The sequence below is a fragment of the Symphodus melops genome, assembly GCF_947650265.1.
Source record: "Symphodus melops genome assembly, chromosome: 7".
Taxonomy (NCBI): Eukaryota; Metazoa; Chordata; class Actinopteri; order Labriformes; family Labridae; genus Symphodus; species Symphodus melops.
Window position 1 is genome coordinate 14,730,460 of NC_136697.1, and position 106,985 is coordinate 14,837,444.

Below are 106,985 nucleotides of genomic sequence, written 5' to 3' on the forward strand. Positions count from 1 at the left end.
TTATCGGTTCTACAAACAATACAAACTATCTGCAATAAAGCTAAAGCATGTCAAAATACATTTCAGTTAAGTAAATACTGAAACTAAAATACTAAAACTGCCTTTTAAATAACACTTTTAATCTCAACAATCTAAACATCCCTCCACTTCTACCAAACATGGCACCTTCCACTTGTATAACTACTCATACATTTCCTAGAACTGTTTGCCATTGCTGCACACTCGCCCTGCGCTAGCTCCGCCACAAGTACAAACAAGAAGCATTTGCAGCCTAAAGTCGACCAAATGACTGGCTTCAGGACCAAAATTTGTATTTCAACGTCTGATAAACTTAGAAATTCACTCGCTAAATTGGTTGCCTGGAATGTAGACCACTATTAGTGGTAGAAGATAAGAGGTTAGAAAAGGTGCTAAAGGTAGCAACATGTGATCCAACTTTCCAACTGCTGTGCAGAAAAACTAATTTCAAACAAGATCCAACAGCTTTATGAAACTGAAGAGTAAAATTGCATGCATTGTATTCATTCATCCACTAAAATCCATTTAGTTTGAAAAGTGATGCTTTTCAGGGCAAATATTGTGATGCACTTAAAATGTGATTCATTTTGATTAATTAATTAGAAAGCCATGAGTTAATTAGTTAAATTTTTTCAATCAAGTCCCACCGCTAATAATTTTTTTTATCATTTATTAGTGTACCGGGTCATATTGCTGTTGGTTATGTTTAACGTGATGTTTAAGTGCTGCACGAATAAAGTATAGGATTATTAAAATATGCATACTGGACCCGAAGACTAAGGTCTGCCGACGGGTCTGGGTAAGATATACAAGTTCTACATGTGAAGAAGGCTAACATTGAGGTGGGTGACTCTGAGACACTGGAGCTCACTGTCTGGCTTGTCTTGTGTATATCTACAATTCAGATAGCCCCAATTCAGATAGCAAGGACTCTTTGCCGAGGAGTGATTTAGGAACATTCTCAGAGCAAGGAATAGACAAACTTTTATCTTAATCAGGAGGCGTGGTTGACCGCATTGCTAGGTATGACACAGGATATATGTACATAGCCTACAATATGTTTGAAATAACATGCCCACATGTGCAGCAGCTTCTTCACCTGCTGATCATTACATCAGCAGGTAAAAGGCCTTAATTAGTGATTGGATGCACCTGTGGAGCTGACCACATGTAGAGAAACAGACATCCATGTCTCACTGTGAACTGAAAACGTCATAGATGGACTTAAATGTCTGCACAAATCATTTGTGTCTGTTGTGCCCATCTACGAGTCTGCAATATTCTCCATAGAGTTTTTTTCATGGAGCACATTGCTCAATTTTCTTCTCAGCTTGAGAAACTTTTAAGCTTGTTCGAAGTCCTCCTTACTACTCCTAATGATTTTATACCTTAGTAGCTCTTTCAAGGGATAAGACACTTTGTGAATAACTTATCTGGGGCCGTATTTACAAAGCCGTGTAAGTACTAAGATGCTAAGTTGTTCCTAGTCACACAATTATACAAAAAGTCTCACAATCAGGACATTTTCTAAGAATTTAGCCTCTAAGTTCAGACTAGATCCTTTTAAAGAAAGTTAATCACAAAGTGTCTTATCCCCTAAAAGAGCTTCTAAGGTGTAAAACCGTTAGAAGTAGTGAGGAGAACTTCTAACAGGCTTAAAAGTTTCTTGAGCCGAGGAGAAAATAGAGACGCATTCTTCAAACATTACTATAGTATTTTTGACTCATAGTTGGGCAGAACAGACACAAATGATTTGTGCAGATGTTACAATCCATCACTGACTTTTTTTCAGTGTTAAGTGATAAATGCATGTTGTGTTTCTCTACATGCGATCAGCTCCACAGGAGCATTCAATCACTAATTAAGGCCTTTCGCCTGCTGATGTAACAGCAACTAACAAGGTCAACAACGCCTCCTCACAAAGATAAAAGTTTCTCTCTTCCTTCCTTGAAATGTTCCTAAGTCACTCTTAAGCTAAGACTACTTGCTAGGACTTTTTAAGCTAAGTTAGCTCTCTGAGAGGATTCTCAGTGTTTGTGAATATGGCCCAGTATACTAGACACTGTTCAAGAAATTTGGAAGCAGCATCAAATTTAATTTCATAAGTGTTCCTTATTTCACTCAAAACATAAAGTCAAGTTCGGTGGAAAACAAACCCCTTTGAATTCATGCATGTTTTTTAAAGCACATAGTATCTGAGCCTTCAATGTTATAAAGTATTCACTTTGATCAGAGAAGTCAAGGAGAGATGGACTACCAATGCAATGATTATATAAAGAGTAGGACTTCAAATTGAGATGCACGCGCATCATTTAAAATACTCACATTCTGAATAGTCCATTTGTGTCTCTACATCAGCTTTATAAAAAGACCATTCCACAACATTCAGAGGGGTAGATGACCACATACAGCCCAATCATAGTGACAGAAAAGCAGATATCAGAATAGATCCAAAACCCTTTTAGTCAAGGAAAGAACTTTTTTTTTTGGCTATAGCAGAACAATAGGTCTTGATGTTTTCAACATGTAGTGCCTCACCTGCTGAAATGTGTTCAATACGTTGTCGTTTGCCCCAAAACGATGGATTTATTCACACAAATTATCAAAACATCCCTTCAACATTTCACAAATACAGGACAACAGAATTATTTTCAAGCAGCTTTGTTGAACATTCATAAAAATGTCTCAGATTATATTTACAGAAAATAAAACATATTTAGGGTCACAAATAACAGGCCTGTATATATCTTATCACATTACTTATTTTTGGCAAATAAAGACTTTTGTCCAAAATACTAAACAATGTTGGAGGCCAATCTGAACTACATAAATAGTGTGTATTACAAACACGTTGAAACATCTTGACAACATCAGAATATTTTTTATATATAATCATGTAGAAAACTTGCATTTGCATGTTGAAACATAACAGATACATGAGACACTTTTTTATAAGAATGACGTTTTAAATGCCAGAAGTGAAACAGTCACTTCTGATTGATGCCTATACAATTGAAATCAGACTTCACTGTGATGGTAAAATCAGCACACTGATAAGATGAAGATTACTGCTATAATGAACAAACTGAAAGGCCTACCCAGTGACACATATGAAGCACTGCAGACCAAAATGTTTAGCATTAAAAAAAAGAAAAGAGCCGGATATTCCAGATGAAATAAATGGCACAGGCATATCAAAAGAAAAGAGATGTGTGTTAAACACAGAGTTGTGGGTAAGAAATGTGTTTTCATTCAAAAAGTATGAATTTGGAGTCTGAAAGTTGCACTATACAAGTTTCACCACCCTTCTCCATTTCATCTGCTGGGCTTTACACAAGCTCTCAGACCTGCTTTATTTACATTGGAGGAACTCATAGTCAAACATTTAGATCAACTTAAAACTGAGAAACAACCAAACCAACATGTCTTTATGTCAATGTGTAATTCAAAAGGAAACCAAAGAAACGGCGGTTTTAAACTTCGGCACGTCGCCTCCCACTGGAGCAGAACTGAAATCAGTAACACTTTAACAGGTAACGACTGGTGGGTCAAAAATGAGCCATTGGCTGAGGATGAAAGCAGACAGTTAGTGCTAGGTGGTCTTCACCAGATCGTAGACATGGATGTGGACGTCGTCATCATATTTTATGTAGTATACGGTGGGCTTTGCAGGGACTTGATAGATGACCAAGCCCGTCCTCTTAATACCGTTATCTGTGACGTACTCCACCTGTTTACCCACAAGGCTCTCTGGCTCCTCACCTGGTTTCCTGTCTGCTGGAAGTAGGTGTTTGTTTTCTAAGAAAGGGAAACAGAAACAATAACAGGATAAGAAGGAAAATGACAAAATACACAACACACTTTTCTATTGTTGTTTTGAAGAAGCTAAAACTTCAGACAGTAAAGGATTTTTTGAAACATTGATTATTAGCCCAAACTTAGTTTTTAAAAATCAGATGTTCTTCATGTTTACTTGTGTTTATGCTTGTGTTTGCATTATGTTTCTCCTAAATCCAAAAAGGTTTTTTCCACTACTAATTTTACGCCAATCAACCTGAGGGTAGTACATAGCTAGCTTGAGCTTCACATGACTGCATCAAAACTACAAGAAAGCACTACTTGATTACCATATATAAAGAAATCTTATTTGAGGTTTCAAATGTGTAAATTTTGCAGTCGGCAAATGTTCATATCCAGTAACAACGAACAATGAAGTGCGAATAATTGTGCAACCCTATCCCTAACCTTCATTACCTTTTCAATAGTATGAATATTGACTCCTCATGAGACAAAAAGAGGGTCCCTAAAAATGTGTTGTCTTCAAATCCATCTGAGACTCTGTACTGAATGGTCAGGGAAAAAGACAACAAAGAAATTAAGTGTTTCGTAATGCTGACTATGTAAATGTCTCCCGTTCTCTTCCTCCCACCTTCCAGCAGTTACTGAAATATGAAACAAACAGTTTTAAGCAAAAACAACAAAGCCCTCGATACTGTACCTGATTCAGGCAGGACACGTAGATCTCCGTCCTTATAGTCGTCCCACAGCTGGTACATGTACAGCACAGGATCTTTCTCGTAGGTGATGTAATACCAGTGGGTCATGATGGGGGCTCGGGATAGCACCATGCCCCGCCACTCGTTTTTCTCCCCGTCCTCCTTTTCAAACAGATGCTCCACAGCTCGGCCCACCAGCTCCTCGGCCCCTGGAGGTACCTTGATCTTATTGTTTACTATGCAGAAGAAGAAGCATTGTTAAGTATTTAACTGGAAAACTTTAGAGATCCAATGCGACACAGCATAGAGAAAAAGCATTGGCGTAACTCTTCGGCCGGACCACCCCTCGTCAGTTGGACAAAATGTCAAAAACATGAAATACAGTTGTTTTCAGTAAATGGCAAGAACAAAAATGGGAGTAAAACAAATAATTAAATGTTAAAATCAAGGATATTTGGACTCGACAGAGATCTCTAAATTTTACTGGAGACACAGTGGACATTGATATATGGTCAGAAATCTGTTTTCCTGATATGTATATGTACTGGATTTCAAAGACAGGGAAGTTCACAAAGCAAAGCATGAAGGCACACAGCTCGATCAGCATCAGATGTGAAACTGAATTAACTTCATAGTCAGGGTGTGGAGTACTACCATATAGAACTTGTTTCTCTTTACTTTAGCCTTCACTAATCTGTTTGCACATTTCATCTCACAACAGCAGTGCTTATTAACGGTGAGTGCAATATACCTATGCTTTCTTGGAGTATAAGCTAGCTTAATTAAAACAGCCAATAAACAGTTGGCATCTCCCTTTTATTCCTAATGTGACAATTTCACAAAAGCTATAAGCATAAATGTTATTTCAGTAGCATAGACAGGAACTCTTAGGTAGGGTATTTATACTTTAAGAAAAATATGTAAAAAGCCCAACAGCATTTGGCCAAATGTAAGTCAAGTTAGTGTACTCTTCATTTAATCCTAATAAATATCTACCTTCTCAGGTCAAACCAAATACAGATCATTCTGGACCAGAATCTAAAATTAAAAGAAGGAGGACATACTGGGGAATATGAATATATGAATATATTCATCACTAACTGAATGCATGTAGTGATGTGATCCATACAGTACATGCTTCTATAATTTCATGGCTTTATCCTGTGGCTTTATTAACGTAACGTGACAAATCCAAACGTTCCAGGACATATTACAGCTAAGCATATAAACTACCTGCAGAGAAGATCATCAAGAAATAATTCCTGAACAGTCTGCACTTTTCAGCTGAGTTAAAGCCATTTACTGCTTGCTCCCTCCTGATTCCAGCTACCAGTACGAGGTCTCTGTCAATCACTGGTTATTATTGCAGTGACTCCCTCTAACCTTGTCAATCTGCATACCCTCTATAGTCTCACATTATTTAATATTGTATCACCACATCTTGCTGTAATAGCAGCAATTAAATCTGCAAAAGAAAAAAAAAACCCTTAGCAGACTTATAGTTTTACTTTATCACAGGCCTTACATAAGTATCACCATGCAGGAACTTGATGTCTAACATTTGATAAGAAGGCTAAAAGGGGTAGCTTGGGTAATAAGCCAATAACAGTCCATTTCAATTCAAGAGGATAATACTGTTAAATATAGAAAAAGTCCCAGGGGACGTAACTTAGGAAAGGAAATGTTTAACATGACCTGAAATTATTGACTGATGTATCAGATAAAGTTGATTCCTCTTACCCAATAAAGTCAAGATTTGATTAGTCTAAAGGGATCACATTATAAGTTGTATCAATTATATTGATAAACAATCACAGCCTTATTTATCTATAATTTCAGTCGTACTGTTTCACACTCACCAACTTTCTCTGACAACACCTGGAGGTTGGACACACGGTTGTCTTTAAACAGCTCGATGCCATACACACAATCAAAGCCGTCATATTTGACCATGTAGAGGGAGCTGTTCACTGTGAGCCTTTCCAGCACGGTGCCTTTCCACTTGGTCATGTTACCCTTCTCCCTCCATGTGTGCTGAATCCTGCGGCTCAAGAGGTTGTCAGGGTCTGGGCTAAGGGTTGGCGCTGAGCTCTCGCTCAGCTCTCCACTGCTTCGCTTCCTAGGAAAATTGTGAAGAGAGTGTTATTTACTCATTCTTTGTAGATCTAAAGTAGGATGACCTTTTTGGGTTAGTTTATGAGCTTTGTAGTCAATACTGTATTTGTTTTGTCTGCTCAGGCCTTAAAGATATGAAATAAAGTGATATATTTTGGTGCTGCTGTCTTAATGAACAATGACTCTATTACACAGAAAAGCTACACGTGTGCCTGTCTAAGACTGTATAATATTAACGGGCCTTCAAAGGGCGGTAGTGACCAAGTGGTTAGTTTGCGCTCCCCATGTACATACAGAGCATTCAGTCCTCTCAGTGGGCCGTCTGAGTTTGAATCTGACCTGTGGCTCCTTTGCTGCATGTCATTCGCCACTCTCTCTCTCTTCTGACTTTATTAACTTTAACTTTTATTTGTAAAAGGACCATACAATATTAAATGTTGCCATTGGATGTATTGCACCAGAGTTAGATGCATCTGCAGTCCCTCAGCGGGTCACAATTAAAACATCACATAATAATACAAAATACAAATATGTCTGTAACAAACATAGCAGATTATCTACACGCACACACACTGAGCGCACACACACAGACACACACTTAAATGTATGAATCAAGATCAGTGGTTACAGAATTGAGCATCTTTCAGCAGATTTTTCAGTTTGTTTTCTAAAGCTGCTGATTGACAGTATTCACTGTCCTCTCTTAATAAAGACAATTAAGCCCCAAACTTTTGTTTGTTTAGATTTAGCAGATCCTTAGCAAATAATAATTCCATTTAACATTAATACAACAATTAATACGTAGTTCTCTAAAATCAACATCTGTAGAAGTACAGGGACATTTTTTCAGCGGTGCTTATTCTTTTCATACTTTTTGTAGACTGATTTTAATGACAGCTGATTTTTAAAAGATATACATCAATATGCTCAGAATAATGTTGCTTACAGTAAGTACATAAGAACATGTGGTGCTTATGCTGTGACTTTCAAAGGTCAAAGGTTGTGCTGACAAACCCAGCCAAAATACATGTCTTATCTTTATTATTATCCTAACATAAAGGCCAAATATGACTGAATCATTTAAAGAACCACATTATAGTTTAAAAGAAACAGTCAATGTACTCTGCTTTTGTATATTGAATTCAACCTGAGGGATTTGATGAAACAAACATTTATTTAGCATCTCAAAGTGCACAAGGATAATGTGTCATCCAAGTTAAATGTCAAATGGCTCTGAGGGAAATAACGGAAAACATGTTGCTATTGTAAGTCATAATGTTTTAAGGACATTAGTTAACAGAGCACATTACAGTGTTTGCTGTATTTCATGTTTAAAATGCTGTTAACTGTTAGAAACTTTCATAGTTAAATAGTTAAAGCCAGACTTGTTCCTTACCTGCCCCGTTTCTTTGACATGTTTCCATAAATTCACAAAACCCTGAGAGAGACACAATACAGGTGAGTTAGTGAACACGACAGGGTCAGGGCACACTTTTTTTATGAAATAAAAAAATAAAAAAATAATATTGCTAAAGGCAGATTGACTCAGGATATTCCTCAAGTCTGCTTCCCAAAACTTACTCAACTGCAGTGATGCAAATTAGCTAGCAGGCTCGCATTACCGGATGTAAACAACATAGGTGAGACGAGCTAAATGCTAATGCTAACTAACCAACGCAGCTAAATGCTAATACAGGTAAAAACATTTATACAGTCTTGAGTGTGGTACATTTATCTGTAACTCCAGCAAGTGTAACCGAATAAATGTCGACGTGTCGAGTTTTGTCATTAATGTCCAGCTACAGTGGGTCTGAAGCTGGGAACAGCTCTGTAACAAACCTCAATGACCCCTTTTCAGTGTCTCTGTTTATGTGATATGAGTAATAGTTATCAGCATTGGGCTTCTGTATTTCTTTACATAAGCTAGCTGAACAAAAGGAGATGCATCGCCAAGTAAGCGCTGATTTTGCACACTGGTTTTAACGTTAGCTTCTAAAACTGACATTAAAAAACAGAGACTGACCGAAAGACATTAGGTGACATGTTTTATGTAGCCGTTTAATTCAATAGGGCCAGGAGAATAATCTGTGTGCCTTACCTGATCAATAATTTCACATTTGTTAGTCTTTGAAGAGCAGATTCCGACACCTAACGTAAGATAGACACACGGAAACAGTCACCCCTGTATGGACTACAAGTACCAAAAACCTACCACAGCACTCAAAGCATTCTGGGACTTAGAGTCGCTCTAATGTTCTTCTACGTGAATGCTTGAAATAGTCGAAAACTCTTTAAAAAAATGTATACACCTTATATTGACCGTTGTGTTATGCATACTTTCTTTCTTACTCAGAAGGTGATAATATTTGTGCTTTTTTTTTTCAATTTCAGACAGACATATAGTCCAATAAAGGAAGTCCCAAAACTACATTACCCACCATTCATCATCGCTTAAGTCCACAGTTTTCAGGAATTTCAACACCTTCCTTACGTCATGTAAGTAATGTCAAACCCGCAGACAAAGCTAGGTATTTGAGTTTACATTTATTCTACGCAGATAATTACCCCTTTTTTTTATTACAAATGAATGTAGAAAAATATGACGTCTAATTGTTTGACTCTCATTAGGCCTAGTTCAATAACAGTCTGTCCAAATATCATGAACAAAGTAATTAAACAGAACCTATCTTGTAAGTTAGATGTCTTACTGATACTGTTTTTAACTGAATGTTTAAAAAGTTTTAACAATCAACTGCTCAAGTAACTTCTGTAATTCAAGAGCGGTATGAGATACTGAATACTTGTGTTACATCATTTGGAAACAACAACACCTTTATTATCTCTTTAAAAGTCAATTTCCAGTGCATTTTTTTTAAAACCACACCATGGTATGACACAAAAAGGCGAGGAGACTTCCTTGTGTAGCTGAAATGCTTATTATCACCACAAGATGTCAGACTTAACATAATATCTCTGCCTCTGGCCTCTCCTGGAGACTGATGGACTGAACGGTGTGCAGAGTGAATGATGCAGTACCCTTGGGTGCACGTCTGACTGCATTTTCAGGGTGAAAGCTTTGGTTTTATCTTGTGCCAAACCACCTGTATGTGTATGACTCACCTGAAATGTGGTTGTGAATAAAAAACGGCTTGTTAATGGTATCACATAGCAATCAGAAGTTACCAACCTAATCATGAGTACATAATTGTGGCTCAATTGCTTATAAAGATGACTAACTTTATTTTAATCACATCATATTATTCGTTCATACATTGTATTAAACTGACTCATATCGAAATGTGAAATGCCAGGTTTTTTTTGTTTTTACAAGATAATGCCCAGACCACACATAATACACATATTATAACCAAATAAAGGGTGATGTGTGAGTCGCTTTACACCCTAATTGGAATGTAAATTACAGACTTTACATTTTATAGTTCAAATCTTGAACATAGGTGGTGTTTTAAATGCTCATTCTAATAAAATAGGCTCAATAAATATACAATATTTGAACATGTAAAATGAATGATTCAACATCACAAATCTTAGTCTTGTTAGAGTTTTTCTGCAGCAGTCAGCAGGAATTCATTTTATTAAAAGAATGGATACCTCATAATTGCCAAATTCATCTGCTGGACGGTAAAATCGTGACCAAGGCTGAAATTGTGACGCACATGTCTGGCTTAAAAACTGGATAATTTTCTGTGAGAAACACATACTTTTTTTTAAATCTCACCGACAGTTCTTAAACTTCTTTTCACCAGCCACTCAGGGTCTAAACTTAAATGATGATTTTCAGACGCAAAATTATCTTATTACCACATCTTAATAAGAGCATTTTACCAGAGAGAAACTTTTTGTCCACCATTAGCAGCTTTGGTGGTCTGAGTGACTTCAGCAATTCATGATTCTTGGTGAAAACAGTTTGAAAACAAAATAATTCAGTTTAGTTCATTACAGACGGTATTGTTTGTGAGGTGTGAGTCAGTGCTGTAAAGCTGAAAGCCTTCACGAGGAAGCCAGTGTTGTATCGACACAAAGCTGTCCGCCGTCCAAGGTTGTATCCTCATGTCCTTGTTGTTGTCACAGCAACAGAAAAGGCCTGGATGTTGGAGAAATGGGCTGGCAGGCCTTTTTTTGTTGCTATTGTTTTATTTGGTACATTTAGTCCCATATTGTTCTGGAGTGGAGGTCACTGGAGATTTGAGGAAGTTGAATGAGACTCTGCACGGGTATCTCCGACTTGAAGTTTTGGGGTTAAACTGAATGTTTTACAACTGTTTTTTCTTGAAATCTGAACTTTTATGGTTCCTTATAGATATTTTCTTTTTCTACACAACTTGCGAGTTGTCAAGACGGCCAAGAGAATTGTCGGCTCTCGTGTCTCTAACCTAAACGACATCCACTCAAGCTGTCTCCTCACATGGACCACAAACATCCTACAGGAACCCTCATACCCCGGTAAGACCCTCTTCACCACCACTGAGAACCTCAAACACTTGCACAAATAGGCTTCTTCCCCAGAGCAGTGGACATCCCACAAACACGGCTAAAACTCACCCCCAGACTCATTGCAATAATGGACTCTGTTGTGTTTAAACTCCCTATCTTTTAATTTTTTTTAAATTTATTTTATTTATTTATTTGAGTATTTATTACATTCTTTTGACAAATGTTTATGGGTATGAATGTAGGTATGAAGGACAAAAGTCCAGATACACACTCCTGCTCAGTGGGATTACATCGATAAGTCAAGCCAAGGTTAGCTCATGTGGGAGTTAATGTGTGTGTTAATTGATCAGATAACTATTATTACCAACATCCCTATGCAACCTTATTTTTAAAGCGATGGCATATGAAATTGCATCAAGCATGTTTTGAGCTGACCCAAACTTGGCTCTCTCTGTGTGCGTGCGTGTGTGTGTGTGTGCGTGCGTGCATGTGTGTGTGTGCGTGCATGTGTGTGCGTGTGTGTGTGTGCGTGCGTGCGTGCGTGCGTGTGTGTGTGTGCGTGCGTGCGTGCGTGTGTGTGTGTGTGTGTGTGTGTGTGCGTGCGTGCATGTGTGTGTGAAGTAGGGTGTTGGATCTAAAAGAGAGGTGTGCTGCAGATGAATGTTTTCAGCTTTAATTAGCATGGCTCTTTTTCTTTCTGGTTCACAGCTCACCTCTCAGCTGAATCAAAGCAAAATCAAACCAAAGATGGAGAATTACAATCTAGAGTTTTATGATTTCTATCGTATATGTTTCATGTTATGAGTAAAGATGATCCTCCCTCCTACTAACAGTGTTTTACATGTTGGATTTTTGTGATTAGCTTTCAAACAGGATGTAGCCAAAGATGTTTTCTTTAATACTTAAAATGTGGAAATGCTGACATGAACCTGGAAGCTTAAATGACGTATTTCAAAATCAGAATCAGCTTTATTGGCCAGGTATGTTTAACACACGTGGAATTTAACTTTGGTGGACTGTACTCTCTCTGTACAATGTAAACATTAAATAACAATTAACTCAAAATATTAACAGGTAATTGAAGATTAATATGTTCAAGACTATATAAGATAATGTTATCTAAATATGTATATAGAAATATAATATTTGGCTTTGTACCTGATAGATGGTTTGGTGGTTGGTGTTGCAATCATAGTTCTTCTAGGTTGGTTTATTGTTAAAAACTTCTCTGGTCTGACATTCAGCTTGGCGTACAATTGCGTGTCAGAAGAGTCCGGGGTCTGAGGCCCAATTTAGAGGGGCAGGCAATGACAGCGCACTGTCTGGTAAGTGTGGAGAATGACACGTGAAGTGTGAAATCAGTGCAGCTGGAGTTGCCTGCCTAGACTTGCTGGTGGGTGTCTCTCCCTTTGTTAAGTAAATATGGTTATCAGAGACTGAAAATATTCAGACCACTATACATTTTTCACTCTTTGTTTCATCACAGCCATTTCCTAAAATCAAAAAGGTTCATTTTATTTCTCATTAATGTACACTCGGCACTCCATCTTGACAGAAAAAAACAGAAATGTAGACATTTTTGCAAATGTATTAAAAAAGAAAATTGAAATATCACATGGTCATAAGTATTCAGACCGTTTGCTCAGTATTGAGTCTTCTTGGGAATGATGCAACACATTTTTCTCACCTGGATTTGGGGATCCTCTGCCATACTTCCTTACAGATCTTCTGTCAGGTTAGATGGTGAATGTTGGTGGACAGTCCTTTTCAGGTCTCTCCAGAGATGCTCAGTTGGGTTTAGGTCAGGACTCTGGCTGGGCCAGTCAAGAATGGTCACAGAGTTGTTCCCAAGCCACTCCTTTCTTATTTTAGCTGTGTGCTCAGGGTCATTGTCTTGTTGGAAGGTGAACCTTCGGCCCAGTCTGACGTCCTGAGCACTCTGGAAGAGGTTTTCTTCCAGGATATCTCTGTACTTGGCTGCATTCATCTTTCCTTCCATTGCAAGCACTCATCCTGTCCCTGCAGCTGAAAAACACCTCCATCGCATGATGCTGCCACCACCATGTTTTACTGTGAGGATTGTATTGGGCAGGTGATGAGCAGTGCCTGGTTTTCCCCACACATACCGCTTAGAATTAACACCGAAAAGTTCAATCTTGGTCTCATCAGACAAGAGAATCTTGTTTGTCATAATCTGGGAGTCCTTCATGTGTTTTTTTGACAAACTCTATGCAGGCTTGGATGTCTTGCACTGAGGAGAGGCTTCCGTCGGATCACTCTGCCACCCCGACTGGTGGAGGGCTGCAGTGATAGTTGACTTCGTGGAACTTTCTCCCATCTACCTACTCCATCTCTGGAGCTCAGCCACAGTGGTCTTTGGGTTCTTCTTTATCTCACCAAGGCTCATCTACCATGATCACTCAGTTTGGCTGGACGGCCAGGTCTAGGAAGAGTTCTGGTCGTCCCAAACGTCTTCCATTTAAGGATTATGGAGGCCACTGTGCTCTGAGGAACAATGAGTGCTGCAGAAATTCTTTTGTAACCTTGGCTAGATCTGTGCCTTTCCACAATTCTGTCTCTGAGCTCCTTGGGCAGTTCCTTCGACCTCATGATTCTCATTTGCTCTGACATGCACTGTGAGCTGTAAGGTCTTATGTAGACAGGTGTGTGCCTTTCCTAATCGAGTCCAATCAGTTTAATTAAACAGCTGGACTCCAATGAAGGAGCATAACCATCTCAAGGAGGATCAGAAGAAATGGACAGCATGTGAGTTAGATATGAGGGTCACAGCAAAGGGTCTGAATACTTATGACTATGTGATATTTGCAAAACATTTAGCACATGGCCTCAATGAAACAGAGAGTGAAAGTTTTAAAGGGGTCCAAATACTTTCCGTACCCACTGTACTTAATGCCAATCATACATAATTCAGTGCTTCCAGTCAAAAAAGTCTGGACATACCCCTGCTGTAAGAGGTTCATAAAGTCTATCTATTATAACTTATATTTAAAAGGCACATAAATCAGAAAATCAGAAGAAGGAATGCCATAGAGTGTGAGTATAATATAATTATGTACCACAGAAAAAATGACATGATGGACAACTGTCCTTTCTTAGAGCTGATGTAGCATCTGCCAACCAGCACTTAGCCATACCGCTAAATGTTTCAATGTAATTATATCCAGTGGGTGTGATAATAAGTAAATCTTCTCATTAACTGGGTCTTAGGATTGTGTTGCTCTTACTGTCACAGCTAATTGACCCCAAGAATAAGGTGGAGTACATCTGCCTTCATTTATGCACAGCTCTAATTAACACCACCACCACAACCAGGAGGGGATGCAAATGTGTGCGTGCGTGTGTGTGTGTGTGTTTGTTTGTGTATGTGTGTGACATGGGATCTCCTGACCCTAATCACCAAGCTTCACTATAGAGACAGAGGTTTTAATGAAGTGCAGTTTAAAACAGTGTATGTAAATAAATGTCTCGTAAGCTTCCTGCAATTATTGTGTGTACCCACACTTCAAAGGAACGTGTGCCAAAATAAGACAAAGAAAATAAAGTGTTGACAGAAAGCAAAGTGTCAAAATTGAAATACAAAATGTAAAATACAAAATTCCAAAATGTTCCAAAAAAAAAAAAGAAAATCAATAAGCAGCGTAGAGGAGCAACATCAAGAGGAAGCATAACAAATATAAACACAAGATTCATTCAACTTTATATAAACTGATGTGTCTGCTTTTGGTCAACACAAAAACTGTTCTGCAAGGTTTAATGTAATTTGTATTTAGGTATGGAAATGGGTAGAACTTCAGCTCTGAAGCTCTTAAATACTTTGGCTTAACTTTTCTGCAACAGAAAAGGCAGGAGACACATTTATTGTTTAATACAATAACTGGTTAAGACAAATAAATAAAATGACACTGCTGTATATATCTGAGTGGCACTGAATGCAAGCGCAGAATCATGTGAAATTGCTCTCTCTCATTGAGCATTTATTCTTTCCCTCAGAAGTAGTCGCATGATCCCCTTTGTAAATACAAATAAACTATTACAGTTTGCTACTCTCAAAGAACACATAAATATGTCTATCTTTGATATTAAAATATACCTCCCCCCTTGGCTGAGGCCCCTCTGCGGGTGCCACTTGGTTTTTACTGAAGTGCTGAGTGGGATATGAGTATAAAGATGACCCGAACGTCATATTGCTTTTTTGTGCAATTGATATGAAGATCAATTTATGTGTCACCCAGAGGACACACGTATGCAGAAGTGATTTGAGCTTTGTATTATTTTCCTTCTGAGATAATAAATTGTGCTGCTGTATCGATTATTCCCCTCCAGAGGTGATATGGATCTAAAGTTGATCACAGTTTATTTTCATGAGTAACAGCGTTGTGATTATTCGCTGTTGTCTCTCTGCAGGACTTACTGGACTTTTTCTGCCCACGCCTTCACTCCCTTGTTCTTCAATCCTTTAATCTCTGCATAAACCTACTCTGACTTCATAGTCCTGAGTCATACTGTGTCTCCTCTCCTCTCCTCTCCTCTCCTCTCCTCTCCTCTCCTCTCCTGTGATCTACTGTCAATCTTACCCCAACAGCAGGGTGCACTGTTCTTTCAATCAATAGCTAATGCTACCTGAGTCCAAAACATTGCTCCATGTGTTTATGTCTGTTTACACAAATGTATTTTTGAAACTATTTCTGTCATCACATGAGTTTGTAATGCAGACAAAGGCCTGTGGCTGAAACGTTTTCTTTTCCCTCAACTGTTTGTTTATTTTTATCTTTTTCATTAAAAGTCTTATACTTAAATGTAAGAGCTGATGTTCTTTTGCCTTACAGTTTTTTTAACTCGTAATGGAACAGACTGAAACAGTATTTGTACCTGACCCCAAACATAAAGATCAATTATTTCCATAACTTTAAATGCCTTTAACCGCTGCAATCAAGATGTTGTTGGACACAGCATGCAGATGTCATGTGTTTCCTGTTTCTAAAAACATTTCCACGGTGAACAATATGTTTTGCAGTTTGAAGACAGTAGTAGCATTTTCTTTTTTAAAACACTCCTACATCAGGCAAACAACGTTGTGACAACGTATTGACGTCTGTTTGACATATTGCTTTGAACAGGGTTCGCTTTTCTTTAATTAAAAGTATTAACAAGTAAAGTAAAGCAACAAAATGTAAACATTTTCCATGTTCATTAATGTTAAGTTAACTTAATGTTACGCTATTATTAGGGCTGTCAGCATTATCTAATTGATTTCAATTAAATTAGGTCTTAAATTAATGCAATCATATTTTTATGGTAATGAATCACACACAGTTGATAAGACTCTGGAGCGTCTCTCTGTAGTCAGTGATGTAGAAGAAGGACTCTGCTGCATCTTTGAATCCCTCGTTTCACTTCAGTAAGTTTCAGTTAATGTTGTAACCTTGGAGCTACCAGAAAGATTATAAGATACAAATGAAAAGCTGATTTATAAATGTGAAATAATGGAATTTCAAATAAACATGCAATTAACAATGTGATCAATTGCAATGAACTATTGAAATGTAGAAATTAATCGTGATTTTTTTTTTTTTTTATTGTTTGACAGCCCTAATTATTACACATCAGATCATTTGTTTTGCAGTAAATGAAGGTTAGGCTACTAGGCTACTGTTAACTGTTTCATCTACTCCTTAGAGGTTGAACCTCTCAAATACTTTAATAATGTATGATCATTTGCATTTAAACCTAAACTACAGTTGTCAATAAATGGAGTTAAGAGTAGGGAAACATTTCCCTCTGAACTGAAGCAAAAATAGCCCCTGAAATGTATTACAATAGAAATAGTAATATAATAAACTTAAGCACTTAACTAAATTAACATACAGTTACATTTCTCCCTTAAGGAGCTTTTATGATCCAATTGAAATTCAGGAGTTGCTATGGTCACTCGTGTTTCCATGAGAATATAAGTAATTTCTACTGCTGTCATTATATACTTGCTGTTGGCTGTACCACTATAAATAAAAACCCTCCTGACCCATCAAATAAAAGCTTTCTGCCCACTGAGCAGTGTAATAGATGGGATTATCAAGCTTTGCCAATCACTGATTTGCACACACTAATTTCTGCTCCGGAGGGCTGTGAATCTGCAGTAAGTGGAGCATGTGACTACATATGGAAAAGTCAATCAAGTTTGGACATTATGCAACCCCCCCCCCCCCAAAAAAAAAAAAAAACAATCTTGAACTTGCTTTTGTAATACACACATGAGATCCGATGTTGTACAAACGTCATCTGACTGTCATCTGCTACTCTGGTGGAAAATAATTGGGTTGGGGGTTTTTTTAACTTTTTGGTGTAAGGCTGTTTGTGGTTGTGAGTCTTTATGACGAATGCAAAGCTGAAGTTGCTGTCACAGGATTGCTTTGGAGTAGCAATATGCCTCATCCTTCTCCCTCCTGCACCCTTTGTGTGTTTATGTGTGTAAGTGTCTTTCTTGATGGTGACGATGTTGGTGGGGTGGGGACAAGCTGTGTGTCTTGGTGTGTGTAGGGCTTCTGGGTGAGGAGGAGACAGAAGGAGAAAGAGGGAGCTGTTCTGCAGCTTTACCCTTCCAGTGACTCAGCAATTTCACAGATGATTTTTTTTTGTAAATAATCCCCTCTTCCCATTTCTGCTCCCTTCATTCGTTATCCCCTTTGCCCTTTTCACACTCCACCCCCATCCTCTTTCTTTCCCTCCCTCTGTCCCTGCCAATAATCATTTATGTCTCATTACTTAATTGCTTTTGTTGTATAAAAATAACATCTCATCACTGTAATTACTCTCAATTAGACAAAAGGGGGACAGCAAATTTGAAAAGTCAAACATCTGTTGTCTTATTTTTTCTCTATTTCTAAGAACATGATTGTGTTGGGAAACATAATCTGTTAGTATTTTAAAAAGGTAACAGGCATTATTTAAATTCAGATCTTCAGTTGAAACCCCATCACTGACGTAACTCATCTGTTTAGTGCAGAGAAAGCGAGAGAGACGTCAGTTTTGCTTTGCTGAAAGCAGAGAGAGAGAGAGAGAGCAGGGACAGAAATAGAGCATGCTGGGATATGTGAGGAGAGGGAAGAAGCCTTGGTTATTCTGCCATCCTAAGACCAACTCTGCAGCATAGTGGGGCAGAGGACTAAATAGAGACGGTACTGAGCAGGAGCGTGCACTGGGTCATCGAGGGTATTCGTGTGTGTGTGTGTGTGGGTGTGTGTGTGTGTGTGTGTGTGTGTGTGTGTGTGTGTGTGTGTGTGTGTGTGTGTGTATATGCGTGCGTGTGTGTGCATGTGTTAGATGGTCTGATAAAAGAGAGACAGGAAGTGGAGAGGAAATGAGCTTCTATGTCATAACTATTACATTATGATGAGTCTGTAAGAATAATGGAAACACTGGAAGTATTGATCATTTTCCCAGCTTGCCTAATATAAGTTCATTATCAGCACAGTGTCTATCTGGATGTATACTAGCCTGATCAGATTACTTATAACTGTTTATTTTGTCATCATGATGAAGTCAAACATGGATGGTTCATTTTAACCATGATATATCTTTTTATAAATTCAGTTTTCACCTATGCAGAGTCACTTTTTGAGGGCATAAAAGTAACATATTTCAAACCCGTTGACAAAATCATCAACAAAGACAAGAAGAAAATTTCAGCCATAGCTGTTTTAAATTGTGCCTAAAATGCTGATCTAAACATGCTAACATAGAAAAAAGACACCTTATTGTTAATGTTGTCTGTATCAGAGAGTCTGTACGATGTTCACGAACATGGGAAGTGAGAATGTCTTTAAAAACACTGAGGGAAAAATATCCAGCATTTTGGATTAATACATGAAATTACTACTCATTTATGTGTTAATTCCAGAAGGGAAATTCAGTTTCACAGCCCAGCCATCGAAAGAAGCAAAGACAACGGAAAGGAACAACAATTCAAATGACGAACAAGTCACCAAATGAGAAGCCAGTGCTAGCAACCTAGAATGATGTCTCGTAAAATTTGGATTGAATGTTAATATGTGGCATGTATCATCATGACTTGTTTGACTTTTCCCAAATCTTAGACCTCAATCTCATCACTCACGGCTTATTTATATGTATTTAGGACTCGTGTAGCTTTTTTTTCTTCGAATAAAGTCAAATAACAAATACTAGAGAAAATAGCCTAGATAAAAATGGATACAATTATTTTTCCTAAAAAACAGACAGTTAATGCAATTCAAAATTCATAGACTATAAAAAGGCTTTACAAAGGCTGTAATGGAAGCAACAATATAAGTAATTTATAAAAAGTTCAAAGTATGTAATTCTTACTTGTCCTTTTGAATCTTCTTGGTAAGGTATCATTTAAATTACAAAGAAGCAATTTTGTACATTTTGTGTTTTTTATTATTCTTTATATGACAATTGCTTCTCATATTTTATTTTATTTAAGTAATTTAATAGTTTCATTTAGCCTTATTTTGCATGTTAGCTGTTTTTAGCACCAGTACACCAAGACAATTTCCCTTTATGTAAATGTACTTGGCAATTTTAAAAAAAACAATTCTGAAACCATTTTGAGTCCGTCTTTATTAACCATAAAATGTTAGTTTGCACATCGGGCCCACCCACGTTCCTTTAGCCAAACACTGTGATGGACTGTCGAAGCTCCCACATCCAAACCAGTGTGACACACTCTTGAAACAGACTCAGTGAGGTTCCATAAAGTAAATAGAGATAAATATGTCGCATCACCGTGAGAAACAAACAGATACAGATACAGAGTCGGCTCTTTAGACACTCAGCTGAGCACAGAGGATTTGGTAAATTTTTGCAGCATCAGTTTGTCTGTGCAGGATTCACTGAGGGCTGTTTGTTCCCAGCTAAAAGAGAGAGAGAGAGAGCTCAGGGTGTTGTAAGGACTCAGGGGTGCTCTGTGTGGAGGTGATGGATGCTGTGGGGTTTCTCTATTCTCCTGATAATAACATCATCACTGTTGTTCACAAACAACCGTCTGTTTCAGATGTCCTCGTGTTCAATTGTCCATCTCTTCTAAGGCCACTTAAAAGGACTTCCACAGATTATGTTTTTGCACAGACAGCTGAAAGTGACTTGTAAAATTTAAGGCCCCACAGCAGTGTGTTTGCGATTAGGCTCCCATCGCCAACACGGAGCAGAACAGACCAGCCCATGGGTTAATGCTCGACAACAACTACAGACCCAGACAGCAGCCTGAATTTAAGAGCTTGGTTAAAAAATAACAGCAGCAGACAATTCTTTTTTGTAGTGTTTCTGTGTTCTTTTGTTCTTCTCTCTGACTTCATCTGAACTATTCAATAATAGTTTACACACAAAAAATACATTTCAACAGCTAAGAAACAGAAAAAAAAATGACCCTTGTAAAAAAACTATTTTGTGTTGCAGTTTCTACTCTTTTGCAGTAGGTGTCAAAATAAGGGTTGCTCCTTTCAGTTTGAAAGTCTTTGACTGTACATTAAGCACATGTGCCGTGGTGGGCCTTCAAACGCCTCAGGTTACTGGTTAAACAAAGTTTCCCGATGAGTAAATCAATACGCAGTTAGTTACAATTGAATTAGGGGGCTTAGTTCTGTCTTTGTAAACCCACACCCAGAATGGACCAGTACAATAACTAATATTCCATTTATATCTTTTTTAAGTTAAAGTAATAATGCATTAGAGTTTGAATCACCAACCTGAGAGCTCGGGTGGGAGTGTGTTGGTGGAGGAGCTCAGACAGGTAGGGGGGAGTCAGATTATTGAGGGCTTTATACTGTAGGTGATGAGGAGTTTGAAGTGGACGGCACTGGAAGATGGGAGCTAGTGGAGGTTATGAAGGACAAGGGTGATGTGGTCACAGGTGTGGAAATATGTGAGAAGACGAGCAGCAGAGTTCTGGTTATATTCTAGTTGTCCTGAGCAGTTTGGATGATGAAACATATATGAGACTGTTGCTGTCTGGAAGTGATGAATGTGTGGGTGAGGGTCTCAGCCGCTAAAAAAGAGAGGGGTGGGCAGAGGCGGGCAATGTTTCTCAGATGAAAAAAGGCTTTTTTGGTTATGTGTTGGTCGAAATAGAGGGTTTGACTGAAGTTTGCAATTCTCTTCTATTAAACAGTTTTTGTTTACTTTTAGTTATTCTCAGAAAAATACATTGTGTATACCTTTTTGCCTATGAAAATTACATGACTGATTTAAATCACAACTCATAACACATCGCCAAAGCTGGATTTTGCTTCATTCATTGCTGAAATCCTGCATCAAGTGGAGAGAAAATGCAAAAAAGAAGAAGTGGCAACTATTATTGGCTTTTAATCTTCCTTTCCACCATTTCTGCTGGCAGGTTGCTGCATTTCTTGGCACTTCACTGCCACCTGTAGATCAGAGGAATAGCGTGACATATTTGGCAGGAATGTGTGTCACCAGCATCCTCCTAAAAGAGCAGAAGACAATCAGACCCAATCATAAAAACATGGCTCTATAGTGGTCAGTGAAAGTGGTCAAAACATCTTATTAGTGTGTGTTTCAGGTGAAACCTAAATGATGAGGGCTGAAGCTCATTGACATTCACAGTTGCGATGAGGCATGGGAATAAAGTCAGTGAGACAACGATTCCACTTCAAGGTTGTTGTTTTTTTATTGTCAAAGGTTTCACCTTAATTTGTTCAGGAGAAATATAGTAAGACAATTAGTCATTTGTCTTGTTAATAAAATCAATCTAAATGTTCAATAATTCTAAACAGGCACACATGTATCCCTGAACACAGGATGATGAATTAATTAAACAACAGATCAAGTCTGCCAAAGCATCACAAACAAACTGAATCACTAAACTCATCATCTAAAACAACAACTCACTTGTGGACACACTCGGCAAAGAAAGATGGAAACTTGTCATTTGGAGAGCAAACTTAACAATGAGCTCTCATCCTCTTTAAGAGAGACTTGATTTGGGTAAGTGGATTCTCCTTTGGCTGTTTGCAGGTGTTTATGTTACTGCTTGAGCTCAGGGATTGAAGGCAGTGCACCTATAAATTGTGTTAAATGTTTATAATATGAATACACACATTTATGCACTGTGATGACTTTCATGTGTTCTGCTTTCTCTGATAAGTTCAACAGCTTTGCAAAGAAAGGAACATTGGGCTGGGGAACACTTTTGTCTTTCTCAGTGTGTGTGTGTGTGTGTGTGTGTGTGTGTGTGTGTGCGTGTGCGTGTGTGCGTGCGCGCCTGATGAATAGCGGCAGTGTCACTGGGAGCACAGTCCTTGACAGAGCAGAGCAGATGAGATCGTTCAGAAACCAAAACATTGTCTTGTCTCTCATCACTTTAGTTGGCAGCCCAGAGCAAATATTATAGCAGGAAGTGGATGTTGGAGGAAAATCATTGAACAGGCGCCTTCGTTTCCTGTCGCAAAATAATCACGGCTGAAAGAGCCTAAAGAGCCGGGGAGATTAGATGCTTTACTAACAAAATAAAGCCCTCTGAAGGTAATGTCTGCTCAGAATGTTATTTCTCCTTTACCTCATTAATCAGTTCTTCTCTTACCCACATTGCAAGAATATATCACTGCTTTGCATTATCCCTTCATTCACCTTACCCTCTATGTGTCACTGCTTTTCTTTTGACCAGGGGCTGCTTGACGTTTCTGGGGTGACTGTAATAGAATGTGTTTAGCAGAGTACATATATGGAGTGCTGCTCAGGCCAGATGCTCTCGACCACTCTGGCCTCTCCCTGTAGGGAAGAAAAATGTAACACTTTAAAAAGTTAAACTCAGAGAGAAATTGATGCGACATTTTCATTTTACACTGGATAAGTATTCAGGGACTTTCTCAGGGAGCTAACATGTAAAAGGTTCATTATTTATACATAGCATTGCATGGAAAAAGTGCATACTGCATACAGGCTATGCCCTTGTTTCTGCTGTTGCCCTCCTCATCCTCCTCTTCCTCCTGTCCTCCAAGAGACACTGTAGTAATTATATCATTTGATGCTGAAAGCAGAACTCAGATACACAGTATTTTACAGAACAGTATTTATTGTTACCGTTTCAATTCACTTTTCGTTACCTAAGGGGACTAAAATAAATGTAATAAATGATAGATAGATAGATAGATAGATAGATAGATAGATAGATAGATAGATAGATAGATAGATAGATAGATAGATAGATAGATAGATAGATAGATAGATAGATAGATAGATAGATAGATAGATAGATAGATAGATAGATAGATAGATAGATAGATAGATAGATAGATAGATAGATAGATAGATAGATAGATACTTTATTGATCCCGAGGGAAATTCAAGTGTAAGGGGCATAAACTTTAAAAGGTTTAAAATATCATTTTTAGATAGAAGCTGCCCTTTTCCAAGAGGCAGATCATTCAGATATTTGTACCGTTTGTCTCGTTTTGGGTGGTGCCGGGCTGGAGCTGATCTCAGCTGTCATTGGTCGAAAGACAAGGTGCACTAGGGACTGGTCACCTGCTATTCACAGGACTGATGTACAGAGACAAACAAACAACCTCAAGCACACCTACTGGCAATGTTGAGTCACCAATTAACCTTAAAGACAAAGAAAAGAGAACAGACAAGACTCTACACACTCTATACTTTGTGAATAAGATGGCAGAGATTGCATTAGAGCATATGAACTGCCCCCCTGTCACTAACTGTGTATTTTTCTCTTGATCATTTCAGCTTGACGCACTTCTCACTTCCTCCTCTGCCAACTGACTGTCCAGCAACCGACTGAGATGTGACTGAAGCTCCCTGCAGCTGTAAAAATGATTTACTGTAACCCCCCCCCCCCCCCCCCCCCCCCCCCCCCCCACTGAGTCATTCATGGAGCTCGGACCAAATGCTAATCCTGGCATTCATATGTGAGCTGTGTTCTCTAGATGCTCCCCAGTGCAAAGAGACATGGTTGAAGCAGCTTGAGCAGAGGGCAGGAAGGTGAATGTTTGTGCCTGTGTGTCCTCTTCCGAAATACAAAGTAACAAAAATGATTTTGCGTCGACTCCAACAAGAACATATGCAAATGTTACACCAATATCAAACTGCACCGATTATAGTTAAAAATGCATGTCTTTACTGGAATGACCCCTCGGGAACACCACCATTTTAGCTTTAAAAAACGACAAAAAGGGAAATTTGCAGTCTAGGATCTATGCGAGGAAAAGCTGGAAAGAGATGGATGGGTCAGGTGGAGGATACCAGAGAGAAGCTAAATAAGCAAATTGCCCTCTGGAGGTAAACAGCTAGGGGGGTAGTGCAGGAGATGCTGATATGATTAATTGAAGTAGGACAGCCAGGGACACAGCAGAGGACTGGCACTGCAGAGGAAAGGAGGTAGAGGACAATGAAACTATACACTCACAGTACATATAGCTTCACAACCTGCTGTAGTATCTGCCTGCAGCCACTATCAGTGCATTGCTTCCTCATTGAATTACAATGAAATGGTTAGTGTGTGTGTATGTGTCAGTAAAGGTAAAGAGAGAGAGGACATTATGTCACGTCAAGGTAAAACCCTGAACGCGCACTGCGGATGGCCTCACCCACATTTGTACCAGCCGCATGGAGGCAACATGAACAATGTGTGTAAACCTCACCTTGCATGTAATTTAAATCTTTCCATCTCAGTGTGCCATGGATAATCACTGAGGATCCAGACAGCAGTGTGTGAGTGCGCGTTTGTGTGTGTGTGCGCGCGTGCGTGTGTGTACAGAGGAAAGAAAATAGAGAGAATGGGTGGATGCTGCTCCCAGGCTGCCAGAGGAGTGTGTCCTTGGACTGCCCTCATCTCTGACGTACACACCCACCCACCCTTTCACACACACATACACATGCATGCACATCGCTGCCACTGGTTCATTTACTCTCTCTCTCTCTCTCTGAATCAGAACAACACAAAGTTGGGCTTTCATTTGCACACATGCTCTTTGGTACAGGAATAAATACACTTGCTGCTGTTCTTTGCTGTCTGTATGCAACACACACACAATTTACACACGGGCAAAGCTCTTAGACTGGGCTCAGACATCTCATCAGGGATGCAGCAGAGCTCCTGTCTGCAGAGAGGGAGAGAGCGATCTCATCTATTGTGGGGTAGAACAAGGGTGGAGGGGTTGTTGACTGATTTACAAGGTTAACATGGGTGTTTGTGTTTTGTTTGCAGTGACCATTGTAACCCCAGGAGCTACAGTAAATGTTCACAGACACACACTGCAATTAATAAAAAGTCCACACGCAGAATTAAGTATGCCAATGCGCTCATCTTTTTATTGCACAACAATGTATCGTCTTTTTACGAACGCTTAAACGACATTGCCACTGACTGACAGACCAGCTTATTGAGAGACCAGGGTGTGGGTCTGTGTACTTGGCCAGCAGAGGTGGTGGACAAGACAGCCTTTTAGACGCAGGATCAAATCAGAACCCCCTGCTGCCCTTGCTGCCAGCTGTGCAACTCAGTCCGAAAGGACTGGATGTAAATATTACCAGAATCCAAAGTATCCCCCAACCCCTCCCTTCTTGTGATCCTTTGAGATCGATTTGGAAATGCTGTGGCTTGGGCTTGGAGCTGATTTGTTCCTGGACTGTAGACATCAACTTAGACAGCACTGGAGTTCTGAAATACTTTTAGTTAAGAGCAGAAGCGGAGCACAGCCTGAGATGGTTGCAGATTGGCCTCCAGAGAGAAAGAGAGAGGACACGCGCTTTGTCAGATATATCTGTGCTGTTGACTACATGGTGCTGGTAAAGTGTGTCTGGATGTCCACACTGAGCTGCTCGTGCATGCTGTGGAATGCTACTTAAGTCGAGAGTCATTTCTAGGAGCATTACAGTGTTGGGTTTCTTTTTCGAACAAGTGGATTTGTGACTGTGTAACACTTTCCAGCTTGTGCCAGTGTCTCTCTCAGCTGCATGTGGGTCTAAACCCCCTAAATGGCGTCGTATTCTCAAGTGGGACCAACATTATAGAAGGAAAGGCACAGGAACACACGTACACACACACTAACAAACTCAAGCACACAATACACAGAGTCCTGAAGCAGAGAAAAGGCTTAGGTAAGCTAAGCAGGCTACAGTAGCTACGACACAAAGGTTAAACTGTAAGACTAAATAAAATCATTGTACAGTAGTTGGTTCTTGACAGTGTCTAGATCTGAAGGTCCCACTAAGAATCGTATACAGAACTTTGCTTAGAGACGAAAAATACAAGCATGCACTCTGCTTGGAGCTGTCAAGGTAACTCAACTCTGGGTCGAGCCTGTGACTGCTGAGGCTTGTTCAGCCTTGGAGAGTTTTTTTTTTTTTTTTTTTTTTTTTTTAATGGCAAACACCCAGATTAGTGTGCAAACAGCGTCAGTGTTTAAAGACCTGTGCATCAATACTATTTTAGAAAGATTTTCCAGCATGTATATGTTGTGTGTTTTATTGTTTTTATATTGTGCAGGCGTCTCCACCGTTTTGTTTGTCACTTTTGTTTCTGTGTAGCAAGCAGGTCATCTAAGCTAACGTCTAGACTGCCGATATCCACCAGAAGCCTGTCAGAGCTCACCCTCCAACTGTAGAAAATGTTTTTAATACAGCAGGTTGTGGACAAACACGACAATGTGCCCCACATCTCTGTGTATACCATATGTACAGAACATGAAAGTACAGAGTACAGCGCGCATGGTGTTGGAAGGCTCAAACTAACAAAAATGTGCAATTCTGTGTTTCCCAAATCAGGGAAAATTATATATACTGACATTGTCATTTTAATTCAGAAATACTAGTCTTCATCATTTTTTTTTTTTTACATATATTGCAAGTTTAAAATAAAAAAACACATTTGCATTTTTACAGGCACATACATACCACAAAAATAGACTATGTGGAAACTAGATATACTAGGCACAAGGTATATACAGTCCATGTGCATGGGGCACATTGCAAAAACAAGAACCAAACAAAATATACTGATAAATCAAAGACACTTTTACAAACAAAAATAATACCCTGATTTGCTAACATATCAACACCAAGGCATCCAGTACCCTTTAATATCTGGTACAGCAAAAATGAGAGGTTTGAAACAAGAAACTCTCAATAATTGTCAGTCAGTGTCAAACAAGTATGAGGGATTTCAATCCCACTTCACAGCAAGGTCCAGAAGAAGAACCATTAAACAATCGCACTTTGAACCCCCTGTCATTGGGCGAACATAGCGCTGTGTCACACACACGTCAACACCGGCTGGAAGCCAGAACACGTGATACGGACATAAAATGGATATCTTATAGAAGTGTGTGTGATGTTAGCGCTGTATCAGACCCATGGCGGAGGGTTTGAGCAGAGTGGTACTGATCAAAGTCTGGGATACAAATCCTTTGAGTTGGAGTGAGTTACACTTTATCTTACTGGATGGATGCAATGAAATAGAGACAGTGCCTGATATTGCCTGAAACGTTCCTGTAGCTCTTTAACTCTCTGTCCATCTCGCTCTCACTGACTGTGGACTCATTCAAATAATATCAGCACAGTCCTGATAGCAGCTTAATAGGGCAAACTCTGGTATTAGCACAAAGGAACAGGGAAGAGGACCAATTGATTGCACTGAAACATCATTGAAGCACACAACAGCTATTGACTCGAATGGACTCGGTTCATTCACAATCGCATTGGCATTTTGGCATGTACCTTTCCCATAGGAAATAAAAAACAATACAAAGTGATACTTATGAAGCAGGTTGTATCATTGTGACAAACAAAGAACACGGTTTAGTGCATATGACTGATCAGGAAAAAATGTAAGTACAAATTTGGCAGCTCTACAGAAACAACGAACCAGGGTTTACAAGCCATATAATGAAGCCCTTGGATAAAGACAATCACCTATACCTTATTTCGAAAAGATCTCTTTGATCAAAGCAAGTGTGGGCCAGTTTTGCTCAAACAATCTAGGATGCTCTTTTTTTATAGCCAATCAAAATGCAAGGGGAGTCTTTCAGTATGGTTAAATCAACAGGTTGATTATGGGAGGATGGACAAGTGTACATAAATCAATGGCAAGCCACGCTGCAGCACTCAATACATCTCTCACGAAAGGTAGCAAACCTGAGTGAAATGTCCATCGCATCGATTTAACAGTTTGGCTCCGAATTGATTTCTCAGAGCCAACAAAGTTGGACGCGGTGTTTATTTAACACATTGAATCAGCTGCCTATTTTCTACAACCAATTGGAATCACTTTTTGTCCTTACTTTTTAACTAGATAACAGCTCCAGGAGAAGTACTACAACTGTATGAGCAGAATAGAGCATCAATTTTCATTTTGATTATGAGGTCGAAGTGCAACAGAAGGTGCTTAACTGAATGTCCTCAGTGCTTGCTTTAAAGTTCAAAGCGGTTACGACTTGCTCTCCTTCTCATTTAATTAAAAAAAAAAGTATCCTCTCGTGTAGGGGGTGGTTTAAGGAAAGGAGGGGGGTAGCATACAAGTTAAATACAGCAACTTTTAACCCAGAGAAGCATCATAGAACTTAAAAAGATTGCAGACACTCAGCAAGACATACAACAACGCCCACAACCCCCTTGCATCATAAAAGCCTCTTTAAACCTCCATCCCTTTATTTACATGGCAGTTTAAACTGATTAGCTGTCTTCCTTCTCGTATGGCATACATTCAGCAAGAGAAGGCTTTTGGGTTCAACAGGATCAGAAGATTTTGAACAATTAGAACCAAAGCCTCAACCATATCTAAAAATTTGAACCAGGATCGAAATGTTGAGACATTCATGGGGAGAGGGGGGGGTTCAGGTGATCTGAGCACACATAACCCTTCCCCAAACCTCCATTTAGCTTACAATTTAAATGGGCTTTAAAGTGACATTTTTGAGGATCTGACTTGCTGAATTCAAAGTGTTGGTTCCTTCTGTGACTTTGAACCTGTTTGCTTCTGTTTTCTACAAAAATGATACGGTCTCTCATTCCCTCCAACATTTTTGGTTAAGGTAACAACATGGTCACTGGATTACAATACCTCAAGTGAAGCCACAATAGCTGCTGGATTCTTTAAGGTTTCACATTGAGAAGAAAACAAAAGGAGAAAAAAAACAAGTTCACTTTCCTGTACAGCATATGTATAGATATTTATATTCATATATTTATATATAGGCGGGGTAGAGTATTGCAGAATCATATTGCGTGTGTTAATCAATAAACCTAGACAAAAAAACAAGCAAGTATACAGTATGGGTTGTTCACAAATGTTTCCTTTCGATAAAGCTCAGATTATTTAACCACCTTTGCCTTCAGAGTTACAATCAGTACGCCGACTGAACATCTGACCTCCTCCGAGGTGTTTCATGAAAAACAGGTCAGAGCAGACGTCAGCATGTCAAACCGATTACGCTTGACAAAGCAGTGCAGAGAGTGTGTGAGTCCATTCTCTGAAAATAGAACCAAAAGGTAACCAACAAACTCACGCACACAAACTTACGCCCACGTATACACAAACACAAACCAAATATATGGCTTCTAACGTTGAATCAAGGCAGTTAAATAAATGGCATTTTCTTCTATGTTTCTTTTTTAGTTGATACAGACACAACCAGACTTTGTGTTCAAGCTCAACTTTGGTTTGGGTAGATACAATGAATATAATATCCCTCTGACTTTTCATCAGCTATTTACACATCGATGTAAGATCGACCAGCGGTCTAAAACACTATTTCACTACTATTTGAAACAATATGAAGAGCAATGTGTTCTTTTGCTACGACAGCTTATACGGAAAGGAAATGACACTCAAAAACACTTTGAACGCTTAAAATGTCATTGTCATTTGACCTCAAGTCCCTGATTTTCATTTTTTAAGTCCAGCTCCAGCTAGATTGCATTGTATGGATTCTACACAGTATGCAATAGTTACATTAATCGTACTCTTCTTCATATCTTTACAGTAAAGACAGCGATATACAGTAGGTGTTTGGAAGCAGAGTGTAAGGGGTGATACTAAGACTAAAGGTGCTGGCACAGTAGACGAGACCAGTTCCACCTTAAGTAATACTAGTTTAATTGTATAGACTCCTCCTAGCCAAAGTGTCTCAAGATTTGAGTTGCTCTTTTTCTTCTGCCGACTCAGCACACAGTGCATCCAGGTCCAAAGATGTGTGGCGCTGGCGGTAGCTGATTGGTCATTCAGCAGGCTGACAGATCAGCTGGACTGACCTAAAACAAACAGATTCTCCTACAAAAAAGGCCTCTTTCCTGAACTCTACCAGGGTCACAAGTTGGAAGACAGCCGGGATCTGGCAGAGTCTAGCTCTGGAAGGCTGACAATTGAATCTTTCTTGGGAACTCCAGAGTCTGGAGGTCCTGATCCAGCAGCTGCTGCTACTGCCCCCGCCCTAGAGGGTTCACCAGGAGGGGGCGTGGAGGCAAAGGCAACTCTCTGCGGAGCTCCTGCCGATCTCCCAACCCCGGACGGCCCCGGCAGGCTGGCATGAGACGGCTGTGGGGGGCCAATGGAGTTGTTAGAGGTGCGGGTGGATGGTGGAGGGCTGGGGGCTGCAGGGGCAGCTTGTGGTGTTCCCTCCTGGGGGAGTGAAGGCTGGGAGGCAGACAGCGCCCGGGTATCCTGGCTCAGGCTGCCTGTATGAAGGGAGTGGGTGCTCTTGTGTGAGGCCGGCCTCTGCTGGGTCTGTGTGGGGCTGGGTGCATGGTGCTGTACAAGGGACAACTGGGAACCAGAGGGTCCTGCACTCGCCATGTACTGGAAAGTCCGTCCAGAAGCAGCGAGTGGGCTTTGGACAGGTGGGCTGGAGATCGCAGATCCAAATGCCCCCCCAAATGCCTGAGGGGGGTGAGACTGAAGAGGAGACATGGAGACAGGACTGGACATGTTCTGCATCACCTGGAACCTTCGAACCATTCGAGGAGACTGCAGGGTCCCTGGACCCACAAGAGGACTCGCCATCTGAGGACAGAAGCTCATCGCCACTGCCTGCTGAAGTGTAGCGATAGCAGAGCCTGTCTGCGGCTGGCCGGGAGGAGCAAAGATACCACCGATGGAGGGGGTCATAGACATGGCTCGCGGCCGCTGGAGGTCCACCAGCTTCACCATCTCACGGTCATACTTGACGATCTCCTGGATCATCTCGTTTTCCTGGTTGTTAAACACCCCAGAGTTAAGATCATGCTGAACCTTGTGCATCAGGATGGAGTTCTTTTTACCTGTAGACAGAAAGAAATGGAGCAATTATCAGAGAGGTAAATGTAAAAGGACATGGCAGAGAGGACAAAAAGTAGAATTCATGAATGGAAACAAGTTAATTTGAAAAAAAAGGACAAAATGAGGTAAATAAAGCATGTGATGTCCTTCACACCAGGTAAATCCTCCTGCAGGACTTGTACTCTCAATCCACTGTTTCATAGTCCTGTGTCATTTTGAGGAAACAGTTTAGCTTATTTTACTGCAGATTTCAACATTTGTGTTTTAGAAACATTCATAAAGAGGAGAATTAGTTCTATTTCTGTACACAAACTTAATTTCAAACTCCATTTAAACCTAAACATTTTTACATATTTCTGTCTTGTTAGAGGTTTGTTAGACCTCATACATGCACTAATATCATCACATGATGTCATGCTTACTCCATCTAAACGATGATGTAGTTCTGCCATGAACATATAGTTTGTTTTGATAAGTTCGATGAGATAAGGGATTATTACCTATGCGGTCCAGACGGTCAATAGCAACAGTCTCAAAGGCTCGTCTCATCATGGGATACTCTTCCAGCACCTCATTGAAGTTGTCAACAGACAGTGAGTAGAGTCTACAGTAAGTCTCTGCTCGTACGCTGGCTGTTCGCCGACCTCTCGTCAATAAACAGATCTCTGAATGAAGGAGGGAAGAGTGTCACAGCTTAAAATGAAGTTAAAAATAGCATAAGCAGAAAGCAACAAATGTAAGCTGCCAAAGGTATCCCACCTCCAAAATAAGAGCCATCAGAAAGTTTCATTGCAAGAGTTCCCTTAGTGATGACACTGCAGACCCCATGCTGAATGAAGTACATTTTCTTCCCGATGGTTCCCTCTCTTATGATGTAATCATGCGGCTGGAAAACCTCAAAACGTAGCTTAGTCAACATGGCGGTGACAAAGTTGGGCTCTGCGTTGGCGAACAGAGGCATGGAGGCCACAAGCTTACGACAGTTGAAGTTTACAATTTCCTAAGAAAAGACAGTGTTAGTGTGGGACAAAAGATCAATCTTTAAAATGTGCATATGAGGTAGGACACAACAAGAAAGTGTCTACTTTACGCATGTATGAGGAACAAACAACAAAATAGAAGCTCAAATGAACAACTTTTTCATTATTTTAATAATAGAGCACAACAATAAAAATCATAAAAGTTGACACATGGCATTGTGTGTTATTTGTACATCTTACCTCTCTGAGAGGCTCGCTGAGTTCTCCTAGAATGCTCTCCTCATCAAACATCTTGCCCTGGTATCTGTGCTCATAATAGTCATGGATTTTCTGTCGGAAGTCAGCAGGTAGCTTGTGGAAGGACATATACTGCTCCACTTGTTTGTACTAAGAAAGAATAGGACAGGCAGAGATAATGTTAATGCAGAGCACATAATAATAAAGGATCCTCATTCCCAACTAAATTGCTGTTTCATTGTGCTGTCCTGCTTAAAGGTTGAGTCTTGTGACTGTTTCATATTGTCTGAAAATTAAAAAGAAAAGGCCTGATGTAGAAAAGCCTGATGTCGCTTATTCATCTGGAACACTGAGCTCAATTGTTGTAATACTTTCAAAAGCACAATAAGTGAGACCAACTGTTGTAACATAACTCATAACATGCTCCTTCATTACAACAGATATTACTTTTTCAAAATTAATTCAATGTAAAAGGTCCTGCATCTCTGACACAACCAAATGTGTATGTGTAAGTACGTATTGTAGAACAGACAAACCTATTCTGTGTTTTTTGACTTTCATTGACAATTTTGGACAAAGACAAATAGTGCAAGCTGTATCCACGAAATACACAAACCACAAACTTTGAACAAAACAGCTTTGAAAACAAGACCCTGAAAACAACCTGATGATGCCTAAGCAAACGTTTAAGGGATGCAGGATCAGACCATATGTGTTCATGCATATCTTTACACACCTTTGTCAAAACAACCAGCAAGAATCACCAACATAGCCTTTTACCTGTACACACCTTTTATTTGTATATATATTCAGCCAGTTGTCATAGAGTTAACGTTTTATTCTTATTCAGCCCTGCAGCAAATCCCAACTTTATGAAGGTTATAATACTCAGTTAATAGCAAAACTGTTTACAGGATTCTGATGCAAAGTTATAGTTGATGGTATTGTTGAACGGTGTAGCATCCAATGACATTTATGAAACATGTAAACTCCAGTAGTAAAATACAATAAAAACTTCTCGTGAAACATATGATTCATTTGCACCACAAACTGAAAGCTCAAAAAAGGTCAACAATCAATAAAATAGGTAGTGTCCATTTGATGATGAATCAACAGTGATACACCCCCGATTTCCTTCCAGTGGGTCAACAAACACAGCACACGTCCTTCAGCTGTCAACTGCAATGATCACACTCTCCCCCTGATCAATGCCGCCAAGAAGTTAATCAATACCTGATCAATGGAACATAAAAGTTCAACACAACAACAACACAAACAATAAACTTTTATTGTTGAGATATGATCATCACAATTCATGCAGAATAAGCACTGAGGAACAGACATAGCCTGGCTGCAGAATAGAGAGCAGGGATAGATAGGTAGGCTAACAGAACGGACAGGAAAACGTCAAGGAAAGATTTCTGTTTGTACTTTCCTGTCCGACTGTGTGTACTTTGACCTACCTTAAATAAAAAGCTATACAAAATGCACCGCTCAACCCTGAAACAGGTTTGAGAGGCAGGGTGACAGCTCAGCAGGCCGACATACTATGGACTCTCTTCACAGAGCAACAGAGTCATTGTCCATACCATCTGTATCCCAAAACAATCTACTGAATGTCGCACAAACTGTCAGCTGTTATTATGTGACACCCTCTGACTCTGTGTACAGCAGGTATGCTTTGAAGTAGCGAGACCAGCCCACAGCTGGGGCATCCCAGGTCACTTGTGTTTCAGACAATATTGTGCATAGGGTCCTGTCAGGGGCCCGGAGCACAACAATGAGGCACACCTGCTCGAGTGGTGTTACAAGCTCTGGGTACACAAAAGCATCCAGATAATATGTCTAGATTGGAAATTGTTTTCTGAAACAGACAGAATGGCTCTCTGTTTGCTAAAGAGCGATACATTTGACAAACAAAGAAACTACTGCATACTATAAACATTTGTTGAAGGGAGAGTCCTGTAGTACAGGGTAATGAAATCCAGTGGTATGATTCACATTTCAAGCTGTAAAGCATCTTCCAAACTTATTCAACCCTTCAGCATCTGCAAGGCTTTTAAATAAGTCTAATCAAAACCTCTCTGCAGCAATAGTAGCTGCTCAGGAAAAAAGGCTGTAAGGGTCATGGAAGAAAGACAAAGTCTGTCTGCGGTTGGTAGTAAGGGGAAATGGGTGAGCTAAATAACACCCCTATCTTCCTGGAGAGCTTCTTTCAGGGATCTGTAATTTGGTCATGATTTAAACCACCATGATACTTACACTATAGCTATGTATCTGTAGTTCTGTACATGAACCTACGCTGAAAACACTGACAGATAATCAGGTTAAAAAAAAATCAGGTTGGAGGAGAACAAGCATCACCATGTGCGTTCGTATCCCAGAGTAAACTTGTGGGACAATGCAATGTGAATTACAACATGAGATAAGAACATGTTGAAGAATCCTATAAAGTCACCCCCGTTGATGTGATTGTCTGAAATGTGTTTTGCAAAGTAACAAGTCAATATAAACGTCACAAATCTTCATAATTCTTAGTTGGGTGGATTTCTTTTACTATCCATTCATGACTGGACTCTGTGACCTGCAGACATCTGCAGACAGTTGGCACCTTCCCCTGTGTTTCTCTGCCAGGTTTGCACTTTAGCTATTTACAGTTAATGTTTATTTTAGGCCAAGCAATGCCTTGTCTTCAGCACATTCTCAGCTAGATAGGCTTTAAATCTAGTATTATCACCAATAATGGATCTAAGACCCTTCCCCAATAACCAAATTAACACTGGTCTTGTCCAAATCAAATTCACAATGGGAAAAAAAAAACCTAAAGTTTCTGCGGCCAACTCTTGTTGGGGATTATGCGAATGAGTTAGCATGATTTGAATTTAAAAATCATAAAAACAACAAAACTCTCCAACAGTCCGAAATATTTAGCATAAAAAGGCCAACCACAAAGTCCATGTACTATGAAAAAATTCTGTTCCCAGAGCAGGGACCATTAAAAAAAAAAAAAAAAAAAGTTCAGACCCTGGTCTCTGCAGTAGAAACCTCCAAAAGTCCCGAGCCACTGGGGTGTAAATGCTGCTAAAGGTCACCTTGAAAAAAAAACACTATTAAACATCTCCACACATGTTTTGATGTTGTTCGCACTTTTTGTATACTGACGACAATGTCGAGCTCACAGTAGCCCAAAACCCTGTAACAATGCAAACCCTGTATGCATTGATCTCACTTAACATAAACATAAATACACCAAGCATGTCAACATTTGAATTATTTAGAAATCCATATAAGTCTCTCTCTCGGGGGCAGCTATATGGCTCCTCTGATGGAATTACACAACACCACAGTCTCACCTGCATGAGTGACTCTGCTTCCTGACATCTCCAGATGGAGAGTGGCCTGCAGAAATGACCCTGTGTCACAGTGCTTTACCCAACGTGTCAGAGCTAACACTGCAGCTGGCTCGCAGCCCATACAATAAAATTGCTGATTGTGGACAAAGCGGAGGTGTGAGGTTATAGTCTGGCAGCAGGGGAAAACCTCACACTCGCTGTAGAGAGGCAGCGACAAAGAACATGACGTGAAACTCATGCCGTGCTGAGAATTGTGACTCAGCTGAGTGTGAATGAATGAGGCAGCAAAAGCCTATCTGATTGGACTTAGATGGTGGCATTTAATGACTTGACTTTGAGAGTCATGTCACAGTGTGCTTTATCGATCATCAACAGGCGGACCTGAAATCTCTCCGGTGTCCCAGAGGAGAGGACAGAAATGAAGTGTCAGAGCATCCAGAGGGGAATGACAAACACTTAAATGAGAGTGAAAATTACGTTATAATTCATATTCTGTATCAGTGTTGTGATTCTATGTGGAAATGCTCCACTGGTTACAGTTTGGACTCTTTTGTCCAAATGCACAAAGCAGAAACTTCTGATGTTAGGGTAAGGATTTTAAGGACGTGTGCTTTTACTGTTGTCCTGCAGTGTTTAAGGTTGTTAGTTGTAATACGCTGTAATTATCTGTCATAAGATGTATCTGACTGAACATTATCATGTTACCTGTTCTGAATAGGTCATCACTTGAAGACTATGAACAGTATCAGTTGGTAAATCGACCCCTATGGTCTATCATGTTTTCAAAAACATACTCTTGCAGCTATGAACAAAAAAAGTAAACATCACTGACCTTAGCCAAAAAGATATTGTTATATTATTTGTTGTTGAAATAAGACAGTGAAATCCTTAGAATTTTTATTTATTCACAGCACAACCACCCTGGGTGTGACAAAGGCAGCTGTGTGAAAAAAGTGCATGAGCTTTGTCTTGATCATTAATTTGCATTTAGGAAAGCCCATCAATTTCTCACCCAAAATATGAATAATCTGTTATCTGCCAATCAATCAATAAAATAGGTAGTGCAAATGTCCCTTCTTGTCTCCTCTCCTGTCCTCTCCACATTTTAAATACTAATTCAGGGTCATCCCAAATGTCCATGTGAATGTATGATTTATTCACTCCATTTGCTGCAAAGCAGCCTCTTTATATTATGAAGCACAGTCACCAAAGAGAGAAAAAATCTGACAGTGGTCAGTCTGAGCTTGTCTGTCTTGTCTGAACAACACATTGCAGGGTCTCACATAGTACAAAGTCTCATTAAATGAAACAAGGCTTCTGAAGCAACACAGACAATCTCTCACTTCAGTCAAAAGAAGCGACGACCAAAGAGGACCAGCTGATAAGAGCATCGTTCTCTACAATAGTAGTGGATATCATTTTGCTCGACGTCAGACAGGTTGTTTTTGTTGTAGCTGTTGGTGCAGGAATCTCTTTGGCCACAATCTCTACAAAGTCAGCCTGGTAGTGGATAATTGGAGCGATCAGTGACAGCAGACAGACTACTGTTGCTGATGGTGGCGTAAAGATGAAGAGGGTGGAGGGGGTGAGGCAGAAAACAATACTATTTCCTGTCCTGTATAATGTCTCGTCAGAGAGCTCAGACTGCTGTCTGCTCTCCATCTCAGTCTTGCTGACTGAGATATTTCTCGACGACTACAAGGGAGAAGAGCTGATTCGATGTTAAACCTCCTGTGAGGCCCCTGAGAGCTGATTATTTATTCAAAACGTGTTTCTGTGTAGACTTACAGTATATGATCCATTTACTGTCTGTCTCATGTCTGAAAGGCACAGTCTGTGATCAAAGGAAAGCACGAGATTAAAACCCAAACATTAATTTGTAAATTGCTATTATAATACTCAGGTCTCAAGGACCAACATCAGAAGATCGGAAAGAGATTCCGATTCTTCAAAAAAAAAAAAAAATCTTAATTGTATTTTGTTTTTTGTTTTTCTGAAACGCTTGTTGACATGACACAGGTAGAACATTAAATCAAACATTAAATTAATGATGGCTCACATCTGTTAAGCTGCTCCAATTTCACTTCCCTGGTGCTGGGCATTCTGGCTAATTAATATTATTATTAACAACTGTGCCTGGACTGCAATGATAAGTCAAAGTGTCAGGAAGTGATGTCACATGTTTATTAACAGCTGATGAATGCTGAGTTTGAGAAAGGCAAACTCTGATCTAAACATAGTCATCGTGTTAATAAAATAAGACAAGTCATCTATTTACTGATGTGATAATACACTGAACAGCTGCAGTCACACTGACAATGTTTTTGAAACATAACAGCAGTTAGGATAGGAAATAATAGTCTGGTCCAGAAAATGTTTTTCTGTCAATTAATGCTTAAACTGTTCTTGAACTAACTGCATCCAGGCAATATAACGTCTCCTCTGCTGCTTGCAACATTTTACTATGCATATTTCAAACAACAATATAGACAAACAATATTTCTTCTCTGTTCTTTCATCACAGCTTGACATTTGAGTGTCCTAAATCTTTGATGTCAAATATCTTTCAGATTCAACATTACCAGAAGGAAGTAATTAGAAGAAGGAAGAAATAAAGTAATTTGGCTTTGAACGCATTGTCGAGGGACGATGCCAGAATATTCCCTTGTTCTCTCTTATTATACCAAAACACAAGGTATTGTGAGCTTATTTTGTGTTACGTCAAGGCGGTGATAGATAGTAAATCAAGTCAACACAGTTCATATGGCCATTCAAAAAGTAAATCTAATTACACCATAAAACAGTCTCATCAGACTCTGCATTGTAGATATACAGAAGGACAGTAACAATGCCTTTAACTTGCTGCAAAAACACCAATCCTTGCTGTTGTATGACAATAAAACACAGAGGAACTTGTTCAAAAAGGATCCAATAAAGATACTCAAACAATAAAATTGGATGGCTAAAAGAGAGATCATGAAGAAAACATCCCAAATACACAATTCCACAGAAGGAGCAATGGGGCTAACCAACGAGGCTATTTGAGCTAATTTGAACTTTAAGGTTGGATTTGTATTCTTCATTATACTGCTAGTGATGCATACATGCATTGAATGACATTTAAATGCTGCAAATTTTTACATAAAACATGGTAATGTCGGAATAATGTTGGACCAAAAAATTTCGTCACTTATGGCAAACCATGCATATCTGCATATATCAGCAAACATGAATTTTGATGTGCAAATTTTCAAAGCTCAACACACCACAGACAGCTGTAAAGGCGGAACATTAAAGGTGGCACAAGTGGGTCTGCCTCTATGCATGTATGTAGGTCTGTCTGCCCCGCTGCTGTGTGTCACCATGCACCATGTATAAATAACTCAGAGGTCCCTGCACAAAAGCCACCAAGTGGAAATCTGCCTAAATTTAACCAGCGTGGATTGTGAGTTTGACATCACTGCTCAGCTGAAATGGAAACTCTGCACAATGCTTGGTGCAGCCTCAGTAGGGCTGCACCAGACTGCCAGCAGACGTGTTGTGCTTACACTCTCCCAATGATAAAAACGTCACCCTCAGTCCTATCTGGAGGTGTGGCGAATTCAGCCGGCAGCATCAGTATCAGCCTCTCTGGCATGGCTGGCACTTCTTTGCTCCGTACATTTTTTTTATTTTTTTTTTAATAAACACATCTTCAGCTGAAATACTAATCCTCACAGAGCAGCCAGGAAAAAAAAGAAGAAAATCTGACAACTGGTCAGAAGAAGGGTCTGGGAAAATGCAATTTCCTCCCTTCAGCAAAAAAAAAAAAATTATATATTCTGTGGCGAGGCTAGGTTCGAAAAAAATATCTAAATATGAGCGAATACACAAGACCAGACAATTTGTGGAACATTAACAACATGCATGTTTCCTACTCCTCAGGTTATCCTTAGACGGAACCAAACAGGCTGTTTGAGGATTATACACATTTGTGTGACTCATCTCTGCTCCTAAATACATAAGACTTAAGTTTTTGTCAGTGTTTAGACTGCTTATGGTGCAAATTTAACTGGGTATTTAACACTTGTGTTACTTTTCTTTTCACTCTCAGACAGTAAAGGAGACAGAATGATTGTTTTTCTTTTGGACAGGTTACTTGTTCTGTTGACCCCTAATGTGGAAGAAACCATTCGTGTAGGATGGAACAAGATGGATTTCCCCCCTAGCCTTTTAACTTTATCCAGGACACACAGAAAAGACAGGAGCACCAGAAATCACTTAACTTGCTGAATTGCTGTCTTCTAAACCTTTTATTGAATATAATTTATACCCACGGGTCCAGCCTCATGGCTGATATAAGCCTACAGGGAGTTGCACACAATGCTAGATGGACAAAAAGATGCTATATGGACAAAGAGACAACAAAAACACTCTACTCCAAAACGACTGTGTTGAAATATCTTGCAGTGCCCCAGCAAGACTTGTCGACAACAAGGCCGTTTCCGTCACCCACAGGTTTCCCATCCCCCCCCTCTGTGCTCCCTATAGCAGACAGTTAGCAGTAGCAGTGTACCTTTCAAGGACACAAGCACCAAAGAGGAGGGAGATAGAGGAATAAAAGATGTGAAATGTAGACTGAAGGATGTTAACTGTATTTGTGAAGGGACCATGTACAATATTGAATATAAACGTTGGCATTCGATGCAATGTACCAGAGTAACCTCAACGCTTATTTGCATCAGCAGGTCATGTTAAGATATTAAGCAGGGTGAGGGGAAGACACAAGGGAATGAGAAAACGTGAAGAGGGGCAGTAAAAGATGTATAAGAGATGATACAGAATGCAGGTAGAGTGAGAACCGGTGAGCAAATGATCAGATAGAGAGAGAAAGGCAGCCATGGTTGCTTACGTCACCTTCAGGATGACATTGGCAGGACACACAGGTCTGCTGCCTCATCAATTCTACTGCTGCCCAAGGGGACATCATATCACACACACACACACACACACACACACACACACACACACACACACACACACACACACACACACACTCTCTCTCTCTCTCTCTCTCTCTCTCTCTCTTTCTGTCTGTCTCTCTCTCTCTCTCTCAACCCCATCACACACACACACACACACACTCTCTCTCTCTCTCTCTTTCTGTCTCTCTCACTCTCTCTCTCTCTCTCTCTCTTTCTGTCTCTCTCACTCTCTCTCTCTCTCTCTCTCTCTCTCTCTCTCTCTCTTTCTGTCTGTCTGTCTGTCTCTCTCTCTCTCTCTCTCTCAACCCCATCACACACACACACACACACACACAAGTATACGCCCAGCCCTTGGCAACGTGGCTCTACCTGGCCAAACACACCCGCACTCTCTGATTGGCTGCTGAAAGCCAGCAACACTCCCCCTGCTCCCCATCGAGCGAGACTCTGCTTGGAAACAGACAGGCTGCGCTGTTACCACCTCAGGCCACTGCTGCAGCACGTCTCAGCACCGCTCTGATCCACATCACGTTTTAAAAGATGTCAGACAGGCAGAAAAAAAAAGAAGAAAAAAAGAGCTATAACTACCAAAAACATAAGGGGTTAAACAAGCTAATGTGTGATTAAGGTTAAGAGGAGAGTGCCTGGGTGTGATCTGATGCGGCACTGTAGGACAATATATACACAAAGTTACGCAATAAAACACAGTTTCTTAAATTTATATTCACTGTATCAAAACCCTGTGCTCTCAAAACATGGAAAGATGACGCGAGAGACTCAAATTTCCATATATTAGCAGAAAATATTCAGTGATTCAAAATCCACTGCAGCCAATGATTAACAACAAGAGAGAAAGATATACTCAAGAGCTAAGCCATTGTTTAAAAAAATTACACAATCTTGACCACCAATGAACTTCTTCAACCAAACTGACTCAACCCTGGATAAGTAGGGAGACCTCTTGTGCTGTACAGCCACACATAACTAAAACACATCAATATTTACATTCTGACATTCATAAGGTCATATGGGGATGTGACTTCATACATGACATTTTCAAGAGAGATTCATTCACCCACATTTTTAGACTACAAGTAAACAACAGTTTTGCTCAGTTGGTAGAGGCTATGCACACTGTGAACCTCTTTTGCAAATGCTGCTGTACAGGATTGCTGCGAACAAAGTTTTTTTGCATTCTTTATACAATGCCAATAAAAAGTCTATCTATCAATCAGTATGTGTCCCACTGATCGCAGGTTCTGCTTCTGATGCTGTTTGGGACATGTTATCCCTCAATCTCTCGCCGAACATTTCCTGTCTCAGGCAAAATAATGTCTCTCCTTCATCAAGCTTTTAAAATATCAAGTACAATCAATGAACATACAACACTCCAAAACAGCTTAAAGCTGATCTGGCTCATGTTTATGAATTTACTCACAATCCTAAAACACAAAAGTGTTTGATAAATCGTAGAGGAGATATCAAAGATCCAAAAGATGCCTTTTTTGTTAGAGTTTAATGAAACCACACTTTATGTCTATAAGCTTAACATTAAGCATTGAAAACTTACTGGCTTTGCCTCGAATAGAGTCCAGAACATAACTTCCCCTTCACTTGAAATAATCTGTTAAACACTTCAGTTTAGTGACTATTAAAAGAAATGAGAGAATACATTGAGAGTTTGTTAGCTGTTGATAGGAGGTTCTTTAAAGGATAAGACAAACTGAATCTAATGTTTCTCTTGTGTTGTCAAACTAAATTAAGTAATCCAACTGTAGGTAGTAGTTGTGAAGAGCATAAAAGAGTTACTACTTTTCTCTAAATGTTGGCAAGAAAACACTGAGTATTTTTTCAAAAATGTCAACTTCTATTTTAAGAGGGAAAATAAAAGTTAAAAACTGATATCAATGTGTTAACCGCAAACAGAAAAGTGTTGAGAAAACGGCACAAAGTAGACTTAATGACGCTCTTTACCTTCTCCTGATACTGGCGTCTGGAGGAGTCCAGGGATTGTATAAGAGCTGTTGCATGGCCAATGAAAACCGCATAGCATGTAGCTCCTACAATCATACTGAGCATAGTGAGCCAGATATCTGACAGACTCTCCGGGGCCTGTCGACCATAGCCGATGCACAGCATGTGACTCATGGCTTTGAAAACAGCAAAGGAGTACAGCTCTGACCAGGTATCATTCTGTGGAGAGAAGAGAAAAAGAAGACAAATAAAATGTTAAAGACACCAGTGTTACATAAAAAAGGCCTGTTTTGAGGCATAGAGGAGGGGACTAAAAGGACGTCTTCAGGGATAGCAGGGTCATGGAATAGCACTTACACAAATGAGAGCTCGAGGGAGAGAGTTGCATTAAAAAAAAGAGGGAGAATGAGGAACGACATCAGGGGAATCCTTCGAGGCCTAATCAGTAAAGTGAAGACAGTTTGGAAATTATTTCCTTTGAGAGAAATGATAATGAGAGGTCATTAGATGTGCCCTTACAGAGCTGTGTGAGTAGGAATCTGCTACAGGAACACAGTGACAGCCAGGCAGCGGTCACCAAGCTGCTTGTGTTCAGATTCATTAATGAACAAATCTAATGCTAAACTTACAAAAAAATCAATAAGTATTAGGAATATATAACACATTGATCAGAAAATAATACTTTTTTTATATTGTATGTCTAAACCCTTCATATGAAGAGAGAGAGTGTGGCTGGGCAATCCACAGAAAATTGATTGATCTGATACTTTTGTCGGCGGAGCTTGCTTCGTTTCCCTTTTCTCTTTTGTTAGCACTGAGTTGTAACCGCTATGACCCCCGCCTGAACACACTGCTGGTGCCAAATAATTCAAAACAAAGCCAAAAACAAAAAACATGGGACTGACGACAATTCTTGTTGGATTAAAACTGCACCCTCAGACAAGCAATCCTGAGTAATGAAATTGTGTTATTAAATCAAATCATCTGTGAAGTTAAAAACAGTAACCTGAAAACCTCTTACAGGACATTTTCTGTCATAATAGTGACTAGCACACCATCCTTTCTAAATGTTTGCAAGAGCACAGAGAGTTTATAGTATACACTCGTTTATAACTTATAAAAATGCATTAGCAGTCTATTAGTGCATCTGCTAACAGTATACAGTACACCGGATCTATGCATAAATCATTATCCCATCACCATCCTGTACATTTACTGTTGTCTGAAGTGCCACATTTTCATAATACAAGAGGAAAAAAATGTTTTCAACTTTGCAAATTCTAACAATTTTAAATATGTTTATTGAAGTTTACCAAAAGGGAACATTTGATCCTTCAGTAAAAGTCACTATATTGAAGTACATGAGTGAAAGAAGGAATGTAAGTAGTGAAGCTATTGTTTATTATCATGTATGTCGGAGAATTAATAGTTGAATAATAAATTACAATTAATGTTCTGGTTAATTAAACAGCGAATATGGTACAGATTGAATGGTTTAAGATTCTCAAATGATATCATCTAATGCTTTGTTTTATAACAGCGGAAATTGTTCATTTTGATGATTTTCTAAGTGTTAAAAGACCTTGTATCTATTTTGACAAAAATAGACAAATCCAGAACACAGTGCTAAATATAGACTGATCAATAGTTAAATGACTCATACATTGTCTTACCAAGTAATCAAATGTAATGACATGGAATACCACAGGTGTTTTCTGTAGACTAAACTATTACAGACATGAAAGGGCCACACAGTGATAGAAGGGCTCCTCCGTCATGAGCTGACTCCAAAAATAAATACAGCTCCACCAAGTGGGCTGAGGATAAATGGTGTATGTGCAAACAGAAAGAGAAACAGTGGAGTGAAACAGATTGAATAATAGATGAACGATGAGCACTTCAATTCTGAAATAGCACAGGCAGGAGAGAGGGAGAGAGAGATTCCAGTACCCTCATAAGTCTTAATAGCCCTCCCCCAAATTTCAGTTTGGCCCCTATCTGAAGCTTTGTTGGTATTCACCATCTCCATTAGTCTGTGTGAAGCTGGCTGATAACACTGGGGGCTTTCAATTTATCCTCCAGTGTCCTAAAACACCTCATTGTTAGTGTTGCTGCGACCTTGTATCGCAACAAGCCTCATATATCTCATAAATACACTCTAACATAAATTTCACCTGCCTGGCAGAAAGTCAACATGTAGGTTAGTTATAGCTCTCATAAGGGCAAAGAGTTCTAGCATCTGGCTCAGGGTGTTTGTTAAAAGTCACAGTAGCAGCATTTTGCGGCCATAAAGCTTAATAAAAAAGGAACCAAAAAGTTGAAAAAGCATTTTTTAAACAAAGCTTGTCTAAAAAAAAAAGGTCTTTGGCCACAAATACCAGAAAGGTCATTAACGGATCTATTTTGAGCATTTGTGTTGTGATTGGTGTGTGTTTGACAAAGTGACAATGAAGTCAGCAAAAAAAAAAAAAAATGTCACATTTAGTCACGGGTGAGAGTTTGTAATATCACATGTTCAGTTGGCTGAAGAGATGTATAAATACGGTCCTTGTTTCGACCACAGTTAAACTAAAGTTGTGTTTAAAATTATCCACTTTTTAATATTTTACTATATACTATACTATCTCAATATTTTGTATTTTATACGGTATCTGTGATTTGGGCACATCATAACCCTTAGCAAGTAAGCAAACCTTGTCAGGATGGTCTGACTTTAAGTAAGTGAGTAAACGTGACTTAAAACTCAATTTAATCATGTATGTTTTACCATAAAATTAGCTTCTAATTCAACAACCATATATCATTGGAACCTGACAAATATGCTGATTTGGAACAGACTAATGAAACATGATTTTGCTTTGGTCCAAAACATGAGATGCAATAATGTGGACACTTGGAAGAGTAAGATCATAAATGAAACAATGTAGGTGATGAGTTACCTACTTTAACTGCAAGGAAAACATTAGAAAAGTGATATAAAAGCACTTTACAAGGTCAGGCTCATTTACCATTTACTGACTGAAACTGATTATTATTTGACAGGAAGTCTTCAGATTGACTCAGTTCTGTTAGTTGTACTGATCAGATATGTGATCCTTGAATCCGACCACATATCTCATGCTTTTATGTTCTAAGTGGTACAGAGTTCAGAGTACAGCTCAGGTTAATGACAGTATTTTTTTTCAGGAGGGATCATTTTCTCAAAAATGCAACAATAGTACTTCCATGTGTAGACATCTTACTCTAACCACATACTGTATTTTAACCTGTCAGGTAAAAATGTCAAGAGATCATCCGTGTTATAAGAAATCATCCTCTGGACACCAATAATGTGCACAATTTTATGGAAATCTGTCGGACAACTATTGAGAAACTTCCGTCTAGTTAAAAAGAGTGGATCCACGGCTCACCAGCATTTAAGTCCCTGGCATAACACAGCTAGTTTGGCTAAAAGTCATGAAAAGTTCATCGAAAGACGCAGGAAAAATGGATTTTCAAACATTTATTTAAGTACTCGTCCTGTCACTTGACCCCTCTTTGCACAAAGTGTTGAAAGACTGAAGTGTTTTTTGGTCTAATTGGTACAAGGATGGAAAAAATCACAGGGTGAAGCAGATAACATAACATTGAGTTTAATCACACTGAATGACCGATCACTTTGTTTGTTCGTCGTCCAATAATCCAAACAAAAAACAGAAGATAATCAACAATGTAACAAAGCTTTTGGCCCAGCCCTGTCACACACCCACCACTTTAGTCTACAAAGGCTTATCTGAGTTTATTGTAGAGTCAGCTTCCCCTCTCTCTCTCTCTCTCTCTCTGTCTCTTGCTTTTTTCTCGTCTGCCTCAGTCTGTGTGGTCTCTTTGTAGTCTGTTTGGTGGGCAGTGAAATATGTTGTTTCTGGATGTGAAAGGCAAGTCATCCATTGTTCCCTGACTGTTCATTATAAGGCCAAAAGAAAAGAACAAAGTCCCTGTAATCTCTTCATCATAAAGCGTGTGTTCTGCCTTGACTCTGGTTCAGGTCGTTGACGTGTATATTATTTTATTTTTGGAAAAATTAAAAAGATTGAACTAGAAAAACCTGAATAAGAAAGATTACAGCTAGCTTGGCTACCTTTAGAAGAAGAACATTACTTACATTACTACATTAAAATTACTTTATTAATCATGCAAGGAATTATTTTTTTAAGTTTTGCACTCTGTTGTTAAGCATGTAACAGACACATCTCCAGGCCTGTGGAGACGCTCTGTGAGGCAGTTTATTATTGATGGTAGCGTGTGAGGGAGACTGAAAGTGTTGTCGATTTGGAAAAGTTTTATCGTTGAACAACAGCGAATAATATATTACAGCAACAAGGAGAGTCTGAAAAAGTCTGTCCTGGACTTTCAACACTATGGATGGGAGGGGGTACCGTTGTTGCAGCTAGCATTAGCTGTGGGGGTCATGAGTTCCGTCTCTAAAACATCTCTCTATCCCTGCTGTCACACCCTGACCCACTGTGCTTTCACCATCCCTGCTGTCAGAGTCCAGGTTGAACTAGCATGGCAACATAGCCTGCACTTGTGATGAGTAGATTTCAACAGAGGTTACCTAAGTGCTTCTTGTGTGAAGTTTAAGTGCAGTAACATTACTTGGTGCATGAGTAGGACATTTTAGAACTGCTTGTCCTCAGCACAGTGAGATCCTTCAGAACAAAAACACCTGAGTTCCTCTGGGACGGAGATAATCACATCCTCTCCTCTGCTCTCCCAGGAAGCAAACACCACCCAATCCCCAGTCCATTTATGGAGGCAAGACTGCAGCTTTCACTTCCCATGTTTGTATGCTGTTACCAGCCATGGGAGTAGTTCAAATCAAATTTGCAAAGTCCAGCAGCTGACTGGTATTACTGTTTGGTCAAAGTAGGTGAGGAGAGTAAATAAAAGGATCTAACACCTTTCATGATAGTCTTATTTCTGCAGAGACCGGACCTGCTGCTGGTGTGAGGGATAAGAGTAGACACACGTCTCTGTCATGTTGATTCTGTCAGAGATGGGCTCACACATAGTTGTAAACAGTGTGGAAACTATACACCCTGTGTCACTTTACGCTGTGGTCACAAGTCAATTCACCAGTTATCCTCTGCCCCCAAACACTCTTTGCTGTGGAAATTAACAATGTGACATACAAGGCTGCATACAGCTTATACTAATTATAAATTTAAAATAATTAATAGTTGGAAATTGAGATCTACTACAAAACCAGCCTATGTTTCCTATGGTCTTAAGACGTTCAGTGAATTCCATTCCTGTGGACTGGAGGTCATTCAGAGTTGCAGAGCGTTCTCAATGCCCTCCATTGGTCCAGCCTGTGGGCTACACACTGCCACCACAGCCTCTGTAGGGTGAGGCTTGATGGATGGCCTGGCTGTAACATAATGGATAATGTTACAAGTTGTCAACCACTCAATAGGGGGGGTGGTCTCAGGTGGCTGCAGTCAGCCTGTACCATGCCAGAGCGTCCCTTTGGTTTCAGAGTGACGGCTCTCTGGAGACTGACTGTCTCTGATTATACACAGGGAGCGGGCAGTGAAGAAGTCAGTGGCCTGTCAGACCAAAACTTCATCATCATGAACCTCAGACTCGGCTCTATACACAGAACAAGTTGTCCTCTGAATTGTCAGGTAAATTAATAAAAACAGGAATATTCAAGGTCCTTGTAGTGGAGGTTGTTTAGCCTGAAACCCTGTTCATGGAAGGATAAGATGGTGTATGGTATGATTATCCAATGTTATCCATATAACAGGATTTATTCTGTTGGTTTTTTGTTGGTTTTTTTACCTGAAATGAAGTAGAAAGTTGCTTCACTTTGTGTTAAAAACATTTACTAAAATGAAATACATGTGTATGTTTGTGAATATAAATGTACTGTTTGTGACTATTTAGCAATGTTTACGTTTAAAATGTGTAAAAATTCAGGTCAAATATTTACGATAATATGTCATCATCCAAGTGACTTAAACGATGAACTGATGTGCAAAAAGATAACGCGTACATCTGTCAAATTCAGATCAACAAATCTCTCAGCCTTTTATACTGTTTAACTTCTACTTTGCTTCTGTTTGTGCATATTGCATATACCGGGGCGGCTGTGGCTCTGTTGGTAGAATCAGTTGTCTACTAAAGCACCCACAGAAGGTCAGGGTTTCGATCCCCAGATACTATAATCTGTTTACTTTCTTTAACAACATTGATGGTTGAGATTATTAGTATTTCTACATAAATTATCCACTTAATAATGCAGTGTAAATGAAATTAATGAAAGACTATGTAATAGTTTATATAACAACCTAGATGTGGAAGCGGTATGACTGAGTCATCCTCAAGGACAAAGTACACACCTGCTCGTGCTTGAGTCGCTTAATGTATACATTCTTGTTGTTGTGGTTGAACTTGATGGTGTGCAGAGCATCTGTCATCACTATCTTGACATTACACTTAATAAGTAGTTATTTCATACAGAGATCACCAGCAGATCATTTTTATTTAAAGTAACATTTATCAAAATACCTTCACATGTTGATAACAAGCTCCTTTATCAATATTTTAATAAAAGACGTTGTCAGTACTGACCAAATAATCGCACTACCTCTGTAGTAGTTTTCTGTCTGACAAGTTAAAGATGAAGGAATTTATTTTCAGTCACCGACAAGGGAAAATTGACATTTATTCTCCTTGTCAAATTAAGTTGTTTTAACGGAAATTACTTTTGTACAGCAATAAAAACAAGAGTTGTGCTGTCGTCCAGGAAATACTTCCAGCCTTAAATTTATGGAAGTGTTCACAGCAGGCACTGGCAGTCTGGGAGCAGGACCCAATCTGTTTAAAGAACCATTTGGACCTGTGCCTCGTGTGTGGGTTTGTGTGGTCTCCCCTCACTCAGTCAAAGGCTGGGCTGACAGACAGACCTATAAACAAGCAGCTTTTATCTCTCTGCTAAAAACACAGCAACAAAGAGCCCAGCTGCCCGGCTGTATCCCCCCCATCCCTCTGTTTTCCCCTTTTATCTTTCCTGTCATCGCCCACCATGCTGTAGAGGACGCATGTAGGGAACCTGAGGTAAGCACAAACCTCTCTGCCTTCTCTTTCATAGCGTCTTCATAGGTTTCCTACGCTTGTTTCCTATGTCTGGCACAACAACTGAATGCTACTGCAGAGGGCAGTGATAGGAGTAATTTCTTGATTTGTTGTCAATAAAAACTAACTTTTCCTCCTGAATCAGTAATAGCATAATTGCAACACTTAGGATAATAACGGTTCCCTGAATAGTGCAGTGCAAGCTTTTCAAAGTGGATCACATTGAAGCAAATGGCTGTATATATGTAATAATCACAGCTAACCTCGAGGATCCTTCAATTTTAGCCATGCTATCATCAAAGCTCCCAGCATGGAAATGTCCACCCTTCACTCCAGCCAACAGATAAATACAAACAACTCTTCAAATATTTGATGTATTCATTTGGAAAATGCTCACAATATGTATGTACCTATTTATATTAATCCTGACATCGACAAGTTGTTGACTGACTTTTGTTTTTTTTACAACCTACTGTATACTTGAGCTTTGGCTGACAGTCAGACAATATTTTCTAATGATGGTCCGAAAGTTCAATCAATGTTCTGTGACCATTGTTACGGCTTTTGTGAATCAACTCAGACCAGAATATGTAAATCTAGTTCATATAAGCTGATTTGTATGCACAGACATGAATCTCTGACACTAACCTCCATTTTGTTGAGGGACACCCAGCAGTCTGAGGGGAAGTCCTGCAGCATGGGAACCAGGAACTGTAGGCAGCCGTCCCAGTGACACAACAGCAGCATCATACCAATCAGGTTAAAGATCCGCATCACCGCACTAGCCAGGTCATAGGTCATATGGAAGATCTACATAGAGAAAATAACAGAGGGAGGAACATTTACACTGGGCTGGGATGTGTTTGATTTGGAATATAATTTAGATAAAAAGACATTTATTGCTAAATATCCTTTTTGTATTTCTTTGTGGCATTATAGGCTTCCCACTCAGCTCTACAGTGTCCTTTGGATTGGACCAAGCTTGATTGATTAGAAGGGAAGACAGATTCCCATCAGTACAAAATCAAACCCAGCAGGAGAAAACAAGATATTTTTTGCACAGAGATACATTACATCAATCAGAGGCTCACACCACACACACGCTCACGCACACACAGACACACACACACACACACACACACACACACACACACACACACACACACACACACACAAAACACTCACAAAAGCCTGAAGGCACACATGCTAACATGTACACAAACCAACAGAGTGATGGACGGGGACCATCATGATCCTTAACAAGTGATAGTCTTTGTTGTCCCACACATCAATCATTCTGAGTTGCTGGAAGTTCCTTTAGCTCAATCACCTGACAGACTTCCGGATGGGGGCTAAGACTGAACTTGTTACATTAAAAACCAAAATAATCTTAAAAGCTCTTAATATGTAGAATTGTTGGATGACTTTACTATCACAAGGGAGAAATGTGAAATGGGTCATCTGTTACTCAGTGCAGCTGAGGGAGAAGTGATACTCTGTGATGGGAGTGATGAGGAATGAGACTGGACATGAATCAAATGTGCTGATCTTTCGAAAGCTGCTTAACCTTTAGAATGTTTTTATGGTCAGTCTATATGAATCAGAAACTCACACAAAAAAAGACTCATTTGTCATATCCTCTCACCCAATTGATGGCTGAGAGAGCACAGCCATGTTGTTTGCGGATGGACATTATCAGCACCACGGTCAGCTCCAAGAGACATACAAGAACCCAAATGACAGTTTTGTTTCCAATACCATGGTTGGAAAATGCATAAGATACTGTAAAAAAAAATTAATTCCCCATCGCAATAATATATCATGGCTGCTGATGGCCAACACTGTTTTAGAATGACAAAGAAGAACTGGTGCAACTGCCAGCTACAAGGGAGAGGCATGCTGGTCAAAGCTAGCAAGCAATCAGTGTTTTAAAAATGGTTATTAAAACATAACCAAAAACATGCATATTAATTTTAGAGTTTAAGGTTCCTCTGACAAACAAAGGACATCAGGGGGGCTGTAATCTGAGCTTCCAGTAGAATTAGCTTGTCATGGTTCTTGGTACAAAGATAACAATGATAGCAATCATCAAAGCTGTCTAATGTCAGCACTATAAAAATGTATTACAGTTTCTTTCCTGTACTTTTTTTTACAGAAGTTACTCCGCGATACCAATACTTAAATAGAAGTGTCTGAATCTGTATTGAGAAAAAAGGGCTCAAATCAATTGGAATTAGTCTGACGTGCAAAGAGCTAGACTTTCGAAGTAAACTATGAGATATCTTAAAAAAGAAAGACGATTGTAACTAGACATTTTTCAATTTTTGGTGTCTCATTCTCCATCACGTCTCTGCTCTCATTCTCCATGCATGACAAGTATCACTTCCCATCTCACTCCTCTGTGTGTGTGTGTGTGTGTGTGTGTGTGTGTCACATCTTCAGAAATCCAATTATCCAAAGGTCAAGTTCGAAGCTGGGCCCCACTGCGCTGCTCGCCACTGCAAAATGCCAACACAAGGCTGCCAATACCGGCATACACAAAAAGTCGAGTGATCTCATGACATGGTTGGACCTCTTGTCTTCTAGGCTGCTCTCTTTCATTTGGGGAAGAAGTAGGAGGAGAGGCTGGAGCAAGGACCCTGACAAAGAGCATCCCTCACAGAGTGAATAAAAGTAGAGTGTGCCAGGAAGGTCAGGAAGGGGGCTTTGAGTTCAGGCTAAGTTCAGGAAAAAGGGACTCTACCTAGCTACAGTACCAATCTTTACCTGTAAGACCACTTACCTTACTCCTTTAATTTAGGGGTGTGTCCAGGATCCTGTGACTGGAAGGGCCCAAATTAAGTACTGATCTATGCAGAGGTGGCATGAAGTAGTGTGTCTGAGTGGCATTTATTTACCATTTCTGTCTCCACTCATTTTATCTATTTTAACTACGAACTTTAATATATCTAACAGTTTTTTGTATTCCTTTGTTGAGTTTTTTGAAAAAACAAAACATTTCTTCTAAATCTTCCATGGTATTTCTAGTGTTGTATTCAAAATGTCTTGGTCCCTGGTTACGGCCACAACCTTCACTGTGTTATGGTCTAAGTGAGTGACACGCCGGCTGCACAGAAGTTGATGATTTTGCATTGGTATTAATGGTCTTGAGTCTGTCTTGATCCCTAAATATCTTGTTCTTGTGTTGGTCTGGGAGCACTCTGATCTTGGGTATGTCTTGATCTCAATTAGAGTGGTGTTGACTACAACATCACTTATTTCTCTGAAGATAAAAATTGTTGACCAAAATTACAGTAAAATAAAAAAAACAATCTTCGGATTCCGCAGAAAGAAAACAACCTAAAAAAATGCAGAATCTGTACATTTTGGTACAAAGGTGTACTTGTGTTCTTTTTGTAGTATAATAATAATAATATAATAGTAACTCGGACTGAGAAGAAGCAGGACACATCAGCTGTAGAACTATTTCACAATTGATGGGACTTAAATTAATGTTTTTAAAAGATATCTGCATGGAAGTGCAGCTGACAATCATGGATCATGGCTGTCATCTCTCAACTCCACCTTCTTGCCTCTTAAGTTGCTAGTTGTATTTGTACCCTAACCCATCAAGGTGAGAGGCATATATCTTTGTCACCATGGGTTTGAAAAAATGTAAGAGTACCAAAATAAAAGCCTCTTGCAGCCTTTTGCAGAACATTTTGTTGAAATGTATGTTCTGTCTCCCACTGTGCAGATAGCCATTCACAGTTTATGGGGTGACACATGGCATGGTCAATCACATTTCAAGAGGGTCCATACCACTGGAAACTGCTCATTTTAATTGAATAATCAGTAATATGTAATGCAAATAAACAGCCCCCTGTTGTTGCTTATTATGATCATTGTTAGTTGCTCTTCTGTAGAGTCTTAATTGATTAACTGTGTTCCCTCCTGTTAATAGGCTTCTTATTAGATCAGCTGATGCCACCTGTGGGATTGCCAGGTCAGACAGACGGCAGGGGGGGATTGTGTGACAATAACAGTAATTAGAATGCAAAGTAAGTTAAAGCTGCTGACATTATACATTTCTCACCAGGTGGCAGGTGAGAACATTAACACTGAGCCTGCAGGCGGAAGAGAGCAGGACGCTCAGAGCAGACAGAGAGGCAGATTGTTGGTTTGGTCTCCAGCCAACATCAGCATATTTGAGGCAAATCAGTGACCTTTTATCATGGACTAGGTTTGGTGCTTCTTCTTCTGTTGCTCAGAGTTGTGTGATTAGAGTTAATATAATATTTACAAAAGGACAGTCATTAACCTTACCTCTTCCCATTGGTGAATGTAACGTATTAATCTGGAGAGCCTCAGCAGCCTCAGGAGACTTAGGATCTTGGTAAAACGGACAATCCTCAGCGCTCGAGCTGTCTTGTACACCTCCGAGTCGATACCTTTCTCCACTATTAGGAATATGTAATCCACTGGGATAGAGGAGACAAAGTCCACAATGAACCAAGTTTTTAAGTACTTCTTTTTAATTGTTTCAGGGTCCAAAATGATGTCCGAGTTGTCCTCGATGATGATTCCTGTGCGAAAGTTTAGCACCAGGTCCATGAGGAAGAAGGTGTCAGAGACTACGTTAAAGATGATCCAGGGCGTTGTGGTCTCGTCCTTGAAGAAGGTGATACCCACGGGGATGATGATCAGGTTGCCCACCATAAACAGCAGCATTGTGAAATCCCAGTAGAACCTGGCAGGCATGTGAGTGTGTGTGTGTGTGTGTGTGTGTGTGTGTGTGTGTGTGTGTGTGTGTGTGTGTGTGTGTGTGTGTGTGTGTGTGTGTGTGTGTGTTTGTGTGTGTGTGTGTGTACAGGAGGGGAAAAAGGGTGGGGAAGGACAAAAATAGAGTCAGATAAGAAAAGGGAGTTGCAGAGGAAAGCCGATAGGCACAAGAGACTTCTAAACAAAAGATGGAAAAGCTTCAACACAGTGCAGGGGCCACACTTTGCCTGCCTGAACATGCATAAAGCGACAACAAAGACACATTATGCTAATCTCACAATTTCTATAATTAATCTTTTTTAACAATCTGTCATGAAATATTTTTCCATACAACTAAATTCTTGACTTAAAACAAAATTGCTTCCATGGTTGCAGCATACTACTAAACTGTTTGTACCCTTTTATTTGCACAATGGCTGTATGTTCCCTGGGCTGTTCGTCCCTTCTCTCCTTCTTTTTTCTCCTACTCTGCCCAGGTGAAGCTACTGATTGCACAAGGAGGTGCACCTGGCCTCAGAGCTTAAAAGCCCAGTGTTGAGTTCAGGAAGGGAAGCTTTTGGAGTTGGGACTGCTATGCCTCTTAGCCAGGGATTGTGTAATGTCTTTTAGAACTATTTTTTTCAGTAGATCTTTGTTTAATCATTTAGTTTGTCTGTTGATAAATACATTTTCACTTTGGTAAGGTGTATGATGTGTTTTATTGAGTCAACGTGTAGTTGGTTGTTAGCCCCGTAGGGCCGCCCTATGGTGGAGTGTAATACACCTTATTAAAACTCAGTAGAACAGTGTTAAAAAAAGCACATTTGATAAAGGATAAAAAAGTACATATAATAGGTAATAGTTTGCATTATCCAATATATGTTGGAATATTGCATTGTAAACAAGTTATTCTTCATGGGGGAATTAATAATAGTAATTCTTGTAAAATCCAAGAAAAGTAGGCACATATAACTATTCAGAGTTTCAGAAGGGTTGCTACCCTTTAACTATGTTTACTATGTTTCCAACCATTGAACACATTTTTTTCACACTCACAAAATAATGAAGAACTTACTGAGCATTAAGCTGATTAAGCATGTTAAGTATGCTTCTAAAGCTTTTCATGATCAACCTGGGTCTCTAGGACACCGACTATCACATTAATAAACACAGACATTTCGAGCACAAAAGTGACTTGTTATTTGCTACCTTTGGCGATGTGACAGTAAAGTGAACGGGACAGAGTAACAGAAGTGGGGTTTGAGCCCGTAAGAGGAGGCTCTGCAGGACAGGTGCAGCGCTGAGTCATTACACTGCTACTTATGCAACAAGCTCGACTATTCCACTTCCCGACAACAACAGAAAATGCCACTATGATAGGTAGGCTAATGTTGGAGGCAACGTTGCTGTTTAACCTAGCGTCAATTAACATAGGAGTTATGGGGGGCAGCTGTTGCATGGTGTGGGATTTTACACGGTAAAGAAAGGTCTCAGAAGTGGCCCTGCCGTCAAATTACATCTCTTGCTGTTGGAAACGTGTCTCAAGTTCAGCTTTGGTGGTCTACAGACTAGACATATGATACAAATGGGCCAAACAGGAAGGTGGTATTTTTTATGAAGCTCAGAAGCGCGAGCCGAATTCAAATTAGCCGGGAGCTGTTCACCCGGTGTGGTGCTGAAAACAAACAGCCCATAGGACAACTAAAACCTACCGACTTTCAATTCAGCGACGGGATAATATGATGGGAGAAAAAAACCCATTCGAATTATTTAAACTTAGTCACGAGGAGCCCCCCCCCCCCCCCCCCCCCCCCCCCCCCCCCCCCCCCCATTCATGTCCCTAAATATTTGCATGAAAGAAAAGCCGCTTCATGTCCAGCTGGATCATCGGGGTTTAGGCTAGGATAAACAGAGAGCATCTTTCGTTAAAATACAGGATCCGGGGAGTCGAAAAGGCGGATGTGTCTCCAGTGAGCATGCTTGAGGTTTTTGCACACTTGGCTCAAGGTGACATTCCATTACTGAGTGCATCGCGTACACACACACACACACACACACACACTCACTCACACACACACACACACACACTCACTCTCTCACACACACACACACACACACACACACACACAGCCTACATCCTGTCAGCACGGCTCTCATCGCAGAGCTTAGACGACCACGAATAATAATCCAATCTTTGAATAGTAATAGTAGTATTTGAGAGATCTGACATTCAAATTAGCGACAGGGCGCTGTCCTCTTTGTTAACTGTGCGCGTGCAGCAACGAAAAGTGGGGTTATGTTAGCAGGCCGGGCTTGTTGAGCATCCCAGACATGCTACTGTACATGAAGACAGGATTTGTTTACAACCTTGAAAGGACACTCTCCGCTTAAGTACATTTGCCTGACAACAGGTTGTTTGGGGGATAAACGGCAGCACGTTGCAATGCATCGATTATTCCGTTAACTCGGAGGAGATGCAAGGAAAAATCAGCCGCATAGTCTTAAACAATAACCATGAATGTGTTTCCATTGAGCGACAGTGGTTTCACACACTGAAGTGAGTTGCAGATGACACTGAAGACCCACACGGGCCCCTCATGACTTTCAACCTGCAACCAATGGCAGCCCCAGCAGCTCTTACCTGAAATCACTGTAAGGGTGGATAATCCAATTTCCAGCTGATTTTACCCTTTCCTGTTCTCTCTCCACTGCTTTTTGACTACCATACATGCGTAAAGAGAATTTGTTAACTCCAGGCTGCAGCATACTACTAAACTGTCGCTGCATAAAGCTGGCTTGGCTGCCCTGAGGCTCCGCGTCCTCAGCGGGCACGATTGGCGGTCCATCCTCCTCTGGCTTCAGGAAAGTGACAGAGTTCCTGGGCTGCTGGTTCTGAGTCTGAGCCGGGCCATGCAGTGAGGACGAGGCTTTCCGACTCGGTGCGTTGGAGAAGGACACCTTGGAGTCCTTTTTCTCGGGGACACCGCTGGATACGGGGGTAGCGCCAGGGTTAGCGCTCTCGCCTCCCTGTCCGCCGGTCAGAGACCCGCCTGGGGTGATGGAGCCGTCCATGCTGGCAGTGGCCGAGTTACAGCCTCCCCGCTTCGTGCTCCCCCCGTCCTCGGCCCTCCCCGACCCTCCTGTCTGCTTCTCCTGCTTGGAGATGATTGAGCGCAGGCTCCCGGTACCCGAGTCCCTCCTGCATTCTCCGTTTTTGTTGCATTTCATTCTGGAAATTGGAACGACGCTGTTGCAACCATCACCTGCTGTCGCGTTTAAAACCTCTAACGCGACCGCTGATTCCGACGCCTCCGCCCCAGATGCTCGGCTGGTCTCTCCGCGCCGGGCAGCATCGCCTGGACAGGGTGTCTGAGTCTCGGCAGATCTGGAGGCAGCAGTGGGCCGTGGAGCGGCGGGAGCGTCTTCTGTGTGCGTATGGCAGGGCTCCTTGTTTGAGTTTCTCCTGGAACCCGAGGACGCGGCTCCCCCTCCTGGCGTAAAGTTCTTCATCCTGATACTGCCGCCGCCGCCGCCTCCTCCTCCTCCACCGCTGCCGCTCCCCCCGGCTCGGCGCAACCGCGGATGCTGAAACCTGGACTCCTCTTCCCCGTCCTCCGTCTCGTCCATCACGACGTTGCTGGTCGCACCAGGCTGCTTAGCGCTCGGTGCGCCAGGAGAACCCGAGTCCAGACAGTTCTGGCTGCTGCTACTTCTTGTGCATTTGGACGCGGCAGCCTTTGGGGCGCTGATGTGGCTGCATCCGCCTACCGCCTTCTTTTTCATGGTGGCAGCAGTCGCCGGTGAAACCTCATTCCTGTCCATGACATTGGGCATATCAAATTTTGCTACCAATTATTTCTACAGAAAACCAATCAGAGGTGGAGAGAGATGAAGAGAAGAAGAGAAGAGGTGGAGAGGAAGGAGAGAGGGACAGAGGGAGGGGTGGACGTGACTTCTTTGCAAACTACTGCGCTTTTACTTTCACCAGTCATTGTGTCACGGCATCAAACTAATTGAGCCATTTGACTGCGTCAGATATCATAAAACTATTTGCGTATGCTGCTGCTAATTCGGCTTAAGCTTTTTTTTTTCCCATGTCAAGGCCTCGCAGTCATGACCTACAGCTTAAATTGCCATTTAGTGGCCTTTTTTCAAAGACATACACGTTTATTGATGACTAAAATGTTGTCAACAATTCTTCATACTAACACTAAAAGTTTAATTAACACGTGTTATTGAAAACTCAAATGATGTCATATATTTTAGAAGGTGTTTTCAATGACATCCTTCCTGAAAAGATGTCACCCATAGAGTTGGTGCTTAGCGCACCCTAGCGGCGTCATAGGGGTGATACAAAGGTTGTCGTGTATTCACTGCAATACTGTGCCAAAGTTTAAATAAACACCATCAAGAAAGTCTACAGAAACACGCAAAACACGCAGGCTTCTTTCACTCGTTGGTGTGAGATCTTTAAGGTGTTGAAGTTCACCGCCCCGTGGAAGCATATACTGTGCTAGTAACTTCCAACAAATGGGTTTTAAAGCAAAAATCATGGTGTTTGTTTATTGTGTAATCCTGGGCATTATTTTTCAAGTATGAGAAACACAAAAAAACACTCAAGAAAAATCAATACATTTCACATCCTCTTTCAGCAGGTGCCAAAGTGAAGTGCCTGGTCAGCTACGGTATTGTAATGCTTGCACATATAACCTCTAATAAGGGTCAATAAGTTGGGTATGTGGAAGACAAAATGACAATGGTAATGTTTCCAGATGCAGACAGAGCATCTTCCTACTTTTACAATTTCTTACATTTTTCACAACAGTGCAGGCAAGAAATTAACATCACCACTATAACCCGTCCTCTTCATTCACTCTCTACAATCCTAACTTTGCTTCAATCCTCAAGCTCATCAGCTGCACCCACAGTTCAGTTTTATTTCCTGGAAGGTTGGTGCAGGCAGTGCAATGCTCTCTCAGAAATGAAGATGGCACACAGATATAGTGAAAGGATTTGAACCAAATTTAAAGTGTCAGAAACAAGTAGGCATAGTAGGCTCAGACATATTTTAAACACAGGAGCTGGAATGGATCCACGCATGAGTTTTAAACTATATGGAAGATTACATTATTACCTTATTTTTGTAGAGCTAGGAGACACATTTGCTGGACTTTTAAAGGCAAATTAGCGTGTGTCTGTTTCCAACAGTTTGAACAATTAGGCTTGAACTCCTGAACCAAAACATCTGTATTGTTAAGGTCAATTAATCACATGAGTTTAACATTTTGCCAGGCTCACTGTGAATGTCTCAAAAAATGACTTTGATAAACCTTGAGTATTAGGCCTGACATGCTAGCTTAGTGTAGGAACTCTAAGACTTCTATCAAGGTTAAGTTTGTGCTTCATCACAAAGGCCTGTCCTACTGTGCGTTGGTAAATGTACTCACCAGTGGAGCGTGGTTGTGTTTGGGACTAGAAAGGAAATAAGTGTTGCAGTAAACACAAGGCTGAGTTGTGATTAATTATCTTAATTATTCTGACACAGATAATTGGATGGTGATAAGACAATGTGTCCGATTGCCGGGATGATCTGCTAATTCACACTCAGTTTACATCTAATTTCAGGTTTTGTATTGACTTAATTTCTACATGTATGCACAGTTGGCTTATTTATTGGACAATGGTTGGGATCAGTGCTTGGTGTTTGCAGACACCAGAGACCCAGATATCGCTGTGAGGACCCAGTAGTTTGAGTAACCCTTAAATATTATTGAGCCATTTTTAAACAGCACAGCACATAATCAGCAGGTAAAACAGTTTTAGCACTTTATTGTGTACGAAAAATCAGTAAATAAAATAATAAACACTTTTTTGTGAAACACATTTGGTCAGTTCCATAGAGGTAAGATAATCCCATGCCTTTTACATCAATCAATCTCAGGAAAGGTTTTGAGCTATGTGCATCGTGTTACCTTGTCAAAATACACCAAATACGCTGGATCAAGCTCTAATATAAAAATAATCATGTAAAAAAAGTCTTAAAAGACTCATTCAATGCAAAATAGTAAAAGAAATGTCCCTTTTTTGTTCAGTAGTTTCCAAAATTTCACATTCTCAATATCAGACAGAATTTGTGTGCAAAATAAAAAATAAAGCTGCAAATTCATTTACGGTAAATTAAATCTGATGCATACACTTAGTTCCCTTTCTGCAAGGTTTGAGTTGATCTGTTCACTGTTCATCAGTGAACAGATCAAAATTAATTCTCTATCTACACACCTATGTACTCTGTCACCACAGGAAATGTTTTCATCAAAAGGAGCTTTTTTTCCCCACAGGTCCTTTAAATGCTTTTCCACCTCTTGCGAATAAACATCTTCATCATGAAGAAGTCCACTCTAGCTCAAATGAGACTCCAGTTCTTGCTACATTCTTACCTTTATCATTAATATTCACATTCTCTCTGGAGCCTTATTTAACACTTCCCAGTCCCACCCCCCTGAGAACTCTGCTAGTATAGCTGCAGGAGCTGTGCCCAGCTTCAGTTCAGCACAGAGGGGGGAAGAATGACAGTCTGCAACAGATTTAGAGTGCAGCTTGATATTGTCCTCTTGAATTAAAACAGCTCTCCTGGTCTCAGCTGTGGAGAGGAGTCGTTGTGGCCTCTTTTACTTGTTATGTGAGGTGACCTTGACGGTAAAATTCTACGAGTTGCTGGCGGCGTTTTCATTGCTAGGTGAGCTGGGGGAGGAAGAGGATGAGGAGGAGGGGGAGAAGTTCATTCCTGATAACCCTGGCGGGTCTGTGGCTGTGTTCTGTCCACTAAGACTCTTCCTGCACACGGGACACGTATCATGCTGCAGGAAATATGAAGAACAGTGACTTGAGTAAAAACTCAAAGCATTTTCAACATATTTGCTGATCTAAAGAAAATCTGTGATGTGTCCCACCAATGTTCAAACAATAACATATTCAGTATGAACAATACTCAAGTGTGCACACCAGTTAGAACTTACAGTTTGATGTTTGTTTGTAATGTTTATCTAGTACCTCTCATTAAGCCAATTGCTGTTGCTGTTATTTAACAAAATGAGTTTGTCAACCACATTTCTCCTCTCTCAGGCATTAAGCCAAACAACTTTGTAGTCCAAACCAAATGGCCGTGAGAAAATAATTTGCTTATTCAACGCATTTCATTGAGCCTATTGCAATGTCTTTATTGAGCATGTTGATATTGTGATGACAGTGAAATAGAAATTTCGGGTGCAGCTTAGCTTTGGTATATGTTGGTGTTGTTGTTTTATTGTGTTAAACCTTTTTTTATGAAAGTGCTTTGTATGATTTCTTAATTGTGTGTCAAAGTGAACAAGACTGTATTTCCCTCCTTTTCCTTTTATTGTCTTTCTTTTCAAATCTAAGTGCTTCATGGGTTAAATACAATGTGTTCTGCACTCACTGAGGGAAAAAAAAACTGTCAAGTATTTAAAGGTTCATAAAATGTCTCAACCTCATTTTTGAACCCAAAGAAAACTTCTTTTTTTTTGTCAGTAAAAAACCATCAAGTTCTTCACCTTGAACTAAGACCTCTGGCTGCTGATGTTTGTGGTTTTTTACCCTTCATTTATTAACATTGTATAGTGTAAGCAATACCTTCCATGGTTTAAAAGCATCAAAGAATTATCATACACAACTGTGACTTAAATGTAATATATTTATATATTTAGCTGATACCTTTTTAATTACTAAATCACTGTCTGATATCATACTTTGGATGTTTGATATATTTACATACCTGTTGAAGCCATGGTACTATACAGTCATTGTGAAATAAATGATTGCATGGCAGTTGTCTAACATTCTCCTCAACACTGTAGTCTTCTTTGCACACTGGACACTCCAAACCAGCACCTGCACAAACAGAAAGCCACGCACTGTTAGTGTGTGTGTGTGTGTGTGTGTGTGTGTGTGTGTGCGTGCGTGCGTGCGCGTGTGTGTGTGTGTGTATGTATGTGTGTGTGAGAGAGACACCCATGGCCACAAGTGTCAGCAGCATGGAAAATTCTGACCTCACAGACTCTGTTTGATTGAGTTATGGTTACATTGATGCACTTTACTGTAATACTACTAAAAACAATCCAAGTCAGTAAAGGGCGCACATGTTTGTTATAGCATGAAACTACAAAAAAAAAAAAAAACATGTTCAAGAGTCTGAGGGGGTTTTTTTTATGAGTTATGTTAACAGGGTTGTCGGGACATGTATGTCAATGTCATTCAAAGGAAGACCTTTTCCGATCTGTTTGATTCTGAAAGAAAACTCATAACTTAAGGGTACAGAATGGTTGGAGAGTCATTAAATGAGAAAGGTGAATAAAGAAAGTGAATGAGACTTACCCACATGGTCCTCTGTTATGGAGATGGTTGGTAAACACTTGATGCTTTCCCTGTCAGCAGGAGGGGGACCCGTGTTTTCAAATTGGTTCAATAACTACAATAAAAACAAAAAGGAAAATTGTACCAAAAAGTGGCCCTTCTGCACGTGAATGCATTTTTTCTACAAATGAAAACTCTTATCAGTATATATATAAATGTAATTTGAGAAATGCTGTGTGTTAAGTGTCAACACTTTTTGAAATGACCTCTAATCCATGAGTCACATGTTCTTCCAAGAAATAAATCACAACATCACTCAGAAATAATAACCTCTGTGTCATGCAATAATAACACATTATACCTGTGTTATGATAGCATCAAGACCATTTGCCCCCCAGGCATAGTCCAATGGATTGGAATGTAGCATTCCCCTGCAAGACAACCACGTGGTAAACAAAAACACAGCGATAGTAATATTGGGATAAAAAAAATGGAGCAGAGGTTCTTATACTTACCAAGGGCCCATTCCAATATTTGGCATGGCTGTAGGTGCTATAATTCCATTTACTAGCTGCTGGATAATGCTGTTGTAGAAAATAACATGTTTACACATCATGTTCAGAAGTATCTTAACACAAAAATAACAATAAAATTGTTCAAGAAGTAATTACCCGTATCCTTTTGTGTCCCACATAAACCTCCCACACTCACTGTACTGCTGAACATTTCTCACCCCTCTAATGTGGGCACTCCTTCATGGCGCGTACCCTGTCGGCGAGGAACGTGTCGACCCCGGGGTTGCCTTGCACTGTATCGTTGCCGTGATGCCATTTCCCTTTCTCTCCTGTTTTCTGTCTCCCTGTTGTCCTCTGTGGGTAGTCTTGTTCGAAGGTCGAAGTTTTCATCAAAAATCCCAAATGAGAAGGGACCGTATCCAGAGGGAAACGTAAATAAGTGCTGGTGATCAATGTTCTGATAGGAAGGACAGAGGCAATGTCAGCGTCATAGAAGTAGATATACGGTAGGTTTTACTGTACTAGAAGATTTAAAAAGTCAAACTGACCTCAAAGACTGGACGGCTTTGATCACTGGAGGATGACGTGGATGCGGATCCATTTTCAGTACTGAATGAACACATTGAGAGTAAGGTAAGGACAGTAAAAGTCTAAGACTCAGAAAGCTAGATAAAAAGCAAATTGATAAAATGAGGTACAAAACCGATATCTATACCTTCTTTCTTCAAGAAGTTCCTCAATGAAACCAGAATCACAGCGTGGACAAGTGTAGTCCTACAGTCAAGATATACCGTATGCATTTAGTTTGTCAACACAGCAACAAAGTTGTCTGTTTGTCAGAAACACTTGGCTAAAACCATAGACTGTAAATATGCACAAAACTTGGCCAAAAAATTCCTTCTTTTGTTGGGGTAACAAATTAGAGAGAGATGTTTTACTTTATGGTCATTCTAGATGTTTCCAGTTGTACAGCTATAGGCTTGTATTGTACTTTGCTGAATGATCTTTCTAGTATTATAACTCTATTGTAAATGATGAAAATACAGCGACTCAAAATGTGCTAATGTCTCTTCCTATAATTGAACAGAAAGAACCGCTAACTGCAGTCTCCATGTATAGAAACCCATTAACAGAATTTATATACAGTAATTTAATGGGACTGTAAGTACATTGCAGCTGACTGGCTGTTAGTAAAGTTAAGGTGACTCTAACACTCAAGAAGCTTCTCATGAATGACAACAGACTGCTTTAGCAGACAAGCGGTTAGTTGTCTGAGCAGCTGATTACTGAGAGTAATCGTCAAGTTTTACTCCCATCTATGGTATACACGACATGTTTACAATAAGCCTTCTGATGAACAAATAACACCTTTAATAAACGGCTTTAAATCACTCAATCAAACCGAAACAACATTATAGCTTCTGAACACAATCGTACTAAATGAAAGTGAACCTGAGCTTTTTTCTATTAGCTTGCTGACTATAAGGCTTATCAAATTGCCAAAACAGACTACCTAACTGATGTAAATTCTAGCAGGATAACATTAACAAAATGTTCTCTAACAAAAGATCATACTGTGAGTGCAACATTCAATTTCATCACTGCCAGACTTTACAGTCGCTGCTGCCTTCGATGGTAGCTAACTCTTGTAGCTGAACAGCAGACGTGACTGCATGTCCGCCAGAAGTAACAACACTAATAATGACCAAATATTGCTTATCATTGTCTGTGTGGGCAAAGATTTCTCCGCAGTCCTTACCGGTAAACGCGGACTAATCTCTGCTGAACACCGGTGACAAAAGAAGCGGCAGGGCCGTGGGGGAGCTTCAGCCATTTCTAAGTAGGAGAGCAGTTCGAACGGTACATACGGGTAGCAATGAGGGACAACACAAACCGATTGTTGGAAATGGGAAGTACCCGAGGACGACGTAAAAAATGCGAACGCCAAAGGAACGTTACCATGACAGCGACAAGCAGGCGAATTCCGCTTCACATTCACATTAAAATGATGATGTCCTGACATAAAAAACATACATTTATTTTAAAGTATAATGTCACTCTTTAAGTTTAAGTTTAGACTTCACAGTCTAGGGTTTAAACTTACAGTTTTATGTGATTTCCCCCTCCACATTGTGTCTTTATCTGTTAAATATGAGTCACTGCAATTGAACATTTAACAGCCATATTAACGTTCTTAATGAGTACACTAAATAGGCATTTACACTTTATGCCATTAAGTAGAATAGCTTAAATAAGAATAACCTTACGGTAAAACCCCGTATCATGCATTTTGTAGAAATGACGGATTATAATAGATATAATAGATATTAATATAATAGACTCAATTTTACTGTGTAAATATTCGTGAAGATGTAACGATGGGTAAAACTGTACGATGTGCACGTCAATATTTTACTTTGGACATTCATAACTGATACTCTTATATATTTGATAACATGATTTTAGTTCTTAAACCAGTATTTCTGAGACATACTGCAGGCTGGTATGAATTGTATTTTATACAAAAATAAATAAATAAATGAAAAACTAAAAACGTAATCAGCATCGCAGATAGCGAGATATACAGAAAGAGTTTTATTCTTTTAAAACTGTGACCGGAAGTCTTGATCTTATTTGTGCTAGCAGGCTAAGCTATTTGTAAGCTGCAACTGTAGCAGTGTAGGCCTTACTTGAGTTTGTGATCTTTTTTCGAATAAATTGTCCTCCTGCCAAGACCATGGATTACAGCGATTCAGGTTGATAATAACTTTGACTTTGGAATAAAATGTTGGCCCTATATTTAACAGACTTTCCCTTGCTAACAAGACAGTTGGCTTCTCTAGCCGCTCGACAGTTTTCTTGTTAGCTTAAGGAGACGATGTTAGCAAGTTGTTGGCTAAGAGAAACCATCGCCTTATCTTTTATATACCATCTTTAAACACAGCCTTCATATTTAATGACAATGATTTCGCTTTGCAGTCACCGATCACATTCAAAGGCTTAACATGTGTTAAGACTAGCTTTCTTGTTTATTTGTTTGTATCGTATAAAAATGATATTATTTGTGTACATGATCTACCTTCACGTTAGCGAACCCAGAAATAACACATATTTGGGGAACAGTTCAACATAATTGAACGGAAGCAGGTCAATAAAAAGGTCATTTTGCAGCCCTAAATGTCAGTTGTATGACTGTATAACATGTTTGTTGTTTTTATATGTTGCATTTAGCTTTTTCTTTTTTTTTTCCAGGTCGAGGAGGATGGAAGTCTAAATCTGAGCAGCCTGCGAAGAAAAAGATGAACATGAATATTCTCCGACAAGAGAAGCTGATAGCTCAGAAGAAGAAAGAGATTGAGGAAAGAATGGCAGAGCAAGCAAAACTGAATGTAAAACCTGTAAACAAACCACTGCCTCCAAGGTATCAACACAACTACATAAACATAGAGTTTACATTTTAAAGTCCTACAGTGCCTGACGCTAATGTGAGAACAATATTGACTTGACATTATATTAATAAAGACAACTCTGTTCTTAGTGTTTCTCTCAGTCTTCAAGGACCTTCTTCAAACAAGTTTGCAAATGATGGAAGCTTCTTACAGCAATTCATAAAGATGCAGAAGGATAAATCAGAAAATGGTTTGTACCTCTATAGGCTTTACAGAAAAGATGACTTGCTTTGTCATGTGTTTATAACGTGTTCATAACATGTAGCAGGAAAATTAAAAAATTACCAGAGCAACTGAAAAGCACATTAACAGTGGAAATATTAATATTGCATTCATCTTATTACTTTTGTTGATTACCTCCTACCAAGTGGAATCAAACTTGCCTTATGAACAGAAATAATAACTACGCATAGTTAAAGGCCAGCACTGGATTTTTTCATTCTAGGTTCAACAACTGATGCCACAAATCCCTCAACCTCAGCTCCATCACCAGGAGGAAACGCACTGCAAAAAAAGAGCATTCTTGTTGGCAAGAGGCCTGGACTTGGAGTCAGTAGTATGCTTAGTCAGTTCAAGAACTACTCACAGACAAAGAAGAATCCTGTTGTCAGCCAGAGACCGAGTGTGTTTTGTTCTCCAGACGATGATGAAGAGGAAGAAGAGTCTGATTACTCCAGATTCTTAGAGATGAAAGGTAATTCAAGGCCTGTGTTTCTCAATATAAATCTGGCCAGCTCCATGGCTTGGACATTTCAGTGCATCATCTGTCTACACCTGTGGCACAGATGCCTTCTGATTGGCATTTATCAAAGGTGTCCTTAGAGTAATTGTACTCATAGCCTGCTTAAAGTTTCTCCCCCAGAGGATTCAGACACTAAACTTATCATCGATAAGATGGCGTCCTTCGTGGCAGAGGGAGGACCTGAGCTGGAGAGAAAGGCCAGGGAGGACTACAAAGACAATTCTGTTTTCGCGTAAGTAAAAAAAGACAATATATGTCGTCCTGATTTAGTTACTCAATTGTTGCCACTTGGCTTATTGTATTCCCCTCTCTTATATCCATATTATACATATGTATTTTATGCAAAATATCCATTGTTCAGTGTTCTTTTAAAGACTTTAAAGTCTTTGTAATTATTTATTTTGTATCATATATAGTTTGTATTGCATACGGTTACTGTTATTGTACAGTGTTTTCTGTCGTCATTGTGTTTTATTGAATTGTATCCTCTAAACCTGAGTGTTGAATTCATGGTTCTGTTCCAATATGCTCCGGATTGACAATACACTTCCTGAATCATCCAATCAAACTGCAGTTTCAAACTCACCTGATTTACTTTCTCCCTTCCCTTTAGGTTTTTATACAATAAAAGCAGCTTGGAGTATCTCTATTTCAAAAATAGAGTTGCGGTTCTGAGAAGGGATTTACTCAGTCCTGAGAATACATCCGATAATGGTAAGATTACCTTTTCTCACACACTCACATTTGTGTCTTTTTTTATTTAACGCACATTTCGTTTTATACAAAAATGCTTTTGGAAAGTGGTGTGGGCAGTTTGTCAATAAAGCCTTTTCAGTTAATTGTATGGTTACATGGACCTGTTTATGACATTGTAATGAATTGTATTAGTCTTTGTGTAGACAGAGTGTAGTGACACAAACTTAAGTACAATAGACATGTTTCTCTGTTAACTCTAGACTTGATTAAATATCTTAAAGAATCCCTTATTTTATGTTTCATAAATTATAATTTACCTATGAAATTCTCCCCTTTGTTTCTCTAATTTGGAGAAGCTAAGATGCTGACAGATATCATGCATTTTTCTTTCAAATTGGACTTTAAAGAGGGCACGCCACTTGCACCAACAAATTGTGATTTATGTTGCTTTGTCTGTATTGCTAACCCCTAGACTGGCCTCATGAAATCAAAGCACGCTTTTGAGGTTTTAGCTACGATTAAGATTTAGCTAATACTTTAGATATGCACCGTTTTACACAAGCAGATACTGATGGGTTTCTCAGTGAAGGATTACACTGCAACCTCTCTGGGCTTTTTAGAGTTTCTTTTGTTTGTTACAGTAAATCCTCACATCCATGCAGTTCCCCATTCACCACCCATGTCCCACTTGCTCCTCCTTCCTCTTCTTATCCCCTATTGGCTCTAGACCGGTGGTGTGTGAGGGCCAGTTGAGTACGGTACAGTAGTTGAGTGTGAATAGAGTGCCAGTACTGATAGGCTGCTTAAAGTCTCCCCCCCAGTGGACGCGGAAACCCTGCAGATGGCCGAGAAGCTGGCAAGGTTTGTGTCAGAGGGTGGTCCTGAGGTGGAAGCCATCGCTGCTGAGCACAACCGAGCCAACCCTGCCTGCAGGTCAGTCATTGTAAACGGTGTTTAACTGTGTATCTTATTTTAAAGTTCCAGCTCATAGAACATATTTGTTGTCCTTCAGTTTCTTGTATGACCACCAAAGTCCGGCCTACCACTTCTACAAAGAGAAATTACAGGAGTATCGTGCTGCAGCCTCGCAGAACTCCTCCCCTCCAGCAGAAGTGTCGGGGACACACCTTCTGCGACCGACTATACCCTCGTCGCTCGGAATCCCTCCACCACCGAACCCCACCTCCCTGCCTAAGATTTCAGACACAGTAACGCCACCTGTGAAACGGAAAAGAAAGAGTAGATGGGGCTCAGAGGATGACAAAGTGGAGCTGCCGCTTCCTCCTATCGTTGTCCCTCCAGAGATTGTTCAAGACCCTAACACACCCGCCCTCTCTGGTATGTGAACTAGCACTTCACACTCACATAAATCAGTGTGAATTGGCACTTTATTCCTTTTTGAGAATTTTGCATCGACCTAATCTGAGTAAAAGCCATCTCAAATCAATCAAGAGTATATTTTTGGAACTGATCAAAATTGTCTTGGATTTTCTAACACATACTGATCTGCATATTTGAAACAGTACCAAAAGATACAGTGATTATAGTTTATAAGAATATTGGTACTAACTGCCAGCAGTTTAAGAATAAAAGAAATTGGAAAAACATGTTTTATTATTTAACCACTGTTGCTTATAGGGATACTTCACCCATTTACATGAAGCTGTGTATCATTTACATGAAGCTTGATAGACCCTCGTGAAATATGATGCTTTTTGCATCACATGAAGAAAACTTTCAAGCAAAGAAAAACACATTTTTCTCGTCTCAGGGCAAAATGAGGGTTGGATTCACGACCATTCAACACTACTACCATGTTTCTAATGATACACAGCTTCATGTAAATGGGTGAAGTATCTCTTTAAATCACATTTTCCTTTGCTATTTTGATGTCACTAGTAGATCATGTATTTATACTAAAGTTTATACTAAACTTTTTTTCTGATGTGTCTTTCAGTCAATGAACTAAAAAGTCTTGGTTATAAAAAGGGGAAGCCTCTTGGTCTGGTAGGAGTGACAGAACTCTCTGAGGATCAGAAAAAACAACTTAAAGAGCAGCAAGAGGTAAAAACAAAATTAAGTCTCAGTTCAACTAAGGAATTAACCATTTCTGGTTTATTCAATCTACAATTTGCCAATTGTCTTTTATTTAACTCCTCTTTAATAATAATAATAATAATAATGAAAACTCACTGATAAATCAAGTTGTTATGCCCTGTATATTACCATCTTAGTAAACAAGTTCCTGTCTCTCTTTCTCACACACTCTAGATGCAAGAAATGTATGACATTATCATTAAACATAAGCGTGCGATGGCAGAAATGCAGACAATGTGGGATAAGGCCATGAGAGACCATCAACATGAATATGACAGCGATGAAGAGGTGGACCAGCAGGCCGGCACCTGGGAGCATCGTCTCCGACAGATGGAAATGGAGAAGACTCGAGGTAACCATGACCATCAGGAACTGTTCTTCTCTGTGTAACGCTGGCAGCCGTGGTTTTTGATAAGAAGTCATTACAAAGTTAAAATGATCCACTTTTACTGTAAAAGAAACCCTACTATGTGTTTGTTCTGTTACAGAGTGGGCTGAATCCCTGACAGAAATGGGGAAAGGGAAACACTTTATTGGGGACTTCCTGCCCCCGGAAGAGCTGGAGAAATTTATGGAGACCTTTAAGGCACTCAAGGTCAGCTTTCTTTCCATTTTCTGAAGCCTAATAAAGAAGGATTTTTCTGTTGCATAACCACTGGGATTATCTTTATAAATTAAAAGATAAATGAAGTTGACTTCACTTTAGAGTCAAGATGTAACCTTTGAATACAATAAAGCCTACCATATGAGTTCAAACAGACTCGGGTGACAGGCAGTGTTTATTCTTTTCACATTCATTAAAAGAAGAAGAAGAAGAAGAAAGTCTTGCTTTACCTATGTCATCAATAATCTCTCCACTCTCATTCTGTGTGTTGCAGGAGGGCAGGGATCCAGACTACTCTGAGTACAAAGAGTTTAAGTTGACGGTGGAGAATCTTGGTTTCCGAATGCTCATGAAGATGGGCTGGAAGGAAGGTGAAGGTCTGGGCAGTGACGGACAGGGCATCACGACACCTGTGAACAAGTGAGCAGTCTTCTGAAGTACATTTGTTTTTCACCTAGTCATGGTCATATCAAATGTTGTCTCGCATGAGATTGGTTTATCTTTAGGCGTTACCTTGCTGTTAATAAATCATGACGTCCCTGTATGTTAATGCATCTAATCATACTGTTAAATATTGTACGTTAACGCTTTCTCTCGGTTTAATTTGTATAACCAGCTTTATATTTACATTGAGGGATATTGTTCTTAATGTATTTACTGTTCAGTAGTTAACATGCAACACATCACTTCCTGTGCAATATAGAGTTTCTTTTTCTGTTACTTTGAATGCATGTTTGCCATAGTGGATGTTTGAATGGTGTGCACTTCCAGGTGAAGCCCCTGTTTTTTGGGTACATGGTAAAATCACAAGGCTCTTTATTCTTCTTTCAGCTGTATTGAACATCTTTCTATCACACAACAATAGCCAGTTTCTCAAGAGTAGCTTATCTTCATTTAGCTTTTAAATCTTTTTCTTCGAGCAATCCTTGAACAGATCAACTCAGATATTTCAAGTTATCGTTTCTTTCTTTGTGACATGTATTAGCAGGAAAAATTAAGGTTGTATTATTGACACCTCTGCTATATCTTCTGTGACATGTCAACATGTCCTCTTTAAAAAGGCACTGTATTTATATTTGTTTGTCTTTATTCAGATAGACCAAGAAGAACCGTAGTATTTAGTTGGCTCCACAGAGAATACAAAAAGAACACGTTTCATTTTGTGTCTCTCTCCATCTGTCCTACTTAAGGGGAACCACTGCAGTCGATGGAGCCGGCTTTGGAGTCGAGCGTCCAGCTGTGCTCACAAAAAATGACGATGAATATGATGCTTACAGAAAGAGGATGATGTTGGCGTACCGCTTCAGGCCAAACCCACTGGTAACATGTTTTATATTCTTCAAATGATATTGGCAGTATTTTTGAGTATCTAAGATAATGTATGAAACCAAAAGAAACAGTTAAACTGTTTAATAGTTGTACTTAACACAGTTATGGGCTTTAAAGCAAGGTATTAGTATTTAATCTAATATATCTTCTTTGTTTCCGCAGAATAATCCCAGAAGACCGTATTACTAATATGGAGAATTTTTCCTGTTTATACTTTTATCTCTGTCTTTTTTTTGTAGCATAATTTAAAGGCTGTTTTCTGCACCTGCCTTAGCTCGGCTCTGTTGTCCTTTGGAGACTGCTGCTCAAAAGACCATTTTAAAATTCAAAGTGTGTGTGTGGAGATAAGTAGAAAACTAGGTATATTCTCCATTTATATTTGAAGTTAAATTTGGTTGAAAAAAAAGATGTTTTCCCTAAATAATTGTTCAAATTATTTTGCATTTCTTTCAAGTCTTTCAAGTGAAATGTAATACTGTAACAACTTCTATGTACACCTACATTGCCTGAAGCCTTAATGATTTCACTGTCTGTTACCATCTTAATCCCCTTCAAATTGCTTTTTTAAAATAAATACCATAGTACTGTATTATTACATAATCTTCTGTATGATTCTCAAATTATATAATATCCCACAATGTGTTGTATCAATATTTACCTTCTTTTCACTAAATGCTACAATGCTCCAAATAAAAAAGGCATCCCACAAAAATGTAAAGTAAATGTCTTGTAACTACTGTACTCGTGTTTATTTTGCTGTTAATAAGGAAATCAGGAGGCGCTAAGATCAAGTCGCCTTGTTTATGACACTTGTTTTAAACGTGCAGGTATTCAATGAATGCAGTCGTCAGTCAATCATTTTATACACTGCCATCAGTATCCTATCCTGTCTCTAGACTGCAGTGAGTCACTGACTCAAGCTGGCCAGCCAGTGTTGAGGGTGACAGTTCAGTGAAATCAGACCTTTACTTTGCCATTCCCCAGGGGGCTTACACAGGATAATTATAACTCTGAAAACCAGCTAAGCAAGAGCTTCTATAGTGTTTGTCACAGCATCAGTCAAACGCAGTTTTAGCCATAGTAGGAGATTATTTATTTTTTTGTGGAAAGTAGGGTTGCAACTAACTTTTATTTACATTTCACATTAAATCCATTATGCTTCAGAAGAAAATTAACATTGGAGGTTGGGTAATCAAATTCCTTGAATCAAATGAAGGAAAAAGGATGTTGGATCAAAGTCAAGGAACAAATCTGTGCAATTGAATGACTGGGTCTAATGCCAGTACAATTTATAGTAAGTTGTGGTTTATCGACTGCAAGACAGTATGACCAGTTCAAATATGTTTGTATGCATTTTTTCTTTATAATAGTTGGGGCTTCATCAGTCGTTGTAAATAAAAACAGGATTAAAAACGCACCTCAGTACACAAAGGGTTAAATAGTCCCGGTATGTCGCGCCCTAAAAATATAAATTTACAGTTGTCAGAAAAATGTACATAAATAGGATTACACGTACAAATAGCCAAGGTGTACAGGTTTCTAAGTGAAACTGTGTGAAAACAGCTCAGGTATAAAAACAAACTTTGATTTGACGCAGTAACGTCCGGACTGTCAGCGCGAGCGAGCAGGGGGGAGGTAAACAAGATGGCGACAACCTGAACGGTAAGACTAACACGAAGTGTCGGAAAATTTAACTGACACCTCGATAGACCCTCGTGAAACTTTGTTTTTTTCAAGAAGAACCGGCACAAAGGGAGGAGAACGTGGCCGACACGGGCATTTGTTTTTTTAACCCGGTTGTTCCAGGTGAGATCTGTAGTGAACTCGTTAGCCTGTTAAGTGTCTGGCTAGCTTGCGTTAGCTGGCTGTAATCATGGTTGTTTCTTCAGTGTCGGGACCCTAATTCTGTGTAATAGCTCACTTCTTAACTGTTTTTTCTATGGATTATGATGTAAATGCATTCAAGCGTGCTCCACGCCTGTTATAAAACTGTTTCACCGACAAACGAAGTGAAGTTTGAAATGTTTTAATCTCAACGACAGGTGAAGTTTGCTAGCTAGCTGGCTCAGCCCCGTTAGCTTCAGTAGTGTGACGACGTTTCGGACATCACCCCTCAGCTGCTCACATTCTGTCCTCCTGCACATTAATTTAGCTGCGACAGTTTCAAAGCAGGCGTTTGGGGTTTAAATCTGCAGTGGGGGTGAATGTAAGCACTTTAAAAGAAGCAAATAGTCATAGATGACGTTGGCAAGCTGGGTCATTCAAGCAAACATGCTATGTTAGCCTAAGAGCTAGCTAATATTTTAGACACATATGTATTTGTTTAATATAAACATCTGTAGCTTAAGCTACTGCTCCCCGTCGTTTCAATTTAAGTAGCTCAATGTGTTGTTGTATAAACTCAGTTTCGTCGTGTTTAATGAAACCCTAAGCAGCGCGTGAAACCTGTAAGGTCAAGTGTTGATGTCTGGTCAGATTGTTGACCTAGTCAGGTTTATTTCGTTCAGAAACTTGTAAAAGCAATACCCGTACGATATTTCTATAAAGTCTTAATGTCCTTGTTTACAGGCCATTGGCAGTCGTGGGAGGATGGAGGAGACCTGAGGAAGGGGAAGACGCATCGGATGGCTCAGTCCTTCTACAAGAGCGGGCTGTAGATCTGCTTGAATACAGTCCATCTGTACTCGCACGTGTCCCTTGAAAGAAAAATATGCTATGAAGCATGGACCTTCGACAGAAATGCCATGCTGCATAGCCTTGAATCAGGACTGGTTCCCCCCACCTAAGGCTGTGTAATAGTATATTTATGTAGAAGTGATCTAGAGTAAAGCAGAGAAGGAGAACATCCAAGATCCGTTTCATCTGTCATTTTCCTCATTTATCTGTGGAGAGAAAAAAAAATACAATAAGTCTAACTGCACATGTAACAGACATCAAACAAAATGCAAAGTTTGAGCACCAACTTGGCACTGGACCCCACTGCTTCTCCATCTCTGTTCCCACCAATGGAGTTACCCTAATGTTTACAGATTGGGATCGATCCTGCACCTTCTCTCTTAACTCTCAGGCTTGATTCCCACCTTCTCACATTTTCAGTATTTTGTAATTCCACTGTAATTTATCTTGAGAATTTCAAATACTCAGTCCAGAGCTGAAAAGTTACCAGTGGATTACCCTACAGCAGAAATCATAGCTGTTGCTGGACATTTTTTCAAATAAAGCTAAGCTGTGGCTGAAGAACTAGTCATGAGTACCGGCGAGCTGCATCATCTTGACTATCTTAATGAAAATGAACTAATGGAGATGGATACTTTCATTCATCGCATTGACTCTACAGAGGTCATCTACCAGCCCCGGAGAAAGAGGGCAAAGCTGATTGGAAAGTACTTGATGGGGGACCTGCTGGGGGAAGGATCTTATGGCAAAGTGAAGGAGATGTTGGACTCAGAGACTCTTTGTCGCAGGGCTGTCAAAATATTGAAGAAGAAGAAGCTGAGGCGGATTCCCAATGGTGAAGCCAATGTGAAAAAGTGAGTGTGCTTTGGTTTATTCACTCTCATTGTTCGACCCTTTATCTCACCTAAGTCTTTCACATGCTAAAACTCTTTGAAGTAAGGAGTTGCCAGATATCCTCATCTACAGAAGCACTTGATTTAAAATCACTTCTGTTGAACTCATAACTTGTATTAGCCTATGGCTCAAATATTTCGCTTCCTGAAATGGATAAAATGTTTTTTTATTTTGTATCAACTTTTTTGTGTTTAAGGGCAAAGCGCAAGAATACATCAGTGTCAGTATAATACCAAAACAAATATTATGCTGTACTGTACCTTTAAACTTAGAAATATTGTGTCCAATGCTTCCGCATGTTAATTAATTTAGATTTATAAACTTAAATATACAGAATTGTGCTCTGAATGACTTTCAACTGTGGGCATTAAGCACAACCTACATATTCTGCTTCACTGCATCAAGACGGGCACTTCATCATTGAGAGGGTTTAAAGCTCTTTCAGCTTGTGCCTAAATGTTTGCCTATTTAGGATTCTAATTTATTTGCTTTTGAAACATCAGCATTTAAATAAGAATGTTTGAGAAAGGTTGTCTAAACCCTGTTTCTTAAATAATATTACTATAATTGTGTAGTTAGTTCCTTAATGGCTAGTTATGGAAGTTATGTGGCCAACAAAGTCTCAGCCAGAGTCCCAAGAAGACAAGTAGCTGCTGCATGACTTCACACATTTAGGAGCACATTTCACATTATATTGTGTACATCACAGATGCAATTTCTTCCTTAGTTGAAGGCTAATAGTTTTTAAAATCAGATGGTATATTTCAATATCGACACTCCAGTCAGTTTTAATGCCATCTTTCTGTCATGTCTATATCCGTTGAAACACTTGTTTCCTGATGAGTGTCAGAAGTTTTAATCACACAGTGCGTTTATTAAATATTACTCCAACCTCTCACTGTGGGACTGCACTAATTACAGAGGGAGCTTTAGAAAACTGTCAAAATGAGTTAACTCAGAGAGAAGTGGCAGTCAGGACGGCAGTGCAAGAACCATGAAAAGAGGAGTAGTGGTGATAGGTTAATATGACTCCTTTTTATTGGGGTTATACTGCAAAAGCTTGTTTGCTCGTGCTCAGTTTGGGACTGAAAGATGTCTTCCAGCAGCAGCCGCAGTTTTCTATCAGTCTCTACATTGAGACCCTTCAGCCATAGTGCTGTGAGTGAATGAATGAAATCTCAGGCAAATCTTTGATGTTATTCAAATGAACCAAGAGGAAAGTTTGCCATTTCCAAGCATTGATATTTCTGCAGATTCATAATGTAATTTAAAAAAGTCCTCGTTAGAAGGCCGTTAAGAGGCCTGGAAACAGTGCTGTGAGGGAGACATTGAGTGCTTCAGCTGCTCCCTGGGTTGAAAAAGTTCCAAATGTCCATTTGGTTAGTGATTGCCAGAATTGAAGGTTGAAAATAAAATGAACAATACGATGAAACGGAGTGAAGTGATGGAAACAATGATGCTATTTGTAGAAAAAGTGTGTCTGGTACTACAGGGAGTAAATCATAAAGCTGCAGAGGTATTATTTACTGACGCTGTTTTCTCTTATGCAGATTACTCTCGCCTGAGAATTGATCTGTGAATTTCCCCGTTAGTGTAGAGATGTTACTTGGGCCCAGGTAACGTCAGAATGAAAAATGTCCATTTGCAACACATGCAACTAACCTGAGGACTTTGGAGTTCAACAGGAAGGGTTTCTATGTGTGAAAGCATCATAACTAAGTATAATTGTCATATTGATTCATCTGCTGATTATTTCACAGATGCATCCTTTACTCAGAAGTCTATAAAATGCTGAAGATTTTTAATTTAATATTGGCCTTCAAATAATAAATAAAAAAAGACTTGTCATCGTAGTCCCAAACACTTACATTGACCCAGTCCAGTGTTTTGCGGTAATGCACCATAGAGCTAGTTGCCAAAGACACTATAGTTTAAAACAGAAGAAGAATTTACACAACAACAATGGCGGCAGCATGCGATAACGTCATGCTATGTCTTTTTTATTTTCTTTTTTTTTTTTTTTCCTTTTCCTAGCTTTATTGGTATTTTAGGCCAAAGCCACAGCACTAGACAACATGCTTGTGCCTCCCTTGGTGAAGGCCTCGTGTGTCCCAGTCTGAGGAAGCTGGATCCTGAATCCTGTAAAGGCCCGTCTGTGTGTGAATGAAATAGTAGGCTGCTGACTCCTCCATTCAACCTCTGTTTTGCATTCCTGTCTGCCAAACACTTCCTACTTTGACATGGTTGCCATGGGGATGGGCATGCTCATTCTGGCTTTGATCTAGCAATGCCACCCCTGTTTCTACAACAACTGTCCAGGAATGCCGAGCCCTTGTTTGGTATGACAAAAAGGCACCAGGATGCACACATTTTCTGTAAACAAACTCCCGACATCCCAGTGTTGGGGAATGATTTTATCAGTTTTTTAGGCTGCTGCTTCATGCTGGAGAAACTGCCGTCTCACTGATTCCTGAATACTTTGCGGTCTGCAGACCACATAAGGACATACGGTCCATCAACACTAATTTGAACTCAGATACTGCAGATGGACTGCAGCGGTCATGCTGCCTCTGTTTAGCAATCCGTTTTCTGGAAACATTCAGTGATACAGCTGCAGCTCAGTTTGTTACATCATACATGTTAGAGCTGCTCCATGGGTGATGTGCTGTTAAAGGCGAGGTCGTTTTTGCCTAACCGTATGTATGTAAATCACAGTTCTGCTCTTACATGTGCATGTGGTGACTCTGTATTTTTATCAGAACAGTGATGCAGCAGGATCTGCTTGTGTGTGTCTGAGTGCAGGCAAGAGGCTGACTCGGTCAGAATATCCATTTGTCAGGGGTAAGATGATTGTATATGAGGCAGAGCACTGACACAGCTCCCAAACTGCTGGCTGATTAGGGACAGAAAGGCTCCAAAGAGGGTTTTATGAGATTGTGTCAAAGTGAGGAAGAAAAAAAAAGGATTATTCCTCAACTCTTTAAGGTCCATTAGAAACGTATTTCTCTTTTGCACAGTCACACTCCCTTATCTTTGAAATGTGACTGTTTCATACGATAAACCAAATGTATGTTATTTCTGGGAGATGCAGGAAAAATATTCAATAACAGAAAGATTTATATCTGTGACACGATGGAGGAAGGAAATGAATTGAACCAATGCCATCGTCAAGATGTTTTGATCTCCTACATACAATGCAACTCTACCTGAATCAAACTGTTGGCCCTCACTGGCAAGTCTGTCAGCATTTTTTTTAATTGAGCCCTGCATTAAGACCATCATACACTGCAGTTTGAAACAGTGTTTAGCTGACTGGACCAATTGTGTATGAAAAAACCTTGGTATTTCCTCAGCGTGTGCATGCAGCGATGTCTGCTCCTTCATCTGTGCTTTTACAATCCACATCCAAACTCATCAGTGTTGCCGTCTCGCAGCTCTCTGAACTGCCAGGAGACTCAACATTCATCAGTCATGCTGCTGTTTTAAATCTCCTCTCCTTCTGTAGCAACGTGTCAGGATCTCAGCGTTTATGGGACTGTTGTAATTCACTGCTGCTGCACTCAGCCAGTATCAAGTCCTAAAGTATCATTCTTGCAGGTCTTGTTTCCTGTCATCACCTTTTTAAAGCATCTCTAATGGGCTTGACTCTTCATGTTAGACACACAGTGGGTTCAGGGTTTGTTTAATTACAAATGTATGAGAAAATATGACACAAAAGCTAATAAAAAAAAAAAAAAATGCCACAACCAATTATACACTTGTGCTTTGTTTACACAGAGCCGTGGTGCTCTTGTATGACACGTGCACTTGTATGGCCAGCATTAAGTGCAGTCTCGGCTAGTATTTGATAAAGTAGCTCTCAGGCTGACTTATTTGCTTGATGAATCCCTCACTTGTTATTTTTGCTCTTGTGTCCATTTTATAGGGAGATTCAGCTGCTAAGAAGACTCCAACACAAGAATGTGATTCAATTGGTGGATGTGCTCTATAATGAAGAGAAGCAGAAAATATATCCTTTTTGTGTTGTATAAATGTGGACGTGCTTTACAATTGTTTTGAATGCAAAAGTACATCTAGTCATTGGTGATCAGCTTTCTGCCAACAGTCTGACTTTATTAACCCCCTGACGCCTATTGTCGCAAATTTTCATCAAACTGCTTCCGCTCCAAATGCAGCCAAAATAGCGTCCGTATTCCTCCACTGCCGGTTGATGCACTTTCAATACATACCTAGGAAACTTTTGCAAGCATTAGTTTGTCATAGGACCAGTCAGAGACAGATCAACATCCGTTCTATTCCGTACATCCGTATATCTATTTATGTGCTATTTTCCATTAAACATTTTCAACTTAATTTAGCATCTACTTGAAAGCAGAAACAAATTCAGGGCATCAAGGGGTTAAAGGATCTGTTTTATTTCTTTTGTTTTGGCGAATCCTTGACTCCTACCTCACGTATATGGTGATGGAGTATTGCGTTTGTGGGATGCAAGAAATGCTGGACAGCGTCCCAGAAAAAAGGTTTCCAGTATTTCAAGCTCACGGGTAAGTCTCTCTCTCTCTCTCTCTCTCTCTCTCTCTTCCCCCCCCCCCCTCCCTCCCTCCCCTATATTTAGTAGGACTCATTCTGCAATGCTAAGTTCAGATCCACCAAAGATCTACTCTTACAAAAAACTGCTCATTGCATTTAAACATATTTTTTTTGACTGCTAACTGAGCAGAAATCTGATCTCACTGGTTATGGGGTGCACCATTTTAAAGTATTTTTCACAGTCACAGAAGTATGTTTTTGTTTTTTCCTACTACAGCAGAGTTTTACAATAAAATATAAATGTCATTAGTGATGGAAACGTGAGCTTATTAATCACCTTTGGTTGAAAAATCAACCTGATTTGTTGAAATGATATCCATGGTGACATGTTGTGAGATAGTGCACATGGGCTCTTATCTGCAGTAATTAAAACAGGTTTTTTTTCTGACTTTACATGGGTGTCTTGTTCACAATGTATCATTCTCTGTAGAAAAGATGAGCTGTGTCCCTGACACGCATGGATCGGGGAGTTTACGGTGTCCTTCATGATTTTTAATGCGTCAAGAATGACGGACGCCTGACTAGCAACATCACTGTACGCCCCTCTTTTATTCATCTGTGTTGACACTTTGTTTTTCATTTCAGGTATTTTTGCCAACTTTTAGATGGCCTTGAATATTTGCACAGCCAGGGAATAGTTCACAAAGACATTAAACCAGGGAATCTGCTGCTGACCACAGACGGAGCACTTAAGATCTCGGACCTGGGAGTAGCAGAGGTAAGCTCGGGTTTAAGTACAGTCAAACGTCTACTCTTTTTCCATTTATATATTATTTTTACTATTTACACGTCTTACCAATTGGTTGTGGCAGTCATTTAACAAATCTCCATTTAGCTTGAAGTCATTCTTATTCGACTCTCTTTCTTTGTTTCAGGCCCTTCACCCATTTGCAGAGGATGACACGTGTCGCACCAGTCAGGGCTCTCCGGCCTTTCAGCCTCCTGAGATCGCCAACGGACTGGACACCTTTTCAGGGTTCAAAGTGGACATTTGGTCTGCTGGGGTAACACTGTGAGTAGTCAGAGAATAATTAAAAACTCGTGGTGTTTTGAAAGACGCAAGATCCGATTTAGTAGTATCGTTTCCTGACGCATTCAGAGGAGGATTTGTCCTGCTTGTAGACCAGCTGATGAGAGACGGTGGCCAATTATCAGCCTGTTCAACAGTGATAGGTGACTTTTTGTGAACAAGGCTGTTACCATGTTAATTTCTAGAGTTAAAAAAAGGGCTTTTTTGAATGTGGCGTGAATGTGACTGGTGTTTCTGCAGCCAGCAGGACACTCAACAAACTGCAGGATTTTGCACTTCTGCATTGGCTTCATTTTCTGCTTGGTGCTCACAAATAATCAAACTCAGATTAACACGCACAAGCTGAACACAAACTCAGTGTTCCTCTCAGCAGAGAGGAACACACTGTGAAATACTAGAGGATGACAGGACGAACGTTTTCTGGAACATACTTTTAGGGCCAGAAGGAAAGGGGGAGCAAAGTCAGCTTAAATATGATTTTATCAATATTCCTGAAAATAATCTTTGGGTGCACTGGAACACTTAAACGATTAAGGCCCTTGAACATGTGATTTGAACTGAGACCTGCTGTGAGGCGTATCACGACGCAAGAAATATTGTGAATGTTTTTTTGAGAATGAAACAACATCAAAGAATTTTACCACCGCAAATACAGTCCATCGAGGCAGCGCGAGAGAGACTGCAGGCTACATCCTAATGAAAAAGTCATCAATTGTAGGTGCAGTGGCACGTTCCGGAGACGGACCGCAGCATTGTGTGAACACAATGATTGACTTGAGTCTTTACTGATGCTGGTCTCTTGTATGCGACGTGCAGGATATAAAGGAATGAACAAGTTATCTGAGATGATACAGGGAGGTTTGACGAGTCATGGTCTTTATAGACATGTTATACTGTTAGATGTCACCAGAGCTGTGGTTATTAGATGTTATGTTGCTGTTAGATTTTAGATTGCAGGGAACTCTAATACTCTTAAGTTGAAGGATTTCTCCTTTAAAACTGCACGATTTAAATGTTAACCCTTTGTTGATCAATACTGTGCAAGTCAAGAGGAGTGTGGGGATGGAAACAGAGGGCAGCATGATGCCTTCTCAGCTGCTCCCACTCTCTCTGGTTGTGAGCGTCAGTGAAGTTGGTTAAACCGCTTTTTAAACCAGACATCAACACATCCACCTATACTGCTATCTATACTGTCTGTGGGAGACAGAGATGCTCTGCGCTGCACTAACATTTCATTGACTACTTCTCAGACTTTTTTCACATCACTGAGGACGGAAAAAGTCTTAAAATGTTGGTCTAATTAGGTAAACCCTGACTCTTTTGTTGACTGATGCAGGAGTTAAATGTGGCGCTGAATTAATAAACAAACAAAAGATGAAAGAGTTAAAGCTTGGTGATGAACAGTCCATGTTTTTAGACTGACTACTTTCAGAGTTGTATGCTCGTCTTTATTTAGATCTGTCACTGTGTCACACTTTATGAAACACTAACCGTATTTATTGACTTCTGCTTCCATTCATTCAGATACAACATTACAACTAGTCTGTATCCATTTGAGGGGGACAACATCTATAAGCTATTTGAGAACATTGGAAAAGGTGACTACTCTATTCCCGAGGACTGTGGACCCCTCCTGTCGGACCTGCTGCAAGGTTGGTCCATTAACCTTTAGTCTTCAACAGAGGGAGTGGACAGGCTTGCTCCAGTGTTAGCATTTAGTTTGTGTTGAATGACGATAAAAAAAACTTTGAGATCAGCCGAACCCTAACCCAGGGATGTGATCGGTCAGATTTATCCTGCATTTCTGACTTGATGATTTGAATGGAGTTGTAAATGGACTTGAGCTTGTATACCTGAGGACTCGCAGCACATTTCACTGTAGGACACACCTCCCCATTCAGACACTGGGAACAGAGGCTGCTATGTAAAGTGTCTTATCACTATTAACTAACCACTCATAGACATTCACACGCCAACAACAAAGCAGCAGGAGCCACTTACGGTTAAGGACACGTGGCTGCAGGAGCTGGGAATCGAACCCCTGATCTTTTCATGATGGAACAGACCCTACCAATAAACCAAAGCCCCCCTGATCGAGTAGCATCTGTATGCACTGTGAGTTTATAGAGAGAGAGATGCATCCACAGTTCTCCCACACTGCAATTATTGTGGGTCAACGGCTCATAAGCTAATAGCTATGCTACGTGTGTCTACACGAGGCTCACCTGTTGTGATAACAGACTCGGAAAAGTGAAGTTTTGTTAAGTCAACTCTACCACATTCTGCTGAAGGAGCAGAAACATACAGGCAGAGAGAAGGGATAGAGGTGATGATGTCAGCCGTGTAGGTTGGTGTAAAAAACAACAACTCCATTAGGTGGTATAATAGGGAAGCTGGCTCGAAGTGAGGCATCTCTCTCTCTCCTCCCAGTGCGTCACTTCCTCACAGCTTGGCTATGTGTCAAAAATGATTCACACCCTGGTTTATGTTTAAAACGGCCCTTTTTGCAGTTATTGTAAGTTTATAAACAAAACAAAAGTAGATCCTGTCATGTCAAAGGAGACATATCAACTATACAACAGCTAACTAAACCTATAGCTTTATACATTCTGCAGGGCTAAGACTAAGTTAACGTACTAAATAATAATTCATGTCCTGTAAAGAAATCATCATGGGTGTAAAGAAAATGTTAGATGTGCACATGAGAGAAGCTCATTATTTTAAAATGCTGCAGAAAATGAACAAACTGGAGCATGAAATAGATCCTAGTGCGGGAACAGATCTGTTTGGTGCTTGCTGATGTTGCCAACAGCAAAAAGAGCTAAATATACAGCAAATATTTAGCTCTTTAATGGCATTGACCAACAAGTTGCTACTCAAGTCAAAGAAATATTTGATTAGTTAAGTATTTGTTTATTTACTGACAGCTGCAGTGTGTGTGTGGGTTTGTGTCCTTTCCTAATCACATCCATGGAAGTTGGCCAGCTGTGTCCTGATAGCAGTAATACACACACATACACACACACACATATATACTGTGTCCGTCCAGTAGATGGTGCTGTGACACTGAACGTCCCTGTGATACCTTAGCACAGGAGGGTCCCTCTCAACTGTAGAAATCCCTTCTGCTGTTGACGTATTTTCCACTGATCTTGAGCCACTAGCAGAATACTAAAGACATCACAGTCAAGCATCGCTTTTCCAGAGAATGCTGCAATGCTCCTGCTCCTTTCATAACAAAACGTTCCGTCAGCCAAACGACACATTAAGATTCTTACCGATGCTAAACAAAACCCTACAACACAGATTGTTATTCATCTTATCTCTTCAATATTTCCAGACTGTGCCTCAGCCTGCACGATCAAACCATGACTAAGGGGGGGGGGAAACCCATCCTGTGCTGGTGCTCTGATAACTCATCAGTCCTCCATCCCCCATTTTGTGTGAGCGTGTGACGTCTGTGTGTGATGACGCAGCACCTTAGAGATTGTCAGTCCATAATTACATGGTCTAAAATAAGACTAGTGCACAAAAGGTGTCCTTCAGCAGGCGCAGCCTTACTATCAGCACTCAGCATGCTGCCCCTCTGCCCATTGAGAGGTAATTACATTATTAGGTGTTGATGGGCACTGCATCAATGCTGCCTTATCACACAGACACTCTGCAGATTCTCCACTATATGATAATTAAGGAACATCTTCATTACATTGGTACAGCTGTTATGCTACTCGCATTGATGTTTCTTTACTTTACAGAATGCCCTGAAACAGTGATAAATGTGATTATTACTTACATTCATTCCTCTTCTGGGGATGAGTTTATTGTTTGCAGTCTCTGCAGCCTCCCACCAGTTTATTTCAAACACTTGACAGAGAGAGAGAGGTGTGAGTGTAGGATTTGAAAAAGGATTGTTGTGACTTAGTTGACCTTTCTAATGTTTGTTTTTGTTTGTCAGGAATGCTCGAGTATGACCCTGCGAAGAGGTTTTCCATACAGAACATAAGGCAACACAAGTGAGTGATCATTATGTGCAACATTCAAAAGCCCTTAGCTGCAGCAATTTTAAAGAAGCATTGATTAATTTCATTGTATTTTTCTACAGCTGGGTACGTAAGAAACACCCTCCGTCTGAGCCCCCTGTGCCCATCCCCGCCAGTGCAGAGAGCAGGGATCCCTGGCGGAGTATGACGGTGGTGCCCTACCTGGAGGATCTGCACGGCTACACCGAGGAGGATGATGATGACGAGCTGTACGACGGAGAGGATGAGATCATCTACACTCAGGACTTCACAGTGCCAGGTGAGGAGGAGCTCGAGCCTTTCGTACAGGTTAAATTAAGCTCAAGTGTAAAATTTTTGAACAGTTATAACAGTGTCGATGTGTTTAGTGTTGTCGTTCTGTATTCTGTCAGAGATGACGTCTGCTGCCTCGTTGTCAGCCTCTTCCTCAATGACTATTCTGTACCATCTTTCTTCCAAACACATTGTGTGAAAATGGAGCTCCCGCTATGCTGTGCTTCTGCAAAGCCACAACGCAAAGTGAATTCACAGACGAGGACGCCGATATTGCTCCATCGCAGAATTTATATGAATGTACAACAATGACAGCAGAGTTTAGTTACGGCACATTATTGGAAAAAAAATCAGCCTGAAAAGGGGCTTGAGATATGAGCTTTGAATACATGGCCTGCATCTTTGGTTTACGGAGGGAGGAGGGGAGGACATGCTGTAAGAAGAAGACGTACTATTAATCCCATGAGGAGAAATTCTAGGCATCATTATCAAAACAGACAACCTCACAAACCTCCAAAAGGGACATTGACTTGTTCATTCATTTATATCTACTTTTATTATATCTTTCAAAGTTTATAATGCCGGTGTCATGAGAACTCTTAATCTCTGACTCTGATTGGTGTTTACCTTCACTGATCATTTTCACATTACACAAAACTGCAATACAATGAGGTAACTAATGTCAGTGGCTCCTGAATCAAAAGCTTCTCCGTCCCTTCTATTTGTTATTCTGATGGTTATTAGTAAATCAGGCAAACCTACATTTTAGAGGGCAGGTAGATAAGTCGGCCAATAAATCCAAGAGACAAAATTCTAAGCTCGGCGATAAGATCCATGCTACAATGACTTCTATCAACAGCATCTCAGCTTTTATTGGTAGTTCTGTCATATTATTTACAGTATCACCCAGTGAAATGAAACGAAGAGCAAAGCTGAGTCCCTCTCCTCCACAGTAGTTTGAATGTTTTTGTCTCGATTCAAGTCCTTAGTCTTAATCCAAAGCAGGACACGTTTAGGAGATACTTCATCTTAAGTGCCATGCACATTACAGCGTCACAGTAAAACGTGCGTGACAGATAGAAATGATTACTGCACAAGGAGCCATGTTTACTGCTCTGAAGAAAGTAATGTATTGATAGCAACATTGACTAGAGGAAGTCACAATCTGTGATGGCTGTCTGACTCCTTCTACAGATGCCTGTCAGTTACGATAAAAGCTGTTAGATTTGACAAAACATTGAGATGTTTCTTTTAGTGAGCTGTGCATACAAACAGTTTTCAGACTGTTCATTGGCTTTGGGTTGAGGAGGTGGTGACTGTGTCTTTGTATTTCATTCAGTCTGTTTCCCCAACTCTTCTTTTTATCTTTTCCCCCAGAATTCAGATCTTTTAACCGTTGCTAGGCAACAGCGGGTTATAATAGATGCTGTAGTCGGTGTCGGGTATCAAGAACTGGTGCCCCACATAAAACCAAATAGAGCTGCAGAATGTGAATGAAGAGGTCTAAAAATAGTCCAGTAGGGGAGGCTTTGGTGTGCGAGTCTAAATGGTTTTTCCTGGATTCACTCCCACATGCTGAGCGCCGTCGCTCTCAGGATGCTGCATCTGAATTAAAAGATAGTGTGGTAAGAACAACATCAACAAACTGTTAAGAGTTGGTGTTTCTCTCTAATGTTACAGCTCACACATTGTGTGAACTTTAGCTTTTCCTCACTCACTTAGTCTCTCTCTCTCTCTCTCTCTCTCACTCACACACACACACACACACACACACACACACACACACACCTGCAGTTGAAATTAAAGAGAGGCCCATTTAGTGTGTTTTTTTTTTTGTCTCAGCAGATTTCCTGTTTTTGTTTTTCTTACGGTTGTGGGACCTGACATTTTGCTTGTTCTCTGCTGATGTGAAATGTTGAAAGGTCTCCTCTTCAAAAACATGTTTACAGCTTTTACAGCCCCAGCTGGGTTGTGACTTCCATTTATGTTCTCTCTAACGTGCATGCCACTACCTTGCATTGTCAACTTGTCTTAAACAAAATGTACACTTTTTTTTTTTTTTTGGTTTTAGGACAAGTGGCCGAAGAAGATCTGGATCAAGGGCACGCAGACCACAGTCCACATCAAGCCAAGCCACTTTGTGTGAACGGCACAGAGGGGGGAGGTCTGAACAGCAAGGCCAAAGCCGAGCGTCGATCCTCCTCTTCATCCAACCCCTCACGTAAAGGAGTCTCCACAGCCAGCAAGATCCGCAAGCTCTCCACCTGCAAACAGCAATGACCTCCCCCCCCCCCCCCCCCCCCCCCTCCCTCGGCAACATCCCCCCCCCCCCTGGTGAGTGTGCGGACCGTTAAAAGAAGCTCTGAATCGGCTCTTTGAGAGTTTAGAGGGACACTCCTTTTAATACAGGGGGATGAGAAGTAGATCACCAAGGGACAGGTAAGAAGGAGCATGAGATTACGTTTGAACAGAGACGTTTCAATGAGTATCAGGCAGTGAGGGGGAGGAGAGTTGAAAGCAATGAGGAGAGAAGAAGTCTGTGTTGATATTCAGCAAGCTCTGCTCTGACTCACCATTGCTCCCCAGGCAAACACATGGGCGGTTTCCTATAGTCGGAGAACTAAATCTAGACGGGCTCTGGTCTTGGAATGTTTGAATTTGTCTTTAAAGCTTCGTCAAAGGCCCCGTCGCTCAGGCAAAGAAACGGAACAGATCCGAGCACACAAAAACAATTTAACAGGTTGTCCCCTCTTTCCAGTTCCCACCCACAGTTTGCTCTTTCAATCTCTCACTCACACAAACCACTCTCGGCATGACGCTGTTTGTCATGGGTGCACTGCAGAGGAGATGCTGTGTGTTAATTTGTTCAGGGCGATGACTCACTCTGGATGAGAGAAAGTGGGCTGTCGGATGTTTGTCTCTCTCTCTCTCTTTCTCACCCTGTCGATGAGTCTTTCAGTTTGAACTAATTACACTCGATAGAATTTTCTGATAACATCCACTTTGAACTCACTTTTGCTTGTGATATGTGACGACATTTAGAAAATAAAGGTCCAACGGATGTTTGTAATTTTCCGTCTTCTTTCTCTGCCTCTCTCAGGTTGATCTGTCCCCCGTCCTTCTGTGTCCAGAGTTCACACAGTTGTGAGAGAAGCCTGCTGACGTTATTGCCCCCGACCCTCCTTAGACCCAGGCCTGCTGAGTCTTTTGAAGAGGCACTAGAAGTGACTGGGAGGAGGAGGACAGCATGAAATGTTCTTTTTTGCTCTGAGACTGAGGCACTGGCTGTGAAGATGTTTTTTCTCTCTCTCTCTCTCTCTCTCTCTCTCTCTCTCTCTCCCTCTCCCCCATACTTTGGCTACTTTCAATCTCCTCTGTCATCCAGTTCTATATGCTAGTCTCCCTCCTCTTCACCCTCTTAAGGAGAGTGAAGTTGCACAGGACTTTACGGACACCATCACCCATGTACCCCACCCATCCACGTACCCCCTCTCCCCCATCTTCTGTTTTCTTTGATTTCTGTTTGACAGAATCCTTGGCAGTTTTTGAGACACATTGTGATGTGTGCAAAATTAAAGAGGAAAAAAAGATGACGAATGCTATGAATAATTCTATATTTAGACCTGTGATGAGAATACTTATGATGGTACTGTACTACCACCAACCATAAAAAACTGCATGCTGTACAGAGCTGGAAGAAAGGGAGAGTACTTAGTTTGTGAATGGACTGACAGACTGAAGCCTTGAGATCCGCCTCCTCTGACCTGTTGGGAACTTTTGATTTCCATTTAAGGTTTTTCTTTGTCTTTTTCTTTTCCAATGAATATTTTTTAATTATTATTTATAAAAAAAGATGTCCCAAACAGGATGTTTTGTTGGATGATCTTTTGTTTTAAATTAGATTTTTATTTTTTTTATTATCCAGTGCGCAAAAAGTGGTTTATGTCCTGATGGTTTATTTCATTTACGGTACCTTTTAAATGGTTTAGAGGAACCCTACACATCTTTCTCTGAGTCAGAACCAAGAATATCAAGAGGTGATGCCGCTTAGCTATAGGCATTGTGTCGTCACAAACACGCAGTCGGCTGTTTTCCAGTGATGTTCTTTGTTGTGCGGATCACATCAGCAGGAGCCCTGCCCCCCTCTTACGCAGCCAAGCCTATCATCATCATCAGCCCCTCACTGGGAAAAGATCAGAGAGCAGGTGAGTCACAACTCTGAGGGAGGGAGAGAGCAGCGCTTGTCACGTCAGCAAGCTCGAAAAGAGAGGCTCTCCCTTACACGAGAGATGTGGTGGGGAGGAAAAATATTTCACAACATATTCAGTATTAGAGGATACTCCTTACTTTCTCAGCCCGTGTCATACATCACATGTGATTACATCTGATATGACTCACAACAGCATGAAAGGCCCTCTGGTTTTCCTTTTTTTTGTTTTTTTAATTTGGAAAAATCTTCAGTTCAAAATCAATTTACACCTCAGCTGGTCTCACAGTCTAGCCTTTGTAATGGCTGCAAGACATTGAATTCTTAGTGTTACTTGTTTGAGTTATCAGAAAGCAGATGGTTCCCCACGAATGAGTACAAAGACACGAGCAATACAATAGCTTAGAGCTTTGTGTTTGAGAGGGAAATGGACGAGCTGTACCTTTTCAGATTCCCATGAGACATTCTTCTATACAAGTAGAAACATGCAGCAATGCTGTCAAATTGAAGGGATGAAGTTTGATATAAATAGAGAATCATTAATTACACTTTTAATCCATATCTGGATAGAAGGGGGGGGACAATGACTTTGCTATATTTCAACATTTTGAGAGGAATGATGCCTGCAGAATATTAAATGGGTAAACCAAGAGAAAGCCAGTATTTCCCCTCGCCTTTTTTTAAACAAATCTAAACCAGAAAGTGTTGGTGTGTCATTACTATCTTAATAATAGTCTTTAACTTCCCCCAGCTTTACTGTTCTCAGCCTGCAGTTCATTTTTGGGGAACTATTTTCATTTGTGGATTAACACAGATGGTGTTCTCTGTATATTTACAGCGCAGAGCAAGTGGCGTTCACAAAATCAGCTGAGGTCACAACATTTGTGCATTTGCACATGACATGTCGAGCAGACCAGCAAAGTGCTATTTGCTATAACCTTTGTTAACATAGATTTCTTGTGTTTTCATGGCTTTTTTTGTAGTTAAGCATATGGTTAGGGTAAGTTAGTTAACAACCAGACTTAATTAGTACAGTGTTAGAATACTATAGAATAATAATATAATAAGAGTAGACATTGCTACTGCTATCAGTTTCAACCCCCGCCTTCACAGCTTCAACTCTGTCCCTGGACCATCTGTGTAAAAGCCTGAGAGGCTCCTGTGCTAGTCTTTTAAAGTATCATCTATCAGTCTCCCCCTCAGCAGAGTCCCAGCAGAGATACAAAACACTCAACCCAGGCCCACAGAACATTCAGGATACCTCTAATTAGGATACATAAAAAAAGAAAAGAGATGTGAAAATTCTTGATTCTTTTATTTTCTTCTGTGTTGGCTTGATTGGTTTGGTTGATTTGGTTTGCAGAAAGTGGGGTTTTTTTCCACATCTGCATATATTTCTCATGAGCGAGGACAGCGCGCACTTAAGCAGTGTGTTCTGTTCAAATATCTGTTCTTCCTATTGCCAAAAACAAAATCCCCCCCCCTTTTTTTTGTTGAGACATTTACCCTTATGGTGTTTGAGACAAGGACACTTGAGAGCGATATGGTTTAAAAAAGAGAGACATGGGCAACAGAAAATGCATCATACTATCTTTCTTCCATCAAAGTGCTTAATGTTTTCAAATTAAATCTGTAAATTATTCACAAAAACATTGTTTGAGATACAAAGTAGCATGCGGAAAATACACAATTCAGTCTAAAATGTTATGAATTTTTCTTCTGAAGATGGGCTTGTATTTAAATACCTATGGTATGGTCGCCTTTGAGTTTTATGAGATACCAATAAAAAAAAAAGGAGGGGGGGCAGGGGGGGTGTCACATGGTATCACAGTGGAAATTAAGGTCTGAATGGAATGGCTGGAAGAAACTGGCCAACAAGATCTGTCCTTTAAGAGTATTTGTGTTCAGATTCTTTTCCGATATGAGAGCATGTTTATCACAAGATTTGTGCAAATGTAAGGAGCACAGAGAATGACCAAGTATCTTACATGATGTTTTAGACAACATTGTTCAGGTCTGCTCTCTCTAGAGATATGGATGTGAAATAAAGTTGAAGATTGTAAGCAAGTTATGTGGGACTAAAGCCAGGTGATGCTCGCACACCTGTGAGCACTCTCTCTGATCCTCCCTGACTGAGCTTCTCAGCAGTGCGCAGGTCCCCGTAGAGCCTCTCTTCTACTGCCACCACCAGCTTGTCCGTCAGGCTGCTTTCTGTCTGCAGGGAAACCTCTGAGAGGATCGCTTGACTACTGTTGTTGTTCCTGTTGTCGACTTTCGGATCCATGAACCTCCTCTGTGTGGTCAAAGACTGGCTTGTTGTGCTTTCTGCCTCCTTTTTCATGGAGACTTGGCAGCCATCAGCGGCGCAGGTCGTCTCTGCACAACTCTTTGTTTCTTCAGCTCCTTCAGAGGTTGAGCCGGCTGTACTTTCCATTTCACCCCCCAATGCCCCTCCACATGATGGATCTTTGTTCTCCCTGCTCTCTTTGGCTGCTTCTTCACAAGTCGCAACCTCACTGGCTTCTTCATCAGCTGCACTTGCAATGCGTGAAAGTGTGCTGTGATACCTTGTGTCCAGAGGGTAACCTGCACTGTCCCCTCTCCTCAGTGGTGTAAACCTCTGCCTCTCCAAAGATGGGGAATACCTTCCCCCAGCACTTGACCCTGGGTCGCTGTATTGCTTGTGTCTCTGCCACTGTTTCCGGAGGTGAACCCTGGATCGGTGCCTGGTGCGCAAAGGAGATTCCTGCTGGTCGAATCTCGGATCATGACGGAGGAACTCGTTGAACAAAGTGTCTGTCTTCTCGTCAATGCTGTAGTCACGGCGACGGAGACGGGGTTTATGTGGACTACACGGCTGTTGGATTGGCTTCACCAGTGGAGACATGAGCTGTGATTCAGATTCCGAAGGTTTCTCAGGATGGAGGGACTTCAGAAGTTGTTGATGTGGTTCTTGAAGTGTCAGAGATTGGCTGCCAGTTTCAGATTGGTTCTTAAGTTTCTTCTCCACCTCTGTTCTGTCAGCCATCTCGTCCTCCAGCTCCTCCTGGAAAAGACGGGCCTCAGTACTCTCACACACTGAACCTTTTCTCCCTGAACTTGTAAAGAACAACCTTCTTTCGGATGCCGTCTTTCCTCGAGGAGCTCCAGGGGTCCCAAAAAGTCGCATTTCCTCAGGAGCCCTGGATGGTGCTTCAATAGAGGCATAGCCACTGTCCATCTGGAGTAGTTTACGGTTGCCTGTCTCCCCCTCCACCCCTGCCCCACTTCCTGTGTCACTTTCTCCACCTGACGCCCCTCTGATCCTTCCCTCTATCCTCTCTCCCTCCCCCTCTCCTTCCCCTTCCCCTTCAGGCTCATCATCCAGGTCTTGGGACAAGCAGCTGTCTAGTCCAGATCGAGCCCCTGCACCACCAAGGGATGAAACACTGTCAGCATCACTGCGGATAGACTCCCGATCCGTGCTGCTCTGGTCTGAGTTAGCATATTGCTCCAGAGAGGCTCGCAAGCTCCAAATGTCTCTGTACAGGGAGGGAGGATTTTCCGAGCTCTCCTGACGAACTACGAAGGTGAAGGATGAGCCTGAGTCGGTACGTCGTCTGGCTTCAGCTCCCAACACCACCTCATCTCCATCATCCAATTCTACCTCTACCTTTCTCCCAGAGTCTGATGTCACACTGTCTGTTTTCTTATCTTCCGTTTTACTCAACAAGTCTTCAAACCTTTCTTGTATGGCAACGTCTTGTTGTTCCCCAAACAAGTCGTCGTCTTCAGCAGATTCTGCCTCAAGTCCTGCTGTTTCTGTACCTGCACCAAACGTTGTTTCTTTTTCTACTCTTCTTCCATTTGCTGTGGCTTTCTCTTGCCTCTGACCTTGGCAGTCATTCGTAGGCAAACATAGATCTTCTCTTCTGACACAGCTGTTGCTTCCTACCTCCGCCTTGGCCTCAAGTTGTTGCCTACACGAAAGGAGTAAGGAGTCATTTAATCAACAATTCAGAGAATTTCATGGCGCAAGTCATGGGATAATGGCAAGTACCTGCTGAGGAAGGATGTGGGAGCCGTGGCTGGGTGAGACAGAGACTCTGCAGAGAGTGCCTGGAGGCCACTGGTCTGATAGGGGGTTTGTGGGAAAGATTCAACTGCCTCATCTCGAAGAGGAGAAGAGTCATCTTCGGTGTGATCAGTGGTTTCACTTGCTGCTCTCTGTCTCTGAAACGGTCTTCTCTTGGGAGATCCTGAAAGAAAGTATATTAAGATTATAATCAACAACTTTTTACTTCCCCCATTTAATCAGTCCCTCAAGGAACACATTTGCAACAATTAACCCCAAATCAGCCAATCCCTGGGCATGTTGCATAAGCTTCCAAACATCGCTACCTCTAAGCAATATGACCACAAGTCCTTTTATTGTACCCAATTTTTCTTTTAAATCTTTCTAATGCTGCATGCTTAAGAATGACTTTTTTATGTAAAGAATAACTGTTCTGTTCAAGCGACCTCTGGTGCAACGTAGCATACAGTTTATTGCAGCAACGCTACGGTATCTGTAGTAATAAATACAACACTGCCTATTCTTGTGAATATTTAACAGTTTTTCTAATGAAAATGTTAGATGTCCAATTAGCTATCCCATAATGCCATGGGTGGAGTCTGCCAACCAGTCAGAGACTGTGCTCATTATGTTACATCAAGCATATGCTCTAATGTGTGATATGTGCTGTGTGTGTCAGCACTTATCTTAAATAGACTTGGCAGTGAGATAATAATCAGCATTAACACGTTTCAGTCACTTTATACTAGAAGACAAATTAATTAGATTAACAGAATCAAGGTTATCATTTGTAAGATTACCAAATTAAGCCTATAAAACCCTGGTGGAACCTAGCCCTAACCCCAAAGCCACGCTTTTACAGAGTTAGACTTTAGCCATGAATTACAACTTACTTATCAATCTATGACATATATCCAAACCTTTAGCATCCAAGCTGGCTGCCCGGTGACTGCTGTCAAACTTCCACCTCCTAAAGTATGGTCCTGCCCCCTCCAGACTGGCATGACGCCGCAGTGTAGTGAAGAAATGAAGAACTGAACTCTGGCCCAAAGCTTGAGTCAACTCTCCTCTCACCCTCTTTTCTCCCTCGGCCTGCCCCCTGTCCCCAACAGCCGCCATCTGGGAGAGGAGAGGAGAAGGAGGGGTTAAATCACACAGGCTGAGATAAATCGTGACGGGCAGAGGCAAAGCCCTCGGGGAATAGCAGTTTGTCATTTTATCACCCAGTTGCAGCGATGACTGATGTCACTGTGCATCAGTGTTTTTTTCAGCCGGTAGCTTTTCAGAGCTTGGTTTATGGATAAAGCTTCACTGAAGAGTCCATCTGTGTAAATAAAGTTTTGGACCAATACTGAGAATTCTTAATAACTTGTAATCTCCCTGCTGAACAGATTATGTATGTGTGATTTGCAGATTTGAGAAAATGTATGACAGAAATGATCAAATATTAGCTTTTCCATATAGCGTATCCCTCAGACTGAGAGTCTTACTTTCATTAGCTTTAGTTTCATTAGCAGCAAGACCAAAGGATAAAATTGAAAAAAAGGTTTCTCCTCTCATAATGAGAAATGTGACTTTGGGTTGTAAAATATGGCTTACTCTGAAGCCTTATTTGTGTCTGTGAGATGCTGTTCAGGGCTAAATGCTAATCTTTTTTTTCTTTTACTGTGATAGTGGGCAATAACAAAATGAAAATGTGTACATAAACGTGAAAATTAAAGCAACAGCAAATAAACAAAAACAAGCAATACAGAAATAAAAACAAAATCAAAATACGCAAATCATTAACAAAGACAACTAAAGTAGATATAAAAGTCAAGTAGTAAGTTGTGGTAGTGTATAGGAAATGTATGAATGTGTGTGTGGTAGAGTAATGCATCAAAGTTGGCAGCTAAGTGGGAAGTAGCAAGAGAGCAGACAAAAGATGAGGAGAAAAAAAAATGTAATTGTCATAAATGAATTACAGAGCGAATTCTAATACACTTTATATATGGTACTTGTACTTTTCAAATCTGAGTTATGACGTACTTTAAAAAAAAAAAAGTCAGGTCATGAAATCATAGAAAAAATAATAATCAAACAAGCATGCTGGTGTGTAGCATTTAAATTTAAACATTTACTAGGTTTTGTATTAGCATGCTAACATTTGCTCTCTGGCTCTAAGTGCTTATGATAATGGAGGATTTATGGAAAGCAAACTTTACTTGCCCACTGTAAAGAAGTACAGCTGCATTAATATAACCATGGCCTCATGGTAAAGAGATCTCTAAAAGAAGATATTTACTGTTGTGTAACTAATAAATTGTGTTATTTTTCAAAATGATGAGTCAATCTCATAAAGGAACCAGAGTCAAAGTCCTTTCATGGAAATCGTCAGGTTTCGTAGTCCAGAAGTCTTGAATGTCTGTGTATCCATTTTCCTTCTAGTTGAGTTTGACATTTTTCAAAGTTGATCGTCCAAACCCGTAATGTACCAAAACCGTCTGTATGTAGTCATTTAACTCTCAATACAAAGTGAAAAATAGTAAACTTACAGTCTGGGAGCGTGTGTGTGGTGGTTTTAGGCCTGATGAAGCCTGTCGGGGGCCATGGTCCAAGATAGTTGAGTGGTGAGGGTCTCCTGGCAAACCTCCGCTGAGGCCCTGTCCCTTCCAGCCTGGGAGTCTTCTGTCGGTGGGCTACAGAGAGAAATAAGCAGATTAAGTCACATTTATTTATATAGCACATTTCAGCAACATGGTAAGTCAAAGTTCTTCACAAAAGACATCATGAGATTAGAGAGGAGGATCTAACCTGCTCTGTGACATAGAGTTACCTGATAGATGGTCAGGGGCAGTTTGGGAGCTGACACCTCGCTGATGTTGACAGTGCTGCTCTCTGTTGAGTCACACTCCATGATAGTGAGGATCTTTAAATCACATGGAGCTGGAGGAAAGTGGAGGTGGGTCAGCCGGGCGTTTTTCAGGTGGTGGAAGTCGCCCTCTGTCAGAGTGTACCTGAGAAAGACAACAAATAATCGCATCTAGCTGCATCAAGAGCCTATCCAAGCTATAGTATCAACAAAGATCACTTTAGCTCAGCTGACCTGCGTCCTTTATCCTGAGTCGTCTTCTCCTGTTCGTAAAGTGCAGATTCATTGAAGGAGACTCTGCGGCCAGTAGACCCGGTGGAGACGAATCGTTCTGACTCTCCATCGTGACAGCTTGAAGCTGAGAGAGCGTCTGATTCATCCAGATGAATGGTAATCTCTGAGTGACAAGGACAAACACAGAAAAAGTTTGTTACAAAAGTGGACAAAAAGATTTTATGTAACAACTTAAAAAGATACCATGTTCTGACCTTGGGTGGGCTGAGAGTCCTCAGCATAGGTAGTGTTTGTCTTCTCAAGGTCATCGCTGGCTCTGAAAGAGTGAAAGAAAAGTCTTAGTACTTCTGCTTTATAACAAAAAAAAAACAAGCTCTCCTCACAGCTTTCACTTTTCATATTCAATACAGCTTTAATCCCCTGCTGCTTGCAGAAGAATCAGAACCTATAAGGTCCCACACAACAAGTCACCCACCTGGAGTAGCGTCGGCCCCCCATGCAGCAGCGATGACAGAAGAGGAGCAGCAGGGAGAGCAGCACCAGCGTCCCCCCGGCAAAAACACTCAGCAGCACCAACAGTAGTACATAGTTCTCCACCTGACCTGCAGACACAGGCACCTCCTGACAGAGAGCATCAACACAAGAGGTTAGGACCCAAGTATTCCTCTATTCTTCCAGTAAAACTTAACGTGTTTCCTGAGGATTTCTGTCATGTGTGTTGTTCAAAAACAAGAAATAATGTAATTATTTATTCTGATTTTTATTGGATTGTAACTTCTTTACTGATGTAGTTAAAAACGCTCCTGTTTTACTGCAGTTTACATTTTATGAAACGGGTACAATTACACACAGCACAAAAGTTACAAACATAAATCAAGAACAATATCCATAATATAAGTCTTAATATAAATATCGATTGTCACCATAAAACAAACAGATACAAAGCAGTAAAAAATAGTTCTTAGACTTTTTAACTGACTTTTAACATTATGCAGTCATAAGAATATTAAAAACTGTAATTCAGAGTGTTGAACTGAACTTTTTATTTGATTGAGTGCTTTTACAAGTGCTGGATCCAAGAGTTCAGTTTTTCACATTTTACATGAAGTGAACAAAGTCAGAGAGATTTTTATTTTTTCTCTCAGCAGTATTTACCAACTGACTTTTACTATATATAAACACTGTGATATATTTTATCTTCCTCTCACTGCTTTCTGTACACACTAAATATATACATAGCAAAAAGACCCAAACTTTTTTTAAGAAACTATTTCTCCAATGAGGAAAGACCCTTTACCCAAAACCCCGGTCAAATGCTGTCGATTCTACTAGCATTTGAATTTGAAAAGATATACAGAAAATACAACTATGTCCCTGCAAAATAAGTCTTTAAACCTAATAATAACTCAACCCTGGCTCTCACTGTACCCTGTTTGAGCTGCATCCATTAAATGTCCATAACTCATGTTTAAATGGTATTGTTTGAAATCATAACTCATTCGGCTACAAACAGAATACTTTAAGTCTGAATAGCACGTGTGTTGTGGTGTGTTGTTTTTTTTTAGCTCAACCATGTGATCAGCCCTGCTTTTTAAGTAATGGATTATTCCCTCTGAGCTCTGCAGCAATGAGGATGTCATTGTCACACTATGCAGCCAGATACGCAATATAATATTTAATAAGTGGTCCTAGTAGCACCGAAAGACTTTCTTAAGTCACCGCTCCTCACAGTGATTCTTATCCACACACAATACACACACACTCGTATAGATCCTGCCTGCTTACACACATACACACAGAGACTGCTACTCTCTCTAATTAATACTCTCAGTCTTGGCTGAGCGAGCTTGGGGATGCTAATCGAAACGTCAGCGAGACCCTTAATTCAATTTCCAAGCTTTCCTCAATGAGATTGAAGTGACGCCTATGTAAGCTAAAAATGGAAATTTGGAGGAGGAGGATGCAGATGCACAAGAGCAATCCCCACACAAGACTTCCCTGGCTCTTCTTCCGATGTCCATATCAGTGGAGAACGGAAAATAATTGGGTCATGGAAAAGTCTTCCATTGCAACATGAACATTATAAATGTTAAAGGTTGAATGACATTGGAGAAAGCAAAGTGGTGGAGTAGGCACTTATAAAACACAGACTGACCTTTAGATGAAAATCACCTTAACAAGGGGAGCAGCGAGATCAAATCTGCTGCTGACTGCAGGTTCAGACATTTAGGCCACTTCATTGGCCTAAATGGCCACTTCATTATGGATTCGTCCACTTGTGTATCTTCCCAATCGATCAATTTGTCCAAACTATGTTTTTTTGAATTAACACTCTAGTCTTGACTTAAAATCAGCTCCTCAAAATCTAAAAACAATTTTAATAAAAAATCAATATTGGCAAAATAGCTGCAGATTAATTTCTTGCCATCCATCCAGTAACAGTGTGTTTTATAAAGCAGAGGATGTGTCTGACGGAGAGCAAAAACAGCAGTTTTTATGTTGACTCTGCAGTCAGTGTAAATGGTCGAGGTAGTTCTTAAGAAAAAGCAACAATCAATCCATGTCAGTTACGATCCAAAACTCAATCTAACAGCGAACAGCTTAAAACTTTGTGGGCCAGAACGACTGAAAACACGTTTTGCCCCGTATCATTCAACCCCAAACCTGCTTCAGGCCACAACATGCAAATCTAGGTCTCACATTACACACAAATATGCACACATGGAGGATATTTTTACATTAATTAGATGCTGTCTTGGCCTCATTCATATGAAGTTTATGGGTAAATACTACATAATGTGTTTGAAGCTATGAAAATAATAGCAATAAATCATAACAACTATACACATATTGATACATCCACAATAGTCTTTATTTGTTTAGCACAAATTCAGGAGAAATGTTTTATCAAGACACTTCACAGGTAGAGCTTCTCTGTCGTGTTAAAGAGGAACAACTGAAGAAGAACAAGCAGCACTCACACACCGTTTGTCAGTGCCTTCAGCTCGTTGAAATCTCCTGTTCTCACATAACTTAGTCAAATAAAAGCAACAAATCAACAATCTATCCATGTTTCTAACTCACACTGTGGAGGAAAACGACTGTCACACCCCCTTTACACAGACAGCTTTATCTGTCTGATACTGAGCGCTCAGATAAACACCCTGCCCAATGTCTCCAGACACTGCATCACACACAAATAAAACCCACACAGACAGATCAGGATGTACATACCTGAGATATAGTACAGGTGCTGCTATTTTTTCAGGCAGCTGATTGGTTGATGGCTTAGGTTCAGTTTGACATGGAAGGTCAACAGACTACAGACACTAGTGTGTGCGTGTGTGCGCGTGTGTGTGCGCGTGTGTGTGCGCGTGTGTGTGTGTGTCTGATATACTCACAGTGGAGTTGTCGGTCAGACTTGTCAGAACAGGCGAATCATCGCTCATGGTCCAGGTCAGCGTGAGTGAACCCTGCAGAGGATGGAAGAAATTAATTTCGAAAGAACTGTGGCTTTTTATATTAAAAGGTGATGTTCAGTTTTTTTTTCTCCGTATTTTCAAGGACTCACAGGAAATATCAAATAAAATCTTGTTTTGAAGTCCAAGCTGTGCTATGAATCAAAAAGTACATCAAAAAGCGACACAGTTCCACCTGGTGACATTTATTTCAATGAATCAGCTTTCGTGTTTTTTTTTACTAAGTTCCTCTTATAGCATCTTGCTGTTCTAACACACTTGAGCAGCTGTAAATAGTCCCCTACTTAATCACAATTTCTTAACTTCTAGTCACCTAATAACATATGGGACTTATGGGTAGATAGTTACAGACAGGACTGGGAAGTGTAAAAGAATCAAGTTACTTTGGACTACTATGTTATTCTGCATGGATGTCATGCTGTCAGCATTGTGTGCTGCATGTAAGTTGTGTGGTCGCTCCAAATAGCCTGAACTTTGGGTTTGTCGTCCATTTTTTAAGTTTTGATTTAAAATAGAACAAGTGAGTGGTCATCACACCTCATCTGTCAATACAAGTGTACCCATAACCTCTCATTTACCAGGTAAGAGCGATATGTCAACAAACACGTCCACATCCATTTACAAAATCAGAAATACTCTGTTTCTGTTTGTCTCGTAATTTTTACTCAGCTTCTTCAAAGAGTGTCGGGGCTCAGAAGGGTCTAGAAGCACCTGTTTATTGGATTGAAACCCTTTTGTTGCCATTAAATGAAGACTTTGGGGTATGAATCACAGGCACTAACACACATCCTACACATTGCTTTTTGCTGATTAAAGACTCTGAAGTCATATCATCATAGTTTGAGTATCACCTCAAGAGGAATTTAAGTTTGAAGTTTATGAATAAAGTAGGCTGCTTTGTGTGTGTTTTTAAAGGCACATTTTTGTATTCTTTAAAGCCATTAGCTTTTTTTTATGAAAGAAAAAGAGAAATTATGACTTCGAAATTCTTATTAAAAAATTATCTAGAACGTATTTCATGCCAAGAAAAATACTTCATATGGCATTGGGGTTTCTCTTGATGTGTTTCAACTTCGCCTCATTCAGGATTACAGGCTGACTGTGGCCAAACCAGATTTGACATATTTTATCCATTTTATCCAAATAGCCAGCCAAAATCAGAGCAGCTAAGTGTAAAATGTTCTGACATTTAGTCTCTAACATGTAATTTGGCAATGTCCTTCACATACTTGTGTTTAAACAGTTTGTAACAAAGACCTTTCTTACTATTTTAACATTATCCTTCCAAACTAAACATGAAAATAACGACATCAATTCTTTAAGATCTCCAAAGAACATAAAGTATACCACATGACAAGTTAAACTGGTGTTATGCCCGGTTCACCAACATCTCCTGCAGGATGAGCCATTCAACACAATAACCAAGAGTCCGATTACATGCAGCTCTCAATCTGTAGACTCTAGACCTGTCAGTAAATTAGACTGTGTCAGAGACATAGAAAAGGGTGATAAAATAAACACAAAGCAGAGGAGCCAAGAGTACATGATTATTTACACAGAGAGCAGCTTGTGTAACATCGGTCCATGACTGCATACCTTACACACACACACACACACACACACACACACACACACACACACACACACACACACACACACACACACACACACACACACACACAAACCCTGCCGCACACTCACTCACCATGTGAGAGTCATGTTTTATGTAACAACTCATACATTTAATGGCTCAAGGTAACTATGAATAGGACGGAGCACTGAATAGCAAGAACATCCTAACAATAGCTACACACACACACACACACACACACACACACACACACACACACACTCTCTCTCTCTCTCTCTGAAACCGTCCTATTTAAACAACATATTTCTGTTTTTTCCATATTAACCATGCGCAAATGTAAGAATTGAAGACAGATATAAATGTTTTTTAACATATAACATGTGTCTCCTAGAAACATATTTTATATATTTAAGTTTGATAAACAGGAATTTAAGTAAAGAATTACCTGATTCCTGTAGCTTTTACCAGATTCAGTTTTTCTATCTCTTTCATTACATACCAGATTAAAATCCTTTTTTTAAAATGACAAAAGGGTTTAAAGCCACCTCACTGAGGACCTAAATGATTAAATCGTCTTATTCATTATATTGTTCACGGTCTCAAAGTCGCCCTTGTAGGCAGTGTAATTCTCTCTTTTTTTTCTTTAAGCTCACAGCCTTGATAAAAGGAAAACTTCTACTCATTTATCAATTACTTTGTTTATTGGCATTGAAATTGTTGGGGACGTTTGTTCATCCCCATATTTTAGTAAACAGTGAAGATCATCCAATATGTTCTTTCAGTCAGACAAATCCTCTTCCATTTTGCTATCATCTAATATGACTGGTCTAAGCCATTTTTTGACTTACACATGTAGTATCATTAATTAACTTTTCTGATCCATGGGGGGATAATTGTCTGTGGACAGAGTTAAAAACTTGAGAGAGAGAGAGAGAGAGAGAGAGAGAGTGGAGAATGACATCAGGTTGGACCTGAACCGGGGCTGCTAACACCCCATGAAGGCTGGATTTTGTGAAGGAAAAAAGGTTCTTATACTGTAAAATAACACAGTGAAGCCAAATATTCCACTCAGTGTAAACATTATAACACACATTTTTATTTTTTGTCAAATGATGTGGATTGATGTTTCTTTCTCTCTTTTTTTCAATTTTCTAGACGACTTGAGGAGAAATAAAGTGATAACCTCTGGTGTTTAATGGTTTCAAATTCCATTCATGGCATTTTCAAACCAATTTCAATTTTTTTAATTGATTTTCATGTTCAGGCATTTACTGTTTGTAACTTTTAAACTAATTGTTATTATTCTATCATGGTCGACTTTTAATAATAAACTTCTTAGCTTCAGCTTTTTTCTTTTTTCATAAGTAAACAAAATGCCCACCAGATAAAAACATGCACATCACACACAAACTAACACCGAGACAAAAAAATCCCGAGTGTAGCCTAAATGATGTGTTCGCGTGTGCCTGTTAAATCCTCACATCTCTCCAACTAACCACAGACAGTAGCCTCATCAGGCAGACAGACAGATGGAGGAGGCTCAGACAGATATCCACAGAGATACTTTGTTGTTAATTCCACTAGCTCTCTGTATAACGATGTGTATGATGTTCAAGCAGCACCAGTACATTGAATAAGGGAGGGTGGGGGCTGGATGGTGATGGTGTCCAGATGTGCAAGATCTTACGGTGTATACGGGCGGTGTTGAGGCTTCGTGCAGACGGACTACAGAGACCCGCTGCAGCCAGCAGAGCGCGGCAGTAGCAGCCTCAGCATCATCAACATCAGCAGCATCTTCCCCTCTCCTCCGAAAACCCTCCGCTCACAGCTATCCCACATCTCTGCGTCGTGCGCGCTCAGTCTGCGGGAAACAAACCACAGTCAGTCACACATGTAGCCTATGGGCAACCGAATTCCACTGCCCGTTAAACAAACATCCCACATCCATATATCCCAACAACACTCATAGCCCAACACTCATAACTCATAACATTTCACACGTGCGGTGTCCGCTCACTGGTCCTGGTGTGATCGGGACACAAGATGGGACTCACCCGGGTGAAGAGTCCGTGAGAAGCGGCGCTCCACAGGCAGCCTGCCCCCTCTGCATACTTTATTTTAGCTCCGAATGAAGACTAGTTATGAATGAAACCACACGCGATTAGACACACCCACCGCCCGTTCCCTACCGACCACGTGACCTGCGCTGATGATGGTGGTGGTGTATGTGGTGGTGATGATGATGATGTGAGATGGAGGAGAAAATCCGTCCTCTGTCACAGCAATGTGCTCTTCAATGGCGGCAGCTGACCCGCCTGATTTGTAGTCGATTTTATTTATTATTCAATAACTTTTATGTATTTTTTTGTTTAGGCTCGCTTAGACACCATGACTGTTTTATATGTAGCCTATTTACTCTTCTAAAACCCGACTGAACACTTACTGTGGTCGTTTTTGTAATTTCATTTTCCACCACCTGGGGGCACCATTGCTCTGTCGGTTTTTCATTTGAAATATCCTGGGAGGGAAGTTGAGATTTAGCCCACACCTTCTGTCTGTCTGTCTGTCTGTCTGTCTGTCTGTCTGTCTGTCTGTCTGTCTGTCTGTCTGTCTGTCTGTCTGTCTGTCTGTCTGTCTGTCTGTCTGTCTGTCTGTCTGTCTGTCTGTCTGTTTCATGGGATTTTTACCAATACAACTAATAGTGGCTTTTAAAAAATGATCAGATAAAGTGTTAACCATTGGGGATCAGTTCTTTGATGGGGAAGTAATTAAATCTTACAAACACCTCCAGAGAGAATTTGGTTTATCAGGGATGGGTTTTCTGAAATTTCTTAGTTAAGACACTATTGACAGATTCATAAAGACTGGGAGCAAGTATGTAAGTTGGCATCAAGTTTAGAAAAAACATCTTTTCTCGGTTCTAGGACAAGGACACAGGAAACACTACACAAACAAAGCAGAATTGGGAATTAGAAATGGATATTACTGGTTGGAAAAGACTTGCCTTTATGGACCTAAATTAACAAGCAGCCCCACCTGGAGGGAGTTTGATTTGAAAACCAGAATGAGAATATTTAAGACACACAGCAACACATCAGAACCATTAGAGAGAGTGCGGGAAGGTAGGAGATCATATTCATATCATCTGGCATTGTCCCAAGTTGAATAAATATTGGGGAGATATTCAGGTAAGGACAAAGAAAATTCTGGGACTTGACTTGCCATAAGAACCAGGATTACGTAACACTCCAGAAGACAACTCTTTGGAGTCATTATCCACGCTTGTGTGTCTTCGCGTTTAGACTATCGTAACAGTTTGTTTTTCTGTCTAAACAAGAAAGAGCTCTCTAATCTCCAATTAGTTCAAAATTCTGCAGCAAGAATTCTGACCCGCACAAATAGGAGGACCCACATATCCCTTCACTGGCTGCCAGTGTCCTTTAGGTTCAGGTTTAAAATTCTGGTTCTGGCTTTCAGAGCCTTGCATGGTCAGTCTCCCTCTTATATCAGGGATCTGATCCAGCCTTACACTCCTGTGCGAGCTCTGAGGTCTATGGATCTAAATCTGATGAAGGTCCCTCGAGCTCTTTTTCGCACCAGGTTGTTGCTCCGAGGCTCTGGAATGAACTTCTGCTGCCTTTGTGCTCAATTGAATCAGTTGACACCTTCAAGAGTGAACTGAAGACGCTTTTATTTGTCCAGGCTTTTAATTAGCCTCTTTAGGGCTGTTATGATTTCTGTATTGTCTCGGCTTGTATATTGCGTGTGATGTTTTTTAACTTTGTTTGTGAAGCACTTTGTGGCCTCTGCCTGTGAAAGGTGCTATATGAATAAAATGTACTTACTTACTTACATAAACTCCAAAAAAACAGATCTACTCAGTGTTGCTATTGATTGCTAAAAATACCATGACAGTTGTTGTGGAGAAAAGTAGAGCCAACTATTAAACAATAATCGAGGGAAAGGTTAAAAAGTTGTTATTTTGATGGAGAGCAAAACAGCCCAAATTCAACTAAAGATGTTTTCAACGATAAATGTGCACCAGTATAGTTGTCAAGATTAAGATCACAAATTCATAACTCCACTGGAGGGGCGTTGGTACAGTGCACTCTGCATGTATGGGGTGTTGGTCTGATATTGTGAAGGATATGAGGAAACATAAGGTTAAAAATTTAGGAGAGATAGATTGGAACTGAGGTTTGTGAGATGCCTGTGTGATACATTTATGGACTGACGAGATAAAAGATTATTGATGTCTGATGTTTGTTTTTCCACCTACTGTATGATGCATATTTTTTTGTTCTTTTAAATGTATATATTTATACTGTTAATAAATGAAATAAACAAGGCAATTTTAAAATAAAAGTTTAAAAAAAAAGTCATTTACAGTAAATTTTCTCTGCACTCGTATTGTAATCCAGAAATTCTTTTAATAGCGTCTCCTCTCCTCAGCAGTGTGTTCTTTCATTATGCAGAAAATAAGGAGAAGCATCTAAATGTTTAGAGAGGTAAGAGGCAGGAGATTTTAATAGGCGCCTGTGAGATTATATACG

At 40.2% G+C, this 106,985-nt stretch overlaps 6 protein-coding genes and 1 long non-coding RNA gene across 13 annotated transcripts; 3 read left to right on the top strand and 4 right to left on the bottom strand.

Annotated features, from left to right (window-relative positions):
* Positions 1-2,578: 2,578 nt before the first annotated feature.
* LOC306826515 (spindlin-W-like) lies at positions 2,579-8,861 on the bottom strand. Of its 3 annotated transcripts, none has more exons than XM_079347877.1 (5): positions 8,728-8,861; positions 8,026-8,067; positions 6,374-6,633; positions 4,517-4,750; positions 2,579-3,816 (listed from the first exon to the last, which is right to left on the bottom strand). In XM_079347877.1, exons 2-5 carry the CDS (start codon positions 8,043-8,045, stop codon positions 3,611-3,613), a joined length of 720 nt encoding a protein of 239 aa, XP_079204003.1. In that variant the 5' UTR covers positions 8,046-8,067; positions 8,728-8,861; the 3' UTR covers positions 2,579-3,610. The 3 variants fall into 3 exon arrangements, with proteins under 3 accessions (XP_079204003.1, XP_079204005.1, XP_079204004.1); XM_079347879.1 differs by lacking the exon at positions 8,728-8,861 and adding an exon at positions 8,469-8,492; XM_079347878.1 differs by lacking the exon at positions 8,728-8,861 and adding an exon at positions 8,211-8,234.
* On the top strand, positions 8,238-23,934 carry LOC306826516. The gene is made up of 4 exons (XR_013779447.1): positions 8,238-8,325; positions 9,021-9,125; positions 22,466-22,622; positions 23,841-23,934. It is a non-coding gene; the product is annotated as an uncharacterized lncRNA (long non-coding RNA).
* Positions 23,935-25,383: 1,449 nt separating this feature from the next.
* LOC306826200 (potassium/sodium hyperpolarization-activated cyclic nucleotide-gated channel 2) lies at positions 25,384-60,420 on the bottom strand. The gene is made up of 8 exons (XM_079347378.1): positions 57,374-60,420; positions 54,298-54,721; positions 50,641-50,802; positions 42,874-43,092; positions 32,586-32,732; positions 32,125-32,365; positions 31,866-32,030; positions 25,384-31,367 (listed from the first exon to the last, which is right to left on the bottom strand). The coding sequence occupies exons 1-8, from the start codon at positions 58,564-58,566 to the stop codon at positions 30,418-30,420; spliced, it is 3,501 nt and encodes a 1,166-aa protein (XP_079203504.1). The 5' UTR covers positions 58,567-60,420; the 3' UTR covers positions 25,384-30,417.
* Positions 60,421-60,544: 124 nt separating this feature from the next.
* On the bottom strand, positions 60,545-66,398 carry LOC306826202 (E3 ubiquitin-protein ligase RNF126-like). Of its 2 annotated transcripts, none has more exons than XM_079347381.1 (10): positions 66,308-66,398; positions 65,377-65,453; positions 64,333-64,391; positions 64,166-64,226; positions 63,836-64,074; positions 63,618-63,686; positions 63,464-63,533; positions 63,124-63,217; positions 62,525-62,640; positions 60,545-61,589 (listed from the first exon to the last, which is right to left on the bottom strand). In XM_079347381.1, exons 1-10 carry the CDS (start codon positions 66,354-66,356, stop codon positions 61,437-61,439), a joined length of 987 nt encoding a protein of 328 aa, XP_079203507.1. In that variant the 5' UTR covers positions 66,357-66,398; the 3' UTR covers positions 60,545-61,436. The 2 variants fall into 2 exon arrangements, with proteins under 2 accessions (XP_079203507.1, XP_079203508.1); XM_079347382.1 differs by lacking the exon at positions 66,308-66,398 and adding an exon at positions 65,885-65,921.
* Positions 66,030-73,257, top strand: sugp1 (SURP and G patch domain containing 1). Of its 2 annotated transcripts, none has more exons than XM_079347380.1 (14): positions 66,030-66,120; positions 66,870-67,038; positions 67,156-67,256; positions 67,512-67,760; positions 67,917-68,040; positions 68,422-68,522; positions 69,314-69,437; positions 69,517-69,842; positions 70,462-70,568; positions 70,776-70,953; positions 71,090-71,196; positions 71,480-71,625; positions 72,396-72,525; positions 72,697-73,257. In XM_079347380.1, exons 2-14 carry the CDS (start codon positions 66,917-66,919, stop codon positions 72,721-72,723), a joined length of 1,842 nt encoding a protein of 613 aa, XP_079203506.1. In that variant the 5' UTR covers positions 66,030-66,120; positions 66,870-66,916; the 3' UTR covers positions 72,724-73,257. The 2 variants fall into 2 exon arrangements, with proteins under 2 accessions (XP_079203506.1, XP_079203505.1); XM_079347379.1 differs by lacking the exon at positions 66,030-66,120 and adding an exon at positions 66,194-66,373.
* An 831-nt stretch (positions 73,258-74,088) lies between these two features.
* On the top strand, positions 74,089-89,882 carry stk11 (serine/threonine kinase 11). 3 transcript variants are annotated; one of them, XM_079349469.1, is made up of 12 exons: positions 74,154-74,196; positions 74,275-74,340; positions 75,103-76,064; positions 80,030-80,113; positions 80,559-80,648; positions 81,280-81,412; positions 81,570-81,706; positions 83,249-83,376; positions 85,680-85,737; positions 85,827-86,023; positions 88,088-88,350; positions 89,117-89,882. In XM_079349469.1, exons 3-11 carry the CDS (start codon positions 75,781-75,783, stop codon positions 88,294-88,296), a joined length of 1,320 nt encoding a protein of 439 aa, XP_079205595.1. In that variant the 5' UTR covers positions 74,154-74,196; positions 74,275-74,340; positions 75,103-75,780; the 3' UTR covers positions 88,297-88,350; positions 89,117-89,882. The 3 variants fall into 3 exon arrangements, with proteins under 3 accessions (XP_079205596.1, XP_079205594.1, XP_079205595.1); XM_079349470.1 differs by lacking the exon at positions 74,275-74,340 and having other exon boundaries at positions 74,089-74,196; XM_079349468.1 differs by having other exon boundaries at positions 74,149-74,340.
* A 1,637-nt stretch (positions 89,883-91,519) lies between these two features.
* On the bottom strand, positions 91,520-104,600 carry cbarpa (CACN subunit beta associated regulatory protein a). The gene is made up of 11 exons (XM_079349467.1): positions 104,487-104,600; positions 104,120-104,293; positions 100,764-100,835; positions 97,838-97,983; positions 97,617-97,678; positions 97,363-97,525; positions 97,093-97,273; positions 96,812-96,955; positions 95,198-95,396; positions 94,263-94,461; positions 91,520-94,182 (listed from the first exon to the last, which is right to left on the bottom strand). The coding sequence occupies exons 3-11, from the start codon at positions 100,809-100,811 to the stop codon at positions 92,292-92,294; spliced, it is 3,033 nt and encodes a 1,010-aa protein (XP_079205593.1). The 5' UTR covers positions 100,812-100,835; positions 104,120-104,293; positions 104,487-104,600; the 3' UTR covers positions 91,520-92,291.
* Between the last annotated feature and the right edge of the window lie 2,385 nt (positions 104,601-106,985).

What these genes read in the sequence shown, in the direction of transcription:
- LOC306826515 (XM_079347877.1), bottom strand. Translation starts at nt 8,045, where the DNA reads ATGTCAAAGAAACGGGGCAG. An exon ending in ATGTCAAAGAAACGGGGCAG is followed by an intron (nt 6,634 to 8,025) that starts GTAAGGAACAAG and finishes CAATTTTCCTAG; the next exon opens with GAAGCGAAGCAGTGGAGAGC. An exon ending in GGTGTTGTCAGAGAAAGTTG is followed by an intron (nt 4,751 to 6,373) that starts GTGAGTGTGAAA and finishes TCTTCTGCATAG; the next exon opens with TAAACAATAAGATCAAGGTA.
- LOC306826200 (XM_079347378.1), bottom strand. Translation starts at nt 58,566, where the DNA reads ATGCCCAATGTCATGGACAGGAATGAGGTTTCACCGGCGACTGCTGCC. An exon ending in CACCCTTACAGTGATTTCAG is followed by an intron (nt 54,722 to 57,373) that starts GTAAGAGCTGCT and finishes CATGCCTGCCAG; the next exon opens with GTTCTACTGGGATTTCACAA. An exon ending in TGTCCCTCAACAAAATGGAG is followed by an intron (nt 43,093 to 50,640) that starts GTTAGTGTCAGA and finishes TTCTCTCCACAG; the next exon opens with AATGATACCTGGTCAGAGCT.
- sugp1 (XM_079347379.1), top strand. An exon ending in CAGATTCTTAGAGATGAAAG is followed by an intron (nt 67,761 to 67,916) that starts GTAATTCAAGGC and finishes GCCTGCTTAAAG; the next exon opens with TTTCTCCCCCAGAGGATTCA. An exon ending in GGAAATGGAGAAGACTCGAG is followed by an intron (nt 70,954 to 71,089) that starts GTAACCATGACC and finishes GTTCTGTTACAG; the next exon opens with AGTGGGCTGAATCCCTGACA.
- LOC306826202 (XM_079347381.1), bottom strand. Translation starts at nt 66,356, where the DNA reads ATGGTCTTGGCAGGAGGACAATTTATTCGAAAAAAGATCACAAACTCA. An exon ending in AGATTAGTCCGCGTTTACCG is followed by an intron (nt 64,392 to 65,376) that starts GTAAGGACTGCG and finishes TCTTGACTGTAG; the next exon opens with GACTACACTTGTCCACGCTG. An exon ending in GGAGTGCCCACATTAGAGGG is followed by an intron (nt 63,687 to 63,835) that starts GTGAGAAATGTT and finishes TTTCTACAACAG; the next exon opens with CATTATCCAGCAGCTAGTAA.
- stk11 (XM_079349470.1), top strand. Translation starts at nt 75,781, where the DNA reads ATGAGTACCGGCGAGCTGCATCATCTTGACTATCTTAATGAAAATGAA. An exon ending in GGTGAAGCCAATGTGAAAAA is followed by an intron (nt 76,065 to 80,029) that starts GTGAGTGTGCTT and finishes TCCATTTTATAG; the next exon opens with GGAGATTCAGCTGCTAAGAA. An exon ending in CGGACCTGGGAGTAGCAGAG is followed by an intron (nt 81,413 to 81,569) that starts GTAAGCTCGGGT and finishes TCTTTGTTTCAG; the next exon opens with GCCCTTCACCCATTTGCAGA.
- cbarpa (XM_079349467.1), bottom strand. Translation starts at nt 100,811, where the DNA reads ATGAGCGATGATTCGCCTGTTCTGACAAGTCTGACCGACAACTCCACT. An exon ending in GGGGGCCGACGCTACTCCAG is followed by an intron (nt 97,679 to 97,837) that starts GTGGGTGACTTG and finishes TCACTCTTTCAG; the next exon opens with AGCCAGCGATGACCTTGAGA. An exon ending in CACACACACGCTCCCAGACT is followed by an intron (nt 95,397 to 96,811) that starts GTAAGTTTACTA and finishes CTCCTCTCCCAG; the next exon opens with ATGGCGGCTGTTGGGGACAG.